Genomic DNA, 144,179 nt, shown 5'->3' on the forward strand with positions numbered 1-144,179 from the left:
TTTATATTAGTGTAAAAGTGTATAAATATAAAAATGTGCCCCCGACCCCACGTTTTGGCACCTTCCTACGCCACTGTATTTGACGGGTTAAACATATTATGGAATGTATTCACCAAATTCAATTTTAGCGAACAATAGCTTAAGTCCTGGATTAGCATGGAAAAAAAAAGATGTGCAGAAATTAAACCTGCTATATGTTTTAAATACTTTAAATTTTAACACGTTTTTCATTACATTCCTGATATTTTTTGAAAATATTGAAATATTCTCAGAGAGGATATTTGATATTTGATATATACGGTGTTTAACACTACAATGACTCACGAAATAAGCTGATGATTTCCCAAAAGGCCAGTGATCAAGATTTATATTCTTCATTGACCACCTTTTACTCTGTTCCCAAGGGGGAGAAAAGAACCTTCTTTTTTTCTTTTCGTTTTATGACCATCTGTGCTGATGCCACTTCAGCCGCCAGTGGTTCTTCCTGATAGTATTCGCCAAGTATTCCCCAAAGAGTTACTGTCGATTCTGATGCAAATCGGCGACAGCGTTAGACAACAGATCACGATCAAATGACAGAGAGGCGGCCAAAAGAGTCGCACGTCACGACGGCGTAAAGACCGCACAGACAGAGCAGACGTCAAATTTGGTATTAGAAGTCTTGATGATCGTGACATTTCTTCCGAAGCTAGGGACAGAGCAATAATCGAGGTCATGGCTGATATGGTAATAGGACCAACAAAAGAGGAAGACGACCAAGGTTATGGGATGATGGACAAGAGGGTGATAGAGAGAAAGAGAGACATATAGAGAAAGAGAGAGAGAGAGAGAGAGAGAGAGAGAGAGAGAGAGAGAGAGAGAGAGAGAGAGAGAGAGAGAGAGAGAGAATGAGAATACAAACTCATGAACAGTCGCTATTTAACCCGCCATCTACCTTTTAATAAGAGCCTAATATGATTACTAACGCATGCCACAACCTGATCAACATTTGTTTTTTCCTGGGCAGTTAACAAAGACGTCCATTTGTTATGCTAGAACATCTCTGTCAGACTGGAAAACACAACAACACTATTGTACTGGAAATTTGATGATCAATAATCTATATATACTTAACAAGTGTTCGTAATGCATTTCTCAAACTTGTGTTTTTCACTTTAATGATTTTCACATTAGAAATCAATACCCACACACTTCGTCTAATACAATTCAAATATCACCCAGTGTTATCACCTTATTATATATTAGCTGTGTGAATGACTCTTTTGTTGACATCGTTGCATGTCTCATCCTCATTAGTATTTTAACAGGACGTACTTTCTATAAAAAGTGTGCAAATTTATCAATATTTCAAACAAAGGCTCTTCCGCCAGGAAAAAAAACACCCACACGCTTATTTATTAGTGTGGTGGTGGTTGTTTTCACAAAGCTATCACACTATGTAGCATAAAAATTTAAACAAAGAAGAGCAATTAATCGCTAAAAATAATATTTGTTTGTTAAAAAAAAAAAACCCCAGGTAATATGTATAGTGTGACTGAACCTTTTTGATAAAATATAGGGAAGTTAAGCAAATAAAAGGAGGGAGGATCTGTGGGTTTTATAATTTTTTAATTTTTTAAAAAGAAAAAGAAAAAAAGTATACACTAAAAAGTCTAGTCGGTAGAGCGTTCGCCTGAAGTGCTGGGGTTGTACGATCGAACTCTCTCAACAGACACTTTGAATTTGTTTTTGACCATGATCTGTGCCCAATGATTGGTATATCAAAGCCATGATATAAACTGTCCTGTCTGGATTTCCTCTGAAGACTATCAACATTATCAAATGTTTGGCATCCAATAAACGAAGGTCAATTGCCGTATTTCCTCCAATAAGCGCCCGGCGCTTATTCATTTTAAAATGGTCGCAGACTCGGCGCTTATTGGAGACCGGCGCTTAATGGAGACACAGTTTAGAAATTAAAGCTAAAAACTAGAAACTTACAATTTTATTTATTTTTAAACTTTAATTTCGAACTGTTACAAAACTTTAAACTTTAAGAAAACAAGAATAAATCAATATTATTTGTCCACGTAAAGTGCCTAAATTATGCTAGGTAATCAGTTTTTGGCTGTCGTACTCGGCGTTTATTGGAGGTCCGGCGTTTATTGGAGGTCCGGCGTTTATCGGAGGCCCGGCGTTTATCGGAGGTCCGGCGTTTATCGGAGGTCCGGCGTTTATCGGAGGCCCGGCGTTTATTGGAGGTCCAGCGTTTATTGGAGGTCCGGCGTTTACCAGAGTCCCGGCGTTTATCAGAGGCCCGGCGTTTATTGGAGGCCCGGCGTTTATTGGAGGTCCGGCGTTTATCATTGGAGGTCCGGCGTTTATTGGAGGTCCGGCGTTTATTAGAGGCCCGGCGTTTATTGGAGGTCCTGCGTTTATTAGAAAGAAAGAAAGAAAGAAATGTTTTATTTAACGACGCACTCAACACATTTTATTTACGGTTATATGGCGTCAGACATATGGTTAAGGACCACACAGATTCTAAGAGGAAACCCGCTGTCGCCACTACATGGGCTACTCTTCCGATTAGCAGCAAGGAATCTTTTATTTGCGCTTCCCACAGGCAGGATAGCACAAACCATGGCCTTTGTTGAACCAGTTATGGATCACTGGTCGGTGCACCTACCCATTGAGCCTTGCGGAGCACTCACTCAGGGTTTGGAGTCGGTATCTGGATTAAAAATCCCATGCCTCGACTGGGATCCGAACCCAGTACCTACCAGCCTGTAGACCGATGGCCTGCCACGACGCCACCGAGGCCGGTCGGCGTTTATTAGAGGCCCGGAGTTTATTAGAGGCCCGGCGTTTATTGGAGGCCCGGCGTTTATTAGAGGCCCGGCGTTTATTTTGTTGCAAAGTGTTACAGACCAGGCGCTTATCGGAGGCCGACGCTTATTTGACGTCCGGTGCTTACTAGAGGAAATACGGTAATCGTCTTCAGAGAAATGCCGGTACTTTGTTCCATTATCAAGGGCTCTTTTATATGTACTTTCACACAACGAGGCCAGCAAATACCACGGTATTTGATACACCAGTCGTTAGGAACTTGTTGGGACAGGAAAAACTCAATGGGTCCACAGAGGTGGTTCATCCTACGACCCAGACAACTCTACCGATTAAACTGGATCCCGTTCCCGTGAGTAAATTACTGCAGTCCCTTTTAATGACGACAAACTCGGTATAGTTCCATTTAAAGGGACTGTCCTGAGTTTTCAGCCATTGTAACATGTTTTTGACTAACACAGTATTTTAGCAACTAGAAGGAAGAAGGAAATGTTTTATTTAACGACGCACTCAACACATTTTATTTATGGTGTTAAATGGCGTCGGATTAGCAACTAGAAATAAATTTTCTTCTTTAAAATATCAGGGGAACGGAACGTAGCCCAGTGATAAAGCTCTGGGCTTATGCGTGGTCGATCTAGGATGTAGGATCGATCCCCGTCGGTGGACCCATTGGCCTATTTTTCGTTTGAGCCAGTGCACCACGACTGACATATCAAAGGCCGTTGACTATAGGATGGTGAATATAAAAGATCCCTTGCTACTAATTGAAAAAATGTAGTGGGTTTTCTCTTTAAGATTAAGTATCAAAATTACCAAATGTTTTACATCCAATAGCCGATGATTAATAAATCAATGTGCTCTAGTGGTGTCGTTAAACAAAACAAACTTTAACTTTAAAATGTCAGTGTCTGTATATACAATGTGTTTATACAATGTATTTCTTGCTATCTTAATGCTTATAGTAGACAGTCCAAACTGCATTTTACCTCGAAATAATTTCTTACGTACGAAATATATATATATATATATATTAGGAAGGGACATTATTTTTAAGTTACTACAAACATTAGGACAATCGAAATATACAGAATTTGATATTCTGAGCAATAAACTGTATTCAATATGTAACTTTAGTTGTTAAAGGGTCATTCCTGAGTTTGCTGCATTTTTTAAGATGTTATCGACAAACAGAGACTTTTTAACAATTGTAATTTTTCTGCATAAAATTTTAGTGGCTGTATATTAAACGTGTTTCTAATCGTTCTAATATTTGTACTCGATTAAATTTCATTTTATTTCCTAAAATATTATTTTTTCGTACGTACGAAATTATTTGAAGACAAAATCCAGTTTGGGTTTCTTACAAATATATACTAAGACGACCAGAAAAACATTGAATATACAGACACTGATATTCTAAACCAGAAAATATATTTAATATGTAAGTTTAATCGTAGAAATATTTTATTAGTCAGAAACATCTTACAATGCAGCACGCTCAGGAATGTCCCTTTAAAAAGGATTTATTATTTGTAAATATGTTACAGTTGTTACAGACTTAAGATAGTCCCTTTAAATAATATATTTTTAGATTGTCAAACATGGTGTTATAGCACTAGTTATACTTCCAAACACAATCTTCAAACACGAAGACTTCTTTTAAACAGTATTTTGACTGGCATTGCCATTGTATGGAACAGGGCCCTGTTTCACGAAGTGATCTTAGCCCTAAGATCACCTTAAGTGTATAACGACTGTATACACTTAAGGTGATCTTAGCGCTAAAATCGCTTCGTGGAACGAGGCTCAGACATCAATTTCAAACTTCAGACTAACTTAGAAATATGATTAATGAAAATTTCTCTGACTGAATAATGTCATTTCTAAATGCCATTCTGTCACGTATTAGGTATTTTTGTTATGTTTGATTTATTTTTATATTATAGGATAGCGTAGGCGTATTAAATACGCAATTTTAAAGACGATAGCCATATTGGAACTCAATTCATACTCACATAAAGAATATTAAGATAAAATTAGAAATATAAGCAGAATAGTGTTTTCTTTTTTTTAAATGTTACATTGATTGGAACATTTGACGTTCTGTTTCGTATTAGTTGCTTTTGTTATGTTTGATTTTTTTTCTCTCAAAACATCGCGTTATAGTATTAGTGCAGGCAGTGTAGGCGTAGTTGAAGATGATGGCCATGTTTGAACTCTGTTGATATTCGCATAATTGAATGCTCAGCTCGTTAGAATAACACGCTGGTGAGAGAGAGAGAGAAAAAAAACCCCCCAATATTAGGTGGGCGACTGGACATGGGAATTGTCTTGCGTAGAAAGGGAGAAAATACTGCTGTGCACACATTATGGAAACAGTTGCGTTTATTTGTTAGTAATCAATTTTGCAAGTGGTATTACTCAACCATTTTGCAATTAGTATTATTCAACATTTTTTAAAATAATGTATCAAATCAAGGCATATAAATATTAAATTTTTATATATATTTTTTACATGATATGGACCCATATGGATTTCAATAATGTTCACTATTTTTTTTTTAAAAGAAGAAAAAAGTTTGTTTTATTTAACGACACCACTAGAGCACATTGATTTATTAATCATCGGCTATTGGATGTCAAACATATGGTAATTTTGACAGTCATAGAGAGGAAACCCGCTACATTTTTCCATTAGTAGGATCTTTTATATGCATCATCCCACATACAGTATAACACGTAGCACGGCCTTTGATATACCACTAATGGTACACTGGCTGGAACGAGAAATACCACCGACAGGGATCGATCCTAGACCGACCGCACATCAGGCGTGCGCTTTGCAACTGAGCTACGTTTCGCCCCCCCCCCCCCCCCTTTTTTTTTAGAGCGTCACAAGTGTATTTGACACTCTAGTCACTATTGCAGCAAACGACTATTTAATAAAACATGCTATATAGTCAAGAGAAACCCGAGTACTCTGACAGTATTACTGTCTAAAACCAACTCTCCCGTGGGATTGGGCCAGTCATTCCAACTCTCCAGCTAACCTAAAGTTAAATTTTATTATTATATTTAGACCAGCCCATCAAAAAATATGTCAAATTTATTTTTTATTCTATTATTTTAAGTAGTTTAGGAGTAAATTTTGTTTTAAGGGCGCAGCCAAAATTTATTAACCTCCATACCCCCATTATTATTTTTTGAGCTTTAATATTCCAAATTTCCAAATTGTCTTTAGTAGTTAGGAAGTTCCTGTCCCGAGTCAGACCCCCGATCTTATCGAAGGCTGGACTCGGGATAGGCGTGTTCGAATCCCTAGTGGCATATGGACACGTTAGACCAGTTAATAATAATAATAATAATAATAATAATAATAATAATAATAATGTTCGTCTAGCTCTCTCACCGTCAGTGTACTCGGCCCAAGGTTAGAGTAACAGAGAAATGTTTTACAATGGACATAGCATTCTCTGTCTACAACCAAACACGTTGTTCTGTTTGCGTGTCGGCTACGGAACTTTTAAAGGCATACTGTCACGGATTTAAGGACCTTATTTCTCTAAAAATGGATAATAAATATAAATTACACAAATTGTTGGAAACCAAATCTAGCTATCGCATCACCTTAACTGAACCATGATGGAGTCAAATCCATGTCATCCCTCTCGGCAATTTTAGTTTTTTAATTATGGACCATTGCCATAATTCAATTATTTTTACAAAATGTCATGAATAAATGGAGTACGGTGGTTATGAAGATACATTTAGGGACAAATCAAATTATTTTTGTTCAGGTAATACTTTGTTAGACCATTAAATAGGTCAGTGATCTGTGACAATATGCCTTTAATTTACACGAACCTACCATAGATTACGTCGTGAACAGTTAGAAGTTCTTAAGTTAAAATATTCTAACTTTACGATCAGCAGAAATTTCCCCGTGTATTTAAACATGTTTTAGACTGATTTTTCACACTTGATGTACAAAGCTTCTGCAGTCACTGTTATTACAATAGTGAAGAAAATATTTAACCAGTCAGTCTAAACCAAATGCACCAACAGCTAGTCCAAAAACATTTCAACCAAAATATGCACCGGCCATTTCGTCATGCTTATAACATTTTCTCATAATTATATTTCGAAAGATGTAGTATTTGAGGCTTATCATTTAACAAATATCCAAAAATTATCCCAGTTCAGTTAAAGTAACCCAACAATCGGTATAATCACTTAAGTAAATATTTTGTTAATCGACTTCCAATTATTTAAGATTTAGAAATATTGTCCCATGCAAACGAGTTGTAAAGAAAAAACATATCGAAAATCGTTTGAAGTTAAAATAACTAAACTTTGAGCATTTTAGATAATGAATCATAATATGCGTCCGTGAAGAAAACATACTGAATATATATTAAGGATAAAATAAGCGAAATTCGAAGGCTGAACATGACTTTTCATAAACTAATTCTAATAATAAATATTAGTATTTTTAACAAACATTCTGACGCCCACTGCAATCGCCCATTACATTGTTTGCCTAAATATAACGCCTACCCTTGCCTTGTTGGCATTTACAGACAACAACAAAATATTTCAAATTTCAATTGACATGCTCTGATGTTTATTTCGAATAATTAATTATACAAGAAGAGATTAACATTTGGAGTAAGTTTATTTTGTTTGTTTTATTTTTGTAGAAGAGTATTTTACAAATACAAAAGCCAACAATATAAACCTAATTCAAATATTAATATGTTGTTGTCGCTGAATTAATTTGAAATAAGCCCCAAAGCATGTTGATTTACGCCAATCAGTCAACCAATCAGTCATCCAATTTGTGTCCGTGCTTTTAGCCTTCTATCGAACAGTGTTTAAAGGCGATGTCACACCCACAGCATTGCCTGGAAAAAAATATATACTCAAAGGCAAAAGTTATTGTGACATAGATTGTTTGGATGTAAACCAGAGAAAATGTGCATGAAACAGCTCAAAGAAATGCAACCAAGCAGTTGTTGCAGCGATTGCATGCTCTGTGCAAGAAACATGGAATATTCGGGAGAAATGCTGTCCAGTGTTCACCATAAAAGGCCAGGCATTCAGTCGCAAATCACTGCCACTCTGTGCAGCCTTCAGAAGTCCAGAAAAACATCATTAGTGAACTGTTTGATGCAATTTCGTCATGCCACGCCTCAGTGAAAATGACAAACGTCGTTATCGCGATGTTGAAGGGACCGAATCAAATAGTTCAAGATATCGTTGGCTCAAGATAAACATAATAGTTGTTAGAGGGAATTATCAAATGGTAACATTTCTAGATCTCAAGATACCCTAAGATGACAAAATAACAGTAGTCGAGATAACGATGTTTGACTATACGTCTTCTTTGTCCTTAAATGTACTTTATTTGATCAGCCACACCGTCGATGGTATTCCACTTCTTATTGATATTTAATTATAGCTTTGTTAAAGCTTTGTTCAGTGTTATCTAACGCTGGTTGTTTTGGCTAGAATGTTACAAAACGGTTTATATTAGCAAACGTTGGCTGAAGTGAGAGTCACCCAGAGTATATGACTTGAAATATGCTCTGCGTTTAAAGTGAAAGCCCCTAATGTTTAAACACTACGTCGTATTTAACACTATTAAAGCCATTTTTGTTAATTAACAAGGAAGGAAATATTTTATTTAACGACGCACTCAGCACATTTTATTTTCGTTAATATGGCGTCGGACACATGGCTCAGGGCCCCTTTCCACGAAGCGATCTTAGCCCTAAGATCAACTTAAGTGCATAGGGTAGCTATGCGCTTAAGGTAATCTTAGGGCTAAGATCGCTTCATGGAACGGGACCCTGGGCCACACAGATATTGAAAGAGGAAACCCGCTGTCGTCACTTCATGGGCTACTCTTTTCGTTTAGCATCAAGGGATATTTTATATGCACCATCCCACAGACAGGATAACACATACAACAGGCACTGATAAACCCGTTGCGGTGCACTGCCTGGAACAAGAAATAGCCTAATGAGCTCACCGACAGGGATCGATCCCACACCGACCGCGCATCACGCGAGCGCTTTACCACTGGGCTACGTCCCGCCCATGTATAAGTAAAAAAAAAAAAAAAAAAACCACCTAAAGCCCCAACAGAAAACATGATAAATCTTCTGGTTTTATGATGATATAATATATTCTAATATTTTACTCTTGACCGATCAAAAGTAAAGTTTGTTTTATTTAACGACGCCACTAGAGCACATTGATTTTTTTTTTATCTTATCATCGGCTATTGGAAGTCAAACATATGGTCATTCTGACACTGTTTTTTTTTTAAAGGAAACCCGCTGTCGCCACATAGGCTACTCTTTTACGACAGGCAGCAAGGGATCTTTTATTTGCGGTTCCCACAGGCAGGATAGCACAAACCATGGCCTTTGTTGAACTAGTTATGGATCACTGGTCGGTGGAAGTGGTTTACACTTACTCATTGAGCCTTGCGGAGCACTCACTCAGGGTTTGGAGTCGGTATCTGGATTAAAAATCCACTGGGATCCGAACGCAGTACCTACCAGCCTGTAGACCGATGGCCTAACCACGACGCCACCGAGGCCGGTCTTGACCGATCAAAGACCACATGATTTGTTGATGGCCGTGTTACTGATGTTGACGTAATCTCTGTTGAGATGATGCATCTGTACTACCACAGTAAAGTCGAATCAAACGAAGATAAATGACGACAGTGTAGTTTTCATTTCCCGAAATCGAAATCGAGTTCTCTGTGGTATTTAACTAAAACAAAGTGTAGTGTCAAAAGTCATATCTGGGGAAATTATCTTGCTACGCATCTAATTTGGGAATACTCTTTTAGAAAGGTAACACTACACCAAATGGCATCTGGCCATGCCAATATGTCACAGTGCCCCACCATAATGGAGTTAAAATTTACGACACCACTAGATGTTGGATGTTAAACATTTGGTAATTTTGACATTATAGTCTTAGAGAGGAAACCCACTACATTTTCCCATTAGTAGCAAGGCGCCTTTCATATGCACCATCCCACAGACAGGATAGCACATACCACGGCCTTTGGTATACCAGTCGTGGTGCACTGGATGGAACGAGAAATAGCCCAACCGGCCCACCGACGGGGATCGATCCGAAACCGACCGCGCATCAAGCAAGCGCTTTACCACTGCCCCCCCCCCCCCCCCCCCCCCCCCCCCCAACACCATAATAGAGAATTGGATACCACCAAGACTGACATTGGTGACATAGAAAGGCAGGCACTCAGACGGATATTTTATCCACGTCTCTCCTTACGCCAGCCAAATGACGTAAGATGACTACATATAATCATAAACAATTGTTGTTTTTCTGACCAGTAAAGTGATATAATTAGATTTAACTAGTATCAGACCCAGGCACAACAGGTATCAAATTGTGGAATAGTTTGTGTGGAATTAAAGCGGCAGACCCTAAGTTCTAAACACTACGTACGGCGTATTTTGCACCATTAGAGCCGTTGTTAATAACTGAAATCAAACATTATACTTAGATTTTAGTGTTTAGATTATCTGTGTCCGTACATCCGAAGTGTTTCTGGTCATCTAGTTTCTAATATCAAAGGCCGTGGTATGTACTACCCTGTCTGTGAAATGGTGCACATAAAAGATCCCTTGCTACTAATCGAAAAGAGTAGCCCATGAAGTAGCGACAGTGGGTTTCCTCTCTCAATATCTGTGTGGTCCTTAACCATATTATGTCCGACGCCATATAACCGTAAATACAATGTGTCGAGTGAGTCGTTAAATAAAACATTTCTTTCTTTCTTTCTAGTTTCTAAAAACAGGGAATGCATTTTTCATATTTTAAAAAACGCACGTCTCTCTTGGGAAGTAACGATTATAAAGACGAGGTCTAGTCTACTTTCTAAAGAAAGAAAGAAAGAAGTGTTTTATTTAACGACGCACTCAACACATTTTATTTACGGTTATATGGCGTCAGACATATGGTTAAGGACCACACAGATTTTGAGTGGAAACCCGCTGTCGCCACTACATGGGCTACTCTTCCGATTAGCAGCAAGGGATCTTTTATTTGCGCTTCCCACAGGCAGGATAGCACAAACCATGGCCTTTGTTGAACCAGTTATGGATCACTGGTCGGTGCAAGTAGTTTACATCTACCCACTGAGCCTTGCGGAGCACTCACTCAGGGTTTGGAGTCGGTATCTGGATTAAAAATCCCATGCCTCGACTGGGATCCGAACCCAGTACCTACCAGCCTGTAGACCAATGACCTGCCACGACGCCACCGAGGCCGGTTAGTCTACTTTCTAAGGGTATTTCACTGTTTCTACGTCACAGATTTTTGTTTCACTCTATTACAACTTTATCAAAATATGTTACAGGTTTGTAGATTAACCAAACTTAGTGTCCATTTTCACGGTTGAAACTAGGCTCTGTGACTTTAAGGCGTTTGTGTTATATCAGAAAAGAGTAACTTCAGCGTCCATGTTCTTCGATCAATTCTAAGAACAAGGCACAAGGTGTTGTAGTACTTATTGCATACAAAATATCCCTCACTGCTATTAGAAAAAGTAGCGGGTTTCCTCTGAAAACCAAATAGTTACCATCCAGTAGTCGATGGTTAGCTGATCGATATGTTCTAGTGGAGTCGTTAAACAAAACAAAATTTCATTTCAGTTCAACTGAACTTTTGTGCTTATATCCAATTAAGATTCAAGCACGCTGTCCTGGGTACACACAACTGGTTAGTTGTTAGTTAGAAAGAAGATAGTGTAGTGGTCTTACACCTACACATTGAGTCGTTAAAACTCGCTCTGGGTGGGAGCCGGTACCGGGCTGCGAACCCAGTACCTACCAGCCTTATGTCCGATGATTTAACTACGATACCACCGAGGCCGGTAAAACAAACTTTAACATTTGTGCTCTTATATAAGCTGCTGAGTACACAGACGTAACCGAGATTACAAGACTCCTCGTTAATATCCCTGTTGACCGTGGTACCAGGATGTCTTATGCCAATGTTGACTTACTGACATTCTAAAGAGCATGTGCAGAGATGCCAATCATCTCGGATATCGATTCTTCTTAATCCTTCGCTGGTTTAGACTCCTCTAGATGAATTCACCAACTCGTGGTGTCCAATACTACAAGAGCATGATATTGTAGTCAACGCTAAAACATCAGAGCCCCATTTTACGAAGTGATCGTTGTGCTATGATCACGTTAAGTCCATAAGGAAGTTATGCATTTATGGTAATCTTAGCGTTAATGGGGACCAGGATTATAATCTTTTCTAGTATCCTGGCTAGAGATTTTCGAAGCCATCCTATCATGCATTTCCCCCAGAATATACCAAAACATGCCAGTTCAAGTTTTGTCTAACTGCAGTAGACCCTGATTTCCTTTTAGGCCAAAACAGAAGAACAAAAAAATCTGTCTCTGGTCAGACGAAAGTTCCAGAATTGATGCAGCTATACGGCTTTGTTTTTTTTCAATTTTTTCAAAGCATGGATTGCACAGAAAAGGGCATAGTTAAATTGAAATCAGGTTGGACGTCTTAGTTCATGCGCGATGCCAGCATGTTGGCTCCAAATACGTTTTTACGTCGCAGCAAGAAAAGCCCGGCAAAAATCGAGGTCATACCGAGGGAAATTAAATAAACATGTGTACATAATATATATATATATATAAATAAACATGTGTACATATATATATATATATATATATATATATATATATATATATATATATATATATATAAAATAAACATGTGTACATAATATATATATATATAAAAAAACATGTGTACATATATATATATATATATATATATAAAATAAACATGTGTACATATATATATATATATATATATATATATATATATATATATATATATATATATATATATATATATATATATATATATATATATATATATATAAAATAAACATGTGTACATATATATATATATATATATATATATATATATATATATATATAAAAATAAACATGTGTACATATATATATATATATATATATATATATATATATATATATATATATATATATATATATATATATATATATATATATATATAAAATAAACATGTGTACATAATATATATATATATAAAATAAACATGTGTACATATATATATATATATATATATATATAAAATAAACATGTGTACATATATATATATATATATATATATATATATATATATATATATATATATATATATATAAAATAAACATGTGTACATATATATATATATATATATATATATATATATATATATATATATAAAATAAACATGTGTACATATATATATATATATATATATATATATATGTATAAAATGTGTAACATGTGTACATAATATATATATATATAAAATAAACGTGTACATATATATATATATATATATATATATATATATATATATATATATATATATATATATAAAATAAACATGTGTACATAATATATATATATATAAAAAATAAACGTGTACATATATATATATATATATATTGAAGCGCGAGGGCAAAATCGACGCGCATGCTGACAAGAGACCACTAATGTATTTTGTTTGGCCGTAAACTCCTCCCTTCCCAACTTATCGTAGGTTGAGTAATGCGTTGTATATGTAAACATGAAAATAATAATAATATAAAAATTGCGGATTCCAGTTCAATCAGGCTTATTCTCTAGCGTACTTAATGTCGTGTTACATTAGAATCCGTCAGACTCGGTGAACCCAGCATTCAGTAGATTACACTGTGATGGAGATAGCATTACGTTTTGTGTGGTTCTATCTCCGTGGAACTGATATACAAAACCATATATTTATCCATCAATAAGTATTGCCTGTCTGCAGTAGACTTTCAAATTAATATATTTTCTCCCAAGTTGTAGTTTGGCACAAATCTAATATACTGTGCATATCTGGGAAATTATTGACCCATGTCTTTCATGTAGCAATTGTGGTTTCAAGGTAATTTGTTTAAATTGCACTTTCAGCCTCTTGAATCCATTACAATAATAATAGGTGGTGTTTGTCTTTGTGTGTGTGTTATTGTAAACGATACAGGACGTGTCATTTTCCATTTGCAGTACGCTGACGCGTTAGAATTATCGAACGGCGTGGAAAGAATAATAGGTTCTCTTGCAAAAAAACAAAAAACAAAACAAAACAAAAAGCCAAACACCCCACAGCGCCCCCCCCCCCCCCCGCCCCACCTCCAAAGAAAGAAACAAACAAAAATACAAAAAACAAACCAACAACATCCCCTATCAAAATACACATACGACACCTAAAAAAAGAGAAAAGAACGCCTCCACCACCCAAAAAAACAACAAAAACAAAACAAAAACAACCAAACAAAAACACATAAACCCACCCAAAAAAACCTAACAAAAAACCCAACACAAAACAGACAAAAAACTCCCCCCCCCCAAAAAAAACACCAACAACCCCAAAACAAATCAACAACCAAAAAAACCCAAAACAAACCATGAATCCAAAACAAAACGCACCAAAAACCGACGTAAGTTCGCCGTGACGTGATATTATGCTGGGTCGCGAATTTGGGCCGGAGCACAATACACAGGAAACCAATTCCAGAAAAGACTGTAAAATAACGTTTTGATAAACCTATTTCATAAAAGCAAACTGGGTCCAAAAGAGGTCAAATGAGGTCAAGGGACCCAGCGCTCTGTTGTTTATAACGCTAACAAGCTACATTATATTACATTAATTACATTAGAATTAAGTTACCGTGATCTTGCCCTTGGGTCACATTCACGGTGCTGCTTCAGTGTGCATTATCACTTGGACTGCGTTTACATCAAACACAAAAGACATCCGTTAATACACTGGATGATTAAAGAAACTAATTATAAACAAAACAAAAGACACAACCACAAAATCCCCAACAAAAAAACCCCACAAAATAAACCCCCAAACCAAAACCAACAACAAATAAACAAACAAACGAAAAACAACAAAGCAAAGACACCCACCCATCTCCTAAAAAAACCCACAACCCCCTCACCCATCCAACGAAACGCAACCAAAAATTTAATAATAAAACCCCCATCAACACCCCCCGCCCCAAACACACAAAAAAACAAACAAAAAAACCCCAAAAAACAAACAACAAACAACAACAGCAATTGTCTTAAGTCCAGGATGAACATACACGTCTTTATTTCTTCGAGTGTTAGTTTTGCTCTCAATATTTGGATATATCCGTGAGAGCTCTTTTACCTTTAAGCCGGCCTCGGTGGCGTCGTGGCAGGCCATCGGTCTACAGGCTGGTAGGTACTGGGTTCGGATCCCAGTCGAGGCATGGGATTTTTAATCCAGATACCGACTCCAAACCCTGAGTGAGTGCTCCGCAAGGCTCAATGGGTAGGTGTAAACCACTTGCACCGACCAGTGATCCATAACTGGTTCAACAAAGGCCATGGTTTGTGCTATCCTGCCTGTGGGAAGCGCACATAAAAGATCCCTTGCTGCCTGTCGTAAAGAAGAGTAGCCTATGTGGCGACAGCGGGTTTCCTCTAAAAAACAGTGTCAGAATGACCATATGTTTGACGTCCAATAGCCGATGATAAGATTAAAAATCAATGTGCTCTAGTGGAGTCGTTAAATAAAACAAACTTTACTTTTTACCTTTTAACTTGTCTGTATGACCGTTGCCGAGGTTTTTGGAGAGATAGCACATACTGAATAGTTCACAGGGTTGTAGTCGAAGGAAGAAAAGAAAAAGTAATAAAGTACGTTTTATTCTAGAATAAAATAACTTCTGGGTGCCAGTTGACCATCATTTTAGTACACTGACATAGCCCTGACAATAACCCCAATCACAAACCGCCATTTGCATTTTCCTGTCATCCCATAACACGACTCATAGTGTGGGTGCCCCCGCCCCCCGAAATAAAAATTCTATATAGGCCTATATAATCTGTTTCAACCAAACAATATGATGTGGCTTTTGTATTGCTGTCTTTACATTTAGATATTAATGACACAGATTCTCGTTACAATAATAAAATCAAAAACCTTAAAAAAATTATTCACCTATATAAATGGCTGAATTTTTTCCTTCAGTTTAGATCTGCGAAATCGTCTGTTACGCTTTTTCTGTCTAAAAGAGTCAGATACAATATCATCAGCTGCTTGCTGTTTAAGATGAGAGAGTTTATGGTTATGTCTAGTACGTATTCCTGACCGTAAACTATTACAATGTCTGGAGATAATGAACTCCTGGATCTAACATTCTACTTCATTCAAGTTAAGATGGAGGTTTTTCACGTCACTTTCATATTTATGGGCTATTGTTGGATTCTTAGATCTATACGCTTTGATGAAGGCATTATTCAGTTCTTTGAAAATGTTGTTCAAGATAGAATGCCATTGTTGTTCCAGTTTTATTTTAGCTTGATCCGGAGACATTTGGGTTATTAAACAATATATTCTTTACACTTGAGTGAAAAGCTCAGATTTCCTGTATACCTTACTATTCAATCTTCTTTTCTTGTTTGATTTAACTCTCTCGTCTTCTCAAAATAAAGAAACCAATGACTTGGTTGTTGTAATTATAAATAAAATATATAAATATATATCAGTAAATTAATTTTGCATTATCGTGACTCTTGTCATGTATCGTGACTGTGAAAATGTGTGGGAAGTTGGATATGTTTTTATAATGGCAACCACCTGGGCGTGTGCTTTTAAACTTCATATAAGAGCATAAAACAGGCAATATTATTTCACCATCGGACTGATAGGTACTGGGTTCGCCTCCCGGTACCGGCTCCCACACAGATCGAGTTTAACGACTTCTCTCTCACTAACCACTAATCCTCTGTCCTCGACAGACAGTCTAGAAAGCTGAGGTGTGTATCCATGATAGCGTGATTGAACCTTAATTAGATATAAGCACGAAAATAACTATTTTAATTAATTAATATTCTTTTCTTTGTGTCTCTTTTTTTCGAGCCGTCTTAGTCTATTGTGATGCTATCTAAGTAGTTTTCACCATATATCATAGCTAATAAACACTTGGGACTTACTGTCAAATGTTAAAATATACATTTATTATTGTTTATCGTATTTATGAATAGAAATATAACATTTAGAAGAATTTATGTTTTTGACTTATTGTCTCTATCAGATGGGCGTATCAAGGCCTAGTCCCCGCATAGCGTTGACAACATGGACAGGTTGAGACAGTGGCTAGGGCTGTCGCGTGAAACCCAAAATGTCAAGCCAAGGTGGGTAAATGTCGTCTGCACGTTTGCTTGATGACACCTCGCGTGACCACGTTTGCTTGATGGCACCTCACGTGACCACGTTTGCTCGATGGCACCTCGCGTGACCACGTCTGCTTTGATGGAACATCACGTGACCACGTTTGCTTGACGGCACCTCACGTGACCACGATCACCCGGCGTAGTTGAAATACACGACATTTTCTATATTTCATGTCTGCACAGTTAGAATTTACGAACACCGCACAGCACGTGCTTTGCATAATTTGTTATGTGCACCATTTATTAAATACTACATTCATTAAATCTTTCATATACATGTAGTTTACCTACAGTGTTATAGTATTCATTAATATTACGTATGTGCGCAATGTACGTACATTTTTGCATATAATTATATGCATGCATGCATGCATACATGCACGCATTTATCCATAATCATGCATATTATGTGTGTGCATGAGTTGTGATATTTTAATTCGTTTAATATTAATGTGAGGGCTACTAAAAACGTTGTTATATTCAAATTTTCAGGTTTTTTAAATTAATAAATTCATCGTTAGATTTCCTTTTTAAAACATATTATTATTAACATTTATTAATGATTGCGCTAGCACTGCATTGCCTTAGAAAGCTTTCCTCACTAGTTTTTATAGCGTTGTGGTTAAGCCATCAGCTTTAGTTCAGTCGGTAGAGCGCTCGTCTGAGTAGCTTGGGACGTTGCATCGAATCACCTCCATGAACCCATTGGGTTTTCCCCGTCCTTTCATCCTAAGGGAATCCTATAATATAACGGTTTGCCATGACTACGTTTACAAAATGTTTGACACCCACTAGCCGTTGATTAATGAATGAATATGCTCTAGTGGTGTCATTAAACAAAACAGACTTTCTATCAGTTTTAACACTACGCCAACTTGTCTCTCACTACCCATTAACAGAACAGAACAGAACAGAACGTTACTACGCTCAAGGGCGAGATGTAGCCTACTGGTAAAGCGCTCGCCTGAAGCGGTCGGTCTAGGATCGATCCCCGTCAGTGGGGCCAGTGGACTATTTCTCGTCCCTGCCAGTGCACCACGATTGGTATATCAAAGGGCATGGTATGTGCTATCCTGTGTGTGGAATTATGCATATAATTGATCCCTTGCTACTAATGGAACAATGTAGCTGGTTTCCTCTCTAAGACTATATGTCAGAATTATTAAATGTTTGACAACCAAACGATGATTAATAAATAAATATTCTCTAGAGGTATCATTAAACAAAGGAAAATATTAACATTAACTTAGACGTTCCCCCAAAACAGACAGTTCTTAAATTAATTGTTAGCAACAATGTCTTTCTTCCAAATTCTCCATTCTTTTTTTTTTTTTTTTTTAAATATCTTATCAGGAAGAACATGACCCGTATGTCCTAGAAAGTTCGCTCACAACAGTCTTAGACCCCACCTCCTACACAATCTCCTGCATACGCTTCATACTTCACATCCGTGCAATAATATGTGTACAACAATTGCATAAAAGAGAGATACTATTCATTGGCTTTTCGAAAACTATAAAATACTTTTTTGTTTTTAACTTATTCTACCAACTATTTTTACACAAATTTAATTTATTTGTTTTATAAAACCAAATACCAAGATATTTATATTCATCATTAGTTTCTAGTTGTATATTGTCTTTTTGCTTCCACTAAATGAAAACAATTTTAATTTTTTATTCTTTGATGTGTAGTTTCCATTATGATATTTGACAATAACAATTATAAGCAGACAAAAGTATCGATATCGTCAGTATATATCATAGTTAGACTAAGGTCAACATAATACATATGTAAAACTCGTATGCGGTAATAGAAATACCTTCATAACTGCATGGTTAAAAAAGTCTCCCAGGTCGTTAACACAGAGGGAGAACAATAACGGATGCAAAGTCTTTCCCTGTCTCACTCCAATTCGAAAAATTCAGATTGTGTGCCGTTCTTTTCAGGACATGATTTAATTCCATTATACAGATTATTACTGTAAAAAATGCATATCCTAACAAAACAAAACAAAAAAGCCCAACGAAAAACAAAATACCCCGTAACCAAACCAAAACCAAAAACACCCCTCCCCCAAACAACAACAAAAAACCCAAATAAGAACAAACCCCCCCCCCCCCAAAAAAAAAAACCCACCCAAAACCCCGAACAACATCAAAAGAAACAAAAAACAACAAAACAAAACATTAAAACATTTACATCTGAAAAAGAAAAAAAAAAGGAGATTTCTCACATTTTAGTCTGTACTTTAAGCAGTGGAGATATTACATGACATAAAAATGGAAATCGACTTCGATTTCCTTCTGTCTTTTTTGTTTTTAAAAAAGAACGTAATGTCGGAAGAAAGGATTTCCTCCGTGTATAAAATGCTGCAGGCCATATCTCTTGATTATCCCAGCTAATCCCATCCAAGATGCCACAGCAAATATCGAGCGACAGCAATGAAATGATGTTCATGACATTCGATAAAGATTAGAAGTGTAGCCGTTTACAGTGTAACTCACGCAGTTCATAAATGTCTGACGCGTTTTATTTTCGAACTTATAGCTATCTAATTAAGATTCAAGAACACCGTGACCTCGCAATTTAACTTTCCGTTGTGTCGCATATAAAGCCAAAAATTACACCAAATCAGGCGCGTGCGCGACCCCCCAACCCCCCCCCCCCCCCCCCGCAAGGCGAATTTTTTTTTCATATCCCGATTTTTTACATTCCTGTGAATGGATATGGAAGTACTGAGATGTTATCGGGCTTCGCCAGACACCTCGACCCCCCCCCCCCCCCCTGCAAAATTTCCTGCGCACGCCCCTGCAAATTACATAGAACGAAAGCTGAAAAACATATTACTATCTCGACAGTTACCTGTTTGGATCCGTATTTACTTTAAAATAACAAGGTGGGCGGTATGTGTGTGTGTGTGTAGTAGTAGTACTATTAATAGAATCAGAGCACAGTAACATATAGGGACTTCTTCAGAGCTGGACAATTATTGGACCGTGTCCCCAGGACAGCGTGCTTGAACCGTACTTGGATATACGTTAGATATATCAAATACTTGTAAGTAAGTAAGTGATTGAGTGAGTGAGTGAGTGAGTGAGTGAGTGAGTGAGTGAGTAAGTGAGTGAGTAATAAACACACATTTTATTTTTTGCCAAAAAATATACAATTTGTAAGCATACATACATATTTATATATAAAATAATATAATGTGCACACTGCGGGGAATGGTATGTAGCATCGGGTTACAATCGATAAAATTCTATAGTAAATGGGTAATGCATGCATAGCAATAATATACAATAATAACATATGTCATGTATCAATGTTGTCTGTTCTATGCGTGGTAGCAGTTTTCAAATACTTACACAATTTAATTAGCGGTTTTGATTTGTCGCTGGACAGTAGTTGCATTAATTTAAATGTTGATGGTTTATTGTAATAAAAAGGTTTAATATATTTATCTATTATGTTACTGAAGAAAGTAAGTGAGTAAGTAAGTACGTAAGTAAGTACGTAAGTAAGTACGTAAGTACGTAAGTACGTAAGTAAGTATGTATGTAAGTATGTAAGTAAGTAAGTAAGTAAGTAAGTAAGTAAGTAAGTAAGTAAGTAAATAGGCAATGCCAATAATCCCTCTTTTTATTCCAATATCTTTTATATGTACCAGGACCGTACCCTCCGGGGGGCAGTTACCACCACCCCCCCCCCCCGATAATCTCACTTTTTTATTTTTGTACTCAAGAAAATAGCATAGTGTTTAATTTTTTTTATAAAAAGTAGTGCCCCTTAAACACTACACCTCTCCCCTAGGATTTTGATCAGGGTACGGTCCTATGTACCTGTCGCCCCATTAACACGACTCATTGACAGTACAGTTTAGGTTCCTCCTCCCAATGTGGGCGCCCCTCCACATAGCTCGAGTGTTCTCTAGCTGTGGTCTAGACAACACTCGAGCTACCATTCACAATATAAAATACTAACTATGCCAGTGCCTCCGAACCCAGCCTTCTACTTCATCGGTCCTTATAAAGAATCAATTAAACAAACAAACGAACGAACAAACAAACAAACAAAGAAACAACCAATCAATCACTTACTTCTATTGATATATCCACCCATTTTCAGGAAATATTGGAACAAAACAGCACAGTGTACGCAGTTAGGTGTCATCATCATTAGTATTAGATTCATGCACAGATATTTTAAATTTATACATATTTAAAATAAATATGATTATAAATGTCAAACAGCGATCTTTTTTGCACATTTCTGAAATTAAACTATGCAAGAAGAATATGCGCAGTATCGCTTTGACATCAATAAACATATTAAAATGTCAAAGCATTGTTGACGTCACGTCAAGGGAATGTTGATGTTTTTATGGTAACGGCTTCGCCAATTTTCATAACTTAACGGAAAATGTCGAAATACCAGTGAAATGCGCACCCACCCACTTAACGAGCTACTCTCGGCATACTAATTTCAAAACTATACCGTTCCAATAGAAATTGCGCACAACTTTTTCCTTTTGATTTAATCCTACGGGACATTAAAATTCCATAGCACCAAAATTACCCATCGCCCGCTACTGACTCCGGACGGGCTGCTGGTGCCCCCTTGCACCTGCCAGTGCGAGCGGCCCTTCTGCCAGCCACCCCAACCCTTTTCCTGTCCTGGACAGGCGTACGCTACAACAATCACTGTTAAAACTTAGCTCGAGTGTCCTCTTGCCCTCCTCCGATTTATATGTTGTCGGGGAGGTAACAAATAAACAGGGGAGGGCTAGGACACTCGAGCTATGCCAAAACGGTGATGCTGATAAAAAGTAAAGTTTGTTTTATTTAACGACGCCGCTAGAGCACATTGATTTTTTATCATATCATCGGCTATTGGACGTCAAACATATGGTCATTCTGACACTGTTTTGAGAGGAAACCCGCTGTCGCCACATAGGCTACTCTTTTTACGACAGGCAGCAAGGGATCTTTTATTTGCGCTTCCCACAGGCAGGATAGCACAAACCATGGCCTTTGTTGAACCAGTTATGGATCACTGGTCGGTGCAAGTGGTTTACACCTACCCACTGAGCCTTGCGGAGCACTCACTCAGGGTTTGGAGTCGGTATCTCGATTAAAAATCCCATGCCTCGACTGGGATCCGAACCCAGTACCTACCAGCCTGTAGACCGATGGCCTGCCACGACGCCACCGAGGCCGGTGTGATGCTGATAAAATAAAAAACAACAAAAAACTGTGATTAAATGTGAGTATTTTATATTTTACTTCCAGTGCGGACACACCTCCAGAGACAAGGAAAGTCACTATGGCCACTACCAACGCTACTCAACCTACGCCTACACATCTCGCAACGCCACCTACATCAAGGTCAAGGTCGAAGTCACCGAAGCGACATCGTGATCGTCAACATTCGGGACACGAAAAATACGTGGAAAAATCCACCAGTGACAAAGGTGCCCGTTCAGTTACCAAACCAGCAGACGAACAGCCATGTTTCCCCCAAGAACACCAGAATCCTGAGTAAGTAATTTAAAAGTATGACGGTAATTTATTTACAGTAGGTCTACTTGTAAACATTGAAGTCCTAAGGGGAGGTAACTTGTGATGTATGACTTTATGGAAACTGCGTGCGTGGAATAACAGCAAATTTTACATTGGGGGTTCATCTTTCACTGAACTTTAATTGGATTTCTACATTCATCCTTATGCCCCATCTTGGTGAGAATGACATGATCTGGCTCATTTGGTAGAGAACTTGCCTGAGGTGGTTTAGTCAAAGGATCAAATCCCTTTGGTGGGCCCATTCTCGGATTCCCTCCCCTGCCCTGGGTATTTCAAAGGCTGCATTAGATCTATTTGCTGTCTGTGGGGAAAATTCAATTATAGATCCTTTGCTGTTAATGAAAAATGTAGCAGGTTTCCTCTGAAGAGTATTATGTCAGACCTCAGCTGAATATGCAGTGTGGTGGTGGTGTGGGGGTTCAGGGGTTGAAACCCCTTTGAGCACTATAAAAAAATAAAAATAAAAATTGGGGGGGGGGGGGGCAACATGCCTCGACTGCCCCCCACCCCTCAACTTATCTCGCCACAGTTTAGATCCCCCAAGCATAAATTCCTGCATACACACTTGGAATTATCAAATATTTGACATTAGCTGATGATTATAAATCAATGCATGTGCTAGTGGTATTGTTAAACTAAATAAACATTAACTTTAACCATCATGGTACATTTGTGGATTCAACTAGCCTGATTCGCAGTCAGTCTAGGATCGATCCTGTCAGTAGGCCCATTGGGCTATGTCTTGTTCCAGCCAGTGCCAAGACAGATCTTTATATATGTATATATATATATATATATATATATATATATATATATATACATACATACATATGTACATACATACATATATATATATATATATATATATATATATATACATATATACATATATACACATATATATACACACATATATACATATATATACATTGTATCAAAGGTCATGGTATATGCTGTCCTTTCTGTGGGATGGTGCATATAAAAGACAGGGTGCAATTTGTTTTTAAAATTTTGATTAGCAGTTTTTCCTACTGGATGGAGAATTGATTAGCAAATATTGGAATTTGATTAGCACTTTAATAAAATGAGTAAACATGAATAAAACACATTCTTTTCAATAAAATTGCATATTTCTTATACATGTATCTGTATTGTGGGCGGCTTACCCCAAAATAAAACAAGTACAGAACAGTACATGTGAAGGGTCATCACTGTCACTTGTTTACAAGGCCGTATCCTCCGGAGGTCAAGGGGGGAAGTTGCCTCCCCCCTCCCCCTTCACACACACACCCAGAGAATCTCTTTGGGTTTTTTTGGCTATATAGAAATGTCAGGGTTTAATTTTTATAGTACAACATATTTCTGAATAATATTTGTCAATGGTTATGCTAAGTAGCTTGGTCATCTAACTTGTTCAAAGTGATTTTTTAGTCTTTCCTGAGTTGATTTGTATGTCTGATCCAAAGTGCGATTGAAGCCCGAGAAAAATTCCTCATTTGGCTGATCATTCCAACGTATTCGGTGTTCATTTTTGTTATGAAAATTGACAATTCTTAAACGATATATATACGTATTTTACCGGAACATTATTTGCCGAGGCAATTCGAAATTAAAAACGCCAAGCTGTTAATTAGTCGATAATACCGTATGTATACGCAAACATTTTCGCGGCTAAAATAATTCGCGATCAAGCTTTCATGTTACATTTTCACGATAGTTTTTGCCAATAATAAAATAAAAACGACCAATGTCAACTGAACTCCTTTCAATGACAGTTTCACGTACGATATAATTATACTCCGAGATATTCTCGCCATGCGGACCGCGTGCCGTTACTACGGCGTTAGTCTTGTTCGCATGTATGTCTGATAATACATGATGCAGAAAACTTGAAAAATCACAAACTAGACCAAATACTATTTATTAGTAGTATTCATAAGTTGCATTCAGGTTTACAAATAACGAAAGCCACAAGTATGTATCGAATATAAGAATAATCAGTGTAAAAACAACAAACTGAAATCTCGTAGTCACGAGATACCAGACGTGAGTTCAGCCAGCCGTTTGTCGCTAATGTTTGCCAGTCTGTTTTTAACGCAACAAGTTAAACCGAACCACTTCGACAACCGGTCAAAATAATTATCAGACATTTTGACTACTGGCTATCGCTGAACGCCGATCATGCATGGCACCGAGTGTCACTTGTAGTATAAAACAACGTGGCAGGTAATTTGACGATAAAAATAAAGTGCATGCGATGCGCTATGTGTTTTGTATCTATAGGCATTATTCAAAGCTAAATCGGAAATAAGTTAACATGTAATTAAATTCGCGGAGCTATCAGCATGTTCGCGGTATATTTAATTCGTGAACATAATATATTTGCGTGCACGGTAGGCTACAATATAAGTTGTAGAAGCATCACGAGGGGTATATGGCTTTTTATGTACCCTCTGTGTGTTCTTTTACCCCGAGCCGAAGGCGAGGGGGTAAAAGAACACACAGAGGGTACATAAAAAAGCCATATACCCCGAGAAATGCTTCTACAACGAATTTATCTTGCCGACATGTTAAACCATATAGCCAAATAATCAAAATAACGCCAGACAATAATTGTTAACAATTTATTAACGGAGCCGTACCACGCGGACGCGAACGAAACCACTTGCCAGTGAACAAAATAGTTCCATCGATAAACGAGTTTTTAACTTCAAATGTTTTAATACGAAATTGTCTGAAACAGATATTAATAAAAATTAAAAAAAAAAACAACTTTTTTTTATATCAGAAATGTATGTAGTAAAAAAATATATATATTAAAAATAAAAAACAAAAAAACAACTAATCGCGCATTAATACAATAACACCACGACCGTAATTAGGTGGCCGAATTCAACATTGCAGCTTTTAAAAGTATTGAAATAGTGTATTTTATAGTAAAAATAAAATTAATTATGTATACTTGATTGATTATCAATGTTATTTATAATCTAATTATTGCTTTAGCATTAACTGGGGCGGCTGGAAACTTGGAAATTACAGACGGGGTATAAGAGAATTTGGCTCCGCCCGCAGGGGGTAAGGGATTTGTCCAACGGCAAACAACCAATGAGATTAAAGAATTTTACATGAAGGCGAGATAAGTTCAGTGTACAAGGTCATAGCTGCTTGCAAATTAGGTTACCACGATGACGTAGCAACTAGTACGTTACGTCACTGTTCTTGTTAAAATGTCAAACATCCTCCGCGTATTCCGACAGTATTTTCTATTTGAAATACTAACACACGCGAGAAGGTTGTACACTGAGATAAATTTAAAAAATGTTTATCATTGGCGAATCAGTTACCTTGGCTGCGATCACGGAAAATCGACACCCCTAAGTGCGTTCTTCTCCCGCGATCTCAATTCAAAGATTAATTTGGTTACAAAAAACATGCATCGGTCATTGTTACAATATTGCATCGCGATCGCAAGATTTTGCATCGCTTTTTGCGATGCGAACCCGGTCATTTTGCAGCCTGAAAGATCCCTTGCTATTAATTATACAAAATTTTTAGCAGGTCTCCTTTCTAAGACAATATGTTAAAATTACCAAATGTTTGACAGCCAATAGCCGATGATTAATGAGGCCAAATAAAAAAATATGTGTGGTTCTGGTTACGTGTGGAAAAAAATGGCTAGGTAGTACTGTAGGCTGTAACTTTAAATATATATATATATATATATATATATATATATATATATATATATATATATATATATATATATATACACACACACACATGTATATACATATTTATTTATTCCTAAATTCTGTTAAACTGGTCTTGGCAATTACTGTTTGAAGATCAGTAGGTGGACAAAACTTTAAGGTCAGCGAAAATATCAAGGGTCATTCAGGTATTACACATTACACATATTCTTTATTTGGCCTAAATCAGTGTGCTCTGGTGGTGTCGTTAAACAAAATTAATTCAGCTAGTATGTACTACAGTAGCATGGAACCCTGTTGTATCAGTGTACCTAATATTTTATTACTCTTATTTTAAAACTGGTTTGCAATTTTACTAAAATTATTATCTGAACAAACTATTTAATTGTTCTTTGAACCAACAATGCTTACAATACAATTACATTTCAATTAGTAAGAGCGAAGAGGGTGAAGTGGTCTTATACCTACCCTTTGAGTCATTAAAACTCGCTCTGGGTGAGAGACGGCACCTGGTTGTGAACCCTGTACCTACCAGCCTTATGTCTGATGGCTTAGCCACGACACCATGCACCGAGGCCGGTACACAATTAGCTGTCCCCAGCTCAATGAACTAAGAGGGATAACTGTTGATCCATTTTATTTTGTACCTTCAAGTATAGAAACACAAACACATTGTGTAACAATTAAGAAATATATATATATACATGCAGACCTTGCTTTTTAAGGTGCACGGGTGCGATCACGCTCGTACAGCACACGTAATTTCACTCTGACGAGTGTAAAAAACAGCGCACGTCACACTCAACAAACGGCACACGTAAAATAGATGGGTATATTTATTTCCACTGTTTACATAGATGGGTATATTTATTTCCACTGTTTACAAAAATCAACAGTTTTCATAGCTCATTTAGCTGATAGGAAGGTCCTTTTATTAAAACAATAAAAATTAAAAACATAGCAGTGGCTACCGTGCAGTCGTTAAACTGGTATTTCTCTTTGTTGAACAAATCAGAAATACTGGTTTAATAGACAGTTTTGTAGACGTACAAGTCAAAATCCAATCGGAGCTACACTGCCTATTTTGTTTATTTTGGAGAGTGATTTTTCACTTGCCTTAGCATATTGACATGTGCGATTTTCCACTTGCCTATAATTTTCAAAAACCAAGTATTGTACATGTACGTGTTTATACCTGAAATTTGTATGGTTGAATATATCACATTAAACAATAACAGGGGCGGCACAGCTAGTGTAAAAAATAGTGGTACGGCCTGTGGTTGCCAGACTCGCCTTTCAAATTACTTGTAAGGACATTTTCACAGATATAGCAAATATACCCCTCTCCCCACCCCCCCCCCCCCCCCCCCCCACACACACACACACAAGTGGCCATGCCATACTGTCTGCGCCGCCCCTGAATCATTAAAAAAGAAACTGTTCCAACAATTGCTTTTTTAAAAATAGATTCAGCTGTCAGCAGATTGCTGCATGTTGTTTAAAGGGTTGTTCTAGATATACAGTCAAACTTCGATAACTCCACCTTTGATCTCTCGGAAATTTTTATCTCTCAACCTAAAGTGACTGTCCCGACCGAATTGCTATACAAAGATTATGCACCTCCAAAACTCGACGCATGTGGATTGATCAAACTGTCGTTGCCGATAGTATTTTAAAAACGAATGAATTGTCAATCAGGTCAATCAGACGAAGTGCGCCTGTCTCGGGTGGTCTGGGCTGTCGAGGATTCAGGTGATCATTACAAAATAATAGATCGCTGACTAAGCGAAACGAACTGATGCTGTGTTTGCTTGTTGGTGGTCGTACATGGTGGAGAGCCTTGCTATGTTATACATAATTACAGACACATTCTGGTTAACTTCAAAGAACACTTGTAATAATTGTTAGCACTGTTTCCTTTTTATAAATGTTAGTTCCTGATTTGCATTAGTGCTTTTTAATGATTTTTCTTAATTAAAATAATTTAAAATAATAATGTGAAAAACAATTGTCCTGAGTGTTTTTCAGCATTTTGTGTTTTATTTGTTACCGTAATTATGTTCCACCATATTTTGACATCTGCAAAATACATCAACGTTCATTATCATATACCTCCTTCATTTGGGTTTACTTACTTTTACAATATACGCAAAATAAATGTATCACAGGCATCGGAAGATGCCAATAAAAGGGGCGGAGTGACAGTTATATATTAATTCGCCTTTCAACTGGTGATGCATAGTTTTCAGAGTTTAGAGGTAGGCAGTGAAGTGCACGCTTCTTACAATATTAAGTGAAATCATTCAGCTGCAATGCAGTTTCAAATTTGAACTCTTATATATTAATTTCGAAAACTCAAACTCCTTGAAACTCAAACTATTTCCTCGTCTCCTTTAAGATCGAGTTATCGAAGTTTGACTGTATAATGAATTTGAGCTATATATATATTAATTAACATATTTAAATATGAATAGAAAATTAAAAATTAAATTGAAGAAAAATGTATACGGTAGACTTCTTTCAGCATTCTTCTTATTATTATCTTTCTAGCCAATGTGCTCTAGTGGTGTCATTAAACAAAACAAACTTTAAACTTTTATCTTCGATCTCGCCATAAATTTAATAATAATAAAATAATGCATACTAATACAAAAATAGTAAAATAAAAATAATTTCTGCTGAAAACACTTTTGCTGTCAACAAAACAAATAAGCCCAGAAAGAGTTAACTGTCTTGAATAAGTGACGTAGTTCATATGTTTTTTTCTTGAATAGTTTAAAAAATTTGTTTCCTTTAACGACACCACTAGAGCACATGGATTTATTAATCATCAGCTATTGGATGTCAAACATTTGGTAATTTTGACATATAGTCTTAGAGTGGAAAGCTGCTACATTTTTCCATTTAGTAGCAAGAGATCTTTTATATACACCATTCTACAGACAGGATATACCAGTCATGATGTACTGGCTGGAACGAGAAATAGCCTAATAGCCCCACCGACAGAGATTGACTCTTGAATAGTGACGTAATTTGTTTGATTTGCTAAATGATGTACATGTATATATACTAAAAACATTAGAATGACATCCAATCTGATTAAAATAAGCTCTACTGGTCTCAGGATATAAAAAAAACAGGGGGAAAAGTGCAGTCATAAACTCTGAATTGTATACCAGTATAAACAGATTTTATGGCTATACCATCACAGGTTTTTTTCGTCTTGAAACAAATTTTATATAAATTTTTTTATTGAAATTAGTTCCCGGCATACTTCGTAATTCACCCAAATCATTTCGTATACCCTCGGCATAATCCCGAATGTTTTCAAATTCTTTTCAAATCACTGGCATGATTTTGGTTTAAGGTTTTGATTGGTCGAATGAAAGGTCAGCTGGACATGAACTCCAACAGGCTGCTGTTAGATCCACATGTAATAGTGGAGCTAATTTTAATTAGATTGAATGACATACTTTGTTTTGGCATAAATTTAAGTTAGGAACATTTAGCATAGGTTTTTGTACCTTGACTTTGAGTATTTTTACATGCCCCTATACCACTAAGGTTTCAGGCATGTCCATCCTGGGTCCGGTCTCTCGATATAGCCATTTATCTGACCCGGGACAGAATACTAAGGGACAATTTTGAAATTTTACTCCAATAAGGAAATGAGACATTATTAAATTTTTTATATAATTTAGAAAGCGCAATCTAAAATAATATAATTACCAATAATAAATTCCTATTTCTTAATATACCAGTTAATGGATTTTTGTAAGATGCTTTCAAATACTCACTTGAAAGCAAAATTATGAATAATAATTTAACCCATTTTACTTGTAATTGGAAATACTAATACATGTACTTCAGGACTCTTGAGAATGGAAAATCTGCATGACCCATTTATTGGTTACGCAGAAATAAATCCAGGAAAGCCATTTCCATTTTGCATAACCCGTTATATCCAAGTAAATGGTGCTCCAAATTTTGTGCGACAAAAGAATAGGTGACACAAAATTAAGATTTGTGCGAGCAACGCGAGAATGAAACGATCGTCCTTGCAATTTTTAGAGGCATGCATGTACTTATACAGTTAAAATAGATTCAAACCATACAGCACATGTATAGTTCATAATTTTATTATATACATTTGTAGTTAACCTTTAACCCAAACCACCCCCGGTTATACATATACATTAGCCATATTCACTACATCTGAAATTCTGTAAAAAACATTTAACCTTTAACTGTACATTATGTATAATTCATACACCATCAATAGTGAATGTGTACTGAATACTGAAATGACTTCTAGATGCTACTTTTGTCATACTTGCTTAAAATTTTCTGACGTTGAGTCGTAGTTGGCGTTTTCCATGAAAACGTATTCATGGCAGAAGAGACTGTAGATAAATTGTCTGCTTGTAAAAGCTTTTCCAGGTAATATTTACCGTACATGTACATGGTAATCAATGTATAGAAAGCAATTTTGAAAATAAGTTAGTAAATAATTTTTAAATCTTTTCTTGTTTCTTTTTTCTTTTTTTTTTTCTTTTTTTAAAGAATGACCAATGTTTCAATTAAATGATTAATATTTGGAAAGTAGTTTTTCTAATTTTTAATAAAGATAAACATTTGGTAAACAGTATTTATTCTTCTTATTATTTTTTTAATGATATGAAGGTTTGGAAAACATTTTTTTTTTTTAATCAAAAGAAGTAATGTCAAGAATGGGTATTATTGTATAGAAAGGTCTTTTCCTTATTGGCTTCTTCATTAGCACAAGATGGCTTGCTGTCATGTATTGGGAGAAATATTTGCACAAATTGTTGGAAGAATCAATATAGTGATTGTTAGCTTATACTCTGCTCTGGGTGATCTCCGATTCTTCACAGCCAGGTAGATGGAGAGCGTGTACGTTACCTGTTTGCTAGACGTGCTCACAGAATATAGTTCTGACTGAAACAGATGTCGAGATATGATTGATTTCCTTTTCTTTGTCGACTTCACAGACTTTTTTTTTTAATGTTAGTGAATTGGAATAATAGATCAAGTTACCATAGATATATTTAAACTTTTGAACATGACCAATTTGACTGGGTGTGAAATTCTTTATTTAAACTGGTGTGTGTTTATGCAATTGAATACACATTTGAATATACATTTTACAATGTATGTGTATTAAATGAGATCAAAGACAATACTAATGGTGTTGATTCAAACTTGGATTTAAACAAATTGTTTTCTTGACTTGAGTGCTGGATATTTTCCTCATGTACAGGTATGTATAAAGATCAAAATTGTAATATATTAATTACATGTACATGTACATATTAAAAATTGTTTTAAATTCCTAAGCAATAATTTAAAATACATTTGTTTGAAAAAACATTTTTTACAACAAATTTATATAATTAAAATCAGTACAACTTTCCACAAGTCATGCTTGTTGAAACTGACCTTTCAGCATATATTATAGTTTAATCCTGATGGGTTTGGGAAACAATTAGTGTGATTTAATCATAATTGGGATGTTTTTAGACCAATATTTAATTTTCTGTTATGTTCATTACACAGTTTAACATCATCCCATTGGTCCATCTGTAGTAATATTGTTCATTTCTCAACTTAATGAATGTAAAAATAACATTGTTATTGAAAGCAGGGCTGTACCCTCTCACTTTATTTTTTACTCCAGAAAATAGCATACACATCTCAGGATTTAATTTGTATAGTGTTTCATTTGTTTATAAAAAGTAGTGACACCCCCCCCCCCCCCCCCCCCCTCTCGAATTTTGATCAGGGTACGGCCCTGGAAAGTCGTATCAGATGATGTCACTTTAAATTGGTACTTAGACAAAAAAATTGTTTTGTTTAAGGACACCACTAGAGTGCATTGATTATCGGCTATTGGATGTCAAATATTTGTTATTTCTGACTCGTAGTCATCAGAGGAATAAAACCCATTACATTTTTCTTTTGTACTTAATTAGACTTATTGAGCCTTATTGTTTGAGAACGAAAATAGTATTTCAAAATAAAATATAAACTTTTAATGTTGATATTATAGTTATGTTTCCAATTTAATTATTTATAAGGATTGTCTGTTATTTCTCAATATGCTCATCGGAGTATGAACCAAAATAATAAATAAATTAAATTTACAAACTTGTTTAAAAAGTTTGCTGATAAAAATAAATTTCATATCCCAATGAATGTAAAAGAAATAATAGACAATATTCTTAATTGAATGATGCATTAATTGCACCTGCATTAAAGTACGGTGATCTATTAGAATAAACATAATTACAAAAGTGTAAATTATGCACCAAATTAGGAATGTCCAGTGCCACTTGATTTTGGGAAAGGAATTATGTTTCCATGGTATGGCAAAATGCCAGGATGATTTAAATCCCTAGAATCAAGGTCATAACCCTTCACATTTTCTGTAAACCACTTCAAAAACCGACCACCTCCCCAGTGTGGTGGATATAAACTCCACGTGCCTGTGAATGTTAGAGAAAAACTTGCACTTAATACCTGCTGGAGGTCCATTAATTAGTGTCTTTATATTATGCATGTTCCTATGTACATGTATTACAGGGTTCTTATTTTTGGCCAGTCATGTACTGGCAATATTGTCAACTCTGTGTACTTGTATACTTTCCACATTATAAAATCTGTTTCACTGGCTGTACCTTGATAAGTCACCTGTTTTGAGATTTCAAATATGCAAGCATTATTAGTTTATCATTATTATATATTTGGCATATCTGGCAAATGCATGATGATTGTAAATGTTTATTGAAGTTAAATTTGGCTAATAAAATTCCTTATAAACTCACAAATACAAGCCAAGATTTTGAACATTGAAATAACAAATAATATAATTGCAGACAAAAAAGGAAAAAAAAAGAAAAAAGAAAAAAAAAGGCATTTGTAGGAATTAAAATTTAATGTGGTCCATCTAAATTCTAAATATTTATATATGTAACAAATGGACACTTTGGATTGCATCTTTAAGAGAATTAGGTAATGACCATATAACAAGATAGCAAGATCGGGAATGACTTAAGTGTGATTGCAGCTTTAAAGAACTTTGGTTATGACCTTAGTGAGGTTGCAGCTTTAAAGGAATTCGGTAACATTGACCTTAGCTAGGTTGTGTCGCTTGGAGCAATATATTGCTTTGATAGTGGTGCTGCACTGAACAAACTTCAATTTGAGATTGCATTGCACAGGCATGAATGAGTTTGGAATTATTTTGCCATGCATTTTCAGTCGGAAAGCTATCTTAATGTGTTGAAAATATAATCCATCACCATTTAATGAATAAAATTAAAGAAACGTTTTCTTCTTTGGATGAGACGCCTAATGTTATAGTACATGTAACTGGATGCTGCAAATGTTGTTAGATTCCTTAACCTGAATGATTTGTACAAATTGAGCTGACACGTTTTCCCCCAAGAACCCCCCCCCCTCCAAAAAAACCCAAACAAGTTTGTATTTGAATATCAATACCAGTTCCAACCTGAACCACGAGAGCTACCTTTGAAAAAAGGAAAGGAATGTTTGATTAACAATAACTGAACACATTTTAAACTATGGCAGTTTGGTATCTAACATATGGTTATTTTGACCCTGTTAAAAAGATAGTTTTTTTTTTAATGACACCACTAGAGCACATTGATTTATTAATCATCAGCTATTGGATATCAAACATTTGGTAATTTTGAGATATAGTCTTTAGAGAGGAAATCTGCTAATTTTTCCATTAGTAGCAAGAAATCTTTTAAATGCACCATTCCACAGACAGTTGAGACTGTTGGTCAAGAAACAGAAAGAGAGGAAACCCACATGTATAGGCTACTCCAACCCAAAAGGCAGCAAGTGATCTTTGATATTCTCTTTCTCATACATGTAGACTGCATGGCCAGTACATATACATGGCACAGCTTTTGATGTACCAGTTAACCTGGTTGGAATGGGAAACCCCCCAGAATCTATGAGGAAGATTGATCCCATGACCCATTGCACCTCATGTGATTGCTGTACCATTGAGCTCTCTACCCCCACCCACCCCGTGAAGAATTAAAGCTGCAATATCTTCAGAATGTTTTTTATTTAAAATAGATCAAAATTCATGAATTATGAACAAACACTTACTCTGTGTAAGAGATTTTAGCTGAGGTGTATAAGATCAATCCCCGTCAGTAGGGTCATAGCCAGTGCACCACAACTGGTATATCAAAGGCCATGGTATGTGCTATCCTGTCTGTGGGATGGTGCATATAAAAGATCCCTTGCTACCAAGGGAAAAATGTAGCGGGTTTCCTCTATCACTGCCAAAAATGACCATATGTTTGACATCCAATAGTCGATGATTAATAAATCAATGTGCTCTAGTGGTGTCATTAAACATAACAAACTTTACTTTTTACTGAGGTCTATATGCTAAAGCAGCATGCGTGGACTTTTTGGTAGCGTAAGGATATTAGCAGAAACTAAAATGAAAATTCATGAATGAATGCATTACGTACGACAAAGACTTTTTTTTAGAAGAGATTAATTTAGCTGAGGTGTACTATAGTGCCCAAGAGAGTATGCTGAATCCTTAACTGATTATTGACACGAAAATGAATGAATGAATATTACAAATAAAGCCTTTTGTAGAAGAGACTGAACATTTTATGACCTCGTATTAGGCTTTCATCTCAAAGAGCTATTGTGATTATTTTCATTGCAATGAACAGAACATACCATACTATAAATCAATAATTTATAGCATGGTGACATATATGTTGTATTAATAATGCATGTTCTTGGAACGTTCAGGTCAAGGACACATACACATATACATGTATTATATTTCAAACTACAATGTACATCGACATGTATATGTAAGATATGCTAAATTTGTGAAGCAAATTCGGCATTTTTGATACTGGCTCAATTAATCACTTGAACTATTTTTGGGCTAGCTAGTTCATAAGATTGTGTCAATTAAAAAAAAGGGAAAAAGTTTTGTTTTGTTTAACAACACCACTGGAGCACATTGATTAATTAATCATCGGCTATTGGATGTCAAACATTTGGTAATTATGACTCGTAGTCATCAGAGGAAACCTGCTACATTATTTCTAATGCAGAAAGGGATCTTTTATATGCACTTTCCACGGCCTTTGTCCAGTTGTTGTGCACTGGTTGTAATGAGAGAAAACCCAATCGGCTGAATAGATCCACCGAGGTGGTTCTATTCTGCTACGCAAGCACCTCAAGTGAGCACTTAACCGACTGAACTAAATCCCTCCCCTTGTCAATAATAACTTTAAAAAATCCAACTACACAAAAACAAGAAAACCATTCCCATCCCAACCTTTTACAGTTAAATTTCATCAATAAAGCCAAAACATTACAGGTAAGTACGTGTTCAAAAGAAAATTCCACCCACAAAATTATGTGGGGTTTTTTCTCAAGGACTTTTTAAGTATGAATGGAGAAAAAATTGTATGAGACAATAAATGATAATCATGGGCGGATCCAGGAAATATTTTTAGGGGGGGACCAAAAAAGAAGGGCACATTGACTCATCAAAAGGGCACCTTACTACAAGTTTTGATATTTACAATTAATAAGAATTCCTACAGTTCTACGTCATAATATACTAGCAATAATGAAGTAAATTGGCGTCACTCGCGTTAGAACCTCAATGGGGCCCCATTGAGACTCAATAACACAGACACATATCTGCAAGCTTGCGCATGTACACGAAAATCTTGATTTCATTTATCTACAATATAATTATTGTTTACTTAAAAAAAAAAAAAATTCTACAAACAAAAAGGGCACTTGGACATTTTGAGGGCACTTGAACAATTTTGGGGGGGACGCGTCCCCCTGGTCCCCCCCCTTGGATCCGCCCATGATAATTACGATGCCACCTGCCTCCCCTACATGATCAATTCTGTAACAGGCTGGCAGGACAACACAGCAGTGTGTTACTGGATGTAAACATTATGTCAACATGACAGCTGTTCAGCTGTCTGTTATCTTGTAGGTTCTAGATATGTTTACAACTTACTTGCAAATTAGGCCATATCTGTTAAAGCTGCGATACTGAGTTTATTTATTGAAATTATTTACACTTTGATTTTATATATACATCCAAGAAAATATTAAGCAAGTTCGTTTCTTTTATAGTTTTTTTTCATAAATCTGATTATTATACTTTTACATACACTCCAAAAAAAAAAAAAAAAAAAAAATATATACAGTCGAACCTGGTCTAACGGTCACCTGTACATAATGGTCACCTGCCTATAACGGCCACTATAAATCCCCACAATACATTTCCTTCCTTATTTGACCTGTACATAACGGTCACCTGTCCATAACGGCCAGCGGTCACTATTTTTCACCCAAAATCACAGGTTAAACCTGCTATAACGGTTCCAAGATGATCGTCGTGAAGACGTTTTTTGGTTTATTTTTTGTCCCTGGTTGTCTTTACTTTTTCAATCATCTTTAGAATTATAAATTAAATGTGTTTATATGGCCATGTCTGTAGCTTTAGGTTTATTTTCCGTCAAAGTAAAGTTCCATTGTAATTCTCTGATCGTAAACAAACGGCCACTCAATAACTTCCGTGACACGCAGTTATTGGTGGTGTAATTCGATTGTCTTTCAGCATTCTCACTGAACAGTAGACGACTTCCCATTGGCTGTACATAATATCATCTGTATGTATGGTCACTATTGAGTCTCAAGAAACAAAACAGATGAGGTGTTATGTTAGGTGTCTGATTGTTTCTAGCCAGACATGATTGGTAAATAAACATGAACTGCTGAAGGCGGCGGTCATTAAAGATGTCCTGTGTTAGGATTATTTAATGACTCATGATCTTATTCAGCTGTAATCAGCGGCCATACTCCACTGAAGGATTAGCGGTGACATGAAACAAAAAAATTAGTTAAAACATGCCACATGGGTAATAACCTTCAATTAAACAAAATATCTTCTGCAAGTCAATGTCAATGTTTGCGAAATGTATTTAACAAATACATTTGTATGCAAAATGCCACCGAAAAATCGTACTGCTTTAACGTTAGAACAGAGAATCGACGTTATTAACAAATCTGAGAAAGGCAATTTAAGTGCGCGAAAGATCGCTGATCATTGGTGTAGAATGTTCTCGGATTAATTCTATTTTAAAAAGGAAAGCTGATGCTCTGGCCGATTTTGACAATAATGTTTCAGCCGAAAGAAAAAAGCAACGGGCAATGATAAAATAAACAAGCTAGTGTGGGAATAGTTTAAAAATGCAACAGTTGTGATATGTTTTAATATATGGGTTCTAATTTTGAACCTGTATATAAGGGTCACCTGTCTATAACAGCCACTTTTGTCATGTCCCTTGAGTGGCCGTTACATACAGGTTTGACTGTATATATGTTTAGTACCATAAATTGTCAAACAAGAATGGACATCTATATGTATCTCAGTGCTATTAGAATTAAACAAATATATTGTATCATTGGTAAATTTCTGAATTATTATTATTTGTTTTTTGTGTGTAAAGGCAATATTCATTTAACTATCTTTTTATGGCTTGCTGGCCTTCAATTTATGTTGGGTGCTATAGCCATTAGGTGTGAAACTATTTTGTTAGCCATTACAAAGTTTTGAAAGAGGGACACTCGTAGATTAAATCTGGATTTTAGTGCCACCCAAACAATGGATCTATCTTTGTTCTTTAATTGAAAGTTAAAAGTTTGTTTTGTTTAACTACACCACTAGAGCACATTGATTAATCATCAGCTATTGGATGTCAAACATTTGGTAATTCTAACACACATAGTCATCAGAGAAAACCCGCTATATTTTTGCGAATGCTGCTCAAGTGATCTTTTATATGTACTTTCCCACCGACAGAAAAGCATATACCACGACCTTTGACTGGTTGTGGTGCACTGGGTTGGTCTTTGATTGAAAGACTTAATCTCCTCAATGGACCCATTCTTTGCTTGCCTTATATATCAAAGGCTGTACATAGTTAGTACTGCATGTCCTCTATGAAACGAAGAAGAAGAAAGAAATGGGGTTTTTAATGACGCACTCAACACATTTTATTTACGGTTATATGGCGTCGGACATATGGTTAAGGACCTGAGAGAAACCCGCTGTCGCCACTTCATGGGCTACACTTTTTGATTAGCATCAAGGTGTTCTTTTATATGCACCATCCCACAGACAGGGTAATACATACCACGGCCTTTGATATACCAAGTGTGGTGCACTGGCTAGAATGAGAAATAGCCCAATGGGCCCACCAACGGGGATCGATCCCAGACTGACCGTGTATCGAGCGAGCACTTTACCACTGGGTTACGTCCCACCCCCTATGAAAAAAAAAAATGCATATATTATATTATAAGAGATCTGTTGGGCTATTAGAAAAATGTATCAGATTTCCCCTGAAGACTATATATTACAATTACCAAATGTTTGACATCCAGTTATCGATGATTAATAAATCATCAGTCTTTGCCATGAGCAAAGTCAAGACCAGGTGAAGATCACCCACCTGAAATGATGCTAGACAAGCAATCACATGTATGAAGTTTCAAATAAAATGCATCAATTATTTTATTGGCAAGGCGATCAATTTGTCTTTCTCGTAAAATTTTCCAGGCGAGTGTTGAGGGGAGCAGCTAGGAGTGATCACTCACCTTCTATGGTGAAAACTGAATCATTGTACCATTGGTTAACCCATCGGACTACAGGCTGGTAGGTACAGGGTTCACAGCCCGGTACCGGCTCCAAGCCATAACAAGTTCTTACAAGAGCTCAGTGGGTAGGTGTAAGGCCACTACAGCCTCTTCTCTCTCACTAATCAACTAACAACTAACTCACTGTCCTGGACAGACAGCCCAGATAGCTGAGGTGTGTGCCCAGCGTGCTTGAACCTTAATTGGATATAAGCACGAAAATAAGTTGAAATAAATAAATAAGAATCATTGTGCTCTAGTGGTGTCAGTAAAGAAAACACAAAAGGCTTACAGAAACCCTCTGTGTTTTAAGATACTTTAGTTTTCTGCATGCAGTTTGATGTTCAATATAAACCATGTGCCATATGTGGTCATCAAGTGATATGGTCTTTTTAGTTCAGGATTTCTTTTTTCCCTTTTGTGCAGTACAGTAAAAGTTTGTTTTGTTTAACAACACCACTAGATCACATTGATTTATTAATCATTGGCTGTTGGATGTAAAACATTTGGTATTTTTGACATTATAGTCTTAGAAAGGAAACCCGCAACATTTTTCCATTAGTAGCAAGGGATCTTGTATATGCACCATCCCACAGATGGGATAGCACATACCATGGCCTTTGATATACCAGTCGTGGTACTGCATTACAGTGATACCTTTTCAGGTCTACCTTTTTTCTGCTTTGTAAATAAACAGGTACCGGTAGTAATATTGGCGGTTGGGATTGCATCTTTAAAACATGTTAGTGAGTTGGTGAAGTTTATTAAAAAATTTAAATATATGTGAATAAATAAATGAATGAATGTCTAATGACATCCCAGCATGAAAAATACAGTGAATATTGGTAAATACATGTATTATAATGAAACTCCTCTGAACCAAAATCTTCCAGATACCGCTTAAAACCAGACGTTTTACTTGGTATCATTGGTGTTTGGTTTAAAGGAGTTCCACTGTATATTGAAAATAGTTAGGACAGTTTTAAGAAAGAAACAAGAAAATATATAGATAGTAAATTTTTAAAAAATGAGGTAGATCATTATAACGAGTCAGTGAGGCAGCAGAAAACAATTTGTAATTTGACCTTAATTCATAGGTACGGCATACAGTCGAACTTTTGTTAACAGACACATGAACTACTAAAAAGGGTCCTTTTAAGACAGGTGACTCTTCATTATAATTCAATAAGGTTATAGTGTGTACTGTATATTAATATAATTATGTTACACTGATAAAGTGGCCTCAGATGACAGGTGCTTGCTTAATTGAAGTGTGTGCTTAACACAGGTGTCTGTTTATGTCTGTTGGACTGTCCCTGTAAACAGCTGCTTATACAGAAGCTAGCTAGAGTGTGGACACTTTAAGAGAGATTTTCTTGTTGCTAGTCATTCATGGTGTTATGTTCTTTTTCCACAGGGTACAAGAATCCGATGGCAATTTCTTTGAGAGTTTTACAGCTCTGGCCTGGAGACAGGAAAACAAACGACTTCGACTGGCCAGCGTGGTCTGTTATCATTTATTTCCCTTCTTTTTAATAGTTAATAATATAAACAAATTGTAACCAATTACATATATACGGTTTAAAGGTACGTACATATTGTGGAATGACTTTTGTTCACAGTGGCAGTGGCGTAGCGTGGGTTGCCAGCACCTGGGTCAAGATGCCCGGGGAAAGGCAAGTATTGCGCCCCCTAACCAGTAGACCATTAGCACTCCCCAAGTCCCTTCCACCAGTCCAGAAGTTTGTGCCTGGGGCAACCGCCCCGGTGGCCCCGCCCATGCTATGCCACTGCATGGTGGTGTAATTATTGTGTTATTTGTGGACTAGTACAGTCAGTGAATTTAAGAACACACCCCCCCCCCCCCCCCCCCCCCCCCCAAAAATAAAATAAAAAATAAAATAATTATACATGTAATACTAATTTAGGATATACCTTTTCAATCTACGACTTAGAGTACCCGACTATTTGTGAGGTTTTTTTGTTTTTTTTGCAAAACCACAAAAAATTACACGCCCACTAAAATAAAGGATTTCACAGTTGTCCTTTTAATACATTGTACATTTGTATAGTAGTTCTGGTTGAAACTTGGGGTACAGCTTGTTGCAAACTCATTATGTTCTTGATTGTCATAATGGCCATAAAATGCAACACTGTGTCTTGATGCGACCATTTGGCCAGAAGCTATTAGATTTCTATCAATTAGTATGCATGTAATCACAGTTGTAACACTTGGTTTAGGCAGGCCCTAATCTTGCTGACTAAATGAACATTTTCTTCGCCTGAAAGTCTGCTCAAGTCGCAGAGTTATTAGCAGTATAGTGAGAAGTTGAAGTTGCCATAAAGCTGATGGTGAAGAAAGGAAGGAAACGTTTTGTTTAACGATGCACTCAACACATTTTATTTATGGTTATATGGCATCAGACATATGGTTAAGGATCACACAGATATATAGAGAGGAAACCGACTGTCGCAACTTCATGGGCTACTCTTTTCGATTAACAGCAAGGGATCTTGTATATGCACCATCCCACAGACAGGATAGTACATACCACTGCCTTTGTTACATCAGTCATGGAGCACTGGCTGGAATGAGAAATAGTTCAGTGGGGCCACCAACGGGGATCGATCCTTTCACGGTTCAGGCATGTACACACATACCCTCTCCGGGGCCCTACATCAGGCAAGCTAGGCCAGTGGTTTGGTCCATGGCAGAAGGGTATATATATATGGCCATATATGCTTTCATTTTGTCCTCGTTTAAAGAGTTGAGTAATACTAGTTTGCTGGGAATCTATCCATGCAGTCTCTAATGCATTAAAAGCAGAGTAAACTCAGTGTGTAATCTCATTTCTTGATTCCTTCCTCATCGGTGACAACAGTTATTGGTTAGCAGCGACAGCTGTCACTTGCACTTCATTTGGTCACTGACAAATTGTGGCTAGTTACACCGAAAGACCGTCATGTGCAGTTTGATCAATAAAACCCCCACAAAGGTTTTAGAATAATAGTATGAAACTGAAACTTCAGTGATCCAGTGATGATATTTTCAAGGCTATCATTAATATATTGATGGGATGTTGAGGTTTTTTTCTCCCTTAATGCTTTTAGACAAATACTTAAATTGTTATTGTTTTAAGAAATTTAGGTTGAAATCATCTGATGACATGTTGTTGTGGAATTAAATTAAGATAGAATCTAAGGAATATAGGGCTGTCACGTTTACAAAATTTAGTAAACGTTTACACGATGCCTATTAAACGAAACGGTCCGTTTAACCGCTCTTCGTAGCGTGTCCAGTTTCAACTGGTTCTCCACTGTATGCAGTAACACAAGTGAATTGGTCGCTTGGAAATGGAAACCAGTTATCGCTTATCACTTCGGCCAATTTCGGTAACCTTCGAGAGTATGTAAGGCTTTCTGCCAGCAAATAATTTGAAGATACTGAGAGAGGAAACCCGCTTTCGCCACTTTATGGGCTACCCTTTTCGATTAGCAGCAAGGGATATTTTATATGCACCATCCCACAGACAGGATAGTACATAGAATGATACATGCCACGGTCTTTGTTACACCAACGGGAATCGATCCTAGATCGATCGCGCATCAGGCTTGCGCTGTACCACTAAGCTATGACCTGCTTCCCAGTTGCGATTATCTACAGGAGTCAAGGAGTTGTTTTATTCAATCCATTATTGTTAGAGAAATCAACGCATTGGACCCATTTTCCATAATTTATTGGAATTAGTATGAAGCAATGAACAGAATATAACTATTTTCAGCCATAATATCAAAATATGCATAACACAACAACAGAATTCTTCCATTATGCAATGTTCTCAATTTTTCAAATAAAAAAGTGTCAACTAAAATAATGTAACAGTGCAAGAGTAGGTTGCGAATCTGCGACGTTAATATTATATTTTTCCTTGCTAAGAACTAGTTTCAGCCATATTAAATATCAAAAGCACAAGTCAGCACAACATAAAATAATTTTTTCAATTTACTCAATGTTTTCAAGTTTAAAAAAGAAGAAGGTTACTATGAAAAAATAATGAAACAAGAAGCCGCAAATCTCGGACATTAATAGTTTCAGCAATATTAAATATCAAAAACTGTTTTCATTACACAATGTTTTCAACACAAAACGTTTCAGTTAAGTCAATCAAACTGGGGTAGAGCAGGCCGAGTCTCGGCAACATCAACAGTTTCATTTGACTCTGGCTCCTGTTTCACAAGGGTGGTGGCGGCAGACTCTTGAACAGCTTTTTCTTGTTGGACATTTTTATCGCAGATTCTCTTATTCAGAAATATAAGCTTGTCGACTGAATCTGAATCGAGAGAAGCGCGCAGTTTTGTAACAGTTCCGCCTGCAACTGAGAAAACACGTTCTGAGGAGACAGACGTGGCGGGCACAGACAGAACACGTCTCGCAAGTACAGCTAGTGTTGGATACACCGTTTTATTCAGTCTCCACCAATCAAATGGATTCTTGTTTGTGCTGATTGGCTTCACGGTCATGTAAAGAGCCAACTCCTCACTACTTGACGTGGGAACAATGATCTCACACTCTTCTGTGTTAAAATAAGGCCCGAGCAGGAATGACACTTCATCTTGCGACATTTTAGCATGTTTCAAACAGGGCTCAATTCCATCAGCATCTGCAGAAACCGTAGGCAAAGCGCTCGTGGATGCATCTATTTGGGAGGGGTTGTTTTGATAATCATTGGGAATTTGCAGTGCATTCACACTGGACAGAACATTAGCTTTCACGGTTTCTCTTTGCTCATCAGATAGAAATGGCAGATTTTTGTATCTTGGGTCAAGGAAAGTAGCAAGCATAGTAAGGCTGCTCAGTATCTTGTCGTCGTTGAGACTGTAACGTCTGTCAATGTCTGCGAGTAACTTTTCTTTGAAAGTCGCCACCAGAAGATGGTGGTTTTTCAAGCTATAGAGGATAGGATAGAGTCCACTAATGGTCGGATACTCTTCTGAGCACATGATCTGTGTGGCCATATAGAGTGGCTTCAGTACAGGTATCATCCCCTCTATGATGGTCCAGTGACTGTCGGTCAGATCGAGTATTCGGGTGTCACCTGGACTTTTCATGTTGTGTACGACAGCATAGACAGATAGATGTTGTTCAATCAGTCGTTCAAACATGTCAAATGTCGAGTTCCAACGCGTTGGACAGTCTAATATCAGTGAATGTTCTGGTAAGTGCATTTGTTTTTGGCGGACTTTCAATTCGTTGTTAGCGACAACTGATCGGCGAAAGTATGATACAAGCTTTCTATCAGCGACGATGGTACCTGAAATTGATGGTATGTCATCGAATGCGCCTCTAATTGACAGCTGGAGGGTGTGTCCAAAACACCTTATGTGCATAATTCCATCCATGTGCTCCATAAATGCAACCATGTTAGACCCATTGTCAGAGACTAGAGCAGTTACTCCCTCTTTCTCAATACCAAACTCACTGATAACAGCTTTTAGATCTTGAGCTATGTTCATCCCTGTGTGTCGTTCTGTTGTTTGACGTGTTGCTAGTTTGCAATTGTGATAGTAAAATTCGTCATCAACAAAATGAGCAGTAACAGTGAGGTATCCCTCGACAGCACAGCTTGTCCAGTAGTCACACGTAAGTGCCACCCCGATCTGTTTGTTTAACAAGCGAACCAGTTCTTCTTTCATTTCATCATAACTGATAGATATATATTTAGCAATGGTGGTTTTTCCTGGAACTTTAAATGCTGGGTTTAATGTATTGCAAAAGTTTTTGAAACCAACCCCTTCAACAATACTCATAGGGCGAAGGTCACGAGCGCACATACACGCCAGTGCCTCGGTGTATCGTTGCCAGCGTTCTTTTGACATGCTGGTAGCACGTTGGCTGAACGCAGTTATTAGCTTTTGAGAATGGGAGTTGCCGTTCTTGTCATTATTGTCAATGTTAATTAGGGACTTATGCTTGAACTTTAAATGATTCGCCATAGTTCCCGTACTACCCCCTGAGTACGACATTGTCGCTGCACACAGCGAACACTTAGCGCCTGTTTTACCCCCCTGTTCTACAACAGAAAAGAATTTCCATACCGGCAATCTTTTCTTGCCCTCCATTTTGAATAAGGTCTATGGGATAGTGGATGACGTCACGACTCACATTCATCGCTTACGTCATAAATCGTTTAAACGGATACCATTTTTGTAAATGTTTAGTTGGCCTACACGAAACGATGCCGTTTACACGTGTAAACGTGACAGCCTTACTAAGGAACCATGCATGCAGATATAATTGATGCGGACATGGATTGGAAACTGCAGCCAAATTGCCAGTTCAATACATAATTTTCATATATACTTGTCTTAACATTTCCAAGGAATATTTCACCCATGCATGTACATGTATGTAGTGTCACAATGACTAAGTGGTTTTGCTCTTCATGCAAACCATTTATCCATACAACATAACCAAAATAAAATTTAGTCACTAGTTTTAAAACTAATCATACATATTTATACCAGTTGCTTTAAAAAAAAAAGAAAACAAAAGGAAAAAAACCCTTTAATGTAATAAAACTCAGAAATAATTTTTAAAAAATTTGTTTTTTGTTTTATGGAATTCCAGATTTTGACACTATGCACTTGTTCCTGGTATTAAGTGTACCAAAGTACTTTGATGACAAGCTTACAAGCACCTCTTAATCTTTAAAACCATTCATAGCTTTCCATATCTTATGTCCAGCAATATAACTTTTATCTCTGAATATCATGCACTTACCTCCTTACTTGTGCTCCTAGTTTTTCTGTCAGCATATTGCATTTTAATTCCACCAGCACTTCCAGCTTAAGTTATCATGATGACATGGTCTTGGTAGGAATTATTATGTACCTGTATATGTAGGTGTATTGGTGACCTTTCATGATATACAGGGACATGACGTAGCTCAGTGGTAAATCGCTCGCTTGATGCGCGGTCGGTTTGGGATTAATCCCTGTTGGTGTGCCCCTTGGGCTATTTCTTGTTCCAGCCAGTGTATCACGACTGGTATATCAAAGTCTGTGATATGTGCTATCCTGCCTTTGGGAAGGGTGCATATAAAAGATCCCTTGCTACCAATGGAAAAATATAGCGGGTTTTCTCTCTAAGAAAGGCTCAATGGATAGGTGTAAACCACTTGCACCGACCAGTGATCCATAACTGGTTCAACAAAAGCCATGGTTTGTGCTATCCTGCTTGTGTCAAAATCATCCCAGTAGCTGATGATTAATAAATCAGTGTGCTCTAGTGGTGTCGTCAAACAAAAAAACAAAACTTCAAAACTTTAATGATATACTAAACTACCTGACCGCCTCGGTGGCGTAATGGTTAAGCCATCGGTCTGGGTTCGGATCCCAGTCAAGGCATGGGTTTTTTAATCCAGATACTGACTCCAAACCCTGAGTGAGTGCTCTGCAAGGCTCAATGGGTAGGTGTAAACCACTTGCACCGACCAGTGATCCATAACTGGTTCAACAAAGGCCATGGTTTGTGCTATCCTGCTTGTGGGAAGCGCAAATAAAAGATCCCTTGCTGCTAATCGGAAAGAGTAGCCCATGTACTGGCGACAGTGGGTTTCCTCTCAAAATCTGTGTGGTCCTTAACCATATGTCTGACGCCATATAACCGTAAATAAAATGTGTTGAATGCGTCGTTAAATAAAACATTTCTTTCTTTCTTTTACTAAACTACCATTGAAGTTGGTATAGCCAGATGTTAAGGGTTGATATATAGGTACAGAGATACAGCCTTTGTAAAGATATAGCTTAATAGTCAGGATTGCTGTTGGTTTTGCATCACCTTCTGTTCTTAATTCTGTTCTGTTCTGTTCTGTTGAACTGACTTAGCTGTGCAAGAGTATATAAATGATCATAAAAATAAGGTGACACTTGTAAAATTAACTAGATTATGATGTTATCGATTTTTGATGCCATTATATATTTTTTTTTACTCTTATATAGTGATACATCATATCGTATATAATGCTGCTGACATATATTAAATAAGATCCCATTTGATTAAGCTATATCTAGTGCTAATTACATTTCACACCTGGTGCTGGAGTTTTCGTTTTTCTTTGAGATTTTCTTTTTATTATGGTGTGGTTCAGGTGCAGAACATTCATTATTCAAAAGGTCAAGATGCTTGTTATGAGGCAGGCTCTTTGTCAGAATTAGGAGAGCACAGGTGCCTCACGTAAACAGGGTGATTTATCTGTAATGAATTCACAACATTTTGTCCTAATAAACAGCCAACACAATGGCTGGTGAAGCACTCTGGTTGCCAATATGTGTTCTTGGAATTGAAATTAGATCCTGAGCTAGATTATCAGGAGGTTACCATATGACAATAAAGACGAAAATGCATGGTCGGTACTTCATTAAGATTCAAGCCTGATGCTGTGTTTGGCACATGTGCATGTATACAATGTATATGACCTATAGCTTAGCTTCCTTGTCATTTGTTTACATGCTTACATGTATATCCAACCAAGCTTCATGCACCTTGCCCTTGGCCAGCCAGTGCTCCACAACTGGTGTAACAAAGGCTGTGGTATGTACTGCCCTGTCTGTGGGATGGTGCATATAAAAGAACCCTTGCTGCTAATCGAAAATTAAAGTTTGTTTTATTTAACGACGCCACTAGAGCACATTGATTTTTTATCTTATCATCGACTATTGGACGTCAAACATATGGTCATTTTGACACTGTTTTGAAGAGGAAACCCGCTGTCGCCACATAGGCTACTCTTTTTTCGACAGGCAGCAAGGGATCTTTTATTTGCGCTTCCCACAGGCAGGATAGCACAAACCATGGCCTTTGTTGAACCAGTTATGGATCACTGGTCGGTGCAAGTGGTTTACACCTACCCATTGAGCCTAATCGAAAAGAGTACGTAGTCCAGGAAGTAGCGACAGCAGGTTTCCTCTTCATAACCATATGTCCAACATCATATAACCACAAATAAAATGTGTTCAGTGCGTTGTTAAATAAAACATTTCCTTCCTTCCTTCCTTGCCCTTGGCATTATAAGCTCAGCTCAGTTAGTAGAGTGCTTGCCTGAGGTGTTCAGGTTGAAGGGATCAATCCCCTTTGGTGTACCCCTTCTCTGAATGTGCTCCACATCTGGTCAGTGGGAAAGTGCATATGAAAGGTCCCTTAATTTGCTGACAATGAAAAAATGTAGCAGGTTTCCTCTGATTCGTGACTACAACTGATGGGCTATTTCTCGTTTCAGCCAGTGCACCACGACCAGTATATCAAAGGCCATGGTATGTACTACCCTGTCTATGGGATGGTGCAAATAAAAGATCCCTTGTTGCTAATCGAAAAAAGTAGCCCATGAAGTTGCAAAAGTGGGTTTCCTCTCTCAACAACTGATGATTAATTAAGCACTGCAGTGCTCTTATTGGAAAAAAAACCCAGTCAGAATATGGGTCTACCGAAAGGTTTTAACCTTTGACCCAAGCAAATCAGCACCTCAGGCGAGCACTTTATAAACTGATCTAGATCTCGTCTCCTGTTACAGTACTAAACGTAAAACTTGTTTTTGTCTAATGACACCACTAGAGCACATTGATGCATTAATCATTGGCTACTGGATGTCAAACATTTGGTGATTCCAACATTCGCACATATACCATGGCCTTTTGATATGGCAGTTGTGGTAACACTGGTTGGAACAAGAAAAAAGAGAAAAACCCAGTCAGAGAATGGATCCATTAAGGTGATTTGATCCTACAAGCTCTACCGACTTCATGCAATCCATGATACCATTAGAGCACATTGATACATTAATCATCTTCTATTGGATGTCAAACATTTGGCAATTCTGCAGTGATGCACTGGTTCGCACATATACCATGGTCTTTTCATATGGCAGTTGTGGTACACTGATTGGAACAAGAAAAAAAAAACCCAGTCAGAGAATGGGTCCATTAAGGTGATTCGATCCTACAACACAAGCACCTCAGGTGATTAGTCTACCTCTACCGACTAAGCTAGATTCCTGCCACCCCAAGATACAATAACATAGTACTGAAGATGGAAGTGACACAGTTTCTATTAAAATGGAACTGACCTCCATGCATCTCTTAAGCATAGGGGTGGGATTTAGATCAGTCAGTTTTGTGCTTGTCTAAGGTTCTTGCGTGGCAGGATCGAACCACCTCAGTTGGGGTTTTTTCTCGTTCCAACCAGTGTACCACAACTGGGCAAAGGCCATGATATGTGCTTTCCTGTCTGTGGAAAAATGCATATAAAAGATCTCTTGCCACTAATGGGGAAATGTAGCATGTTTCCTCTCTAAAACTATGTCAGAGTTACCAAATGTTTGTCATCTGATAGCCGATGATTGGTTAATCAATGTGCTCTAGTGGTGTCATTAAACAAAACAAACTTTTTCTCTTACGCATTTGCCATTGAACATCTAGTACATCAGCTGCATGCATGCTGCGTGACCTTGTCTTTATAACCCACATATCTTAAGCAGGTGTACTGCATGCATCTTGAAGGTCATTTGTCTTGCACCACTTATTGGCAACATTATCGCTTCTAATGTTGACAGGAATGTGTTCTCTCCACTGCTTGCCTGGTAATGTAATAAGAACACTGAACTGACAGCCAGTATGAATGACCCATTGTTAGCCGAGTAGATTAATCCAAGATCAAGCAGAAATTGCCAGGATTTCACATAATTTTATTGTCAACTGGTGGAGAATACCTCTCCTGGGAAAGGCCGATAAATAATATCATTCATTAATGCCCTTGCTGCAAGGCAGTAAAGCCACTTATGTGTACAGATACTGGTTTCATTGGTCTTGGTTTTCCATGTTTTTATGCAGTCTTATAGCAATTCAGAAAATTGACTATAGCAAAAATAAAAAAATACTGAGGCAAAAGTAGTTAGCTTCAGCTGAAATCCAATTTGCTTCAGCATTTAATGGTATTATAAATAACTATACTGGTATCTTTACATCAGCATTGTTGAATGCTGATGCAAATTATGAGAGCTACTACACCCCTCCCCACCCCCCCACCCCCCACACACAATCACTGGTTTATCACTTATATATGTACTATATTATTATGGTGTGTTTTTATATGCCCTTATTTAAAATATGTTATGGGTATGTTTTGTTGTAGTCAAACAACTGTTAATGTTTTGTCCAGGGAATATTTCCAATATTATATATACCACAGGTATATATCACAGGATATTAAATTTGGTATGGCAATATATCTTGGAAAGGTGGTATGTATTTGTCGCTTAGAAGTCATTAATTTAAGTATACAGGTTATTTTTTTAGTTCTTAGTACAGTGAGGTCTTTGTAGTGTTTAATGTTACTAACAGCTGCTAAAGGGTTGAGTTACATGTACTTGACATACATTAAGAAATGTATTTCAAGTTATATTTTAATCAAGCTATTTTTGAAGACACACTTTTTTTGTCTCCAAGCTTTATATATGAAGTTGGAACATCCCTTAATGATGATAGTGATAAGAAAGTGTCTTTTTATCTGTTTCTAATAAAAAAGAGTTTTTTGAGGGGTGTCTAGCCATATTGGCACTGTCAATTTTAAGTCTGCTTGGGATTTAAATTGTCCCATTTCAGGATGGGTGTCCCATATACTGATTTTATATTAACCAATGCATCTTTTCAACTTGGCAAGATGATTGGAACGCTGCGGTTGCTAACAAGCTTCATTCTGTCAAGCCAGTCATGAGAAAGTGGCAATCCTCCCATAGGCAGTGAAAGGAAGGATGAAATTGTCTTGTATCGCGACCCTGTCATTCATATTTTGACACATTCATTTATTATGAAGAAGTATCCTTCAGCTCAGTGTGAGCACTATATCAGTGTATTCCGATGGTGCGACACATTTTGATGGAGTGCAATCATCTGAAGCAAATTAGAAAAGATGTATTTGGTAAAATTAAAGAATATCTGGTGGAATCTTTTCGATTCCACTTTGCATTAAAATTCTTAAGGAACATAAGCTAGGGTTCGTACGGAGTCTGGAAAACCTTGAAAAATATGGAATTTTTAAAATCCATTTTCCAGACCTGGAAAAAGTATGGAAATTAAAATACCTTTTTTTGCAAATTGGTTTGGAAAAAGTATGGAAATTCGTCTTTAGGACTCATGTAGAAAATTTTGGTTGTGTGAAACCAGCGGAATCTGGCGATGTTTTTTTATATTTTGGCACTAACGTACATTTGGGAAATCAAGACTAATAATTGCCAACATTTACTGAAGATTTGAAGTACGAGCTTGCGCAATGCATATGACAAAACAATTGTTCATTTTGTCAAATTTTCCAAAAATATGGGGAGATGTATTTACTCTCAGTCTTGACGTGAGTCTTGAAATTATTTGTTTTCTTGGAAAAAGGTCTGGAATTGTTTGTTTCCATGGTGTTTGTACCCTGGAACATTGAAATTTATGCAGACACTTTATGCTGAATTTTAATTATACTTACCTGTGATATTTATATGTTAGCCCAGCTTTTTGTGATCTGTTTGGAGATCTCACAAACTTTACAAAATCAGTGCATATAATAAAGAGTAATTTATACATAATGTAATGTGTTTTGTAATGTTAACTTAATGTTTTTGTTTACAGGATGAAAAGAATGCAGAAAAGCCCACCGCTTCTGAACTGCAGTTTGCTGCTAAAACTAAGACGCACCAGCTTAGTAAGAAAGAGGTACCATATTTTGTCATATAATGGGTAGAATATGCAATACAATAAAAGTAGATACATTTAGAATTTGATAACTTTGTAAATTAGATGCATTTTTATCAGATCACAGGACCACTTTTATTGACAGGTAAGCAAACAAAATATGAATTGATGCTCCAAAACTAATGGATGCATTCCTAGTCATTATACCGGCCTCGGTGGCACAGTGGTTAAGCCATCGGACTACAGACTAGTAGGTACAGGGTTCGCAACCTGGTACCAGCTCCAACCCAGAGCGAGTTCTTAAGGGCTAAATGGGTAGGTATAAGGCCAATACACCCTCTTCTCTCTCTCACTAACAACTAACCAACTAACCCACTGTCCTGGACAGATAGCCCAAATATCTGAGATTTGTGCCCAGGACAGCATGCTTGAACCTTAATTGGATATAAGCACGAAAATAAGTGAAAATGAAAATGAAATTATATAAAAACATATGAATGGCAATTTTACATTGAAAGTTGTTCAGCGTTCTGCAAACAAAAAGTCGTACACTAGCTTGTTTGTTACATGTATATTTTGTACGCATATGCAAAATGATGTCATTCCAGAATTGTTGTCATTCCCATTCATAAAGACCCCATGTCATATATTCTTACATATTTAAATATTAAGTAATGGCTGACAGGAATTATAGTTGAGTATAAAGTTTACCAAAAAAAAAGACACGATATTAAGCTACATGTAATTGAGATTATGAAGAGATTATTACCCTTGTGTGTTTCAGTATCATCAACATCATACATGTATATTAGGTAGCGTGCATTGTAAAGTGCATTGTACAGTACAGGTTTTATTCCTAATATATGATATTGACGATACCGGAACACATGAGGCTAATAACCTCTTTATATACATGTATAATTACACTGTATTGTTGCCTAAACATCTGCCAGTCTTGAATTATGAAAGAAAACATCGATCTCTTTAAAAGGTATACATATACATGTACCCTGTACATAATGGAATAAGGTGCCAAAAAGTGTGTGTGTGGGGGGGGGGGGGGGGGGGGGGGGGTGGGGGGGGGGGTCACACTTTTATATTTACACACTTTTACACTATTATAAAGCAAATATAAGGCAAAATATCTTAAAAGGGGGGAGGGCACATGCCCCCCCCCCCCCCCCCCCCCCCCCCCCACACACACACACACTTCCTACGCCAGTGAATAATACAGTGTACAATGTAAGTCTTGGATGCATCAGAGTGTAATTGAGATTTCTTGCTTTTAGTGAATTAACAAGCAATTATTGCGGGTCAGCAGCCAGGTATTATCTGTCTGATTTCTGGGACTATACATGTATAACTGCTTATTTTCAGCATTTTAACACGCCTTTCACTTGCCATATACCTTCGTGAAATGACCTGCTGTGAGTTTTCAAAAGAATCTCACAATGGAGTTTTGTTCTGCCTGTAATGGCAGGACACCAGCCTTTGACCACCATTAACATTTGATTACGATCAGGTTGCAGTTCAGTTAAAGTTCACATTTAATCAGGTTTCCATTAATTTTGTTGATTGACATCTTCGTTTAAGGTATACGTTCTGTACCAAGTCAGTGAAATGTTGTGTCGAAGTTTGACGAACACCAAACATTTGTAGAGTATAAGTTACTGTGATTGGTGGTAATATGTGACATTGATTAATTATTTATGCAAATACTATTATACATTGCCAATGAATAAATACATTTTTATTCAGTATAAAATTGTCATGCAGTATACATGTATACTTGAGGTTGAAACCAGTGCAAGGTACTACGCAAAATCTCTTAGAAGCCATGTATGTGACCCCCTTTTTCTTACAGACACAGTCAATGTGAGGTGCCACACTTTTTATTTGTGTACTGCCTGAGTATGTTGTTGCACGTGCTGCTTATATATATCAGTTTTATTAGAAAATGTTAACATTATCATCAGTGGAAATCAATTTGATTAAAGAGAACCTGTATTAGAGTATCATTATATTGTCTGCAGCTGTACTGTTGTAATAAAACCGTCATCTCAACTGTATCTTGATGCCAATTTTAAATGTTTAATGCATGCACCAGTTAGTATGCCTTACGTGTAAGTTTATAGATTTTCAACAATATAAACAAATAGATGGATATATATGTATATGTATATATACAGTCAAACCTGCTTAAGTGGCCATCTGTACTAATCAAGCTTCTGTCTCAAGAAGCCACCTCTTTATTCTTCAAAATCATTTGAATCTTTTAGAGTCCAGACTCAAATCTCTAATGATGTCAGTTTGTATGGCGTTGTCATGACATTACTGTCTCAGACTCTATTGGAGTCTTGAGCTTGGAGTCTAAAAGTTTTATATAAGCACGAAGTCTGGTACATGCAGTTCACAAACTTCACATCAATGTATAAAGTACACGTAGTCACCTGTCTTAAAATTTAAGCATGTGTATTATGGGAATTTTTGTATTGCAATATGGATTTCCTGTATCATGATGTGTGTATGATATATAATTTACAGCAGTGCCATCTGATTTTTGTGGAACACATATTACAAAATAAAGAAAATTATGCATGATAAATGTCAAAGTTTATTATATAAAACAATAAAATGAATGGATGACTTTAGTGTACTAAAGCTTATTCATTAATGTTTAGTCCTTCCTTTTATAACATATCTTTGAAGATACGAATTCATACACATTGATCCATCTAGGTGTATATATAAAGATGTAGTTCCTTTCAAAATATTTTTATCTTTTTAATTCTTTGAAAAGACAGTTAATGGATATTGTAAAAACAATCGCAAAAAAAAGAAAAAAAAGAAGAAGAAAAGAACAGTGTGTGTACGTCTTCTCAGCATCTAAGCAATATTGTAGATTTTAATTAAAACACAATCACATACTTGGCCATTAAAGGGACATTCCCGAGTTTCCGAAAAATTAAATATTTCTACGATTAATCTTACATATTAAATATATATATATTTTTTTCGAATATCAGTGTCTGTATATTCAATGTGTTTCTGGTCGTCTTAATATTTGTAAGAAGCCCAAACTGGAATTTGCCTTCAAATAATTTCGTACGTACGAAAAAATATATTTTAGGAAATAGAATGAAATTTAACCTAGTACAAATATTAGAACGATCAGAATTTTTTTTAATATACAGCTACTAATATTTTTAGGCAGAAAAATATATTTGATATGTAATTACAATCGTTAAAAAGTCTATATTAGTCGATAACATCTTTAAAATCGCAGCAAACTCAGGAATGTCCCTTTAACAATCTGTGGAAAATTCCTGGCTTTGTAGATTTGTTTTTCATTTCATTTCAATTTATTTCCAAGCGTATGTATTCTGTTATAGGCACCATCCCTGACCACACATCTCAGCAATTTAGATTATTAATGGTTAGTCTGTTTGCATAAAAAGGGGGCTGATATTACATGTAACTTTATATATTATTTAACAAGTACTCTCAGAGTACTGCTAAAGCAATACATTGTGTACATATCCTCTAACAGGCCCCTCAAATTTTTACTGTTTTTCTGTTCTAACCATGCAGTGCCATACAACTAGTATATCAAAGGTTGTGGTATATGTGCTGTCTTGTCTTGGAAAGGAAGGAAATGTTTTATTTAATGACGCACTCAACACATTTTATTTACGGTTATATGGTTAAGGACCACACAGATATTGAGAGAGGAAGCCCACTGTCGCCACTTCATGGGCTATTTTTTCGATTAGCAGCAAGGGATCTTGCACCATCCCACAGACAGGATAATACTTACTACGGCCTTTAATGTGGAGCACTGGCTGGAACGAGAGAGTGCATATAAAAGATATGGAAAAATGTAGCTCATTTCCTATGAAGACTACTGTCGGACTTAAATGAAATATTTGATAACCAAAGCCAATGATTAATAATGCAATGTGCTCTAGTGGTGTGGTTAAACAAAACAGACTTTTTTTAACATTATTCTGAGTTAGGTAATTGAAGTCTCTATTGAAAAATGAAATAATTAACCAGTCTACCAGCCCAGATATTTGGAACGTTGTTTTTTTTTTTTTTTTTTTAATTTAAAAATGTTTCCACAGTTCTGTTAGATGCGAGTAATAATTTATAACACTGATAGAAGAATCTCTTCCTTTGTCGAATCCTCAGAGAACAGGGTAATCTAATTTCCTAATCATTTTACTCTTTCCATTTTTGGACAAAGCAATCGGTTTTCCACTCGCTGGAGGTTACAAATGTAGTTTAATCTGTCTTCTACTGCTGACGGCTGGTTTTACTCTGTTGTTATTCTAAATGTTTAATGCAGGTCCGTAGGAAAGAAAGAAAGAAATGTTTTATTTAAGGATGCACTCAACACATTTTATTTACGGTTATATGGCATTAGGCATATGGTTAAGTACCACACAGATATTGAGAGAGGAAACCCGCTGTCGCCACTTCATGGGCTAGTCTTTTCGATTAGCAGCAAGGGATCTTTATATGCACCATCCCAGAGACGGGATAGTACATATCACGGCCTTTGATATACCAGTCGTGGTGCACTGGCTGGAACGAGAAATAGCCCAATGGGCCCACCGACGAGGATCGATCCCAGACCAACCGTGCATCGAGCGAGCACTTTACCACTGGGCTATGCCCCGCCCCAGGTCCGTAGGAAGGACATCTGCAGGGAGGGACACATTGTCTATTGTCTATAATTGTCGACTGGTATATCAAAGGTCGTGGTATGTGCTATCCTGTCTGTGGGATGGTGCATATAAGAGATCCCTTGTTTTAATGGAAACGTAGTGGGTTTTCTCTCTAAGACTACATGTACATGTACATGTATGTCAAAATTACCAAATGTTTGACATCCAATAGCCAATGATTAATAAATCAATGTGCTCTAGTAATACCGTTAAACAAAACAAACTTTTAACATTGTCTAGTTGGGGTGGGAGGGTGGGGGGACACGTACATGTACATGCCAGATTTGTATCTTTATTTATATAAAGGTACAAACATTTTTTTTTTTTGTCGATTAGTTGGGGAGGGAGGGGGCGGCTCAATTAACCAAGATTTTTATCTTTATTTATATATATGTATATGAGCAAATGATTAATTTCCACAGTAATTACTTAACATTATATTTTTAAAAAAAACCACCATTAAAATTTAAATTGCTATTATAGTGATGCAAAAATAATAAATAAAATTCTTTTAATACAGTCGAGCACCGTTGTGTCGATATCGTGGGGAACGATAAGTGAAATATGTAAGAAAAAATATACCAAAAAAGTCATAATATATTTCTTTTTATCGAATCATAATATTTTTTTAAGTGGATGAAAATTATTAGTCTATGAAAAATAAATTAGTCAATCTAGTGTACCGCTGTGCATGTTCTGAACAAAGTTAATCATCTTTTAAAATTTCTATAAATTGTAAAATTAAAATCGCTGTGGACGTTATAGAACAATCTAATTTTGTTTTTAACAAACATGCATTTATAAGAAAAAGAAAGAAATGTTTTATTTAATGACACACTCAACACATTTTATTTACGGTTATATGGCGTCAGACATATGGTTAAGGACCACACAGATTTTGAGAGGAAACCCGCTGTCGCCACTTCATGGGCTACTCTTTCCGATTAGCAGCAAGGGATCTTTTATTTGCGCTCCCCACAGGCAGGATAGTACAAACCATGGCCTTTGTTGAACCAGTTATGGATCACTGGTCGGTGCAAGTGGTTTACACCTACCCATTGAGCCTTGCGGAGCACTCACTCAGGGTTTGGAGACGGTATATGGTTTTAAAATCCCATGCCTCGACTGGGATCCGAACCCAGTACCTACCAGCCTGTAGACCGATGGCCTAACCACGACGCCACCGAGGCTGGTGCGTTTATAAGAAAGTTATAATAACAAAATACAGTTACACCACATATTTTATATAGAAGAACAAATACAAAATTCCACGCCTAATTCGTAAAGTCTAGAAATAATGTTTATGCATCAAAGCTGCAGAGCTAAAATGTTTACACATCAATTAATGTCTCGTCATTCCCCCTCCCACCTTGTTCAATAGTATAGATAATTTTATTTGTTCATCTTATACGTGACCTGTTACAGTAACTACATGTACAAATCATGTTTACAGTCAAATGTTGACAACTCCTTTGATGGTTGGTTACATGCTCACAATACCAGTACAGCATTGATTTCAAATCGTGCAATTCATATCTACCTTTTTAAATATTTTATTTTATTTTAGCACAATATTAATATAGACACATAGAGACATTTTTCGATATAAACGTCTATGTTAGGACCAAAAAATATATCGACACAAACGTAATATCGACTCAAACATATCAACTTAACCGAGATAAAAATGTGATAGTTAAAGGGACGTTCCTGAGTTTGCTGCAATTTTAAAGATGTCATCGACTAACAGAGATTTTTTAACGATTGTAATTACATATCAAATATATTTTTCTGTGTAAAATATTAGTGGCTATATGTTAAACGTGTCTCTGATCGTGCTACTATTTGTGAATGTAGGGCAATTTCTCACTGGACAATACCTCACTGGACAGTACCTCACCGGACAATTGCTCACTGGACAATTGCTCACCAATAAAGTGAGAAATAGGACAATTGCTCACCTTTAGGGTTTTTTTTATTAATAAAATTTTATTTATTATTTTATTAATAAAAAATAACAGAATTTTTAGAAGGCATTGGAGTTAGGTAATCATGGTCACCTTTGATATTTTTTCTTTTGTTAATAAAAAAGAACATAAAACATAGAATTTCTAAAGGCACAACTTCAAAGTTGTGTTAATTACACAATTCACTTAATTAAAGTTTTTGAGGTTCCTATAATTGTTTGTTGAAGGAGGCAGTTACTTCGGACTAATTATGAACATCAGAGGCATATAACGTGTTTCAGGTATAGGTGTTAATTACTAATTACATTATATTTTTAGGATAACTACTCAAACAGTATTGTTGGTTTAGGTAGATCAAACTTTTAGAATTATGTGTTGTTTTTAGTAATTAGTTACTTTTTAGCCTTTTATTACTACTCTGTAAGACTTGACACTTTGACCATCAAAGCTTTAAAAAAGATTTGAAATATCATGAAAAATTGTAAAGTTGATGATATGAGTCCTGGAACATTGGATTCTAGAGGCTGGTTGGCCATCAGCACCCTTCTGTGTGGACAGCTATCGACAGTCTACACAAAGACCAGGCACTGGTTTCCACTCTCATCCTCCCAACATCAGCGAGGTGAATCACCTAGGAAGAGGGTGAAGAGGTCCACTCAGCAGATGCAAAGCAGACTGCAGAATTTGTGTCAGGATTTTGCTGATGGAAACAGGGGACTGGGAGATTTCCTTCAGGAATATCTCCCACAATATTCATTTGTGCTGAACTATAATGTGCTGTTCAAGAACTCTTGTACTGACATTTCTATGCTGAACTGATGTGCTGAACTTGTTTAAAATATAGCTGATTTAGAATTAATTTTGTTATTTTATTTAAAGGTGTTTAATTGACATTTCTATGCTGAACTGATGTGCTGAACTTGTTTAAAATATAGCTGATTTAGAATTAATTTTGTTATTTTATTTAAAGGTGTTTAATAAACTGAGGTTACCATACCCACTGATAATATCAGAGATTCCCACTCCCATCCAACCATTTACACACATACATGTACCATAACCTAAAAATGTTTTTTTTTGATAAACAAATCAGCAATTGTGGTGAGCAATTGTCCTATTTCTCACTTTATTGGTGAGCAATTGTCCAGTGAGCAATTGTCCGGTGAGGTATTGTCCGGTGAGCAATTGTCCGGTGAGCAATTGTCTGTATTCCACTATTTGTACTAGGTTAAATTTCATTTCATTTCCTAAAATATATTTTTTCGTATGTACAAAATTATTTGAAGACAAAATCCAGTTTGGACTTCTTACAAATATTAAGACGACCAGAAACACATTGAATATACAGACACTGGTATTAATATGTAAGTTTAATCGTAGAAATATTCTATTTCTCGGAAACATCTTATAATGCAGCAAACTCAGGAATGTCCCTTTAATACACTGTATTTGTTTTTATACATGCAAGAATTGTTTGTGCATATATAAAAGAACATTGTAACTAGTTTATGCACAAGAAAAATAAGCTTCATTGTGCATTGTCAGCACGATAGTGTATATCTGATCTTTCCGAAAACTGCTTCATATTCATACAATAGACACACAACTGCAACCTTTATAAAAATGTTCATGTCACCATCAACAATATATTTCGCACTGGCTGACAGCTAGAATCATTAAAACATAACCATGGCTATTTTGAAGATGTTCTATAAAGTATATTGTATTGGGACAAAGACAGGCAGGCTGTTTGTTTGAGGTTTGAGTGTCATAAAAACAGTGTAGAGTACATGTAGGTCATGACAACAACTGTTTTCGGGTAATTTTGAAGAAGATCTTTAAAATATTTCACTGACACAAAGATGGCAAGCTGGGTTTAGTAGATCTGAGTGTCATAAAAACACTAGAAAGTAGGTCATGACAGAACCATTGTTCTTGAAGAATTGTTGGCATATGAACTGTTTTTTGGTAATTTTGAAGAAGATCTTCAAAATATTTTACTGATACAAAAAGATGGCAAGCTGGGTTCATTAGATCTGAGTTTCATAAAAACACTAGAAAGTAGGTCATGACAGAACCATTGTTCTATATATAGCTTGCAGCAAGAATTGTTGGCAACAACTGTTTTCTGGGAATTTTGCTGCTCAGTGATGCTCTAATGATTGCGATTAGTTGAAAATTGATTGGTTGGGTTCTGGAGATTTTATGATTGATTATGAAATCTACTATTGATTTTCGTGGGAAATGTTAATTGTAATTTTCCTTCAGTCTCTAGTCTGTCCCATCCTCCTACAAAAATGTTTTTTTTTTTTTTGTAAATAATTTCAGTTAGGTTTGACTTAAGAAGAAAAGTATAAAGCATTTTGGAAATAACAAAACTGTCTTTTTTAAAATAAAATTTGTGTGTGCAATTTAGAAATCAGTCGGGTCAGAAATAAATAACTTGTAATATAGTACATTCCATAGTATGAACTAAAAAGGCATTCCCTGTGAGAAGGACTATAGATCTGATGATGAAATACATGTTACAAATTTTCTGATGAGTTATGGATTTGCACTGATTCCAATATACCAAATAATATACCAAGTAAAAGGAAAAAAAAAAAATGTTATTAAATATACCATAAGTGAAATTTGTTGGATCATCAAGTTCAAATCCTTCCTAAGTTCAAACATGTTGTAAATAATATTTGTATAAAGGTTGATTGGTTGATCTTCTAACTAATTATGATTGATGATCAGTAATGAGATTCCAACCAATTCCCAGCACTATATAGCTCAAACTGAGGTCAGTTCTGGCATTCTGGTAGTGCTAGAAATCTTGTTTTGCTATAATTACTACATGCTAGAAGCTGAAGAATTAGAGAATACTCAACAAGCTACTCGGCAATACTGTTCATCTTGCACGAGTGAATTGATGTTGTCCTTCCTGAGCCTTAGGTGAGGGAAGGACAACATCAGTTCATGACCGGCCTCGGTGGCGTCGTGGCAGGCCATCGGTCTACGGGCTGGTAGGTACTGGGTTCGGATCCCAGTCGAGGCATGGGATTTTTAATCGAGATACCGACTCCAAACCCTGAGTGAGTGCTCCGCAAGGCTCAATGGGTAGGTGTAAACCACTTGCACCGACCAGTGATCCATAACTGGTTCAACAAAGGCCATGGTTTGTGCTATCCTGTCTGTGGGAAGTGCAAATAAAAGATCCCTTGCTGCCTGTCGTAAAAAGAGTAGCCTATGTGGCGACAGCGGGTTTCCTCTAAAAACAGTGTCAGAATGACCATATGTTTGACGTCCAATAGCCGATGATAAGATAAAAAATCAATGTGCTCTAGCGGCGTCGTTAAATAAAACAAACAAACTTTACATCAGTTCATGAGTGCAAGATAGACACTATTGCCGAGTATGTAGCAAGTTGTGTATTCTATTTATTACACATTATCAATCTTTATCATATTATGGAACATTTTCAAACGATACTGTCATTGAAAACAAGTTTGCAAGTTGAGAAGTGAAGCACTGATAATGAAGTCAAAACTTATCTAGGGGAAGAAATGTGTTTTTTCTTTTCCTAGGCAAAGATAATTTTTCTGTCCCTACTTCTCTCTGCCCATATGGTAATATATAAGACCTGTTTCTGCATACATTGTATTCAGTACTGCCGCATTTAAGCTATTAATTAATTGTTTGTCAAATATTCAACAAATGCAAATTAGAGTTGAATTTTACAAATTTATTTGAAAATCAAATAAATGAAATTCTATAAAGAGTCTTAATTAAATTTGTTATGTTTTGTTTGGTTATAACTGGAACATGAATTTCTATAAAGAGTTAATTAAATTTGTTATGTTTTGTTTGGTTATAACTGGAACATGAATTTGGTTAGATGAAATTATGACTAATTAAATTCACAAAATTAAATTGTTGATAATTTTTGGGGTCCAACTTAGATTCTGGATTGATGGTTATGCATATTTTAGTATTAAAACACTTCATGACATTGGATGCTTTAAATAATAATAATTCTTTTTTATATATTCACTCATGTTGAATTGATACATTGAAAATTAAGTGTTGTACTCATACAGTTAGTATTAAAACCTTTTGCTTTGTAAATATCTTTTTTCCAGTTTGAATTGCTGTATATTAAAACTAATTTTGATGTTGCTATTATATAAATAACCTTTTTTGTTTCCTCAATTTGAATTGCTGTATGTTGAATACTGTACACAGTATTAAAACTGCTTTTAATTGTGTCACTTTATAAATAAAATGCCCCTGCGCCCACCCCCAGTTTGAATTGCTGTACATGGAAGTACTGTATATATACAATACTAAAACTGTTTTTGATGTTGCTACTTTATAAATAAACTTTTTTCCTCTCTTTAGTTTGAATTGCTGTACATGGAAGTACTGTATATATACAGTACTAAAACTGTTTTTGATGTTGCTACTTTATAAATCAACGTTTTTTCCTCTCTTTAGTTTGAATTGCTGTACATGGAAGTACTGTATAAATACAGTACTAAAACTGTTTTTGATGTTGCTACTTTATAAATCAACGTTTTTTCCTCTCTTTAGTTTGAATTGCTGTACATGGAAGTACTGTATATATACAGTACTAAAACTGTTTTTGATGTTGCTACTTTATAAATCAACGTTTTTTCCTCTCTTTAGTTTGAATTGCTGTACATGGAAGTACTGTATATATACAGTACTAAAACTGTTTTTGATGTTGCTACTTTATAAATCAACGTTTTTTCCTCTCTTTAGTTTGAATTGCTGTACATGGAAGTACTGTATATATACAGTACTAAAACTGTTTTTGATGTTGCTACTTTATAAATAAACTTTTTTTCCTCTCTTTACTTTGAATTGCTGTACATGGAAGTACTGTATATATACAGTACTAAAACTGTTTTTGATGTTGCTACTTTATAAATAAACTTTTTTTCCTCTCTTTAGTTTGAATTGCTGTACATGGAAGTACTGTATATATACAATACTAAAACTGTTTTTGATGTTGCTACTTTATAAATAAACTTTTTTTCCTCTCTTTAGTTTGAATTGCTGTACATGGAAGTACTGTATATATACAGTACTAAAACTGTTTTTGATGTTGCTACTTTATAAATCAACATTTTGTCCTCTCTTTAGTTTGAATTGCTGTACATGGAAGTACTGTATATATACAATACTAAAACTGTTTTTGATGTTGCTACTTTATAAATAAACCTTTTTTCCTCTCTTCAGTTTGAATTACTGTACATCGAAGTGCTGTACACAATCAAGCACAAGATTGGCACGACAGTACTAAAACTGGTTTTGATGCAGCCACTTTATAAATCAACATTTTGTCCTCTCTTTAGTTTGAATTGCGACAAGCAGCCACTCCCCGTTCATCCAGGACCTGTACCAGTACGCACAGGAAGGGTTTGGAGTTAGCCCCGAGGATCACGCGCGCCTGTTGGCTAAAGCCACAGAGGAAAAGGTATGAGTGTACACAATTACAGTGACAATGTTTACATTTTAAAATGATTTTTTTATACGCTGACCTTGCTGGTGTAGTGTAGTGTAGCCTTTGGTCTTAAGGCTGGTAGGTACTGGGTTCGTATCCCACCTAAGGCAATGATGGATTTTTCATTCCAGTACCATTTCCAACCCAGATTGAGTGCACCGTAAACTCAACAGAGAGATGTACATAATGCCACATGCATACATCGAGTTTCACCCACTAAATGGGTGTGACTATGGGTGTGTCTTCTGAGTGTATGACCCCGCATGGGTAAGGATTACTCAGCAGGCACTGCAGGTCCATGTATCCTGGGCTCGGGTAATACTGCAATAGCTCAGGTACGCAGTTAGACCCTGTCACGTAACACCCTAAATTTAACTTTTTAAATTGATGAAGTCTGACTGCTGCCGAGGAGTCGCATGTCCACGACAGCATGCTTGAACCTTAATTAGAATCAAATGATGATCTCCATCAATATTGTGTTTTGTAGTTTAGACACGTTAAGGACATGTATATTAAAAAGACTTAAACATATAGATGTTTGAAAATGTAGTGTTACAGAACATTATGAGATATGGGAGGATATATGGGGTAGAATAATAGAATCTATCACCATTGTGAGGTATAGATAAGGCTATTCCAACCCGAGGGACAAAATGTTTTTTGTGAGTGCCGAGGTTTACCGAGGCCCTTACAAAAACATTTTATCCCGAGGGTTGGAATTGCCTATCTATACCTCACAATGGTGATTGATTCTTTTTCTTGCCCATTTAATTATAGTAACAAAACATTAATTTTTTAAGCTACGGTCTGTTTATTGTAGAATGATTTGTATACATTTCACCAACAAACTCATTTAATCATACATGGACAAATATAGTCAACCTTATGCAACGACATAAATATGTAATGTTCAACTTACCAATAAATATAAAGTTGAAAATATTAATTTGTTTAAATATTTTTAAAACAATGATACAACGTGAAATGGCAAACAGAATTTTGAAAACCATGAGTTATGACGTCAATCGTCGAAAACTTGAGTTATGACGTCACGCGTATGTAGAAATCGTCTAGCCCTTGGGTTGGACAGATTTATCTAGCCCTAGGGTCAGACAGACTTTTCTTACACCGTGCAAAAGCTGGATAACCCTGTCCATTGGGCAAGAAAAATTATCATGTTTCAATTTACAAATTGTTGCATTGCACCAGGGATACTATGTTTTCTTCTTCTGAACTTAACTTCTGTTTAACAACTAATAGTAGATGTATTTTTCATACTGGTTTGTCATTAAGCATTCATTCAGTCAGTGTAATTAGCAGCATCAGTACTTCAGTTTTTTAATATTAAATGACCTAAAACAATCATCAGACAAGAAGGAAGGAAGGAAATATTATATTTAACGACGCACTCAACACATTTTATTTACGGTTATATGGAGTCGGACATATGGTTAAGGACCACACAGATACTGAGAGAGGAAACCCGCTGTCGCCACTTCATGGACTACTAGTATTGTTTTCGATTAGCAGCAAGGGATCTTTTATATGCACCATCCCATAGACAGGATAGCACATACCACAGCCTTTGATGTACCAGTTGTATCATCAGACATATTGCCATGTAGTCTTTTGGGCCGTATTCGAGGTGGGATGTAGCCCAGTGGTAAAGCACTCACTTAATATGCAGTCAGTCTGGGATCAATCCCCATTGCTGGGCTCAGTGGGTAATTTCTCGTTCCAGCCAGTGCACTACGACTGATATATCAAAGGCCGTGGTATGTACCATCCTGTCTGTGGTATGGTGCATATATAAAAAAAATCCCTTGCTACTAATGGAAAAATGTAGCAGATTTCCTCTCTGAGATTATATGTGAAAATCACCAAATGTTTGACATCCAATAGCCGATGATTAATAAATCAATGTGCTCTTTGTGGTGTCGTTAAACAAACCAAACAACAAAACTTGTTTTGGCCTTATTCACTAATAAACTAATACATTCATGTCTGGCCAATAATCGACAAGTGAAAACAGCTGTGTAACATCACACGGCTATTTTTGTTGTGTGACAGATTATTGACTGCAGTGTTGAGAGCAAGGTGCATATGGTACACATAGGCTGGGTGTTGATGGAACAGATTTGAATGAATGTGTGATGTTCAGACAAATGAAGCAATTGCAAATTATCATTATTGATTGTCAGTCAAATTCAATTAGCAGTAAATATATACATGAAAACAATTACAAGGGTTTGAAAACCTGTGGAAATATTGATTGGAAATATATTCGTAACAAAACATAATTTATAACATTCAGTTATGCTCAATAATTAATAATAATAAAACCTACATGTACCAAAAAACCTGTTATATTTCTGTTGATTTATGAAACTAAGTAATTAATTTTTGTGCCAACTTGAACAAAATATATTTTTATTGTCTGCAGTGATGTCAAAAGAAGAACGTCCATCCTTTTTTTAAGAATATATTTTTACCTTCTCCAATTGATATCATTAATATTATGATTATCTGTTTTATTATACATTTAGTGTTTAATTCTGCCAGAAAGAAATTGTTTTGTATGGTGCTATGGAAGTGAATGTAACCACAGTCAACAAAGGGTATGGGGGCCTCTCCCAGAAAGAAAATGGGTTAAGGTTAGGGTTAGGGTTAAGAAAATCATACAGTATAATGCTAAGAGTAATTAATTTTGTCAAAATGTTAACATGAAACAAAAAATCTACAAAACATTTTGGGTATGGCGGCCATACTCGTTTTATCCTCTGGCAGATATCCTGACATGTATATAATTTGTTTGTGATTATACATGTATGTAGTTAAATTTATAAAATGCTTTTCTGTGAAAGAGAACTGTACATGTACATGACTGTGCTTACGAAACTTCAGAATCTAGGCTCAAATCTTTGACATGATATGCTTTCAGTTTGTATGGCATTGTCATGATGTTAAAGTCTGAAGACGTTATTAAAAATACATGTATAAATTTATAAAATGCTTTTCTGTGAAAGAGAACTGTACATGTACATGACTGTGCTTACGAAACTTCAGAATCTAGGCTCAAATCTTTGACATGATATGCTTGCAGTTTGTATGGCATTGTCATGATGTTAAAGTCTGAAGACGTTATTAAAAACTTTAGTCTAGATTTAAACAGTTTTATAAGCATGGGCCAATGGTACTGCATGGGCTCTTGGTCCAGGACAGAGGTTAATGTTTAGACAACCGGCCTTGGTGGTGTCGTAGTTAAGCCATCAGTCGTACATGTAAGGTTTGTAGGTACTAGATTCGCAGCCCGGTACCGGCTCCCACCCAGAGTGAGTCTTAATTAACAACTCAATGAGTAGGTGTAAGACCACTACATCCTCTTCTTTCTCACTAAACCACTAACCACTAACAACTAACACACTATCCTGGACAGACAGCTCAGATAGCAGAACTGCCAGAAGTGTGTGACCAGGACAGCATGCTTGAATCTTAATGGATATAAGCATAAAATAATTTGAAATGAAATGAAAGTGTTTAGCACACGTGTAGCCTTAAACCTCCCATTCTTAAACCTCCCATTCTTAAACCTCCCATTAGGCTGTGTACTCGTTCTGGCATGGTGATCCCTATCGGTGGCTCATTAGGCTATTTCTCGTTCCAGCCAGTGCACAATAACTGGCATATCAAAGGTCGTGATATATCCTGTCTGTGGGATGGTGCATATAAAAGATCCCTTGCTACTAATGGGAAAAATATAGCAGGTTTCCTTTCTAAGACTATATGTCAAAATTACCAAATGTTTGACATCCAATAGCCGATGATTAATAAATCAATGTGCTCTAGTGGTGTCGTTAAACAAAACAAACTTTAACTTTCCGGGATGGAGCTGGTAAGCTGATATGAATCCATGACCTGGCTCATGGGCATCAGAAGTGGGAAGGGGATAGAAGGGGGCAGGGGCACATGAGGGGCAGGGGCACATGAGGGGTAGGGGCACATGAGGGGTAGGGGAGCACTGCCCCCTCAACTCTGAAAATTATGCATTAATGCATCCCCACAATTGAAAACCAGATTAATATATGACCTCTATCCCCTAGATGCTAATTAACATCTTTCGATGCATACATGTATGTAGCTGTTAGCTTCGAATTCATCTTCTTATTAACAACTATTGCCTGGCAGATAGTAAATCAAGACCATAAAATCATATATTTGGCACCAAAATCAGATAGCTGGTAAATTTGAGGAAAGCAATTACTGTGGCTGCATCCGTGATCGATCAGCGCTTGCTAATTTACCAAAGTTTTATTGTAGTCATGTAATCTAATAATCTTTTGTGCATATCCTATAATTTGCACAATTACTCTGTCGTCCTCAGTACTTTTTCTCTGTTTCAGTTTAATTGATTTTTGTGCTTGTATGTCTCAACTAAGGTTGCTAGACATGCTAGCTGTCCCGAACGTACACCTTGCAGCCAGAGGGCTGTCACGTTTACATGTGTACACGGTGTATCATTTTGTTTAAACCCAGTAAACATTTTAAAAAATTAGTCCACCAGTGAAACGAAATAACCTAGTAAATCTCGACTGAAGGAACCTTGGAGTTGAGTTACTGTAGTCTTATGTCACGTTGTGGCATAATGTAGCCCAGTGGTAAAGTGCTCACTTGATGCGTGGTCGGTCTGGGATCGATCCCCGTCAGTGGGCCCATTAGGCTATTTCTTGTTCCAGCCAGTGCACCACGACTGGTATACATTAAAAAAATTAGTCTACCAATGAAACTAAGTAACCTAGTGAATCTTGACTGAAGAAAATTTGAGTTTGAGTTACTGTAGTCTTATGTCACGTAGTGGCGAGACGTAGCCCAGTGGTAAAGTGCTCATTTGATGCGAGGTCGGTCTGGGATTGATCCCCGTCAGTGGGCCCGTCAGGCTATTTCTTGTTCCATCCAATGCACCACGACTGGTATATCAATTAAAGGCTGTGGTATGTGCTATCATGTCTGTGGGATGGTATGTACATGTAAAAGATCTCTTGCTACTAATGGAAAAATGTAGCATGTTTACTCTCTAAGACTATTAGTAAAAAATTACCAAATGTTTGAGATCCAATAGCCGTCATTCCAGCCAGTGCTCCACAACTGGTGTAACAAAGGCCGTGATATGTACTATCCTGTTTGTGAGATGGTGCATATAAAAGATCCCTTGCTGCTAATCAAAAAGAATAGCCCATGAAGTGACGACAGTGGGTTTTCCTATCTCAATGTCTGTGTGGTCCTTAACCATACAACGTATGTCTGATGCCATATAACCGTAAATAAAATGTGTTGAGTGCGTCGTTAAATAAAACATTTCTTTTTTATTTCCAATAGCCGATGATTAGTAAATCAATGTGCTCTAGTGGTGTCATTAAACAAAACAAACTTTAACTCTCATGTCATGTGATCTATATGTTTTGGTCACTGAACAAAACTAGACATTTATTTCGCCATATCTTACCAATGTATACATGATTGCAGGTTAAATATAACATATCAGGATTTATTATAATACATGCATGTCAGGCTTTCTACCTGAAAATAATTTGAGGATTCATAGTAACAACAAAGTAGACCAATACATACCCAGTGTTTCTGCCAGAAAGAAATTTTTGGGTATGGTGCTATGGAATTGAATGCAACCACAGTCAACAGGGAAAAGAAAGAAATGTTTTATTTAATGATGCACTCAACACATTTTATTTACAGATATATGGCTTCAGACATATGGTTAAGGATCACACAGATTTTGAGAGGAAACCTGCTGTCGCCACTTCATGGGCTATTCTTCCGATTAGCAGCAAGGGATCTTTTATTTGCGCTTCCCACAGGCAGGATAGAACAAACTATGGCCTTTGTTGAACCAGTTATGGATCACTGGTTGGTGCAAGTGGTTTACACCTACCCACTGAGCCTTGCGGAGCACTCACTCAGGGTTTGGTGTCGGTATCTGGATTAAAAATCCCATGCCTCGACTGGGATCCGAACCCAGTACCTACCAGCCTGTAGACCGATGGCCTAACCACGATGCCACCGAGGCTGGTCAGTCAACAGGGAGTATGAGGGGCATCCCCATGAATAAAAATGGGTTACGTTTAGGGTTAGGGTTAAGAAAATCATACAGTAATGATAAGAGTAATTAATTTTGTGAAAAAGTTAACTTTAAAAAAATTAATTTGGGTATGGCGCCATACCCGTTTTACCCTCTGGCAGAAAGCCTGATAGTACCCCTACTCCACGGTTATGGGTTTGAAATGTCTTCAAAGTAGGCACTGCAATTCATGAACATGCACTGGACAAATTCTAAACAGCAGGAACCTAATTCATTAAACTCTCGCAACTTTACGATCTTGCAGTACAATGCAAAAACACTTGCAAAGAGAATGCTGTGTTGCCTAAGAGAGCCTACTTAAGAGAGATTAATTTGTGAATCAGGTTCCATATCTCTTACTATAATCTTTTTAAATATTATAAAGATATATCCATTAATTCCCAAGATGTTAGGGTACATAATTTGACCATCTGTACCCTCTAGCAGGCACCCTGAATGTATATGTCAGGAGTGGGGAAAAGCCCTTCTTTCCCGGTCTGGGACCGATTCTCGATCTCGGACCGATTCTCGATCTCTGAGGCCGAAATTATTTTTAAAAAACGCATGTTTGCCGGTCCCACTTTTGTCATTCTTGTCGGTCCGAAGCACCTATCCATTTCTGTTATTGGAACAAATTCCTATCGGTCAAGTGGACCGGCCAGCCCAGACATCGGTATCTCGTGCATGATTTAAAATAATAAATAAATAGTGGTCAATATGGCTGGTGTTTCAGACGTTTGTGATTTTAAAGTCTGCCTAAGTATATCGCCAGTCACTGAAGTCGGACCTACTAGCCTCTAGGCGAGCCATTTGTCAAAGTCACTGAGCCGGTCAAGAGATTAAACAGATGTTAACGATAGCACCATTCTTGGTTTAGAGAGCCATCAAGGTATTACACTCCAATTAAAACAAAGGACCCAGAATTTGCAACTGGTTGCAATCAACACCTGTCAACACCTATATGTATATGTATATGTATATGTATATGTATATGTATATGTATATGTATCCATAAGCCTACAGGGGGCAGGATTTAGCTCAGTCGGTTGAGTGCTCGCTTGAGGTGCTTGCATCACAGGATCGAACCATCTCGATGAATCCATGCAGCTGATTTGTTTTTTCTCATTCCAACCAGTGCACCACAACTGGACAAAGGCTGTGGTATGTGCTTTCCTGTTTATGGGAAAGTCAATATAAAAGATCCCTTGCTGCATTAGAAAAAATATAGCGGGTTCCCTCTAATGACGAGTTGGAATTACCAAATGTTTGACATCCAGTGGTGTAATTAAACAAAAACAAAAAAACAAACCATACGCCTACAAGACAGGGGGCAGGGGAGACAGGGGAGCAACTGCCCGCCCCCCCCCCCCCCCCCCACCCGTACAAAAATGGGAGCCTTTATGCCTACATGTATGTATGTATCCCCAAGGTATTGATGAAAAAGGTTTAGATGAATAGATCTATGGTGTCCAGACAAATGAGGCAAATTATCACTATTGATTATATGTGATTGCAACAGGCCTCAGCATCACCTTTATCTAACAGTGGTAATCAAGTCATTTGAACTGCCATGTCCACTATTGGCTCCAGCCAATTATTTGGATACCACGGACCAATGAAGACACATGCCAGCGTGCTAATCACAGATGATTGCTGGTACCTGGCGTATGAAAGAGTCTGTTTACACACTAGTCCGATGTGGCTTAATCACAGATGCTCCAATTGTCCCTGTCTGGAATTTAATTGGTTTTATTTTCAGCATTCAAAGAAGTGGTTTGCATCATTGCATGTACCAGCAGTGTGGTACAACATTGGTTAAGCCATTTTGGTATAATTTAAGACTTGTATTTGCTGGATAAGTATCCCAGAAATCCTAAAACACTTTGTTGGAAAAAGTACATGTAGCGTTTGTAACTGTTCTGTGTCTGTCTGTCTGTCTCTCTCTATATATATATAGCCCAGGATAAAGCGCTCTTTTCTTGCTCAGTCGGTCGGTTTAGAATCGATCCTTGTCAGTGGTCCCATTGGGCTATTTCTTGTTCCAGCCAGTGCTCCACAACTGGTTTAACAAAGGCCGTGGTATGTACTATCCTGTCTGTGGGATGGTGCATATAAAAGATCCCTTGCTGCTAATCGAAAATAGTAGCCCATGAAATGGCGACAGTGGGTTTCCTCTCTATATATCTGTGTGGTCCTTAACCATATGTCTGATGCCATATAACTGTAAATAAAATGTACTGAGTTTGTCGTTAAATAAAACATTTTCTTCCTTCCTGTCTCTCTCTATATATCTCTCCCTTTCTCCCTCTCTCCCTCTCAGAATTCACATGTCATTGAAGCCCTGTCAAAAGATAGGTACATTTGCTTTATAGGATGTCATTAAATTAGTTACCTTTGAGAGACCATTAAGCAATGCAAAAATCTGGCCTCGGTGGCGCAGTGGTTAAACCATTGGACTACAGGCTGGTAGGTACAGGGTTCGCAGCCCGGTACTGGCTCCAACCTGGAACGAGTTCTTAAGGGCTCAATGGGTACTACACCCTCTTCTCTCTCACTAACCACTAACCAACTAACAACTAACCCACTGTTCTGGACAGACGGCCCAGATAGTTGAGGTGTGTGCCCAGGACAGCCTGCTTCAACCTTAATTGGATATTAGCACAAAAATAAGTTGAATTGAAAAAAATGCAAAAAACTCAACAACCACCACAAAACTTTAAAATGTTCAATCTTTTTAAAAATAATTTATCTTTATGTTCCAAGACTTACCGGTACCTGTAGCACATACAAATTAAAGTGGAATATTGAAAACTGCCCAAAATCAAATTTAAGAATTTGCATTTTTCTAAGCTTTTATTGTGTTGCATTTTGTTTGGCTGATGAAGAAGAATTGAAGTTGCCTAGATATTTGTAAACAAAATGGCAAAATTGTTATTCCTGTTCTTTGTAACCCCTTTTCACTGAACCCTATATATTTCCTATATCAACCATATTAGCCTATAGTTACAAGAAAGAAAGAAATGTTTTATTTAACGATGCACTCAACACATTTTATTTACGGTTATATGGCATCAGACATATGGTTAAGGACCACACAGATATTGAGAGAGGAAACCAGCTGTCGCCACTTCATGGGCTACTTTTTCCGATGTTGGTGTGACAGTGAATTCCAATTGTGACACTTTCACTGAAATTGTAATGATCCGAGCGTTGGGCCAATGTACTGATACTATCTGGGTATTTAACGTGTATGTATGTGTAATAATACTCCAAATGCATGTAATGCCTATTTAACCTTAATATAATATATTGTACATATACATGTTGTAGATGATGTTTTATTATAACAATATGCATTTACTAAATTAATTTCTTTCTTACTTTATTCCGACATCTAACAGTAAAGGTGTTGATACAGGTACATTTATATACTGGGTTATTAAAAATGTGAAATTAGTTTCATTTCTTACTCCATTCCAGCCTCCGATAGTAGTACTGAATGTGCGAGTCGTCGATGCTAAAGGTCTCCTGGCTAAAGATGCAGACGGTGAGTGTTCTCTTTTGTCTGTTCACTTTGATTTCGTTTCATGCTTTTATTAAAAATTTTTTTTATTATTTTGAATTAATGACACCACTATAGAAAACATTGACTACTTGGTCATCGGTTATTGGATGTCAAACATTTGGTCATATTCTGACACATATATTATATAATTTTAACTTGGATGAATCTCACTACATATTTCCATTAGTGGCAAGGGATCTTTTGTATTCACTTTAGGCTACAAATTTAGCTGGTGTGAATGCCAGATGGGTGAGCTAGAATCCAAAAACGTATCTATAATACATAATTTTTATGAATCCGGTGGAGTTCTAATTTATTTGAAAATCCCAAAATTTAAATGCCTGTAAATTTTTTACCGATCCACCCAGAGAGGACTATAGGTTTTGTGTCCATCTGTCTGTCTATCAGTCTGTGTCTCCATCCATCTGTCTCCCCCACATACAGTTTTCCAGACTTTTTGTTTTTCATAATGCCTCTAGATACTGAGCTGAAATTTTGTGTATAGCTTTATCATGTAGAATTCAGGGGTGGGAATTCTTCTCGGATCAGCTGTTTTCCTCTCATGGAACATTGCGTTTCTTCGCATTTTAATCGTCCTTTCCTCCAAAATGTATCAGATGGCACAGATTTTAACCTAGGATTTCAAGAATTTCCGGGACCCCTCTAGATTTCCTCTTTTTTACAGTTCACCAATTCCCACCTCTGAGAATTAAGGATCAAAGTTGACTTTCATGGGGCCATTGAGCATAGGAGTTTAAAAATGTATTGGGCCCGGTAACTAGGAGAAATGTATTGTGTTAGCATAACTAGGTACATGTAGGTAGGTACATGTATATAGATTTTAATGTGCACATTCAGAACAAGCTATTGTACAACACTCCTGTCATGGGTGCATGTGTCGACTTTTGCCGGCTTCTCCGTCCAGGACAGGATTTAGCAGTACTCTCAGAATGCATGTTTTATTATAATAGCCTAATTTGTTGTTTTCTTTAAAGGCTTTAGTGACCCCTACTGCATGCTGGGAATTATGCCTGGCAGGCCACCGGACCTGGACCAGAATGCTATGTTTTCGTCGGACGAGGAGTCGAACAAGAAGGACAAGGATAAGAAGGACAAGGATAAGAAGGACCGTGGCCTGAGACGCCTGTCGACGAGCCTGCGGAGGTCGAAGAGAGACAAGAACTACGCGGTCAAGGAACTGCTTCCTGCCAGGCTCATCAGAACAACAAGTGTGAAGCCGAACACACTGAACCCGGAGTGGAACGAGAAGTTCAGATTGTGAGTACAGAGGCAGATCCAGGGGAGGGGGACCGGGGGATCAGGGACCAGGAAATCATGGGACCAGGGAATCGGGAGACCAGGAAACTTGGAGACCAGGGACCAGGGGAATCGTCTACACTAAATATATTCAAGTGCCTCTTGTTTTGATTTTTTTACTTTTTTTAGTTTTTTTCCATTTTATTGTCCTTTTCATGTGAGGGTAGGATGTAGCCCAGTGGTACAGCGCTCGCTTGATGTGCGGTCAGTCTGGGATCGATCCCCGTCGGTGGGCCCATTGGGCTATTTCTCGTTCCAGCCAGTGCACCATGAGTGGTATATCAAACGCTGTGGTATGTACTACCCTGTCTGTGGGATGGTGCATATAAAAGATCCCTTGCCGCTAATCGAAAAGAGTAGCCCATGAAGTGGCGACAGTGGGTTTCCTCTCACTCAATACCTGTGTGGTCCTTAACCATATGTCTGACGCCATATAACCGTAAATAAAATGTGTTGAGTGTGTCGTTAAATAAAACAGTTCTTTCTTTTTTCATGTGATGATCTAAGGGGAGGGGAACCAAAGGACCTGTTCCCCTGTCTCCAGTAAATATTTTCAAGCACCTCTTTTTTTCTTTTTTTGTTGTTGACATTTTCATGAGATGATTCAAGGGGAGGGGGACCAGGGGACCCATTCTGCCTAAATATATTCAAGTGCCTCTTTTTTTTCATTTTTTTTCATTTCATTGCCCTTATTCGTTGGTTTGTGTACCCTTTTTTCTTAGTCAGCCTCCACCCCTCCAAATATTTTCTGGATCCACACCTGGAGTACATTGGTATATAGATTATTATTTTTTTTTGAGATATAAGGCTACATTAAAAATATATTTTTTAAATTGATAAGATTCCTCTCCTTAATCATCTGAACCGATATTTCCCATATACATGTATGTATGAAGAAGTTGTGACTCACTGCTATAATCAATGTCTCTCTTCAAGAATTTGACTGGTATATCAAAGGCTGTGGTATGTGCTATCCTGTCTATGGGATGGTGCATATAAAAGATCCCTTGCTGCTAATCGAAAAGAGTAGCCCATGAAGTGGTGACAGCAGGTTTCCTCTCTCAATATCTGTCAGGTCCTTAACCATATGTCAGACGCCATATAACCGTAAATAAAATGTGTTGAGTGCGTCGTTAAATAAACCATTTCTTTCCTCTTCAAGAATTTAGGGCATTTGAGAAAATTCCCGAAAATAGCATTTTCACTCAAACATCACATCCTGAAAACCATGAAATATTGACGAAATTAGAAATTAAGCCATCCTGTGATGAAGTATACAGAATATTCAATTTAAAAAAACAAAACGAAAAACAGTTGATACTTATACCATGATAAATTTTCATGTGAGCTGTAGGACTGTCATTAGTTCCTATTGTTTGTTATCTGCAAAACAATCCTGACCAAAACCATTCACCCTTTTTAAAGGTAGTACTAAACCAAATAACTTCCAGCTGGGTCAAAGTTCGAGGTGCACCGAACTTTTGATAGAGAAGTGAACACCACAAGTCCTGTGATTGGTGATATATGTGAGTGTGTTGGGTTTTAAAAAACAAAAGTTTCATCTGGGCAAAAAATGTATGCAATTATATTTCATCTAGTACCACTGTGTCAATTAGCCTTGTGTTTGAAACATGTGAGGGATACCTGTAAAAAAACAGTACTCAAATTTTTTGCGGAACTAGAGTATTCATAGATACTACCCATTATCTCTGAAATGAGCACCTTCACTGCCATTTTTTTCTAATTCACTTTAAGAGTGAGAGGTGGTAGTATTTATACAATGTATTTGTGGTGTTTATGTCGATTAATATGCTTTAGGTAGAAGTTTTAGCCACATATTGTTGTTAATGGGATTTGATTTGGTAGTATATACCCTATAAAACTGATATTTTAAAAAGTATTAATACCCTCTCCCAACCCCCTGCAATACATGTATGAAATAGTTGTTAATTATCCAAATTAATTCCTGCAAATTTTTTTTTATTAAATTTTCAGTGACTTACAGGATGTGAATACAGACCATTTCCATTTGGACATATGGTAAGTATATTAGGCAGTGTATGGACAATTGGAAAAAGAGGGACAAACCTTTAACATTAATAAAAAATAAACAATGTGGAAGACAAAGCAGGATCACGTGAAGTCTTTTCCACTCCTGGCTACAGTTACGACAGACACACTCGGCATTCAAGCTAATAGCTGCTCTTCAGAAAGGGTGAATTCTACAGGGACAAACGTTATATATATATAACCGACAAATGACACTCGCTGTCTCGCCAAAAATGCAGAGACGCTCATATGGGAATATAAAAAGCTGATCTCATCCTATCCATGTCAGACTTCAAGCAGACAAAGTGATGTGATTATAAAGTTATATGCATCATGACACACTGAATCGATAATTAAGTCAGTCAATAAACATTGCTTGACTTAACAAGTATATTTCTTTTTTAATTTTTAGGATTCCGTTTTTGTATGTGAAGAATATCCACTGGTATTTAGTTTTGATTTCCGATTGGTGATGAGTGTTAATTTTCACATGTTTACTTGAATTATTTTGTGATCTAATTAAAAGCCAATAAATGATCACTTCCAAGATATTATCTCGTGTCAGTTCAACTGTTCAACCCATGTACACATTAGTACTGGTTTTCTATTTAGGGCACTTTATTATTTAAACTTCAGCCGTGTGTAATCATGTTAATGACCATACGTACTCCCAATGCAGTGGATATTTATATTGTCTTTCTAATTTCCTTCACTGAGCTGAATATTCCTTCGTGAACTGTATCTGATACACTTGATTTTTCTCCAAGGTATTCGAGATTCGAAAATTTTCGAATATTCAGTTCGAAATTCGATTCGAACGGAAAATTGACCTTCGCAGGGCCCTAAAGTATATAGACAACAGTGGTATTACTCTTTTCTAGTATACAGTACATGTAGCTTGGCACCCAGTAGCTGATGTATTTTTCGTGCTGAGGTGTTGTTAAACATTCATTCATTCATTCATTCATTCATTCATTCCCTTTAGGGTCCAAATATCAAGTAGCTTAACACTTTCAAATTTGTGTAAAAAACCCCAAAACATTGCAAAGACTATCTGAAGAAATTTTTTGAAAGGCCTGTGTTTTGGGGAACAATTTTATTTTTTTAATTTAAGTTTCTGTTTCATGTTTGAAGCATTTGTTTATTTAAAGTACTGTTTCATGAGCAGTTATTTTATTTAATTATTTGTTTATTTAAAGTACTGTTTCATGAGCAGTTATTTTATTTAATTATTTGTTTATTTAAAGTACTGTTTCATGAGAGTTATTTTATTTAATTATTTGTTTATTTAAAGTACTGTTTCATGAGCAGTTATTTTATTTAATTATTTGTTTATTTAAAGTACTGTTTCATGAGCAGTTATTTTATTGACTGGACTAAATTATTTTATTGAGAGGATTGCATGTTAGGGACATGCTTATTTAAATTTAATGACTATTCCATCGACTTAAAAGGACTGCATGCATGTGTGACTATTTATTTGAAGGATTGTTTTTCTGAGACTATTGTTTATTAAAAAGATTATTTCAAGAACCAATGCTTATGTCTGGGTATCCATAAAGAAGGGTTAAGTCTGGGAATTTTATGATTGAGTCAAGGAATCTTTTAAAAAAAAAAATTTAAAATCAAGGACAGCTTGATTTTAGTCAGAAAGAATTTTAAATATATATATCGAAAATGAAGGTTATACCGGTAGGTTCATTTCTAAAAATAATTTAATATACATAGAGGATACTCCCCAAATGTCTTGTGATATCATAAATTATCAGCACGTGTAGATACAAGTATGAAATCCAAGGTTTGCTGAGGATTTTTATACTTTATAAATGAGTGCTGATAAATGTGTATATATGAAGTTGAGGAGAATTAAAAGGTTATCTCAGTGTCTACATGTCTGTTTGAGGAACTTGCTGTTTACTGAGAGGTCTGTGTTTCAGGGACCACGATGACGAGTCGTCCGTGTTCGATGCTGCCAAGAAGCTGAATGAGGTCACTGGACTGAAAGGTCTTGGACGCTTCTTCAAACAGATCGCTCAGTCCGCTCGCTCCAAAAATGACGACAGCGTAGATGACTTCCTGGGCTGTGTAGATATCTCTGTCCAGGTGTGTGTGTGTGTGTGCGAGGGAATATTTTGGGGGTCGACACTCCCTCTAAGCAATTTTTTATTCTTCATATATATAAACCAACATCTGTCATGATGAATTATACTTGTAGTGTGCAGGAAATTGCATTTTAGTACATCTAGTTCTAAAACATTTCACATTTATGATATTTGCAATTGTAATTGTAACAGATTACTTGATTAGATCATAAAAACAATGATAACTTTACATATTAATTGTATTTAGGACATCCTATCAGTTGGTCTGGATCAGTACTACACTCTACAGGGTCGGTCGTCTGGACAAGTCATCATCATCATCATCTCATCATCTCATTATCATTCTACTACTACTACAACTAACTTTACATATTTTCTCTAGTACATCAAATCAGTTGGTCTGGACCCTCTACGGAACTGATCATCTGGACAAGTCATCATCATTATGATCATTCTACTACTACTACTACTAACTTTACATGTTGTCTCTAGTCTCAGTTGGTCTGAACCTGTACTACACTCTGCAGAGCTGGTCATTTTTTTGCCAAGTCATCATCATTATCATCATCATTATCATTATCATCAATCTACTACTATGACTAACTTAACATACATGTATTATTTTCACTAGGACATCTCATCAGTTGGTCTGAACCTGTACTACACTCTGCAGAGCTGGTCATTTTTTTGCCAAGTCATCATCATCATCATCATCAGTATCATCATCATCATTCTACTACTACTGTTACTAACTTTACATCTTTTCACTAGGACATCCCATCAGTTGGTCTAGACCAGTACTACACCCTGCAGGGTCGGTCGTCTCGCTCTAACATCCAGGGTGAGATCCACCTGATCCTGAGCCTGGCGACGCGTGAGGACCGCGGGATCCCCGAGGACGACAACTGGACAGACATCCAGCAGCACCAGGACCTCATGTCCATCTTCATCGATTACGAACTCCGCATCTTCAATGTGAGTGTGCATGTCTCTACAGGTGTTCTTGTGTTTGTTAACACTTTTACCCCTAAGGGGCGGGGCGTAGCCAGGTGATAAAGCATTTGCTCGATGCGAGGTCAGTCTAGGATCGATCCCTGTCGGTGGACCCATTGGGCTATTTCTCATTCCAGTGCTCCACAACTGGTGTAACAAAGGCTGTGGTATGTACTATCCTGTCTGGGAATGGTGCATATAAAAGATCCCTTGCTGCTAATCAAAAAGAGTAGCCCATGAAGTGGCAACAGCGGGTTTCCTCTCTCAATATCTGTGTGGTCCTTAACCATATGCCCGACGCCATATAACCGTAAATAAAATGTGTTGAGTGCATCGTTAAATAAAACATTTCCTTCCTTATCAGTTGAAAGGAAGGAAGGAAATGTTTTATTTAACGACGCACTTTATATAAAGTAAATTTAAAATCAGACAAAAAAGTCTTTTGACAAGTTGTGGTCAAATATAAGGAGATAATAATTTATCGAAGGTCTGGTATGTGCTGTCTTGTTTTTGGGAAAGTGCACATAAAAGATCCCTTGCTGGAAAAATGCATGTAGTGGGTTTCCTTTAACACTAAAAGTAAAAAAACATAACCAAATCAAAAGCCGATGATTAATAAAACAATGTGTGTTGGCGGTGTCTCATTAAACAAAGCAGACTTTCATATTCTTATGAAACCCATGTTACCAAAGAGCCTTAAATTTGATTGTCTAACTTTTGTGTCACTGAGGTGATAAATTAGAAGATGCTTTCAATTGTTACTTAATTGTCTTGGATTCTATTGTTTCTAAAACTAAGTAAAAAATTACCAATCACTAGCTGATGATTAATAAATCACTCAGCTCTAGTGGTGTCATTAAACAAAACAAACTTTAACATTCTTTAAATTTGGTGGTTTAACCTCTGTGTCATTAAGATGGTTGGAAGATACTTTCAGTTGTTTTTATGTTCTTAAAACTTGTTACTGTTTCTAAAACTAAGAGTCAAAGATTACCATTCACTAACCAATATGATTAATAAATCAATGAGCTCTATTGATGTCGTTAAACAAAACAAACTTTAACATTCTTTAAATTTGATGGCTTTAATTAACCTCTGTGTTAATGAGGTGGTTAGAAGATGCTTTCATCTGTTGTTTGTGGTGCATTGTGTTGTTTCAGGATTCCTCGTATCTGTGGAATGGCGTCCTGCCACAAGCAGCACAGACCATCATGCACCAGCATGCCATACAGGGAGACATCACAGAGGAACAGCAGGCTGTTTGGTATATATTTGAGATCTTTCTGTGTTAATGTTTAAATTCATGTTCTTAGAATCATATAACACTTGGTTTAAACTGTCGTTCACCAAATTACTAATTGTGAATTAAGTTGAATTTGATGAATATATTTCATTATTACATCAGCGGTCAAACATAATGGGGAAAAGGGGAGCGGGGTGTAGCTCAAGCGGTAGCATGTCCAGATCGATCCTTCTCAGTAAACCCATTTGCAGTTTGGGATATTTTCCATTCCAACCAGTGGTCCACAACTGGTTCATCAAATGGCTGTGGTATGTGCTGTCCTGTCTGTGGGAAAGTGCATATAAAAGACCCATTTGCTGCTTATCAGAAAAGAGTAACCTATGTGGCGGCAGCAGGTTTCCTCTAAAAGAAATATGTCAGAATGACCATATGTTTGAAGTCCAATAGCTGATGATAAGATAAAAATCAATGTGCTCTAGAGGCGCCGTTAAATAAAACAAACTTTACTTTTTTTAATGGGGAAAAGGTTTTGCATATTTTCACACCGATTGACTTGTTTTAGTTTCTTCCCATTCCAACCAATTCCACAATACTGATACATCAAAGAATATAGGCCTCTGAGAATTAAAAAATTTATGTGAACCATTTATGGGTTGCACAAAAATAAATTTAAATAACCCATTCCATTTTCACGTAACCTGCCATATGGCCAGAAAAATTATGTCTTAATTAAATTTAATGCATGAACACAACATGTAGAGGTAGCTAGCATTGGTGGCAACCGTTAGCTTCCTCTTTTACTCTCTCTACCGAGTGTCCATATCATGGACATGAAATAGTTGTTGTTTGAATCTTGCTGAGGTGTTATTAAAGGGACATAACCTAGTTTCAACACGTGAAGATTAACACTTAGTTTAGTTAATCTAAAACATGAGTCTGTGACTTTGAAAGTGTGAAATACCCTCTAAAAATAGACTACCGTAAAACTCGACTCCATAACTGTTACTGCTCAGACGCACATGCATGTGTTTTTAAAAATATGAGAAATGCATTTTGTGATATTAAAAACACCAGGATGACCAAAAACACTTTGGATGTATGGAAATTGATAATCTAAACAATAAAATCTAACTAAAGTATGATTTAAGTTATCAAAAATGGTTATAATAGTAAAAAATATGTGTTAGTGTTTAAAAACTAGGGTATGTCCCTTTAAGCAAATATTCCTTTCTTTTTTGTTCAGTCGATGGATGGCCTACAGTCAGAAACATACTGAGCGTCAGCTGAATTACGACATCCTCCTGGCTCTTCTGAACAACCTCAACAAGACGTGGAAATCAGCATCACTGTCCAGTGAAGAGGTAACAATAATTATACAGTCCAAAGTGGCATCTGTGTATAATCAAGGTCATCGATCTAATATATGGAGTCCATGCAAACTAGCATCTGTGTATAATCAAGGTCATCGATCTAATATATGGAGTCCATGCAAACTAGCATCTGTGTATAATCAAGGTCATCGATCTAATATATGGAGTCCATGCAAACTAGCATCTGTGTATAATCAAGGTCACGATCTAATATATGGAGTCCATGCAAACTAGCATCTGTGTATAATCAAGGTCACGATCTAATATATGGAGTCCATGCAAACTAGCATCTGTGTATAATCAAGGTCATCGATCTAATATATGGAGTCCATGCAAACTAGCATCTGTGTATAATCAAGGTCACGATCTAATATATGGAGTCCATGCAAACTAGCATCTGTGTATAATCAAGGTCACGATCTAATATATGGAGTCCATGCAAACTAGCATCTGTGTATAATCAAGGTCACGATCTAATATATGGAGTCCATGCAAACTAGCATCTGTGTAATCTGAAGGGGCGGGACGTAGCCCAGTGGTAATGCTGCACTCACTTGATGCGAGATCGGTTTGGGATCGATCCCCGTCAGTGAGCCCAATTGGCTTATTTCTCGTTCCAGCCAGTACTGCACCACGACTGGTATATCAAAGGCCGTGGTATGTGCTATTCTGACTGGGATGGTGTATATAAAAGATCCCTTGCTACTAATTGAAAAATGTAGCGGGTTTCCTCTCTAAGACTATATGTCAAAATTACCATATGTTTGACATCCAATAGCCGATGATTAATAATCCGTGTGCTCTAGTGATGTTGTTAAACAAAACACACACCCCCCCAAAAAAATAAAACCCAACCAAAAACCCAAACCCTGTGTAATCTGTATTTCTGTGTAATTTAACCAATATTATGAAAATTATGACATCCTCCTGTCTCTTCTGAACAACCTCCATAAGACATGGAAATCAGGATCACTGTCTTGGGAAGAGGTAAAATAAAATTAATATACAGTCCAAATCAGCATCTGTGTAATATGTATTTCTGTGTAAAGCAACACCATCACAGCATCCTGTTCAGTGACAGCTAGTAGCCTAGATGAAATCGGTCTAATCCACACACTGCTTATTCTGTACATTCCTTGATTCTGCGGGACAGGACTATTGGGCTATTTTTCGTTCCAGCCAGTGCACCATGACTGGTATATCAAAATCCATGGTAAGTGCTATCCTGTCTGTGGGAGAGTGCATATAAAAGATCCCTTGCTACTCATGGAAAAATATAGCAAGTTTCCTCTCTAAGACTTGATGTCGAAATTACCAAATGTTTGACATCCAATAGCCGATGATTAATAAGTCAATGTGCTCTAGTGGTGTCGTTAAACAAAATAAACTTTTTCTTGATTCTGGTTTATAGATATATTAATTTGTAAACAAGGGAAATACATAAAATATGTGCTGGTTATTAAAAAACATAAATCCCTGACTAGAGATGTTTGAAGCTCTATCTTAGTGCTACAATATCGTAAAACCATCATAGGCTAGCTATGACATCACTACATCACACGCCATAGTGTTTTACGATATCGTAGTGCTAAGATACGTTAAAAAATATGGGCCCTGGGCTCGAGGCTCAAAGTTATGAATCGAGACTGAAAGTTAGACTGATAAAATATTTCTCTATGCTACAAATAGGATTAGTGCTATTAAACTGACAGCAAGTGTTGAAGGTAAAACTGATAACAAATGTTACAGGAGCTTTATCATACAATGTCATGTAGGTGCCATATTTTAACATTTTGACATTTATTTGTGATAAATGAATAAAAGATAGTCCGTATTGCTTATCATCTTTTCACAATGTATTATGCAAACTTCAAGGAAGCCCTTTTGAGTGCTACTTACTATGATGTAATGTCCATACAATTTCTGAGTGTTTTCAATATTTGCTACTAAACTAATAATGACAATTGATATTTTACATTGTAATGCACTAGTAAACTGAACATATTTTTGAATATATGAGGTAATTTTAAATTAATAAAAAATGTCTTGATTTTCCAGGAAGAGTGCTTGGCTGAATCATTTCTTACATTTATTGACTACTGCATGAATCTGATTCGACGTGTGCGTGAGATTTTCCCACCATCAAATCGGAAGTCTATCAAATGGTTAGAAGGAATGTTAAGGTATGCTTTAGTGGACTTAATCATAATTGTAATGAACCATGTTTTTTTTGTTGTATCAGATATTCTGTTCTATTTTTTGTTATGCATTTTCTAGTGCTTGAGTATTTTTGTACTGTGGTGTCATTAAACATTCATTCATTCGTTCGTTTGTTCATTTTGCATTCATTCATTCATTCATTCATTCATTCATTCATTCATTCATTCATTCATTCATTCATTCATGGCTTTCGATTCTCAAAATCAAAGACAGTCTGTATGCATATCTGCCAGAAAAGAGATCACAATTTAGATTAAAAGATTTAAAGCATTTGTGTTTATTATTGCCATATATTAAAAAAAAAAAAAAAAAAAGTTTTATTTAACAACACACTCAACACATTTTATTTACGGTTATATGACGTCAGACATATGGTTAAGGACTACACAGATATTGAGAGACGAAACCCGCTGACTACATATATTTATAACAGGATGTATTTATTTTTAATGCAGATGCAGGTAGGAATTTATTGTATCAGATCACTGTTACATGGTGTTTGCATAATTGATGCTGCTTTCTGTGTTCAAATTTAATTTGAATGATTGTTTTTAACTTCCAGATGTCTTGCAAAGATATATGACATGCAGGCCTTCAAAAAGTGTTGTCCATTTGAGAAGGAACTTCATTTGGAGATAACAGCCATTATCAAGGTAACTAATTCACCGAGAATATCATTAAAATTAACAGTGATAAGTTCACAACACTGATGTCTAACTTAAAGTGTCAGGTCCAATAAATATATTTTTAAAAACAATGTATGTTTGGTACATCCCTTAGTTTTACAAAACAAAAAGATAAAACTTCCCCAATTTTGCAAGGGAAGAAGGGTTGGGGGGCGCAGGCTGGTTTTTGCCCGAATTAAACGAAAATGCCTGAACTTGCATAACAACCTTTTTTCATATTAGCATTACTGCCAAGCAGCTATATAGGGTTGTAAATGAATTACTATGCATTTTTACGTGGATATCAACTAATTTTGAGGGTAGAATGATGGCAATACATGTACATTGTAGAAAAGACCCGAATTTGAGGATTGTCCCCTCTGTCCTCTATCTCGTATGGATAAAACATTTTATACAAATTGTTTTTCATTTTTGGGGGGAATTTATCAGTTTCCCAAATGCACGTGATCCATTTTATGTAATGAAAGTCATTTTTTTCATTATATCAGAGGATAACTTTCCGTTTTTTTGTGACATCATCCAATCAGATTGCAGTGAATTGTACAACATTAAAAAGTTTGAATTGTAATCACATGCCATTATCAAATTATGTTCCTTTATGTTTATTATGGGTTGGTGTGATACACACCTGTACACTACGTCATATTTTATGCATAGTAAATAATTTGGATTTTGCTTCTCTAGATCTCTTGACCAACTTGATTAATTAAGTCTCATTTCATTTCAACTTATTTTCATGCTTATATCCAATTAAGATTCAAGCACACTGTCCTGGGCATACACCTTAGCTATCTGGGCTGTCTGTCCAGGACAGTAGGTTAGTTGTTAATTGTTAGTGGTTAGTGAGAGAAAACAGGGTGTAGTGGCCTTTATACACCTACCCATTGGGTCGTTAAAACTCACTCTGGGTGAAGGAAGAAAATGGTTTATTTAACGACGCACTCAACACATTTTATTTACGGTTATATGGCGTTAGACATATGGTTAAGGACCATACAGATATTGAATGAGGAAACCTGCTGTCGCCACTTAATAGCATACTCTTTTCAATTAGCAGCAAGGGATCTTTTATATGCACCATCCCATAGACAGGATAGCACACTGGCTGGAACGATAAATACATGTACACTCTGGGTGAGAGCCGGCAAACCCTGTACCTACCAGCCTTACGTCCGATGACTTAACCACGACATCATTAAGACTGGTTTAAGTCTCATGCACCTCCTCGGGTTCAGAACTACTGCAATAGCTTAACAATCATAACCAATATTTTTTAGGTTATTGATTGATTATGTTTTTTGTTTTGTTTTTCAGAAAGGAACTCAGGAGTGGTATGAACGCATCTTTTCACTCTGCAGTTCACACTCAAAGGTAGGTAGGAAATCTACTATGGAAATGTTATTTGTCTTAGAATTCATAAGCTTGAGTGAGTGACAAATAAAAATTATTTCACAAGAGAAATTAACTTAATAATTAATTAATATATTTATTAACACCACCTCTTAAACGTTTCAGTATGTTTAATATATAGGATCTACTGGGGTGTTTGTTTTGTTCACTTTCAAGAATAAGTTTAAAGAATTCTTATAATGCTAGCTCTGTATAAAATAGATGTTGTTTTTTTACTAATTTATAATGGATGTCATTGTTCTCTATTTAAAATGGATGTCATTTTTCTCTATTTAAAATGGATAATGTCATGCTGCATGTTTAACAAATTGTGATGTCATATTTAGTACCTATTACAATGTTATTGTTTAGTAAGTGCTAACTTTTCCATTGCCTAATTGAGTGTTAGTTTTCAAATTATTAAACTATTTAATTTTGTATGTTTGCAGCAGGATGATGAAGGGCTGAGCATGCTGATCAAGCTGACCAATCACCTGAATGCTGACATGTCACGTTCACAGCAGTTCTACCAAGAGCTCTTTGTAAAGTAAGCAGTGATTGGCTCATATTGTCAAAAATGTATTTACTCAGAGAAGGATCGGAGACCAGGGGATCAGGGGACCTGTTCCCCCGCCCATTAAATATATTTATGTGGCTCTTTTTTTCTGCATTTCTTGCTCTAGTTAGTGCACCATGATTGGTGTATCATAGGCTGTGGGATGGTGCATATAAAACATCCCTTGCTACTAATGGAAAAATGTTACGGGTATCCACTCTTAGATTATGTGTCAAAATTACCAAATGTTTGACATCCAATAGCCGATGATTCATAAATCAATGTGCTTTAGTTGTGTCATTAAACAAAACAAACAATAAACAAACTTTAACTTTTATCTGGCTTAAAAAAAAAAAAAAAATTAAGTTTCCCTTCTCTTGAGTTGGTCTATGTGCCCTTTTTTTGGTTTTCGCTGGATCAGCAACTAACTTTTCAGACAGATACACTGTACATCCAACCATTTCTGATGTCTCTAGGGACACACAGCAGACATACACACAGACTGACATCATTTAGCTGAAACTACCTCACTAAGTTTATGTTACAGGTTATCCCCCAAGGTGAATGGAATAATAACATTGTTGGATATTGGGTAGACTGAATTTCACATCTGTGACCCATCAGTATTAATTTCCCATGGTTATTCAGTATTTAACAAACATACATGTTCCAGTGGCCACAGACAACATTAAATGATTCATCTGAAACACCACCAGGGACCATATTGCATCTCGTATGATAGAGAATCCCAGTCTGCAACACCCATTCATTATCAATTATTTTTATATACAATTGTGGTAATTTCTATCACTGTCATGTCAAATTATGAAATTGCTAATATATTAATCCAGGGAATATTTAGGTTTTTAAATTTCGATTTGCAAAAGTTGTTAATTGATTGAAAATTGATTAGCAAGTATTGTTTCAAGAGACATAGCCTAGTTTTTAAACACTGAGGCATATTTTAAAATATTATAGCTGTTTTTGATAACTGAAATCATACTTTACTTAGATGTTATGGTTTAGATTATGAATTTCCATATATTCGAAGTGTTTTTGGTCATCCTGGTGTTTTTAATATCACAAAATGCATTTCTCATATTTTTAAAAACATACATGCATGCATCTGAGAAGTAACAGTTATAGAGTCGAGTTTTTAGTCTATTTTTAGATGGTATTTCACCATTTCAAAGTCACAGACTCATGTTTCACTCAATTATAACTTTATCCAAATGTGTTACAGGTTTGTAGATTAACCAAACTTAGTGTTAATTTTCATGGATTTTACCGGCCTCAGTGGCGTCATGGTTAGGCCATCGGTCTACAGGCTGGTAGGTACTAGGTTCGGATCCCAGTCGAGGCATGGGATTTTTAATTCAGATACCGACTCCAAACCCTGAGTGATTGCTCCGCAAGACTCAATGGGTAGGTGTAAACCACTTGCACCGACCAGTGATCCATAACTGGTTCAACAATGGGAAGCGCAAATAAAAGATCCCTTGCTGCTAATCGGAAAGAGTAGCCCATGTAGTGGCGACAGCGGGTTTCCTCTCCAAATCTGTGTGGTCCTTAACCATATGTCTGATGCCATATAATTGTAAATAAAATGTGTTGAGTGCGTCATTAAATAAAACATTTCTTTCTTTCTTTTTCATGGATTTAAAGTATAGGTGTGGACCTTTAATGCTTTACCTTGATCCCGCGTATTGTGTAGCAATCCCTGAAACTTGCATAGTGAATTACAATGGGATACTGAACAAAATATTCCCTGTAGTTTTACTTTTAAAATTCCACAAAATAATCTACTTTTTACAAAATATAGTTAAATAATCCAATTGCATTTAAAAAACCCAAAAAATCCTGCTGACAGACTTGACCAGACATGTTTCCTGGAACAGGGTACATGTCTGTTAAAGGGACATATCCTAGTTTTAACCCGTGAAAATCAACACTAAGTTTAGTTAATCTACAAACCTGTAACATATTTGGATAAAGTTACAATGGAGTGAAACATGAGTCTGTGACTTTGAAATGGTGAAATACCCTCTAAAAATAGACTAAAACTCAACTCCATAACTGTTACTCCTCAAATGCACATGCATTTTTAAAAATATGAGAAATGCATTTTGTGATATTAAAAATACCAGGATGACCAAAAACACTTAGAATGTACGGCAATTTATAATCTAAACTATAAAATCTAAGTAAAGTATGATTTATGTTATCAAAAAGGGTTATAATAGTAAAACAATATGCGTTAGTGGTTAAAAACTAGGCTATGTCCCTTTAATAACTTGTAATATTTTCATATTTGTAGCATTGTTGGAGTAGACTATTTCTGTCTAGTATACAAACAGTCGGAAAAAATGGTGAGTTAAGATTGTCATAATAAATCTTGTCCTATCACGTGGTCCTTGTTACTAGCTTTTTGCTCAGATTTTCATATATCTAACATATGTTGCTTTTGTTTTTTAGAATGCCAAGTGGGTTTTTAAAAGTAATGTCACTTTTTAACTAAATTGATAAATGTATATTTTTATATACAATCATGTACATGTACTATAGTTGTAATTGAAATTTGTCTTCAGTTTAAATTTTGTAATTATTTGATACATACATGTAGCATGGATGAATTTGTGGTAACTGATTTTTATTTTTGTAGGGGTGTTGGGTGTATGACACTTACCGGTACTTTTTTATTTACTAGTTAAAAAATACCAATATAAATTATTTAAAAAAAATTGATGAGAAATTCTTCCAAATATTTATGCATGTAAAATTCCTGATATAAAATATTATCTGTTGTGAAAAAATACTCTTAAATAACCCATCCACCACATCATTACTGATTTTTGCTTCTAGTCTGAATTTGCATGGGCCCACCCTTTTGAGCCAATCCTTGATCCTAATATAAAATCAGTTGATACCTTACAGTGTAAACATAATTTATCCTGAGTTTGCTGCCATTGTAAGACGTTTTCGACTGATAAAATCTTTTTAACAATTAAAATTACATACTAAATATAGTTTCTTGTTTAGAGAATATCAATGTCTGTATATTCAATGTGTTTATGGTCACCATAATGTTTGTAAATAGTCCAAATTAAATTTTGTGTCCCAATAATTTTGTACATATGAAAAAATATATTTTAAGAAATAAAATGAAATACGACCTATTACAAACACTAGGATAATTAGGGTCTGTGCTTACAAAATTTTAGAATTCAGACTCAATCTCTAATGACCTTCACACATACCATTTATATGGTGTTGTCATGACATTAGTGTCTCATACTCCATTAGAGTCTCGACTCTAAAAGTTTTATAATTAAGCTCCAGGCCAAAAACACATTTAATATACAGTCAGTGACATTTATTTCAGTCACATTTTTTATTTTATATGTAATGTTAGTTATTAAAAAGTCTCTAACAGTCTACAACAGTTTAACAATGACAGCAAACTCAGAATGGTTCTTTTGATATGTTTTCTAATTATTGCTTTGAATGAATGATCCTGCTGATGGGTTTATATATACCTATTACCTCCCTTGTACTAAATATCCGTGTTTCCAGCATGTTACGACGTTTGTTGTGTGCTACGTTGTACTGAACTGTGTTGTTGGTTTTTCTACAGCTATCTGCTGATGCTAGCAAAGCCTTGGAAGAGGAGGTTGGTGTTGTTGTTATTTTTATAACACTGTTTTCTAGCTGTGCTTGAATCATAAACATTCTGACTCTTTTTGTCTCAATCTTCTTATATATTAAGCTTGACAATACTCAGTATGTCTTTCAAAAGCATTCAGTATGAATTTTAATTCACAACAGAGTATTAATTATAACGGTTATGATACACAATACGAGCCAAGCGTCTCTTGTCTCTTCTTATTAAGTTTGACCATCCTCAGGATAACTTTAAAAAAAAATGCATTCAGTATGAATTTTGATTCATAACAGAGTATTATACGTACCCTAAAGGTAATGCCACACAATACGAGTGCCTCGTACAAGAATAGCTCATTAGCTCATTGCATAGCATCCAATGAAATTGTAATTTTTGTCTTGTTCACAATCGGCTACTCTTGTACGAGGCACTCGTATCGTGTGGTGTCGCCTTAAGTCTTAATTTTGCACAGAACTGTTCACTTTTGCATGCATTTCAATTAATGCATCTTTCCTGTTGGAATATTTGCTGTGAAAAATAGAACAGTGCCACCAGGGCTAAATGGATGTTGTTTTTAAGAAGTAAACTTACTTGTACTTGGGTATAGATACATTGTATGCAAAAAATCAACCCAGGTTGACCGTAAAATGTATGAGTTATCTACCCTTAAGATACAGCACTGTTTCATTTTGCTGTTATGTAAGTGGCAGCATACATGTATATGTATATGCACAGTTGTTGCCAGTTAGTAATAAAAGTAGCAAGTAACTTGAAATCAATGGTGTATTTAATTACTACAGAGGTCAACCTGTATGAAATTATTAAAGAAAGTTTTAAAAAGGCATTTCAGTATTTCATGTTATTATTTTTTTTAATGTAAACCTGTTTCTTAAACCTCACTACTGTATAATAATTTATTGTCATATGGAATTTATTTTCACAGTTTTTGCATGTCAATAAAATTGGTAAGAAAATAAATTCCATACATAAATAAAGCCGTACAAAAACTGGAAAAAAAAAAAAGATGTAGTCTCGTTCAACGAGATTTCATTATAGTTTCTGTTGTACAAGGCTAGTAGATTTAACAATGTGACCCTTAAACAGTTAGGCCTAAATGAAGAAAGCAATGTATAAGTACATATTTGATACCTGGAGCGGGATGTAAAGCTCTCACCTTATGTGCAATCAGTCTAGGATTAGTGGGCGGGAAGTAGCCCAGTGGTAAAGCATTCGCTTGATGTGCAGTCGGTCTAGGATCGATCCCTGTCGGTGGACCCATTGGGCTATTTCTCATTCCAGCCAGTGCTCCACAACTGGTGTAACAAAGACTGGTATGTACTATCCTGTCTGTGGGATGGTGCATATAAAAGATCTCTTGCTGCTAATCAAAAAGAGTAGTCTATGAAGTGGCAACAGCGGGTTTCCTCTGTCAATATCTGCATGGTCCGTAACCATATGTCTGATGCCATATAACCATAAATAAAATGCGTTGAGTGCGTCGTTAAATAAAACATTTCTTTCCTTCCTTCGATCTAGGATTGATTCCTGTCAGTGGGCCCATTGACCTATTTCTCGTTCCAGACTGGTATATGTGCTGCCTTGTTATAATGTAGCAGGTTTCTTCTCTAAGACTATATGTCAAAATTACCAAATGTTTGACATCCAATAGCTGATGATTAATAAGTCATTGTGCTCTAGTGGAGTCATTGAAAAAAACAATTGATACCGCTCCATGGATCCTAGCAGTTCACTATGATAATTACAGTGGGTTACACTTTGAGTTTGGGTTAGGTTTAGTTTCATACTTGGAATAAACAGGTCAGGTCAGGTCAGGTCATGTCATAGGGTTTAATATGCACATTCACGTCTGTCATATGGGCCCAGGTGTCAACTTACGCCCGCTCCTTCGTCCAGGACAGGAAAGAGGCTGGGGAGGGTGGGAGAGGGAACCGCCCGCGCTTGGCAAGTGCAAGAGAGCACAAGCAGCCCGACCAGGGTTGGTAGCGGGCAGGGGTGAGAATAAATATTCTGGAGTATCTTATAGTCTTGGATATAATGTGCAGCTGGATATATCCACAAGCCGACTTAATATACTATGTCAAAGTCAGTACTAGATTAGTCATATAATAACTGTAATAGCTGTTGATACATGTACATGGTAGTGTGGTCAGTTAGAAATTGCAGTGCGTGTGTTTTGCAGCCCATTACCTCTAACTTGAGCACTGTTGGGGAGGGACGTAGCCTAGTGGTAAAGTGCTCGCTTGATGCACTGTTGGTCGACTGTCGGTCTAGGATCGATCCCTGTCGGAGGGCCCATTGGGCTATTTCTCGTTCCAGCCAGTGCACCATAACTAGTATATCAAAACTCAGGATGCTCACAATATTGAAAATGTCCAAGAGTGTACACCTTTTTTTTCTATATCCTTATCCTCCCCAAACATACACCTTTTTTTGAGGGAACCATATTTTGTGAAAGCTTTTATGGGGGAGTCCCCCATAAAAGCTTTCACAAAATATGTTTATCTTTATCAACTTTTTTTGGTTTTAAAAGTGTATATACTGGCATTACCCATTCTTCTGAGTGCATTTCCTGTGAACATCTTAATAATTTTGAATGGAGTCTTACTAATTTCATAGGATAAGTTCCCCTATCCTAACAGACTGGTTGGTGTTTTCTTCTTAGTCTGGTATGTAAAATATTATGTACTAATTGTCCGTGTGAAAGTGTATTTAAAAGACTGATAGCTAGTTTCTCAATGAAAAATTGCAAGGTGTATGTTAATCTCTACTTATCTAGACATGGTTGAATCCAGTACATTGTGATGGGGAAACGTATGATGTCTAATAATATTGCTTCTTAATTTGCTTATATAGTAAAACCTCTCTAAACCAGACACCCTTAGGACCAAGAGAAAAGTCCAGGATCCGGTTTAGATAGGTTAAGTTCTATCTTGGTTTTTAAAAAGGGACTCTGTAAAATGTCCAGTTTTAAGGGAATTCTGGTTTACAGAGGGTCCGGTGTTGAGAGGTTTCACTGTATATGTAAAATGTTTAAAGTCTAGACTCGTCTTAAATGTTTTCAGACTTTGACATCATGGCTAAACTCATACAAATTACTTTAAAAGATTTATTTGTTTGAAAGTATCCTAAAAATAAAGCAAGTAAAATTTCAAAGCATTGCATGAGAGCCATGTAGTAATTAATACCAGTTTAAACATTAATTCAAATTTAGTTAAGAAATGCTCAAATATATGCATTAAAAAAAAATTAAACTACCATGTTAAGACTCACTTTGGTTGCAGGAAACATTAAAATTCTAAGACTGACAAGTTGAAAAACACCATTCAAGACCACGTGTCTGCAATAAAATTCTAAGACTGACAAGTTGAAAAACACCATTCAAGACCACGTGTCTGCAATAAAATTCTAAGACTGACAAGTTGAAAAACACCATTCAAGACCACGTGTCTGCAATAAAATTCTAAGACTGACAAGTTGAAAAACACCATTCAAGACCACGTGTCTGCAATAAAATTCTAAGACTGACAAGTTGAAAAACACCATTCAAGACCACGTGTCTGCAATAAAATTCTAAGACTGACAAGTTGAAAAACACCATTCAAGACCACGTGTCTGCAATAAAATTCTAAGACTGACAAGTTGAAAAACACCATTCAAGACCACGTGTCTGCAATAAAATTCTAAGACTGACAAGTTGAAAAACACCATTCAAGACCACGTGTCTGCAATAAAATTCTAAGACTGACAAGTTGAAAAACACCATTCAAGACCACGTGTCTGCAATAAAATTCTAAGACTGACAAGTTGAAAAACACCATTCAAGACCACGTGTCTGCAATAAAATTCTAAGACTGACAAGTTGAAAAACACCATTCAAGACCACGTGTCTGCAATAAAATTCTAAGACTGACAAGTTGAAAAACACCATTCAAGACCACATGTCTGCAATAACAGTAACAAAGATTGACCCAATGGTCACCGACTGTTAGTCGTGTGTTGTTCAATAAATATTCCTTTCTTCTATTTGTCTCCAGCTTGGTGACGAGATGAAGGAAGACATCAACAAGATCCTGAAGCTGACAGACTGTGACCGCGATGAGGACACGGCAGCATCGACGATGGGGACGGCGTTGTTTGAGTTGTACCTCGCTCTGCAGGAGTTCGCTAAATACGGAGACCGCCTGCCCACCGAGTGAGTTCAGATGTCACATGACCAAAGTGTCGCACTTTATTGTATCTTGATTTTTGTGCTTATAATTATGTCAAATTAAAGTTTGAGCATGCTGTATGTGCTTGATACAGACACCTCAGCTATCCAAGTTTTCCAGGGAAGACAGGAAACGTTTAACGACGCACTCAACACATTTTCATTATGGTTATATGTCGTCGGACATATGGTTAAGGACCACACAGATATTGAGAGAGGAAACCCGCTGTCGCCACTTCATGGGCTACTCTTTTTGATTAGCAGCAAGGGCTCTTTTATATGCACCATCCCTTAGCCTTTGATGTACCAGTCGTGGTGCACTAGTTGGAGCGAGAAATAGTGCAGTGGGCCCACTGATGGGGATCGATCCCAAACCAATCTTGCATCAAGCGAGTGCTTTACCACTGGGCTGCGCCTCGACCCCAAGTTTTCCAGGGATATTTTGTTTGGTATTGTGTTGCAATTCACTTTGCAATTTTGCAATGGATAATAAATGAAAAGTACATTAATTTTTAAAACCCAAATCTAGCTATTGCATCATTTTAACTGAACCATGATGGAGTGAAATCCATGTCATTCCTCTTGGCAATTTTAGTTTTTGAATTATGGACCATTGCCATAATTTAATTATTTTCACAAAATATTATTAATAAGTGGAGTATGGTGGTTACATAGGTGTCTGAATGAAGTACATTTAGAGGGAAATCAAATATATCTTTATTCAAGTAATTCTTTGTTAGGCCATTTAATTGGTCAGTGGTCTGTGACAATATGCCTTTAAAGCTTATGGAGGGTGGGAGCCAGTATGGAGGTTTGAACCCAATACCTACCAGCCATAAGTCCTGAAGGCCAGTTAAGTGATATTAGCCTTGATGCTGTACGTATCATTAGCTTTAAGACTATTGGATATTTCATTTGCTCTCTTATTCCAAAGGGGCGAGACATTGGTAAAGTGCTCGCTTGATGCGCGGTTGGTTTGGGATCGATCCCTGTCAGTGGGCCCATTGGGCTATTTCTCGCTCCAGCCAGTCCACCTCAACTGATATATCAAAGGCCGTGGTATGTGCTGTCCTGTCTGTGGGATGGTGCATATAAAAGATCCCTTGCTGCTAATCGAAAAGAGTAACCCATGAAGTGCTGACAGCGGGTTTCCTCCCTAAATATTTGTGTGGTCCTTAAACCATACGTCTGATGGCATATAACCATAAATAAAATGTGTTGAGTGCATCGTTAAAGAAAACATTTCCTTAATTCCTTCCTTCCCTCATTCCAAAGTTAGAGCACCATTATAGACTCAGTGCATGAGGAGGTAAAAACCACATACGTATTACATGCACAAGCAGTAGTTGCCAATTTTGATTTCATTTCAACTTATTTTTGTGCTTATATCTAATTAAGGTTCCAGCACAGTCCTGGGCACATACCTCAGCTGTCTAGGCTGTCTGTCCACAACAGTGGGTTAGTTGTTAGTGGTTAGTCAGAGAAAAGAGGGTGTAAAGTGGTCTTACACCTACCCATTAAGTTATTAAAACTCTTTCTGGGTGGGAGCCGGTACTGGGCTGCGAACCCTGTATCTACCAGCCATATATTCGATGGCCTAATCACGGTTGCCAATCTTTGAAAGGCAAGTGATCACTCCTGCTATCCATCATACTCACTTGAAATTTTTTAGGAGAGTGGCAAATAGATTGCATTATAATTTAAAAAATTGTAAATGTTATTTGAAACTTCATGTGATTGTGCCCCATTTCAGGGCAGTGATCTTCAGCTAACTTGATTTTGCTCCAGTTGAAGAATATGTCCCATGTATAGTCTTTTAAATATTTTGTGTTTTACTTGCAGTGACCAAATGAATTTGAGCATTACCAAATCCTATGAGTGGTTTGCGTTTGCCGTCAGCCGGTGGATTAACATTGCCAGACGGAAGGCAGAGCATCGCATTCGGAAGGCCGTTGAATTGGATCGGGTGAGATAAAATAACATTTTGACACAAGAATTCTGAGGAATTAAATATACCATAAACGTATTTGGTGTCATTGATAGTTGTATCCATAGATGTCATCTTGATGTGAAAAAATAAAAAAATAAAAAAATAAAAAATGGATGGAAATGAATATTCATATCTGTAACTATAAACCAAGTTTCATTTGTGCATGGCATCAAAATTGAAATAAAATGTCAGTGTTATTACATTGGATGAGTTATTGACTGTATCAAACAGAATCATTTAACATTAGTATTATTTCCATTATCTATGTTTTCACATATGGTGACTTATATTTCTATGTGTTTGCTTTGTTACAGGTGGTTCAAGTTGATGACATGATCAAGTATAGTTCATCTGCAGTAGATGCTTGTTTTATTTTCGCTCAGGTATACCCATACATAGATTGTGTTTTTGGAAACATTCTGTTTTTAAAATGTTTACAAAGAAAAGTATTTTTAGAATAACCTCTAACCTCTGTGACAACTGAATTCCACAAACTAAAAAAGTTTGATATGACTTAATTATTTAAATATACTTTTCTAAATGTATGAAACATATTTAAAGATGTGTTATGTGTATGCATTTAAATGATTATAAAATATATATATATTTTTTAGTTTATAGATCTTTGTCAGTGTTTGTATCCTCTAATTCTGTTTTCAAAATTAGACATTTTAAAAACGTCTTATAATTAATTATTTTCAGATGTATAACACATATGGACACTTTTAATGGTTTGAATGATATTCTGGTTTAAAAAAAAAAAAAAAATTATAATAATTTTTGTATTGGGTAATTTATGTTTGGATTAACAAAACAATTTTTTTTTTTTTTTTTTTTTCAGATGACAGAGTTTTGGAAACAGTTGTCTTGGCCAGACAAAGCAGGTTCATATCCATTTGTCCTCAGACTGGTTCAGGTATGTATATATTATATCAAGTTAAAAACATAAACAAGAGCGTACTAGCATCGGTGGTATTGTGGTTAAGCCAATGGGCTTAAGGTTGAGAAAATAACAAAGCAAACTGATCCATAGTTGGGGTCCAAGATTTGTGCATGTTCCTATTTATAAATATTTTGTAAACAAGCTCTTAAGGATTGATTCCACAACTGGTGTAACAAAGGCTGTGGTATGTATTATCCTGTCTGTGGGATGGTGCATATAAAAGATCCCTTGCTGCTAATTAAAAAGAGTAGCCCATGAAGTGGTGACAGTGGGTTTCCTCTCTCTATATCTGTGTGGTCCTTAACCATATGTCTGATGCCATAAAACCGTAAATAAAATGTGTTGAGTGCGTTGTTAAATAAAACATTTCCTTCCTTTAAGGATTGATTAAAAAAAAATTCAAACAAATGAGATATTTTTTAATTACAACCTTTTTTGTCTTACAACCCCTTTTTCTGTTCTTATACGAGAGTAAAACTTCTGTGGGTTTTTTTTGCAGGATATCAGCATGGGTGCTAAACTCTATGCCAACCTGGTCCACAATAAGTTAGCTGCTGCAGGTTACTATGACGATGAAGGACAGTTTGATGTCACAGAACAGGTATGAAGTTTCATTTTTTTTTTTTTTGGAAGGGGGGGGGTGGGGGAGGGGGTAATTGCAGAATTCACTAATTTCTCTGTAGTGCTTAGAATCAACAAGTTGTTTCTTGATCTGATCAAAGTGTGAAACACGTGTGGATGGAGAAATAGACAGTACCAGTACTTCTAGTTCTAAGTTGGGCTTGGTAGATCAGTGAAACACAGCCAACAGACTGCTTTGATGGAACAATATTGGTGTTCATTTTCTGTTTTACATTTGTGTTTATTATGGTACATATACATATGTAGTCTTCTCACAGAAGGTTTCACCTTGTATGAACTTAGAGTAAACTTGCATTTCCTTTTTTATTTATTGTGATAAGTTGGATGACGGAGGGGAGGAGGAGTGTCTTAATTATGAATAAAATTCAGGGCCTAATTTCTTAAAGAGTTGAAGGGGCTTATTTAAAGACATGGGCCTATATTTCCAGACAAATATGATACCTCATTGGGCAATAAACTACACATCTGACTTCTATTGCATATAAAGGTTTTTGTCTTGTGGAACATCATAATGCAGGGAGTAAACCTTTTTTACCAAATAAAATTTGAAGTGAAATTGGTGCATTTATATTTCTCATGATAAATTCACAAAAAAGATAATTCAAGATTAGCATTGCTTCTTGATCATTTATTTTGTATGATGAAATTTAATTTGGTTATAGACATTTCAAAATGAAATTCTTTGTCAACCTAAAAACTCAAATACTTAAAAGTTTATATATCAAATGCATTAAGAATATATTCCTAATGTATGATGAAATTTAATTTGGTTATAGACATTTCAAAATGAAATTCTTTGTCAACCTAAAAACTCAAATACTTAAAAAGTTTATATATCAAATGCATTAAGAATATATTCCTAATGTATGATGAAATTTAATTTGGTTATAGACATTTCAAAATGAAATTCTTTGTCAACCTAAAAACTCAAATACTTAAAAGTTTATATATCAAATGCATTAAGAACATATTCCTAATGTATAATGAAATTTAATTTGGTTATAGACATTTCAAAATGAAATTCTTTGTCAACCTAAAAACTCAAATACTTAAAAGTTTATATATCAAATGCATTAAGAACATATTCCTAATGTATAATGAAATTTAATTTGGTTATAGACATTTCAAAATGAAATTCTTTGTCAACCCAAAAACTCAAATACTTAAAAAGTTTATATATCAAATGCATTAAGAACATATTCCTAATGTATGATGAAATTTAATTTGGTTATAGACATTTCAAAATGAAATTCTTTGTCAACCTAAAAACTGAAATAATTAAAAGTTTATATATCAAATGCATTACGAACATATTCCTAATGTATGATGAAATTTAATTTGGTTATAGACATTTCAAAATGAAATTCTTTGTCAACCTAAAAACTCAAATACTTAAAAGTTTATATATCAAATGCATTAAGAACATATTCCTAATGTATGATGAAATTTAATTTGGTTATAGACATTTCAAAATGAAATTCTTTGTCAACCTAAAAACTCAAATACTTAAAAGTTTATATATCAAATGCATTAAGAACATATTCCTAATGTATAATGAAATTTAATTTGGTTATAGACATTTCAAAATGAAATTCTTTGTCAACCTAAAAACTCAAATACTTAAAAAGTTTATATATCAAATGCATTAAGAACATATTCCTAATGTATGATGCAATTTAATTTGGTTATAGACATTTCAAAATGAAATTCTTTGTCAACCTAAAAACTCAAATACTTAAAAAGTTTATATATCAAATGCATTAAGAACATATTCCTAATGTATGATGAAATTTAATTTGGTTATAGACATTTCAAAATGAAATTCTTTGTCAACCTAAAAACTCAAATACTTAAAAAGTTTATATATCAAATGCATTACGAACATATTCCTAATGTTGGTAGGGGCTGGATGTAGCCCAGTGGTAAAGTGTTCACTTGATGCGTGGTCAGTTTGGGATCGATCCCCGTCGGTGGGCCTATTTGTCGTTCCAGCCAGTGCACCCCGACTTGTATATCAAAGGCTGTGGTATGTGGTATCCTGTTTGTGGGATGGTGCATATAAAAGATCCCTTGCTACTAATGGAATAATGTAGCGGGTTTGTATTTTTGCACAGTTCTTTACACTGTTTTTATTTAAATCGTGGTATCCTGTTTGTGGGATGGTGCATATAAAAGATCCCTTGCTACTAATGGAAAAATGTAGCGGGTTTGTATTTTTGCACAGTTCTTTACACTGTTTTTATTTAAATCTTGAATTTTTATATTGATGTTGATCATCACTTTATTTGTTTGCATTACCATAGTTTGACACCCAATAGCCGATGTATTTTTTGTGCTGGGGTGTCGTTAAACATTCATTCATTCATTCCTCTCTATAAGACTATATGTTAAAATTACCAAATGGTTGACATCCAATAGCCGATGATTAATACATAATATGCTCTAGTGGTGTCATTAAACAAAACAAACTTTCCCTAATGTTGGTCTTCATATTGCACATTCCAGCCGCGCAGGGGTGGGATCTAGCTTAGTAGGTAGAGTACTCGTCTGAGGTATTTGGATCATAGGATCAAATCACCTCAGTGGACACATTCTCCGACTGGGTTTTTTCACATGTGTCAATCAGTGCACCCAGCTGGTTTATCAAAGGCTGTGGTATGTGCTTTCCTGTCTGTGGGAAAATGCATATAAAAGATCCCTTGCTGCTAATGGAAAAATACAACCGGTTTCCTCATTAAGAATATATTAACAAATGTTTGACATCAATCAAACTAAGGCTAAAGATTGATTTGGTGGTGTTATTAAACGAAACTTTTAAAACTTTTCCAGCTGTGCATAACTGTGAACAATATTGAGCACGTTCGAAGAGCCTTGCTTCCTCTTCCTGTACAACTGGAGTTCCAGGCCATTCAGCAGGCCTACGCGAGGTCAAACGGGAACCGGAACTCGCAGAAGGACCATGCCAGTTTGATGGACACACTCAAAGAGGCAAACGATTCCATTGTCGAGAAACTCACTCAGGTTGTCAACAGGGTGGCGTTAAAGGTACATTTAGCACTGACTACATTATTGTAGCTTGGTTTTAAACTGAAATTAAAAAAAAAAAAAAATAAATCCCACAAATTGTCTCTATCTTTTTTTGTCCTTTGTTGAGAAACTCACTGAGGTTATCAACAGGGTGGTGTTAAAGGTACATTTAGCACTAACTACATTATTGTAGCTTTGTTTAACTGAAATTAACAACATTTCAAAAAAAATCCCATAAATTGTCCCTCTTTTGTTTTCATCATTTATCACAACTTATGACCATAAATGTATCCCTCAGGAACTAAAAACCTACAAAAAATTGGCCGTCATATGTTTTGGCTAATAGAAACAGTTAAGGAACTTAAACAATTATGGTTCCTTCATACAATATTAATTAATATTTCCAGGCATAAATGTCTTAATATAGTGTGATTTCTGCTGTATGATCTTTTCCATCTGAAGCTAGACATCATATCATGGAAACCCACATCCCCCCCCCCCCCCCCCCCCCCTCCCACCTAAAAAACCCAACCCATTTGTGGAGCATATATACATGTGTATATATATATATTTTTTGTTTAACAATGTAACTTATTGTGATATAACTATAATACTGTTTTGCATAACTCAGCATCATACATGTAGGTACGAAGATAACTGAAGGTAAAATTACAATGTATACTTATACTAGTGTGTTTTGTATTTATGTTTTATGAAATTCTTTTGTATTTGCAATAACTACTTAGGCAAGGAACCAATGTACCATCTTTACATGCAGAACCTCCATTGAGTGCTAATGTAGGACACTACGTGTATTGTTTGTTTATTTTCAGATGCGACCTGTTATAAAGAAAGATGTGTTTCATTTAAACTGGGCTCCAGAGAGTCTGCCAGCGAATCAGGTAAATACAGGTTCTGTATTAATAGCATCAGTAGCTTGTTAGGCAACCAACAGTCCAGTGGATTTGAATTTTGATTTATTTTTGATTTATTTTTTTTCCCTGAGTTTACAACCATTGTAAAATGTTTTTGACCAATAGAGCCTTTTTGATGACGTAACATACAAATTTATTACATTTTCTTATTTAAAATATCAGTGTCTGTACTTACACGGTGTTTATTGTTGTCCTAATGCTTGTAGTAGCCCAAAAATATATCATGAATTAAAGTATAAAAAAACTGCATGAGTCCTACAAACATTAGAATATGACCGCAAACACATTCGATATACAGACACTGGTATTCTAAACAAGAAAATGTGTTTAGTATGAAGTAGTAGTGGCCAACAAGGCTTTGTTATCGCAAACATCTTGCAATGGCTGCAAACTCGGAACACAGTCCCTTTAAGCAATATTTGACACTTTGGTTTACCATTACAATATGAGTGTATTATAATAATTATATCCTATAACTTACCCATTATATCCATGTCGTAAACACATTTGACTATTTGCTTTATTAACTAGCCATGTCATAAACACATTTGACTATTTGCTTTATTAACTAGCCATGTCGTAAACACATTTGACTATTTGCTTTATTAACTAGCCATGTCGTAAACACATTTGACTATTTGCTTTATTAACTATCCATGTCGTAAACACATTTGACTATTTGCTTTATTAACTATCCATGTCGTAAACACATTTGACTATTTGCTTTATTAACTAGCCATGTCGTAAACACATTTGACTATTTTATTAACTAGCCATGTCGTAAACACATTTGACTATTTGCTTTATTAACTATCCATGTCGTAAACACATTTGACTATTTGCTTTATTAACTATCCATGTCGTAAACACATTTGACTATTTGCTTTATTAACAGCCATGTCGTAAACACATTTGACTATTTGCTTTATTAACTAGCCATGTCGTAAACACACTTGACTATTTGCTTTATTAACTAGCCATGTCGTAAACACATTTGACTATTTGCTTTTTATTAACCTAGTTAATAAATTCTTGCTGTCAGTGGGTCATTTGTTTACAAGTCAGCAAGATCTATATATTCAAGTATAATAAGATTTATTTAAAATACATGACTACATTTGTGCTAATCGTCATGACATCATATTACTGATGGAAGCAACCTTAGAACTGTGATTTACTAAATATCGAATTAAAATGTTATTTTAGAAGAGTAACATGGGATAAATAGAATTCACTACTATAGTCCGTCCCATCCTCCTACAAAAATGTGTTTTTGTAAATAATTTGTTTGGTTTGACGTATTTAACAAAAAAAGTTAAATTGTTTTGGGAAAAAAAAGAACCCCACCTATTTTTGTATGTAATTTAAAAAACAATTGGCTCATAAATAAATAAATTGTAGTAAATTCCATAGCATGAAAAAAGTGTTTCCTGTGGGACGGATTATAGACCTAAGTGCTTTTTAATGTGGAAAATATCAGCCAAGTCTGTGTTAATCAGTATTTGTCGAGGCTCTGCCGAACACACTTATGACGAATCCTCTATTTAGTATATCATTCTGCATCTCTCTGTTCCAGGCTTTAGACGACCTCTTGGCCTATCTGGACAACAACTTGCTAACACTAAACAAAAATCTGCTCAAGACCAATTTTGAGCGCATCCTGCTGTCCATTTGGATTCAGGTGCTGGACGAGTTCCAGGCAGTGATCCTTAATGAGGAAGTCGTGAGTAGAGATGTTATTTTATACATCAGGTCCCAGTTGTTCAAAGCATAGTTAACTTTAACCCTGGGTTAACTTAATATTTTCCTTTTAATTTTTTGTGCACAATTACAAAATAAAGTTTAGATTAGATTATGTATGGATACCTTTGGTTGTTCTACAGCAGCTTTCAACATTACATGTATGTCTTCAGTTATTATTTGCAATGATTCGGTCCTTGATTTTGAAAATGTCTGTTAACCACTGGTTAAACTAAAGTCCAAACCAAATTGTTAACAACTACAATAAATTACTCTGCTACCTTTAAATACTGTTACATTTCCCTCAAATTTTGTCCAGACACAAGTTGTGAAAAAACCATTACAGTGACACAGATTCCACATACGAGACTGTAACGATGTCGCCAGTATCGACTTCGCTGAGATAGCATAGGGCAAAATACATGCAGTTTTCTGCCATCTGCCATTTTGCTTTTTTATGGAATACTCTTCAAGAGGGGTGAAAGCCTCCAAAGTATGTGACATAAATAATATAAAATCAATGATATCTAGTGGTATCTTTAAACAAACAAATACAAATTATTATTTTTTACTATGACCTCATCATGTTTGCTTTTATATCATAACCTGTTATGACGTTGTTAGATTAAGTCATATCCTTTCACCCCTCTTGGAGAATATTCCATAAAAAGACAAAATGGCAGCCAGCACAAAATTACATGCTTTTTGCCCTATGTGATCTCAGCAAAGTCGATATAATTGACATGGTCGTCATCTAGTATGTGGAATCTGTGTCATTGTAATGGTTTTTACAAGATTTCTGTCTTGACAAAATGTGGGTAAAATCTAATAAAAAATAAAAGTAGGAGAGCAATTTATCGTAGTTGTTAACATTTTGGTTCGGACTTTAACTAGTGTTTGAACAACTGGCCCCAGATATTTGGTTTCAGAAATAATTAATTACGACTAGTGTATGTGGTGTGCTCTTTGAGATTTAACTGTATTTAAAAACATATTTTGTGTTCTTTTTAACTGGATAATTTTTTGTATTATCTGTAATTTTTATTATTCTTTCATTTATTATTGACACCTAATAGCTGATGGGCCTTTTTAAATATAGATATATCATATTAAAAATATATATATATTTACATGTATCTACATATTTGCCCCACAGAGACCACCGGTGATTTACCAACGAATGTTTGATGCTTTAGCCCTTCTGGTAGATTTCTTTCATGCCAGTGGCAAGGGCTTGGCCATGGATGACATCTTAATAGCACAGTACCAGGTGAGCAGTTCTCTTATTTTAAATGACAGAAGCTACGTTTCTCACAGAGTGATTTTTATTAACACTGTCAGTCACAGGTCCAGGGAATTTAGAAAGGAGGAGGCACCATAAATTCTGCTTTTGAATGGAGTATTCACCATGTTTGTTTATTTTGATTTGAATATGTCTGTGGATAGGCTTCACAGATATTTTCATCTTGAAAAATCCCTGATGGGATGGTAGGTGGGGTGGCAGAAGAGTGGGGGGGGGGGGATATTTTATAGTGGACCCATGGTCTATTAGTACATCAATAGTACGAGTAGTTAAGTGACAGCAACAGGTTTAGGGTGGGATATAACCTAGTAGCAAGGTGCCCATCTGATGTGCAGTAGATCTAGGATCGATCCCCATCGGTGGGCCCATTAGGATATTTCTTGTTCCAGCCAGTGTTGTTCCAAGACTGGTGTAACAAAGGCAATGGCATGTACTATCCTATCTGTTGGATAGTACATAATATATAAAAGATCCCTTGCTGCTAAACAAAATCATTATCTGTGTCGTCCTTAACTGTATATATATATATATTTATCATATAATATCTTACATTTTCAGTGCAATCAAAGTATGTGATATTTTTCAGATCACATACTTTAAGAATTTGATAACTTTGCAAATTAGATGTAAATTAATCAAGGTCATTGCACTAGGTTTATTGACATTTAAGCAAACGTACATTAGTGACACTCCATAATTGACTTAAGCATTCATAGTCATCAAATAAAAACATTTAAATAGCAATTTTACACTGAAAGCTGTCCAGCGTTCAGAAAACAAAAAACGTTAAGTCCTAGTTTATTTTGATTTAAAGACATCCCAAATGACGTTATTCGAGTTTGATGTCATTTCCATTCAAAAAGACACAGTGCCACATATTCTTATGTCATTTGAATATCTAGTAATGGTGGACTGGAATTAAAGTTGCATGTACAGTTTACAAAAACATGTTATATTAAGCTTGAGATTATATAATAAAGAGATTCTTACCCTCGTGTGTTTCGGTATCATCAGTATCATATATTAGGAATAAAAATAATGTATTATGCCCACCAGAAGCTCGCATGATGCTGATTAGCAATGTGCTGGAGTGTCATTAAACCATTCTCTTTCTCTTGACAGGGACTTCGTGAACAGCTGACGTTTCACATGTTGGACACCTGTGCTATTATAGAGAAGTTCTACACACAGCTGGTGGAGAAACAGGTCAGAGTTTAAACTGTCTGACAGTGTGTGTGTTTTTTGATCGAACTCTACAAGTTAACCATGGTTGCATAGATGTTTGGTTGTGTTTGAAGTTACAGAGATGAAAGTTTGCTAGATTTATCCAGAATTTCGGAATTTTTTGGCATCTCACAGGGATGTGAGAGCTATGCGGAAACGCATAAATGCGCTTTTCCATTTCGTCTAAAAAAACCTAAAATATGATGTTCAATACAACAAGGTTCATTTACAAGTTTTCACGCTTTCAAGTTTATGATGTGTGCCGTATATTATAAGTTATAACCAGTTTAGATTTGTTAGCACTGAATGCAATTTTTGGCAGTTCCCGGGGTTGCAAACAACAATTTACCTTCAGGGGCCTTTGAGCGGCCCCTGGACCCTGGCCGCACTGAGCTTTTTTGTTCCAGCCTCTCTCACATCCCTGATCTGTACAGCGTTTCCAGGTTTTACACTATATGTTCAAAATTTACAAAATTAATGTTTTCGTCCAAAACTTTCTACGGATGCTTTGCATACATTCTAAATGGAAGTTCCCCCACTAAAAATTTTTTTTTTTTTTTTTTTTTTTTTTTTTTCTTGTGTGCCCTTTTTCCATTAATCGATCCTTCCCGCTATCAAAATATTTCCTGGATCCACCCTTGCAGTGGTAAAGCACTTTCCAGATCTGTTGGGCTACTTATCATTCCAGCATATGCTCCCAGCTGGTGTACTAAAGGCTGTACTATATACGGTGTTTAAGATAGTAAAGTGTAAAAGATTCCTTGCTGCTAACTGAAAGAGTCGCCCTATTGGTGGTGAAGTGGGTTTCCTCTCTCCTTGTCTATATGGTCCTTAACCATCATATACATATATAACCATAAATGAAAATGTGTTAAGTGCATCGTTATATAAAACATTTCTACCTACCTTATATTAAGCAGCACCATGTTTTAGTAGGCCACTTTTAATGCTCCGTTAGATAAATCCTTAAGTTTGACTGTTTGTTATGAGAGAGATGTATTTCTTACAACAACATATTCGATTACAAAAATGCCCAGTAAAAAGAAAATTGACAATAGTTAAAAGTTAAAGTTTGTTTTGTTTAATGACACCACTAGAGCACATCGATCTATTAATCACTGGCTATTGGATGTCAGACATTTAATAATTCTGAAATATACAAATGTAGTCTTGGAGAGGAAAGATAGAAATGTTTTATTTAACGACGCACTCAACACATTTTATTTACGGTTATATGGCGTCAGACATATGGTTAAGGACCACACAGATTTTGAGAGGAAACCCGCTGTCACCACTACACGGGCTACTCTTTCCGATTAGCAGCAAGGAATCTTTTATTTGCGCTTCCCACAAACAGGATAGCACAAACCATGGCCTTTGTTGAACCAGTTATGGATCACTGGTCGGTGCAAGTGGTTTACACCTACCCATTGAGCCTTGCGGAGCACTCACTCAGGGTTTGGAGTCGGTATCTGGATTAAAAATCCCATGCCTCGACTGGGATCCGAACCCAGTACCTACCAGCCTGTAGACTGATGGCCTAACCATGACGCCACCGAGGCTGGTCTCTTAGAGAGGAAACTCGCTACATTTTTCCAGTATTAGAAAGGGATCTTTTATATGCACCATCCCATAGGCAGGATAGCCTTTAATAGACCAGTTGTGGTGCACTGGCTAGAACGAGAAATAACCCAATGGGCCCCCCAGACTGGGATTGACCCTATAGGTGAGCACTTTACCACTGGTCTATGTCCTGTTCCTTTTTATAACAATAGTCAGAGTATGACAAATATTTTGAAAAGTCACTAGCCACAGGGCTAGTGGTTTTGTGAAAACCACTAGCCCACCAAAATAAAGCACTAGCCCAAATTCCTGATCAATTATAACTGGATTTTTATATAATTTTTGTAACATCACACATTTACGAGTATAACAGTAAAATAAAACAAACACTTAAATCATGTTGTAACTTTCAGTTTTTTGTCGTGTCGTACGTTTTGTCTTTTGTCAAGTGTGATCCATTGTCCCGTTTTTGTTTTTGCCCCCCCCCCCCCCCCCCCCCGGGAAAAATTAATTGAGCAAACTCTTGGTTGGTATCTAAAAACACTATCAAAATAATTAAATTTAAATGAGGGTACGACAGTGTCGCCAGGAACGGTGATGCCAAATACAGGACATTATCCCGTGTCAGACCGATATCAAAAGAATATAACGGCGACATCTAATCCGTTGTTAATTGATGAACAAAAAAGGTATTATCTTGTATCGGCAGCTATGACGTTTTATCCAAACCGCTACACGTAATAGGCCAAGCCGAGTCATTGCATATGCGGTTACCATTAAAGTAAATTGTTTTCCTGATTGCCGATAACCACATGTTAGCGAAGTGTTAAATTAGAAAACAATAGGTAAATAAAACAAACACTGAAATTCAAAGCATGGCTGGGGTTTACTTGATTGAGATTAACCTGTCGTCGCGATTGATAATTTCCAAGTTCTTAGCCTAAAACATGTGCGAGATTAACGACCACGTGACGTGTCTAACCAATCAAAACACGCATGTCATTAGACTTTATTTCCTGTGCCAGAAACTTGAAAGGTAAACAATGCATGCTGTAACTGTGACGATGTAGAGATAGCATGTTACTGCAGTTTGCAGACCTAGCTCAAGTGGATTATTATTATATACTCATTGCGTTGTTGATATTATTCGATGACAAACGTCACAATCAAATTTATTAAACGAAATTTCAGCCGAGAGAAAAAGAAAGAAAGAAAACAAAAAACCCACGATAGAGCGATGACGAGAGGAGGGGGGAAACCACTAGCCCGCAGGGGCTAGTGGTTTTGCGTTTCTCACTAGCCCGAACTTAAAAACCACTAGCCACGGGCGTCGGGCTAGCGGATTTGTCGAACTCTGCAATAGTGACCCTCCTTCCACCTCACACACCTGTATCATATTATATACATGTAGATTCATACCTTCAGATTGCCATTCAGTTTGCTGTATGTGAATTATAAGTTGAAATACTACATGTAACTTTATCTGTGTGTTTTACAGAAACTACACGACAGTTGTGATTATGGAATTCTTCGTCTTCGTGCAATGTATCGATACGACTCCCACACTCTCACAGTTCAAGGTAATTGTATTTTACTTTGGCTATCATGCAGGTACCTAATGTCTTGAACCGGCCTCAGTGGCACAGTGGTTACGCCATCAGACTACAGGCTGGTAGGTACAGGGATCGCAGCCCTGTACCAGCTCCTTAAGGGCTCAGTGGGTAGGTGTAAGGCCACTACACCCTCTTCTCTCTCACTAACCACTAACCAACTAACAACTAACCCACTGTCCTGGACAGACAGCCCAGATAGCTGAAGTATGTGCCCAGGACAGCGTGCTTGAACCTTAATTGGATATAAGCAGGAAAATATTTGAAATGAATAATGTCTTGACCACTACAGCACCAAAGCTGGCTAACAGTTATAATATTGATAATAGTACATGTTAAAATTTAGTTTGAGAAAATTCAAAAACAGACTACTTTATTGAGAAAACAGTGTATAGCTTTTCCAGAAACTAGGATGACATACATGTATAAAAACACACATCAGGAGAAATCAATAATCTAAGAAAAAAACCCTTTAAATCCCTATTTATTAATTTAAGCTCTGTCTACATTGCTATTGGCTAGATATTGTGTATAATGTTGAATAGAGGAATGCATTTTAATAATTCTCTTTAATTTTACAATTAAAGAAGAATTATTAAAATCATTTTGTCCACAATATCTATTAACATAAGTGAATTAAACAGTTATGAGTGGATAACTGTATTACATTATCTTAAACAGCTAGTATTCATTGAAAAAGATGTCTGTTCATGTCAATTTAAACATTTGACTTAACTGCACATTTTACTCTTCTTTTCTCTTTTCTTTTTCAGTTTTAAGTGCTAAGGATATTATTCCATTGGATGCAAATGGTAAGTAACAGTCATTGTACATTATTTGGTGTTGTTTTTTTGTGTTTTTGTTTTTGTTTTTTTGTTTTACTGCAATTAATTTTCAATGTTTTGAATGTGACTCAAGTCATCCCCTCATTTTTTTTTGTTCTGTAATTTATTTATTGTTTTGGAAACTTTAAATTATAAGAATCCATCATATGCGGCCATACACATGTATGTATTACAGAATGTACACGAGGTGGTGGAAATTTTGATCTGAGACGATACTTACTGAGTCCCAGAGTCACAATTTCCACCATCAAATGTGCATGTCTGATGCGCAGTCGGTCTAGGATCGATCCCCGTCAGTGGGCCCATTGGGCTATTTCTCATTCCAGCCAGTGCACCACGACTGGTATATCAAAGGCTGTGGTATGTTCTATCCTTTCTGTGGGATGGTGCATAGATCCCTTGCTACTAATGGAAAAATTTAGCGGGTTTCCGCTCTATGACTGTGTCAAAATGACCATATGTTTGACATCCAATAGCCGATGATCAATAAATCAGTGTGCTCTAGTGGTGTCGTTAAACAAATCAAAACAAACAAACTTCTACCATCAACTGTGTACCTCTTCTGTTCCACATGACTCCAAATGATGGTGCGTTTTTTCTTTCTCTCTTATCCATTAGGTAAATAAACTACATGTATTATTTTACATGAACAAACAGAGATGGCTGAAAAAGTAACTTTTTTATTTGACCATTTTCTCATAAATAAACTACGCTATCATATGTACCGTACTGTTTGTTTTAGGTGTTAAATACATTTTATCTGTAATTTCTTTTAATTATCAAATTAGGTTTTATTCGGCTGGCTCTTATCACAAAATATGTCTGAAACATTTGTCTAATAATCACAGACATAGCTATAAAGTTAGTTCCCCTCATTAAGCATATTCACATGATGACTCATGGAAGATTAAAAGACTCCATCATAGGTGGTCATATGGGATAGAAAAGGTACACACGAGGTGGTGGGAATTTTTACCAGGGCCCGTGCTTATTAAACTTTAAGACTCAATCTCTATGGAAGGAAGGAAGGAAGGAAATGTTTTATTTAACAACGCACTTAACACCTTTTATTTACGGTTAAATGGCGTCGGATATATGGTTTAGGATTAAACAGATACTGAGAGAGGAAACCTGCTGTCGCCACTTCATGGGCTACTCTTTTTGATTAGCAGCAAGGTTTCCTCTCTCAATATCTATCTCAGTATGGTCCTTAACCATATGTCTGAAGCCATATAACCATAAATAAAATGTGTTGAGTGTGTCGTTAAATAAAATATTAGAAAGTTAATAATAATGTTTATTTGTATTTATTATTTGTGTTATTTCTAGGTCTGAGTGATCCATTTGTACTGGTGCAGCTGGCCCCAGATCACCTCTTCCCCAACGTACTGGTACAGAGTACAAAGATTGTGAAGAAAACGCTCAACCCAGTCTTTGATGAGATTTTTGAATTGTGAGTTTTAGTAAAAGGCTCAACCCAGTCTTTGATGAGATTTTTAAATTTTGACTTTTTTAAAATGTTCAACCAATTTTTTATGAGATTTTGGAATTGTGAGTTTTATTAAAAGGCTCAAACAATCTTTGATGAGATTTTTGAATTTTGACTTTCATTCAAATGCTCAGTCAATTTTTTATGAGATTTTTGAATTGTGAGTTTTATTAAAAGGCTCAACCAATCTTTCATGAGATTTTTGAATTGTGTTTATTAAAAGGCTCAATCAATCTCTAATAAGATTTAGGCATTGTGAGTTTTATTAAAACTCTCTTCCAAGATTTTGATGATATTTTCGAATTGTCTGTGTTACTAAAATGCTCAACCATTCTTTAATGAGATGGGGGTTTTTAATTGTGACTTACTAAATTCTTAATCCAATCTTTGATTAGATGTTTGAATTGTCAGTTGTAATCCACCAGATTTTGATGAGATTTTTTAACATTGAGTTTTTACTAAAACTCTGAACCTTGTTTTTGTTGAGAATTTGTTTTTTTTTAGTTTTTCTAATTTTATCATCTGTCCATAAATCGTTGTGCAAAATTATGTATCATTTTATTTTTATTTTTGAATTGGTTTTAAATTTTGAACTTAAATTTTAATGTGGTAATTAATTGCTACACTTTCAACAGCTCATAAAAACCTTTGTTGGCTTAGAGACAATACACAAAGTACATACGCAAAACAAACTTGACTTTTGCAGCTCTATTTCTGGCATGTCAAAGGTTGTGGTATGTGCTATCCTGTCTGTGGGATGGTGCATGTAAAAGATCCATTGCTGCTAATGGAAAAATGTAGTGTGTTTCCCCTTTAAGACTATATGTAAAAATTACCAAATGTTTGACATCCAATAGCCGATAATTAATAAATAAATGTGCTCTAGTAGTGTTGTTAAACAAAACAAACACAAAACAAAATATCTCAGTCTGTTCTGCATACATGTACATGTGTGTACATATTTTGTGTATACAAAAAAGTTTGTTCTTGTTTAACGACACCATTAGAGTACATTGATTTATTAATTATCGGCTACTGAATGTCAAACATTTGCTAATTTTGACATATAGTCTTAGAGAGGAAACCTGCTACATTTTTCCATTTAAGTAGCAAGAGATCTTTTATATGCTTATCCAAAAGACAGGAAAGCACATACCACAACCTTTTATATACCAGTCATGGTGCACTGCCTGGAACGAGAAATAGCCCACTGATGGGGATCTATCACAAACTTATTGCGCATGAAGCAAGCGCTTCATCACTGAGCTACGTCCCGCCCCTTTGTTATTATTATTATTTTATAATTATTACAAGATCTTTAGGGCATATTTGATTTTAATTTAGAACCCTAGTAACCCCATTGTTTCCACTGTAACAGCACTGTGACCCCTGACCAATGCCAGCACGAAGGAGCCACTGTACAGTTCACGGTCATGGACCACGATGTTGTGTTTCAAAACGACTTCGCTGGCGAGGTGTTCCTAGCCATGGCGGATGTTCCGGGAGTCGACGGCAGAGAAATTTCCAAGTTTGATGCACTCAACACGATTAACTTGCCACTCTTGCAGCTCAAACAGAAATGTTAGTATTTATATTATTATAAATCATTCACGTCAAAAAAGGAAATGATGAAGTGATATATAATGTATTCTGAATAAAGCTAATATAATTAAGACTTGACAATGTATTAAAAAAAAACCCATTTATTATTATTAAATGTACATGTTTTAAAAAATTTAATTTAAAATTTAAAAGTCTATCTTCTAGAGTTTTGATTGGATAGTTCTGAAACTTGGTTTAAATATTATCAGGGTCAGTCTTCACAAACTAATACAGAGATACATGTATTTAGGAAATTTAGAAATTTAGATTTTTTATTAAATTTAAACAGTATTGTAAATAGAAAATTGAGAGACATTTTGGAATGTTTTAATTTGTATTAAATTTTTAATGAATTATATGTACTACTGACAAAATTGAAAATTAAATAGTCTTGTTTATTTTCATGAAAAGCTCATGGTTGTGAAAGCAGATAATTTTTTTTACATGTTTCCATCAAAGAAATGTTCAAGTGTGCCCGTCTTGGACACAACCTCTGACTTCACCAGTGAGTTAATTCTGTCCTAGACAGGAAAAACTGACATAAATGCGCTGCACATTTTATAGTAGCTATAGTTTTCCCGATTGTTTATCAAATATTAATGCCATTTTTATCTCTGTACTTGAGAATATTGTTTTTAATATGCTAGTGATGAAATGTTTCATTTGTTTCAGCTCATAGTGCCTTGGATATTCTGTCACGGCGGACATGGGACAAGGATGCACAGGACTTTGTGAAAAAACGTATCAAAGTAGAAGAACAGGCTATCAGTTCAAATCCATAGGACAATTAGGTCACCGTGGAATAGTTACAAATTCCAAGTTCTTAAGATAAAAACCACGTGACAAATGTGACCAGCTCATGCAAGCTGATAGTTTTTGTTACAGAGAACAGTACAGCTTCAAATTAATAGGTTGAAGGTCACAAAAGGAAAATGTGACAAATTTGAAGTCACAGGCTAAATGTAACTAAATCACATTCTTGATTTTAAAATCGTGCGTGACTGATTCAAGTTCATATGTATAGATTTAACTCGAAAATCACTGGTATAATGGGACTAATTCAAACCTGTAACATACATGTATATAGGTAATGGGCTTTTTAAGGTTTAAAAGTCGTACAGAAAATGAAATACTAATGAAATAAAATTATCTCTAAATGTAACTAATTCAGGTACTTGAGTTAAAAGTCACATGTGAAATGTGTCCGATTCAAGTTCATGCATGTAGATTTAACTGGAACGTCACTGGTAAAATGTGACTATTTCAACTCTGCAAGTTGTACATGCATGAAGAACATGGATGTTTTTTAAGGTAAAATGTCATAGGAAAATCAAATATTCAAAAAATAAAATTATTTGTGAAATCTGTACTCGAAGTGGACACTGACACATATTCACTGTACATTACAGGTCAGAGTTCACTGGAAATATAAATACTTATTATGAGGTAAATGTATTTTAATCTGGATTTAAACAACTGTACATAACAAGATGTAATACATGTACATGTGTATGTTCTGTAATAGACACTTTGATGAATTACAGCCCACCGAAACTGGGTTTTGTGTTTTTTAGATTTTATCCGCTAAAAGTGAAATAAAAGATACTCGTGCTGCCCTGCAGGTACATGTATTATGAACCATTTCGTACTCAGTGTTATTTAAATAAATATCAGGTTTTTAAAAGATATAAGTTATAAAAAATACACAGTAATTTTAGATGTTTTTACTATATTTATTGCAGTTGATGTGATTGTTATCCGCTTGATATTTCTCTTGCATAAATAGTTTCACTGAATCCTATATTCAGATTAAACTCATTCTTGTTGTCTGTGCACATCTTATCGATCGCATACGGAGTCCGCCTGGAAATATTTTCCACTGCATGTTACATACTGTATATAAAAGAATATAAGGTACCTCAGATTGTCTAAAACTAACCCTAATCTTAGCCTAATTAACCCTGAATCAGGATCAAGTATTTAGGCTGCAATGAAATTACATTGTAACTGAAATATTTATGCCTAGAACATGTTATTATTTACATATACCTTAATGACTATAAACTGGGGGGAGGGGAGGGGTTGTTCATGCCCAACCTCAATGTGTTAACTTTAAATGCACATATTATTTTCTTTACAGAAATGTATTGCAGATACCAAGGGGTGTTAGTGAAATTTACATGTCATGAATATGTACTAAGGTGCATACCGGTAATCAAGAAAAAAACTAATTGCAGTTTTGAGCTGTATATGTCCAAGTCCCATGTTAATTGAACATTTAAGAGTCTATACTCAATTTTTAATGATATCACACACAATGCAGTTTGTATGGCATTGCCATGACACTAAAGTCTCAGACTCTATTAAGGGTCTTTGAGTCTAGACTCTAAAGTTTTTATAAGCATGGGTCCAGGACAGTGGTTATAAAGAGTGACAGACCTATACTGGTTAATTGCTGTACACATACATGTAATGATCTCTGCACTTGACATAGTGGTCTAATTTGAAGCTGATGTTAGGATATAAACACAGCACTCACCAGTCTTCAATCCCTGTCATGGACAAAACTCTCTGGCGAAGTCAGAGGTTGTGCCGACAACAGGCATGCTTGAACTGTTCTCTGATGGAAGCATGCCAAAAATTACCCACACCCAGAGTCTTCAATCCACTAATTTCTGTGCTATTTTGTCAGTTGATGGTTTCTCATCTTTGGATAGTGTTACTGGAAAATGGAAAATGTGCAGCAGATGTGTGAGTACAGGAATTTAAGCAGGGGGAGTGGGGGGGGGGGGGGGGGGGGTCTAGAATGTGGTGAGTTGTTAAGTTATATTGAGGGGTCGAGACATGCTTCACCAGAAAATGTATTTGGGGGAAAAAAAGAAGAACCTAGTTTTTGAACAGAATATATTGATTGTTTCTCTTTAACTAGTGTTACTGAAAAATGGGCAGCACATTTGTTTTCTTTTCTGATTCTCCTTTCTGTTCTTTTTCTGTTCTTTTTCTGTTCTTTTAAAAAAAATATATATACAGAATGCAGCTATGATATTACATACTTGCAGACGCCAAGATATAGTATACTTAGATCTAATTTTGTAAAGAATATTCCTGCATATTTAAATATTATTTTGGACACTTTATAACTATAGTATAGATAGTTTTTATAAAATTACAATAGAGCAGTTCCTGCTCCTTTTGTGGTATATATATTGTTTACATGTGCAATCATAAGTCAAAAGTGTTTCTCTTAAAAGGTTTTTACTTATGAAACTTTTGTCTCACCTCACCTAGTTACTACTTGTCACAATTACCAAATGTTTGACATCAAATAGCCGGTGATTAATTAATCAAGGTGCTCTAGTGGTGTCGTTAAACAAAACAAAAACAACACCTCTAAGTCAGAAGGTTAGATATAGATATTACTTTTCCAGCGGTGGTAATGACGGGATCATTGTTTGCGTTCAGCTCAATCTTAAGTTTTTACATTTACATAATGTACCTCCCATTTCTCACAAACTATAAGTCTTAAATCAATTAAACTTGGTTTATAATTACATCTACAAATGTTTGTCTGAGTGCATATTAAAACAATTTCTTTTTAATACTACAGAGAAACCTTCCAAAACCGGACCCTCTGTCAACCGGAATTTCCTCAAAACCGGATGTTTTTCATAGTCCTTTTTTAAATATCTGTGCAGAAGAGAACCTCTCTAAACCAGATACCTCTTAAAACCGGACTTTTTAATTGGTCTCGAGGGTGTCTGGTTTACAGGAGTTTCATTGTGTGTATGTGTGTGTGTGTATATATATATATATATATATATATATATATATATATATATATATATATATATATATATATGTATATATATATATATATATATATATATATATATATATATATATATATATACATACATACATACATACATACATACATATGGTGAGACCCCTCTAAACCGGACATCCTTGGGACCAAGACAGATGTCCAGTTATAAGAGGGATTCAGTTTATAGAGGTTACATGTAAGTTCTGTCTAGGTTTTTAAAAAGGGACTCTGTAAAACATCTTGTTTTGAGGGAATTCCGGTTTACAGAGGGTCCTTTCTTGAGAGGTTTCACTGTATATATATATTTTTTTATAGTTTTTTTATTAACATAATCCTGAGTGTTACATGACAGATTATTTGTTTATTCACTGAATCAGTGCATGTAGGCGAGACATTTAATGCTGTGTAATTCTTATTTGCAATATAAATGGCTTCATTCGTTATTATCTAATGAACTTATCATGTAGTGGTCTACAGCTAGTATATGTAACTATAGTATGTTGTATATATGTTATGTAATGACAATTAGAATTAAATTTGATTTGTGTTTTTAAATTCTGAAATAGAAATTGTGATTGCACATTAGTCAATTAATATCTTGAATAAAACATTATTGATGTTCAAAGTTTGTGTAAAAGTGACTACATTTTATGATGATTTAAAAAAATATGTATTTAATTAAGTAGAAGTTACTGTTTGACTTACTAAATATATTTTTCTGTTTTGGCTTTCAATAAAGAAACAAGAAATATTAGAAAAGTAATTTACTTTATATTAATTCTCTATATTTTATTGTGTTATTTTCAACACACAAACAGTTGTTTTAAAACCTGTTCTTAATTTTACGAGTCTGATCAGTGTGTGAATTGTTATGTTATGTATAGTATATATTCTGTGCAATACAATTTGTTGGTATTAATTATATAACCATGTCTATTTATACAGAACCTTTTTCCATGCCTGTAAATAAATTAAATCAAGATTTTATTTAATGTTGAGCCTTGTAATTATTACAGATGTGAAAACAAATTAAAAATAAATGTTATGTTATTCTTTCTTAAAAAATAAAGCAAACCTGAAAAAAGCCAGCGAAAAACCCCGTAAACAAGTCCCCAAAGCAATCAAATATAAATTTAAACAATAATTATACCTGAAGGTAGTCCATAGTTCCATGCTCTTTTATCCAGCATTTAATAGTTTTAAAATTTAAATAAACAAAATTCATGTATGTAAACATGTACTTGTTCATAAATATAAATTTTATTTTATTTTTTTCCATCATTGCTGTTTTATTGTTAAAATATAATTTATTAGTATAAAAACTACAATATGTAGCCACAATTTGATATTTCTATCATTGTTCTGTCATTCCAACAAGTGATGCATGACTTAATAATACTTGACAGTACTTGAATTATCTTAGAAATTTAATATATTAGACATAAAACCTCCAATATTCACAGCATAGCCCAGTGGTTAGGACAGTGGTTATATAATTCCTGTTTGAACATAATTTATTTGTTCATCTTTAGAGAATGTCAGTATAACTGTGTTTACACAATGTTTACAATGTATTGTTATGAATGCTGGAAAAGAATTCTGTTTTGTTGAATGTTTAATTCGTATGAATTTGCTTGCACCAGTTGAATATGACAAATATTTGACGCATAAGTTGTATTTGATATATCTTACTAATGTTTGAAATGATATTAATAGATTAAAAAGGAGCACTTCATTAATTAATGCATTTTTCTTCTAAACGTACGTGTTGTTTGGTCACAAATGTGTTATTTTTATCATACAACTAGTCTTCATTATTTTTATATATTTCATATATATATATATATATTTTCATTCCATACCTACATGTTCCACCATTGTTTTGGGTTAACCGTGCAATTTCAAGTCAGCACTTTGTTATTTATACATTGCATCTCGTAATATACATTGTACGTACATGCACATGTGGTATCTAAACTTTTAGTGTTGTTTTTTTTTTTATTAGGGTGGGGAAAATACATTTAATAAATTTGTATTTTGTATGTAACAGGAGAAAAATAAAGATAGGATGAACCAAGCCCCATTCCCCTAATTACTCAGGGTACTGAAGCATTGAAAAAAGGATAATTCTTTTTGGTTATTACAAAACCAAAATGCAATATAAATTAAAGTAACAAAAAGGCACCTAAAATGATTCCCTGTCTTAAGCCCTCTTTTTTAATTAAGTTCAAAACATGGATGATAATTTAATCATTGACCACTTGTTGAATTTTCTAAAATTCCAAAGCTTAGCTGTATAACCTGTATTAAGCAGCCTCCAAAATAAGTATAAAAACATGACCATTCAAGAAGGTGGATGCTTAACACAGGTCAATTAATACTATATTAGATGATTTGGGAGAATAAAAATGAGGCCTCTTAACACAGGTGGCCTCTAGAGCAGGTTTGACTGTACCTACCTTTGTTATTACACCCAAATAGCTGATGCATTTTCATGCTGAGTGTCATTAAAGATTTAATAATTCATTCAATAAAGTTCTGAAAATATTATTAACAATGAACTGAATTGTTATCATTCTGAGACATTCATTATCCAGTGAAATCTGTTTAACTTGGATCACATCAAGGACCAAATATTTATCTGATTTAGACGGGATCCAGTCATTAAGAGGGTCACGTTTTAGAATTTAGAAAATTTGGGGCAATAAAACTCGGCTGATTTTGAGAGGATTCTGGTTTAATCAGGGTCTGGTTTAAACAGTCTGGTTTAATCAGGGTCTAGTTTAAACAGGGTCCAGGTTAGAACGGTTTTACTGTATTATGTTTAAACAATACACCAGTGAAATACTTTATAAAACAATTTTGAATATATTTTTTTATAGTTATAGTGAAATGGAATAATATTGATTTTTATTCACATTTATATCACTGATTGGAAACATATTTCTTAAGCGTTTTTATTGATACATGTAACAATAGTAGTCATGATTTTACAATCATATCAGTCTGCTTTTTGTTAACCAATTTGATTTGTTGAAAGAGCACATTCAAATTTTGTGACACATATAATCGTAAGATCATTATTTCCAACCATGTGGAAAACAATTATGGCATAAACAACTTCTTTCAGTTTTTGTGTTTTTTTGTTTGTTATTGAAATGCATACTCAGTTTGTGGTACCAATTTATGACATATGAATGGGTTGAAATTTAATAACATTAAATCACAATTTTATTTGATTTAATTTGTACTAGTCTTAACAAAGGGTTCTGAGGAGACGATATAATGATTTAAATGTGTTTGATTCTACTCATTCAATTAATAATAGGAGCAGGACGTAAGCCCAGTGGTAAAGCTCTCACTTGATGTGCGGTCAGTTTGGGATCGATCCCTGTTAATGGGCTCATTGGCTTTCCATGTGTGCAGAAATTGGGCTATTTCTTGTTCCAACCAGTGCACGACAACTGGTATATCAAAGGCCATGGTATGTGCTACCCTCTGTGGGATGGTACATATAAAAGATCCTTGCTACTAATGGAAAAATGTAGCAGGTTTCCTCTGGGACTATATGTCAAAATTACCAAATGTTTGATATCCAATAGCTGATAATTAATAAATCAATGTGCTCTAGTGGTTTCGTTAAACAAAACACACTTCTTCAATTAATAATGTACATATTAAATAAAATTTACATTCTTCACAAATTTAATATCTACCATTTAGATAAACTATACGCAAGATCATCTGCCCGAAATGTAGGAGTTGGGAGATAACTGTTGCAGTGTGTGTGTGTCCGTGTGCGTGTTTGTGTGTGTGTGTCCGTGTGCGTGTGTGTGTGTGTGTGTGTGTGTGTGTGCTTGCATGTGTTTGACTCCACAAGGCTCAATGGGTAGGTGTAAACCACTTGCACCGACCAGTGATCCATAACTGGTTCAACAAAGGTCATTGTTTGTGCTATCCTGCCTGTGCGAAGTGCAAATAAAAGATCCCTTGCTGCTAATCGGAAAGAGTAGCCCATGAAGTGGTGACAGCGGGTTTCCTCTCAAAATCTGTGTGGTCCGTAACCATATGTCTGACACCATATAACCGTAAATTAAATGCGTTGAGTGGTTCGTTAAATAAAACATTTCTTTCTTTCTTTGCATGTGTTTGAATTGGTTATTTATCAGTATACACATACACAAAAAGTTAAGTACTCATTTTATTTAATTAAAATATAATTTGTAACAGGACAGCACATACCATAGCCTTTGGTATACCAGTCGTGTGGCACTGGTTGGAATTGGGAGGGGGAATGCAATCGGAGAATAGCTCCAGTGAGGTGGTTCAATCCTACGACGCAAGCACCAGCTGAGCACTCTACCGATTGAGCGAGATCCCACCCCAAATTAGTAACAGATACTCGAGGGTGTCTTTAAAGGATGGTCACAATTATCAACATTTTCAGAAGTTTACAAACTGAAGTTAGTGTACGATTTTCAAATAAATTAATTAAATTAAATATATATATATATATATATATATATATATATATATATATATATATATATATATATATATATATATATATATATTCCTTACCAAATCAACTTTTGTGATATATAGAGAAGACTGAGTGGCCGTCAGAGAACATTTATCTTGCAACGAGTTTGAAAACGTATCTAAATAGCTTAAGCGAGTTGGATACATTTTTAAACGAGTTGTAAGATAAATGGTATCTACCGGACACGAACGTACATGTAGTATTCTATTTCTTACATATTGTCAAAAACAGTTTTAAAATAAATTTAAACGCCTTTTCCAATCAAGACCTATTTACGGCCCTAGAACTTGTAGCAAATTAAGCGTTACAGACAAGTCAATTTCAGGTTAACTTGTACGGCACCGAGTGCTCCATTTCGATCATGCTTTTGTTTTCATTGGATGGTATAGCATTGGTGACCTTATGAACAGCCAGTCAAATGTCTTTAAATTGCTATCACACGCTTATGTGTTATAAAAAATAATGAATGATGTTCTTACCAACGGGTGCGTAAGAAACACCTTTAATCATAGGCGTTCGAAGAAAATCTTTCGGTGGTGAGGTGGAGAAAAACATGTTTGCGCATAATGATATAATATACTATAGGCATTGTCACACAGTAAAAGTAAGCTAAGATTTGGAGGGTGTGCTGATTGATTGAGACCGAGGACACAAAGCGCCCGATTTTTAAAAAATGAAGGAAATGTTTTATTTAACGACGCACTCAACACATTTTATTTACAGTTATATTGCGTCGGACATAGGGTTAGGACCACACAGATATTGAGAGAGGAACCCCGTTGTCGCAACTTCATGGGCTACTATTTTCAGTTAGCAGCAAGGGTTCTTTTATATGCACCATCCCACAGACAGGATAGCACATACCACGGCCTTTGATATACCAGTCGTGGTGCACTGGCTGGAACGAGAAATAGCCCAATGGGCCCACCGACGGGGATCTATCCAAGACCCACAGCGCATCAATCGGGCGCTTTACCACTTACCTAATTCATTATAAATACAATCGCAAATATGAATATTAGTAACACAACCGAATTGCAATGTAAGATTTTGTATTAAAACGTTTAAATGAACTATGGTTTGACTTGTTCTAAAATGCAATTTTCTGCTTTCTACAAGTAAAATTCATCATTACAATGTTGGTCAATGTCAATATTTTAAATATTTAAAGCTAACTTACATGTCGACTGGCTAATAAACAACAAAAATTCAGGCCTAGATCCAGCGGTTGGAGAAAGGTTCCCCCTTGCCGCCCCTTTCTGACGCCCCTGCTTTTAGGAGCGATTATAGAAGGTTACCAAAACGTGCACATGTCTAACATAAAACATATTTCAGATTTACTTATTTCAGATATGTTTATTAGAAAATATATTACATATATACATGTTGCTGAAGTGAAATCCAATGTAATATTCTAGGAGTGTGTGCAGAGTGGGTGGGTGGGAGCGTGTCGAAACCCCTTCCTGCTCCAAGGAAAAAAAAAGTTTAATGTATTTTCCAAGGCAACATGATTCGACTCCACTAAGAACTCTGCTCCCCACACTCTAGCCCTCCCCTCCCGTGTACAATCTCCCGCACACACTCCTAATGGACAACAAATACTCCTAGCTGCGTACGTACATGCCTGGCCCTAACTATTCCTTGTACTCTTGAAATGTTGCCAAACACATGTGTCTTCTCGGCAAGACCGTCTTGTTACAGGCAAACCCCCACACTGGCCGGTGTAGTTTCTCACTCATACTGCTGACCGACAACGTCTTCAGATCCAACACCATGATGTCGTCGAAGACGTCGTTTCCGTACTTGCCTCCCAGGAGGAGTACCTCGTCCTTGCAGACGGCAACCCCAAACAGAGCTCTGGTGAAGTGAGGCAGAGTGGCAATCTGCTTGAAGGTGAAACAGTCTGTGGAATGAAGAATCTCTCCGGTCGGGCAGATCAGGTGAATCTCATCGTCGCCCACGACAGGTCTCGACAGGCCGCATGGAAAAGGGAGAGTACTCACTATACACGACGTCTGAGACTTTGGGTCGTAGGCTTGCACGGTGACTGTCGGGTTCTCTCGATCTATGTAACCGCCGAACAGGTACACCTTGCCCTGACACACCGCTGTAGACATCCCCCACACGGCCTCGGCGATCTCCCCACTGTTTGACCACTCGTTCGTGTCCATGTTGTATTCTTCCACCGATGATGTCACAAGCAGACGACCCTGCGGGGAATGGCCGACAGCTCCGCCGAGAACGTAGAGCTTCCAGCCAATCGGAACAAGCGCGTGGCCGCGACGACCAACCGACATCGGCGCACAGATGTGCCAGTCATTTTCGTCACTTTTGTACAAAACCAGCCCCTGCCTCGTGTCCCCTCCGCCACAAACATAGATATCGTTTCCGCAGATACAGGATGCTGTTCCCGAATCGAATCCAAACGGAAGTGGAGCCAAGGGAAACCACCTTTTCAAAATCAAATTCAAACAGGCCACAGACTGGTTACACTTAAATTTTGAGTCTCCCGACATCGCGCCGCCAATAATGACTATGCACTCGTCCATGTTTAGTTCATGTCTGTGATCCAGCTGCGGCAGTGCTATCTCTTGCTGTCTCCGAGGGTCCGATTGGATAGATTGCGCTTCCTGTATCATACTAAAACATTCTTCATTTTCCTGGAGCATCTTATTACTGTCTAAAATATGACTGAGATGTTCTCGGTTCACCTGTGGCAGACGAATGTGTTTCAAGAGTAGGCAAGATTCTCCTGTCGATTTGCCGCGTCACCTTTGGCCCAGAACATCACAGCGTCGAGTAACACATCTTCTCTGGGCACAACTAAGTCTTCGTCTTTGACAAGTGAAATAAGATCAGACAGTGAGAGAGATTGGAATTTCTTGCTGGAGGCAAAACAAACGAAGTTTTTCAAAAGTACCTTTCGCGTGGCCTTCTCTAAACTGGACGATTTCGTGTACTTCGCCATCTTGAACAGCTGAATCGCGTTGGCAACCGTGACGTGTTGCGACAGGAAGCTGTCGCACTTCTTTCTCAAGCCTTTGATTCCGTACAAGTGCGACACTCTCAACAAGTGCTGCGCGTTCCTTTCGGTGAGTTCGCAGTTCCCGCAGTAGATGAACTTGAGGACATTGGCGAGAACGGGTTTACTGACGTTGTGAACGAATAGCTTGTCCACCGTGGATTCCCGTTTACCGTTGAAGAGTCTGGAATGGAAGTAAGGCGATGCCGCAGCCAGGACGACGCGGTGACACCTGAGGACCTTCCCTTCCACGATGAGCATGAGGTCCGTGTACAGATGGCGCTTCCACAGGTCGACGAGACTGCAGGCCAGATCCGCCAAATGCATGGCCTGGGTGATGTCCGTCTGGTCGTCTGCCGCAGACAACACATCCCTTGGTGGACCGAGAACTCTCCTACAAAATAAAAAAAAAAAAAATTAAGAATCGTTCACAAAATCTGTCAACATTTTCACAAGCAAATACTAAAAGTACTCATTTTCCCACCCTCTTGCCCCGTCTAAAAAACCGAGATTATATTGTTAAAAAAGAAAAGAAAAGAAGAAAAAAAGATGAAGAAGAAGAAGTAAAAAGATGAAGCTCAACTTAAGGTTTGTGTGCTCGTAACATGTTGATCAAAATTGTGAATGGCCCTTTATACAGTCCGAACTAATATTAGAAATTAATCAAAAGTCAAATGTACATGTTTCCATGTGTGCAAAAATAAATATTTAATATATGTACTCACAAATGTAATACTAGTACACATTTGTTAACATTTTGAGTGTGTTTAGCCCCCTCCCCTACCCCGAATGTCGGTTCTCCCAATATAAAATCTTGATTACTCCAATGAATTTTGGAACATAATATAATACTTCCCCGGAATTTTATTTTTGAAAACTAAATGTCCAGAGGTTAAATTTTCTTCATTCTGCAAATAAAATGCTAGTAGATGCAACACATTTTGAATGCATTTATGGTGACCATGTAAAGCAAAGTGACATGTCACGTGAACTGTATGACCCGAGTCGGTTGATTTCACTAGATTTCAAGTGCATATTCTTTACATACTGTAAATTTTAAACAATAGAAAGTTTTGTAAATGAAACCAAAATTACATATGTAACATTATTCTTGTAATAAAATTTTACAAAGTTAGTTTGTTTTGTTTAACGACACCGCTAGAACACATTTATTTATCATTGGCTGTTGGATGTGAAACATTTGGTAATTCTGATATTTAGACTTTGAAAGGAAACCTACTACATGTACATATTTCCATAATAAGTGATATTTTGTATGCACCATCCCACGGACAGGGTTGATATACCAGTCGTGGTGCACTGGCAGGAATGACAAAAAGCCCAAATGGGCCACCGACGAGGATCGATCATAGACCGACCGCGCATCAAGCGAGAGCTTTAAATACGTCCCGCCCCGATGCTTATAAGTGGTAAAGTGCTCGCTTGATGCGTGGTCAGTCTGGGATCAATCCCGGTCGGTAGGCCCATTAGACTATTTCTCGCTCCAGCCAGCGCACCACGACTGTTATATCAAATGCCGTGGTATGTGCTCTCCTGTCTATGGGATGGTGTATATAAAGGATCCCTTGCTATTAATGGAAAAAATGTAATGGGTCTCCTTTTTTAGACTGTATGTCAAATTTACCAAATGTTTGACACCCAATAGCCGATAATTAATAAATCAGTATGCTCTAATGGTGTCGTTAAACAAAACAAACTTTTTTCTATGTCATATTGCAACTATAAAGTTTGCTTATTTAGCTTTAACACCAGCCATAAACAGTTTTAAACCAACATGCGCTTTTAAAAAGAATCCAACTCGGTCAACAACTTTTAAAGTTGATACGACCTACTATTTAAAGGAACATTCCCGAGTTTGCTGCATTGTAAAATGTTTCCGACTAATAAAATATTTCTACGATTAAACTTACATATTAAACATATTTTCTTGTTTAGAATATCAGTGTCGGTATATTCTATGTCTTTCTGGTCGTCTTAATATTTGTAAGAAGCCCAAACTTGAATTTGTCTTCACGAAAGAAATATTTTAGGAAATAAAATGAAATTTACGCAAGTACAAATATTATAACGACCAGAAACACGTTTAATATACAGCCACTAATATGTTATGCAGGAAAATAAATTTGATATGTAATTACAATCGTTAAAAAGTCTATGTTAGTCGATATCAACTTAACAAATTGCATCAAACTCAGGAATATCCCTTTAACTGGAGGGTGTTATATTGCACATGCCTCCATATACGCCCTAAAATAACTATTAGATCCTCCATTAAATAAGCGTATAAGACAAATGGGGTGGGGGTGGGGGTGGGGTGGGGTGGGGGGGGTGGGTGGGAGGGCCAAGGTGTTCTAGATATGAAACTGAAAATGTTCTAGGGAAAAGATTATATTTGTTGGAAATAGACTGCATTTGTTAAGGATCAAAGCTGAATTTTACTATTAACAATTACTTAGAACCCTTCCTCCACCCTAATAAAATGGTATTCCATACTCTTGTAGATCTATATGTTTACATATTTAAAACAATTTAATTAACCTACCTTGGTCGACAGCCTTTTAATGGGTACGACATACTGGTAGTTAGCCGGGTCCGTACTATACCAGTAAATACGTTTTTTTTCTCTATCACAGAGGAAACGGCTTATCTCCAGGGAGAAAATGTACACAGCAAAGCTAATCGTAATCCTGCAAAAGCTAGGGTTAATAGCCATTAAAGCGAAAATATTCCTGGATAAGCTGTAATCTAGTAACAATAAAATTACACACTGACACCACGCGGTATGTTATGTATATAGAGAGTCAAATTAGCTGAAACGTCCACCTCTAATAACAATAAAATTACAAACTGACACCACGCGGTATATTATGTATATAGAGAGTCAAATTAGCTGAAACGTCCACCTCTAATAACAATAAAATTACAAACTGACACCACGCGGTATATTATGTATATAGAGAGTCAAATTAGCTGAAACGTCCACCTCTAATAACTTGCCGCATTATTCACCCAGATTAGTCGGCGAATTGAATATAGGGTTCAAAGTGACCAGTGTCATGTAGCCATTTATTTCAACAAATACAGGTCCTTTGGAACCAGGGCGGGGCTGTGACCCCTCTACATGATGTCCAAAACATTTAGAGCCGAATTACCGAAGCCTGTTTTTTTTCTTTCTAAAACGCACCAGTGTAAAACATAAACATGCCATGTAAATTCGTCCCCCCCCCCCCCCCCCACACACACACACGCACGCACGCACGCACACACAAGTGACAAGCATACAATAATTATATGTAGCTCGAGTCACCTCTAACCCGCCCCTTGTTGATATATTGTCTCCCCTAAAATACTATATATAAATAAAGTAAGGAACGAAGAAAATGGTTTATTTAACGACGCACTCAACACATTTTATTTACGGTTATATGGCGTCAGACATATGGATAAGGACCACACAGATATTGAGGGATGGAACCCGCTGTCGCCACTTTATGGGCTACTCTTTTCGATTAGCAGTAAGGGATCTCTTATATGACAGGATATCACATACCACGACCTTTGATGTACCAGTCGTGGTGCACTGGCTGGAGCGAGAAATAACCCAATGGGCCCACTAACGGGGATCAAGCGAGCGCTTTACCACTGGGCTACGTCTCGCCCCTATAAATAAAGGGGACGGCTAGACGTTACACGAGCTAACGTATCTGAAGTTGTGGGTGCTCAATCTTCAGTGAGTGGGTCACAGCCGCTACTGTGTGTATGTGTGTGTGTGTGTGTGGGGGGGGGGGGCAGGATAGCACATACCACGGCCTTGGAAAGCGAGACGTAGCCCAGCTAAGTGGTAAAGTGATCGCTTGATGCACGATCGGTCAGGGATCGATTCCCATCGGTGGGCCCATTAAGCTATTTCTCGTTCCATACGATGCACCGCGATTAGTACATCAAAGGTCATGGTATGTGCTATCCTGTCTGGGATTGTGTATACAAAGGATCCCTTGCTACCAATGGAAAAATGTACCCGGTTTTCTCTCTAAAACTATATGTCAAAATTGCCAAATGTTTGATATCCAATAGTCAATGGTTAATAAATCAATGTGCTCTATTGGTATCGTTAAACAAAACAAACTTCAAATTTTATATGCCAGTCGTGGTGCACTGGCTGGAACGAGAAATAACCCAAATGACCCCACCGACGGGGATCGATCCCAGACCGACCGCGCATCAAGCGAGCGTTTGAACCACTGTACGTCCTTTTTGCTAGAACAGTATGGTCACAAGATGAAGAGGGAAAGATGTGGGGTGAATGAGTGGACGTAGATGGAAGCAGGTACACATTTAAAATGTTAGAATGGAGACGATGATATGGAAGGGTGGTGGCAAAGGGGGGAGGGGGGTGTATGGAGCTCGGCGAAAACAAGTAAATATAGAGGAGGGGGCTGACTGAGATCTAAGGCGCAAAACAAGTTTTTAAGGGATTCCTGGGTGAGGGGTATGCTAGAAAACTAGATGTCCTGAAATGCAATCTCTGCCTTAAGATTTATTATTACTCATATTTTTGAATCCGGGGGGGGGGGGGGGGGGGGGGGGGGGGAGTGATGGTGGGGGTGTCAGGAAAGCGCTTTACCACCAAGCTATATTCCACCCCTAGAAAAGTCAATGTTTTTCGTTTCGGTGAAAGATGTGGAAAGGTGATAACGAAAGGGAAGAGGTGGAGTGTTGAGGTGACTATTCGGGGGAGTGTTGAGGTGACTATTCGGGGGAGTGTTGAGGTGACTATTCGGGGGAGTGTTGAGAATGGCACCCTGAAATATTGTATTTTAATCCTCCACCACCACCACTCCCCCCCCCCCCCCCATCCACCGCCAAAGAAAAGTTGGGACATGTCGCCTTCGACTTTTACCCATCCTGTTTTGGGGCGCGATATAGCTCAGTCGGTTGAGCACTCGCCTGAGGTGCTTGCGTCACAGGATCAAACCAACTGATTGTGTGTTTTTTCTCGTTCCAACCAGTGCACCACAACTGGTGCTTTCCTGTCTGTGGAAAAGTGCATATAAAAGCTCCCTTGCAGCTAATGGTAAAATATAGCGGGTTTCCTCTGATGACTACGAATCATAATTACCAAATGTATAACATCAAATAGCTAATGATTAATTAATCAGTGCTCTAGTGGTGTCGTTAAACAAAACAAATTTAACTTCAAACCATCCTGTTTTAAAATGAGTAAAAAGGCTGATTGAAATGGCCCAGAATGCATGTAAGATTGTGTACAATTGGAAAATCGTCCTGAGAACCACTGTCCCGGATTTCTAAGTATAGTGCGTGTAAATATGTTATCAGTATTAATCATAAAACATAATGATCCAACACAACCTGTTAGGTAGTGACTGTCGCAATGTACATGCATCAAGTGATTAAAGCAGTACGCACGTGTAAATGTGTCAGCTGTCAAGAGTACAGATGGAACGTGCAAAACGGGATACACGTTTGATCACGTGACTTGTTCACAGAGATAAATAACCAAAATCTAGCTGTTTGATCATTTCATCGTGTTTCAGCTTTCTCTGTGTTGTAAAATTATCGTTCAAGTAAGTGGCTTTTATTTATTACATTTTTAATTAATTAATTAAAAAAAAATTGTCTTTTTTTTTTTTTTATAATAAAAATTGTGAAAAGTATTAAAAATGTATAGGAATATTTTTTTATTTTTTTTTATTTTTTTAAATTCAAGCCATTCGCCTGCACGCTCGCCCTTATGACTCTTGTGCTTTGCTGTGTTGGGCTGGTGGTTTGGTATTGGTTAGTTTTGGCGTTGCCACAGGTGTGCCATGTTCCCTCGCCATACCACTTTGCCCCCACAACACCACTCGTAGACCGTATGGTGCCCCAATATAAAATGTAAGCATGTACATCTATGAATTTTGATATTGAATCTTTATATTTAATCAACTAGAATATTAAAATGTATCTGCATACTATATTTTCATCAACTAGAATATTAAAATGTATCCGCATACTATATTTTCATCAACTAGAATATTAAAATGTATTTAAATCAACTAGAATATTAAAATGTATCCGCATACTATATTTTCATCAACTAGAATATTAAAATGTATTTAAATCAACTAGAATATTAAAATGTATCCGCATACTATATTTTCATCTCCCTAAGAAGGCGAGTGTGCACGACATTTTAGATGTTTAGGAATGCTCGCAGGGGAAAAGGTTTTCAAAATTTCAGCAGTGAGTACTTTTGACCCCGAAACCAACGTACACACGTGCCTAGTTTGGCTAGTGATTTGTTGATACTCCAGTTACATACCTTTAAATCAAAATTCAAGAGCAGCATGAACTCTTGTACTTTAAAAATAAAGGGGGTAGGGTTCGATATTTGAATGTTTTTTTCTCTTTTCGTTCGGCTTACAGAATGAAGACTGCTTATTTCCTGGTGGTTCTGTTGGCCTTGACCTTCGTCCCCGAACACGTGGATGGCTGGTTTTTCCGGTCTGTACGCAGAATTCGCTTCAGTCCGTACCACACGCTGGGTTGTATGGCGGCCTGCAAGTGGGCCAGGAGCTGGGCGTGTAAGGCCTGCAAGAGGAAGAGGGGACTCGACGTGCCGGATGCAGATGAGGTAACTTGGTAAAATTTCATATAACAAATGGCATCGGTTGCACATTAATGGGTAACTTTTCCCTTAAAGGGTGAGAATGTATAATTTCAAAGGATTGTAGTATCTGCTTTAGCCTCATGGGTTACTATATTAAAATCTTTTGACATTTTGATAACTGGTATAAGCTAAATATTAATGGTGTATGTTTTGCACAATTATTTAAATATAATCGCATAAGGAAATTTGTAAAATATAAATTTGCTCGTATAAATTCACCATTTTGTTAAATTTGAAATGTTCTAGGATGTAAAACCTGATAAAACATCTACCAATAAAATGAAAGGTATAACAGACATTAATACATGGCATCACTTAAAAAGGTATAACTTGAAAGCATCGGTTCTATTTTAATCATTAGCTATTATAGCAGTACAAATTATGATTTTCATTCTATAGTTTCTGGTCTCGGTTTGTAGATTAAAATTATAGGGATGGGGCTACCTCTTACTACATTGACTAAATCTTCACCTATTCGGTATACCAAATATTTAGTGGTAAGCAAAACGCTTAATATACCAAATTTATAAGTTTGCTACATTGTAGAAATCATTAGTGGATGAATTAGAAAATGTACTAATTATATTATAATTATATAAAAAATTTCCAGGATGATGTCGCCAAGGTTATGCATGATCTGGATTTGAACGGAGATGGTTTTATTGAACTCGTCGAGATCGCTCACGTGACCGGCCTGAAAATGTCAAACCCAATTCTACTGGGTAAATTCCACACAGCGGATACCAACGGTAAGAATTTACCTCGGAACAAATACAGGTTCATAAAGTAGCAAATTTGTATTGCAATGCCTCAATTTTGTTTAGCGGGTTAAGATTTAAATTGAAATTGCAATATGGTTCTTAAAAATTATATAGGACTATGTTTGGCACAGACGTACATAATTTAAATATTTTTAAGCAAAGGTAATTTTTTAGCTTCGCAAGTTTTTAATATTAAATGTAATGTTTGAACGACGGCGTGCATGGTAACGACACATCATTTGATCTAAACTTTAAAAAAAATCATTAACTTTACATTGCGTACATCCCTAGACATCTCACATTGACACTGAATGTTGCAATACGTTTATATGGCTCCGTACACTTTTTTTTCTTTTACACTTTCTACTGTTGTGCGGTGACGCACAAATATGGTAAATTGTGCTGAACTAGGGTAGTCGGCTTCGACCCATTTGTCGAAAACTGAAATTACTAAACCCAATTGTTTTCCGGTTTCACTTTACATTTTTAGGGGTGTTGGGATTTATATTTTTGAATGAAAATGCGTGTAGCAATTTTAGCCACGTGTTACTGTATACAATACACGATTACTTTGTGAATATGAAATGTAGTAGGTTTAAGGTGTCCCTATTTCTACGATGAGTTATTTTTCTTAACTGATTTATTCTTTGATCAGGTGATGGCGAACTGGACCTTGCTGAATTGGCAGCTTTCCACTTCGATAATAAAAAGGAATGTGAGTAACCACTGAACGATTAAGTTTGCATTTGCTGTTTTGACAGTAATGTCGACCCATATATCTCGATCCCGTCGGATATATCGATGGCCATGGTACGTGTTCTGTCTGAGAAAGGAATATAAAGACTGCCACAATTATAACAAATGTCGATTATTGTGTCCTAAACTGCAAAATTAATTTAAACTTATTTTATGCAAATTTGTAGGGGGGGGGGGGGGGGATCATAAATATACAAGCCGTCCACATACCCTGACCATGTACTTCTCGTTTCAGTTCTGGAGGCCATTGCCGAGCACGGACATTAGGCTGAGAAGCGGCATCCATCCGGACGTCATTATGGCATGTCATGTACGCGGGTGAAGGGTTTCAATAAAATATGAAAATAATAACATTGTTATTTTTTTTTTTAAAGATTAAAACGCAAATGGATGTTTGTCTGGGTTGAAGGCCTATTGGTAACATCTGTCGTTTGGCACTGTCATGGTACAATTTTCGAAAATCTTCATTCGTAAATGAGTATTGTCGTGGGTGCTTGCTCGGATGTAATGCTTTCTGAAGATGCGATTGGTCATAGGAGTTCGTATAAGACCTTGGTGTTTAACGACATCGCTAGAGGATTTATTAATCATCGGCTATTGGATGTCCAGCATGGGTAATCATGACTTGTCATCTGAGGAAACTCCTACATTTTTTATTTTATTTTTTCTTCAATGCACCATCCCTCGGACAGGATGGTAAATACCACGGCCTTTTGATATACCAGTCGTGGAGCACTGGCTGGAACAACTACTCGATGGGACACCGACGGGAATCTATCAATGAAGTGAGCGCGTTACTACTGGGCTACGTCACGCTCTTCGGTATTCATAAACTTAATTGGTCAAGTATGATCCTTGCCTACTTAAACCTGGCATCATACACGCTACTTAATGTATCGCATTAAAATTGATATACATTTAGGACTTATGGCGGGAGCGTGACGTAGCCTGGGATCGATCACCGTCGGTGGGCCCATTGGGCTATTTTTCGTTCCAGCCAGTGCACCACGACTGCTATATCAAAAGACCGTGGTATGTATTATCCTGTGGATGGTGCATATAAAAGATCCCTTGCTGCTAATCGGAAAGGGGAGACCATGAAGTGGCGACAGCGGGTTTCCTCAATATATGTGTGGTCCTTAACCATGTCTGACGCCATATAACCGTAACTAAAATGTGTTGAGTGCGTCGTTTAAATAAAACATTTCCTTCCTCTTATGGCTGTGATAATGTTGGAAGCGAACGCCAAATTCGCATTAAAACAATATTTACTAAAGCCTATTTTTTATCCAACCTTTTAGGAATTCTTTAAACATTTGTTAATTTTAGTCTTGGGGAGACTGGATAGCGCACACCACAGCCTTTGATATACTAGTCGTGGTCCACTGGTTGGAACGAGAAATGACTCAATGGTTCCACTGACTGAGCCTAAAACGTGAATGCAGATAAGGATGTTTTCTTGGTTCAAACCCCTCCCTGCTCGATCAAATTCATTTTTTTTCCTCGGTATATTTTTCTGAGGGAGTACGACTCGCAACTTCGGTCGCGATGGCCAAGACCCCACCGTGTAAAGAGCTGTGCATAGGGCTAGGGCTACATCGGCTAATGGGTGTCAAACAATGGATTAACACAAATACAACATAAAACGGTGTAAATAACTGTGCAAAGTATAAATATCGCAGTATATTAAAATTTCAAGTATATCGCCTAATATAGGGTTCAAACTAACCTTTTCTTTAAAAGCGTTTATTACAGGTCCGTACAAACAGGTGGGGTAGGGGTTCTGTCTACATTTTAGTAATGAAGTATCTTGAAACTGCCCCCACACCACCCGAGTGATTGACCCGTGCACCCCAATAAAACATATCGATTGCGACAATGTGGTCGAGTGACGGATGCTAAGAGGCGGTGAAGAGAAGCAGGTAAAATGTTGGTACTGCAGGAGATGTGGGAGGGTGGCGGTGAAGGGGAGACCAGGAAAGCACTTGCGCCCCTACTAAGCGGAGGGAATGAATGAATGTTTAACGACTTTAGCGCACAAAAATACATTGGCTATTGGGTATCCAAGAAAGATACATGAATGAAGCAATTACCGAAACAGTTTAAAAATACAGAAGTTAAAGAGCTATGCAAGCACTATAAATATGCCAAGGGGAGGCTGTTTAATCTTTATCGTGCAGGGAAAGATCTGTAACTGTAATTATGAAGGAGGGGTTTTCGTTTTAAAATGACCAAAAAACCCCAAACAGAGCTCGCCTGATGCGCGATCGATTCCCATCATTCCCATTGGGCTATGTATCGTTCCAGCCAGTGCGCCACAACTGGCTTAACAAAGACCGTGGTATGTACTATCTTGTCTGTGGGATGGTGCATATGAAAGATCCCTTGCTGCTAATCGAAAAGAGTAGTCCATTTAGTGGCGACAGCTGGTTTCCTCTCTCATCTGTGTGGTCCTTAACCATATGTCCGACGCCATATAACCGTAAATAAAATGTGTTGAGTGCGTCGTTAAATACAACATTCCTTTCTTCCTTTCAGGGTTGGGATTTAACTCGGTCGGTTCTGCGCTCGCTTGGGTGCTTGCGTCACAGGATTGAACGACTTCAGTGGATCTATAATTTAACTGATTGTTTTTTTCTCCTTCCAACCAGTGCACTACAACTGGTCAAAGGCCGTGGTATGTGCTTTCCTGTCTGTGGGAAAGTGTATATAGAAGATCTCTTGCTGCATTAAGAAAAAAGAAAGAAAGAAATGTTTTATTTAACGACGCACTCAACACATTTTATTTACGGTTATATGGCGTCAGACATATGGTTAAGGACCACACAGATATATAGAAACCCGCTGTCGCCACTACATGGGCTACTCTTTCCGATTAGCAGCAAGGGATCTTTTATTTGCGCTTCCCACAGGCAGGATAGCACAAACCATGGCCTTTGTTGAACCAGTTATGGATCACTGGTCGGTGCAAGTGGTTTACACCTACCCATTGAGCCTTGCGGAGCACTCACTCAGGTTTTGGAGTCGGTATCTGAATTAAAAATCCCATGCCTCGACTGGGATCCGAACCCAGCATCTACCAGCCTGTAGACCGATGGCCTAACGCATTAAGAAAAATGTAGCCGACTATTCGGAGGAGTGTTATGAATACCACCCTGAAACGATGGAACATGACGTTGTCTCCTTCGACGTGGGGTGGGATGTAGCCCAGTGGTACAGCGTTCGCGCGGTCGGTGTGGGATCGATCCCCGTCGGTGAACCCATTGGGCTATTTCTCGTTCCAACCAGTGCACCACGACTGGTATATCAAAGACAATGGTATGTACTACCCTGTCTGTGGGATGGTGCATATAAAAGATCCCTTGCTGCTAATCGGAAAGAGTAGCCCATGAAGTGGCGACAGCGGGTTTCCTCTCTCAATATCTGTGTGGTCCTTAACCATATGTCCGACGCCGTATAACCGTAAATTAAATGTGTTGAGTGCGTCGTTAAATAAGACATTTCCTTCCTTAACCATCTTGTTTTAAAATTATTAAGAAGGTTGATTGCAATGGCCCAGAATGCATGTAAGATTGTGTACAATTTGAAAATCGTCCCGAGAACCACTGTCACGGATTTCTAAATAGAGTGCGTGTAAATACGTTTTCAGTATTAATCATAAAACATAATGGTCCAACACACCCTGTTAGAAAGTGACTGTCGCAATGTACATGCATCAAGTGATTAAAACTAGCACGTGTAAACGTGTAAGCTGTCAAGAGTACGGATGGAACGTGCAAAACGGGATACACGTTTTTGTGTAGGGAAAGATCTGTAAGGGTAAAAATTAAAGAGGAGGTAGGGTGGTGAGCTGACTCTCTGTGGGACTCTAGGGGCGAGACGTAGCCCAATGGTAAAGCACTCGCTTGATGCGCGATCGGTGTGGGATCTATCCCTGTCGGTGCGCCCATTGGGCTATTTCTCGTTCCAGCCAATGCACCACGATTGGTATATCAAAGGCCGTGTTATGTACTACCCTGTCTGTGGGATGGTGCATATAAAAGATCCCTTGCGCTGTTAATCGAAAAGAGTAGCCCATGAAGTGGCGACAGCAGATTTCTCAATGTGTGGTCCTTAACCATATGTATGACGCCATATAACCGTAAATAAAATATGTTGAGTGCGTCGTTAAATAAAACATTTCTTTCTTTTTTCTTTCTCTGGGGGACAAATGTGAATGTCATCATGAAACAGTTTTTCTTGATACTAAGTTATTATATTTTCATCCTTCAAGCACACCGACACTCCACCGACACCACTTCACCGACCCCCTCCACCGACACCACTCCACCGACATCTTCCACTGATACTAAGTTATTATATTTTCATCCTTCACCCACACCGACACTCCACCGACACCACTTCACCGATCCCCTCCACCGACCCCCTCCAGCGACACCACTCCACCGACATCTTCCACTGATACTAAGTTATTATATTTTCATCCTTCAAGCACACCGACACTCCACCGACACCACTTCACCGACCCCCTCCACCGACACCACTTCACCGACCCCCTCCACCGACCCCCTCCAGCGACACCACTCCACCGACATCTTCCACTGATACTAAGTTATTATATTTTCATCCTTCACCCACACCGACACTCCACCGACACCACTTCACCGATCCCCTCCACCGACATCTTCCACTGATACTAAGTTATTATATTTTCATCCTTCAAGCACACCGACACTCCACCGACACCACTTCACCGACCCCCTCCACCGACACCACTCCACCGACCCCCTCCACCGACACCACTCCACCGACCCCCTCCACCGACATCTTCCACTGATACTAAGTTATTATATTTTCATCCTTCAAGCACACCGACACTCCACCGACACCACTTCACCGACCCCCTCCACCGACACCACTCCACCGACCCCCTCCACCGACACCACTCCACCGACCCCCTCCACCGACATCTTCCACTGATACTAAGTTATTATATTTTCATCCTTCTAGCACACCGACACCACTTCACCGACCCCCTCCACCGACACAACTCCACCGACACCACTCCACCGACACCCTCCACCGACATCTTCCACTGATACTAAGTTATTATATTTTCATCCTTCAAGCACACTGACACCACTTCACCGACCCCCTCCACCGACACCACTCCACCGACACCACTCCACCGACACCACTCCACCGACACCACTTCACCGACCCCCTCCACCGACACCACTCCACCGACACCACTCCACCGACACCACTCCACCGACCCCCTCCACCGACCCCCTCCACCGACATCTTCCACTGATACTAAGTTATTATATTTTCATCCTTCTAGCACACCGACACCACTTCACCGACCCCCTCCACCGACACAACTCCACCGACCCCCTCCACCGACACCACTCCACCGACACCCTCCACCGACATCTTCCACTGATACTAAGTTATTATATTTTCATCCTTCAAGCACACTGACACCACTTCACCGACCCCCTCCACCGACACCACTCCACCGACCCCCTCCACCGACATCTTCCACTGATACTAAGTTATTATATTTTCATCCTTCAAGCACACCGACACTCCACCGACACCACTTCACCGACCCCCTCCACCGACACCACTCCACCGACCCCCTCCACCGACACCACTCCACCGACACCACTCCACCGACACCCTCCACCGACATCTTCCACTGATACTAAGTTATTATATTTTCATCCTTCAAGCACACCGACACCACTTCACCGACCCCCTCCACCGACACTGCTCCACCAACCCCCTCCACCGACACCACTCCACCGACACCCTCCACCGACATCTTCCACTGATACTAAGTTATTATATTTTCATCCTTCAAGCACACCGACACTCCACCGACACCACTTCACCGACCCCCTCCACCGACACCACTCCACCGACCCCCTCCACCGACACCACTCCACCGACCCCCTCCACCGACATCTTCCACTGATACTAAAAGTTAAAAGTTTGTTTTATTTAACGACGCCACTAGAGCACATTGATTTTTAATCTTATCATCGGCTATTGGACGTCAAACCCACTGATACTAAGTTATTATATTTTCATCCTTCAAGCACACTGACACCACTTCACCGACCCCCTCCACCGACACCACTCCACCGACCCCCTCCACCGACATCTTCCACTGATACTAAGTTATTATATTTTCATCCTTCACCACACCGACACTCCACCGACACCCTCCACCGACATCTTCCACTGATACTAAGTTATTATATTTTCATCCTTCACCCACACCGACACTCCACCGACCCCCTCCACCGACATCTTCCACTGATACTAAGTTATTATATTTTCATCCTTCAAGCACACCGACACCACTTCATCGACCCCCTCCACCGACACCACTCCACCGACCCCCTCCACCGACACCACTCCACCGACACCCTCCACCGACATCTTCCACTGATACTAAGTTATTATATTTTCATCCTTCAAGCACACTGACACCACTTCACCGACCCCCTCCACCGACACCACTCCACCGACACCCTCCACCGACATCTTCCACTGATACTAAGTTATTATATTTTCATCCTTCAAGCACACCGACACTCCACCGACACTCCACCGACACCCTCCACCGACATCTTCCACTGATACTAAGTTATTATATTTTCATCCTTCAAGCACACCGACACCACTTCATCGACCCCCTCCACCGACACCACTCCACCGACCCCCTCCACCGACACCACTCCACGACACCCTCCACCGACATCTTCCACTGATACTAAGTTATTATATTTTCATCCTTCAAGCACACTGACACCACTTCACCGACCCCCTCCACCGACACCACTCCACCGACACCCTCCACCGACATCTTCCACTGATACTAAGTTATTATATTTTCATCCTTCAAGCACACCGACACTCCACCGACACCACTTCACCGACCCCCTCCACCGACACCACTCCACCGACAGCCTCCACCGACCCGACACACTCCACCGACATCTTCCACTGATACTAAGTTATTATATTTTCATCCTTCACCCACACTCCACCGACCCCCTCCACCGACCCGACACACTCCACCGACCCGACACTCCACCGACACACTCCACCGAAGAAAGGTTGGGACAGGTCGTTCTCCCACCGACCTTCGAAGTTTACTCATTCTGTTTTAAAATGATGAAAAAATTAGGATTGAACCACTGTCCTTAGTTTTCAAAATAATGCATGTCAATATTTTATCAACCGTATTAATCATTAAACATCTGGCCCAACACACCTGGCGCTGAAGTACCAAAGGTCGTGGTATGTACTATCCTGTTTGAAGCATAGAAAAGATCCCTTGCCGCCAATCGGAAAAAGTAGAACATTGAGTGGCAGCAACGCGTTTTATTTCTCATTATCATGTCCGACTCCATATAACCATGACTAAAAATATTTCGCGGGGGGGGGGGGGGGGTAGCTCAGTGGTACAGCCTGTTGCGCGATCGATCTTTTAGATCGATTCCCATCGGTGGGCCCATTGGGCTATATCTCGTTCCAGCCAGTGCTCCACAACTGGCTTAACAAAGGCCGTGCTATGTACTAACCTGTCTGTGGGATGGTGCATATAAAAGATCCATTGCTGCTAATCGAAAATCGAAAAGAGTAGCCCATGAAGTGACGACAGCGGGTTTTCTCTCTCATATTTGTGTGGTCCTTAACCATATGTCCGACACCATATAACCGTAAATAAAATGTGTTGAGTGCGTCGTTAAATAAAACATTCCTTTCTTCCTTTCAGGGTTGAGATTTAGCTCAGTCGGTTGTGCGCTCGCTTGGGTGCTTGCGTCACAGAATCGAACGACTTAAGTGAATCTATAACTGGGGTTTTTTCTCGTTCCAACCAGTGCACCACGACTGGTCAAAGGCCGTTGTATGTGCTTTCCTGTCTGTGGGAAAGTATATATAGAAGATCTCTTGAAGATATAGAATGTCTCCTTCGACATTTACCCATCCTGTTTTGGGGCGGGAATTAGGTCAATCGATTGAGCACTCGCCTGAGGTGCTTGCGTCGCAGGATCAAACCACCTCGGTAGATCAATTCAACCGATTGTTTTCTCTCTCGTTCCAACCAGTGCAGAACGTGGTATGTGCTTTCCTGTCTGTTAGAAAGTGCATGTTAAAAGCTCCCTTGCTGCTAATGGTAAAATATCTCGAGTTTCCTCGGATGACTACGAATCATAATTACCAAATGTGGTGCTGTAAATATGTTTTCAGTATTAATCATAAAACATTATGGTCCACCACACCCTGTTAAAAAGAGACTGTCGCAATGTACATGCATCAAGTGATTAAAACAGTACGCACGTGTAAACGTGTAAGCTCTCAAGAGTACGGACGGAACGTGCAAAACGAGATACACGTTTGATCACCTGACTAGTCCACAGAGATAAATAACCGAAACCTAGCAGTTTGATCATTTCATCGTGTTTCAGCTTTCTCTGTGTTGTAAAATTATCGTTCAAGTAAGTGGCTTTTATTTATTAAACAGATGACATATGTCCGACGCTATATAACCGTAAATAAAATGTGCTGAGTGCGTCGTTAAATACCATAAACCATTTCCTTCCTTTATTAAACTGTTGATTTTTTTTTTTTTTAATGTTTTTTTTTTTTATGTTTTAGTGTATACAAGTACAATGTATAGGAATATTATATATTGTATATTTATATTATATTATAATATATTATAATATATATTTATATTTTTATATATTTATATATATATTTTTTTTTAATTCAAGCCATTCGCCTGCACGCTCACCCTCATGACGGTTGTGCTTTGTTTCGCTGTTAGGTTGGTGGTTTGGTTTTGGCGTTACCACAAAGATGCCATGGTTCAATCACACCTTCGTCCCCCTCTCCTCCCACCCCCCCACCATCGCCACCTTGCCCCACCGTGTGGTGCCCAATATAAAATCCCATTTATGTCAATGGGTGGGGACATGCTTAAAGGATATACATGTGTGAGTTTTAAAATTGCCGATTCGGATCCAACTAGCTGGGGAGTAGAGGGACGTAGAAAGGGTGATTCTTTTCTACGTCCGGATATCGTTACATGCCCTATAATGTATAGCTGGTATTCAAAACTTGAGGCACAATGTTTCAACAGTTTATCGACCGAAATGGTGCAAAAAAAAGGGACACGAACCTAAAATGTATATAATATACTCCCTAATCCCGATGTTTTCAAGTACTTGCATCATTAGCATCTCCCAACATGAACAATAGCGATATTTTAATGCGCTAGTACTAGGTGATTTCATGCCTTTTTTTTTTTCTTTTTTTCTTTTTTCATAGTTAGCCTTGCAGAATGAAGACTGCTTATTTCTTCGTGGTTCTGCTGGCCTTGACCTTCGTCCCAGAGCACGTGGATGGCTGGTTTTTCCGGTCTGTGCGCAGAATTCGCTTCAGTCCGTACCACACGCTGGGTTGTATGGCGGCCTGCAAGTGGGCCAGGAGCTGGGCGTGTAAGGCCTGCAAGAGGAAGAGGGGACTCGATGTGCCGGATGCAGATGAGGTAACTTGGTAAAATTTCATATAGCAAATGGCCTCGGTTTCAAATTGTACATTAATGGGTAACCTCATTTTCCTTAAAGGGTGAGAATGTCTATATGGTGTATAATTTGAAATGTTTTGCACTATTTTGTTTAAATATAAATCACATAAGGCAATTTGTTAAATGCTCGTATAAATTCACCATATTGTTAAATTGAAATGTTCTAGAAATGTAAATCCTGGTAAAAAAACCCTGATAAAACGTCAACCAATAAAATGAAAGATACGACGGACATATACTACATGGTATCATGATTTGGAAGCATAGTTTAATCATTAGCTATTATAGCAATACAAATTATAGCAATACAAATTATAGCAATACAAATTATAGCAATACAAATTATGATTTTCATTC

General features: G+C 36.9%; 4 protein-coding genes across 4 annotated transcripts in view; 3 read left to right on the forward strand and 1 right to left on the reverse strand.

The window, feature by feature from the left end:
- The first annotated feature begins 16,946 nt into the window (after positions 1-16,946).
- Positions 16,947-118,302, forward strand: LOC121378995 (BAI1-associated protein 3-like). Its single transcript, XM_041507428.1, has 34 exons — positions 16,947-17,145; positions 22,476-22,724; positions 40,665-40,752; positions 51,914-51,997; positions 63,924-63,981; positions 64,052-64,161; positions 73,799-73,865; positions 74,879-75,161; positions 77,196-77,240; positions 79,187-79,352; positions 80,123-80,326; positions 81,505-81,608; positions 82,831-82,948; positions 85,016-85,140; positions 85,740-85,830; positions 87,178-87,234; positions 87,702-87,799; positions 90,126-90,177; positions 91,443-91,478; positions 95,525-95,682; positions 97,540-97,663; positions 98,002-98,070; positions 98,529-98,603; positions 99,130-99,231; positions 102,102-102,317; positions 103,133-103,201; positions 104,811-104,957; positions 106,131-106,244; positions 107,400-107,483; positions 110,563-110,644; positions 111,448-111,486; positions 112,849-112,972; positions 114,387-114,589; positions 115,283-118,302. Exons 1-34 carry the CDS (start codon positions 17,087-17,089, stop codon positions 115,390-115,392), a joined length of 3,810 nt encoding a protein of 1,269 aa, XP_041363362.1. The 5' UTR covers positions 16,947-17,086; the 3' UTR covers positions 115,393-118,302.
- Positions 118,303-124,530: 6,228 nt separating this feature from the next.
- Positions 124,531-126,624, reverse strand: LOC121380236 (kelch-like protein 24). The gene is given in 2 exon segments (XM_041509064.1): positions 124,531-125,719; positions 125,722-126,624. Coding segments are annotated over 2 exon segments (1,713 nt in total). The 5' UTR covers positions 126,329-126,624; the 3' UTR covers positions 124,531-124,613.
- A 5,258-nt stretch (positions 126,625-131,882) lies between these two features.
- Positions 131,883-134,557, forward strand: LOC121380201. The gene is made up of 5 exons (XM_041509015.1): positions 131,883-131,917; positions 132,449-132,656; positions 133,303-133,441; positions 134,109-134,168; positions 134,445-134,557. Exons 1-5 carry the CDS (start codon positions 131,898-131,900, stop codon positions 134,474-134,476), a joined length of 459 nt encoding a protein of 152 aa, XP_041364949.1. The 5' UTR covers positions 131,883-131,897; the 3' UTR covers positions 134,477-134,557.
- Positions 134,558-142,573: 8,016 nt separating this feature from the next.
- The window catches only part of LOC121380203, a 3,833-nt gene continuing 2,227 nt past the window's right edge, over positions 142,574-144,179 (forward strand). The window contains exons 1-2 of the mRNA XM_041509018.1: positions 142,574-142,728; positions 143,564-143,783. Of these exons, the coding sequence (XP_041364952.1) occupies positions 143,577-143,783 (207 nt within the window). The 5' untranslated portion in view covers positions 142,574-142,728; positions 143,564-143,576. The remainder of the gene's footprint in view (positions 142,729-143,563; positions 143,784-144,179) is intronic.

The sequence above is a fragment of the Gigantopelta aegis genome, chromosome 8 (assembly GCF_016097555.1).
Source record: "Gigantopelta aegis isolate Gae_Host chromosome 8, Gae_host_genome, whole genome shotgun sequence".
NCBI lineage: Eukaryota > Metazoa > Mollusca > Gastropoda > Neomphalida > Peltospiridae > Gigantopelta > Gigantopelta aegis.

What these genes read in the sequence shown, in the direction of transcription:
- LOC121378995 (XM_041507428.1), top strand. Translation starts at nt 17,087, where the DNA reads ATGGACAGGTTGAGACAGTGGCTAGGGCTGTCGCGTGAAACCCAAAAT. An exon ending in ACCCAAAATGTCAAGCCAAG is followed by an intron (nt 17,146 to 22,475) that starts GTGGGTAAATGT and finishes TTTTACTTCCAG; the next exon opens with TGCGGACACACCTCCAGAGA. An exon ending in CTTGTTTTATTTTCGCTCAG is followed by an intron (nt 98,071 to 98,528) that starts GTATACCCATAC and finishes TTTTTTTTTCAG; the next exon opens with ATGACAGAGTTTTGGAAACA.
- LOC121380201 (XM_041509015.1), top strand. Translation starts at nt 131,898, where the DNA reads ATGGTGCCCCAATATAAAAT. An exon ending in ACGTGCCGGATGCAGATGAG is followed by an intron (nt 132,657 to 133,302) that starts GTAACTTGGTAA and finishes AAAAATTTCCAG; the next exon opens with GATGATGTCGCCAAGGTTAT. An exon ending in CTTCGATAATAAAAAGGAAT is followed by an intron (nt 134,169 to 134,444) that starts GTGAGTAACCAC and finishes TTCTCGTTTCAG; the next exon opens with TTCTGGAGGCCATTGCCGAG.